Source organism: Dendrobates tinctorius, unplaced genomic scaffold (assembly GCF_039654945.1).
Source record: "Dendrobates tinctorius isolate UK_male_01 unplaced genomic scaffold, ASM3965494v1 ptg000022l, whole genome shotgun sequence".
In the NCBI taxonomy this organism is placed as follows: Eukaryota; Metazoa; Chordata; class Amphibia; order Anura; family Dendrobatidae; genus Dendrobates; species Dendrobates tinctorius.
In genome coordinates, this window is record NW_027361690.1 from 7,097,656 (window position 1) to 7,232,370 (window position 134,715).

At 44.8% G+C, this 134,715-nt stretch overlaps 2 protein-coding genes across 3 annotated transcripts in view; both read left to right on the plus strand.

The window, feature by feature from the left end:
• The first annotated feature begins 43,448 nt into the window (after positions 1-43,448).
• Positions 43,449-114,479, plus strand: ATOSA (atos homolog A). Of its 2 annotated transcripts, none has more exons than XM_073568409.1 (12): positions 43,449-44,448; positions 82,469-82,653; positions 84,971-85,173; positions 88,514-88,639; positions 89,788-91,246; positions 93,510-93,623; positions 97,937-98,016; positions 99,282-99,387; positions 100,552-100,710; positions 102,671-102,739; positions 110,853-111,049; positions 113,916-114,479. In XM_073568409.1, the coding sequence occupies exons 1-12, from the start codon at positions 44,403-44,405 to the stop codon at positions 114,067-114,069; spliced, it is 2,898 nt and encodes a 965-aa protein (XP_073424510.1). In that variant the 5' UTR covers positions 43,449-44,402; the 3' UTR covers positions 114,070-114,479. The 2 variants fall into 2 exon arrangements, with proteins under 2 accessions (XP_073424510.1, XP_073424509.1); XM_073568408.1 differs by having other exon boundaries at positions 43,453-44,448; positions 93,507-93,623.
• A 10,916-nt stretch (positions 114,480-125,395) lies between these two features.
• ARPP19 (cAMP regulated phosphoprotein 19) overlaps positions 125,396-134,715 on the plus strand; it is a 21,604-nt gene continuing 12,284 nt past the window's right edge. Inside the window, exon 1 of the mRNA XM_073568410.1 lies at positions 125,396-125,572. Within this exon, the coding sequence (XP_073424511.1) occupies positions 125,513-125,572 (60 nt within the window). The 5' untranslated portion in view covers positions 125,396-125,512. The remainder of the gene's footprint in view (positions 125,573-134,715) is intronic.

The window sequence follows — 134,715 nt, forward strand, 5'->3', positions numbered from 1 at the left end:
GTTACTTATCAAGTTTTTTGTGTGCCGTATCTCTGTGATTTAAGGGCATAAAAATTCAAAGTTGGAAAATTGCGAAATTTTTAAAATTTTTGCCAAATTTCCATTTTTTTCACAAATAAACGCAAGTTATTTGAATGAAATTTTACCACTAACATGAAGTACAATATGTCACGAGAAAACAATGTCAGAATCACCGGGATCCATGGAAGCGTTCCAGAGTTATGACCTCATAAAGGTACAGTGGTCAGAATTGTAAAAATTGGCCCGGTCATGAACGTGCAAACCACCCTTGGGGGTGAAGGGGTTAATTAGAGCTTACATTACAGAGAGCACCCATCTCTGAGCCACATACCTCCCATCAACTATACAACCCGTAGCCATTTAGCCATGTCACATACCTCCCCCTCTGCCTAAAGCTGTGGGGCTTTGCACTTTCACCTACTAGACAAGGGATTCGTGAGAGGGCATCGGCATTACCATGTAGCTTCCCGGCCCTATGTTCTACATGGAAGCTGAAGTCTTGCAGGGCTCGGAACCAGCGGGTGACCCTAGCATTCTTACCCTTTGTTTCCCTCATCCATCTAAGTGGGGCATAGTCAGATATTAACCTAAACGTCCGTCCTACCAGATAGTACCGTAAGGTATCCACTGCCCATTTTATGGCCAAACACTCCTTCTCTACAACTGAGTAATTTCTTTCACAAGAAGACAACTTCCTACTCAGGTAGAGAACAGATTAAAAACATATGTGACATGCACAAGTGTGAACAAGTCGGTAAGACAATGTTCACACCACCCATAAAAGGAGGGGGGCCCAGACACATTTCATGGCACAGGGGCCCCAAGCTGTCAGTGTCCGCCCCTGACTGGTGGTGTACTAGCTATATTTCCAAATTATTACTGGTACTAATGCATACTATATGGAACCATAGTATGACAGAAGGCATGACACCCTAGTTTATACACATCTTGTGATATTCCATAAAGAAACAAGAGAGACAGATTACAGTAAATAAAGTAACGACTGAGTACTGACTAATATCAAAATCTTCCCTTCGTGTATTTGCGTATTAAGAAAGATTAGACAATGTAGTTTGGGTGGGTACATGTTTTGTCATCCACAATAATAGGAAGGTACTTAATAAAAATGTCATATGCGGGAACACCCCTTACATTACATAAATATTTTAAACAAGAACGGTAATTACAAAAACAGAAACAGCAGTGACGAAGGCACTCACGAGTTAAAGGAGGTAAAAGCTATTCAGCTATTACAAATAAACCCTGAGCTAAATAAAGGTATGTTCACGTAGAATATTTTACAAGGAGTTTGAATCAGACCAGCTTCAAAAGACACATCAAATGGTATTTGGAGCAGTTTTATTATGTGGGTTTTCGAGCAGATCTCCGTCAAAATCCAGGTCAAAAATTCTGTGTGACCTTAAGCTAATTCCTCAGCACCATTGTTTAAAAGAAGCAACATTTTTCTGAAAGGCCCAGGTCATCATACAGACCAGGGATGGGGAACATTTTACCTGCCAGGGGCCATTTTGTTATTTATGCCTTCATTCGGTGGCTGTACGAAATTATCAACTTGAAATTTTTCCTGCTTTATTTGGTAAAACATTTAAAGGAGTATTCCCATCTCCAAGATCCTGTCCCAATATGTACAGTGCTGTGCAAATTAATTGGGACAAAGCATTTTTTTAAGTAAAATCGTAAGATGGTTACAAGTCAGTGATTCAAACCAGTTTTAACTGCTTTGAACAGGCACTCACACCTGTTCAAAGCAGTTAAAACTGGTTTGAATCACTGACTGGTAACCAACTTACGATTTTACTTAAAAAAATGCTTTGTCCCAATTAATTTGCACAGCTCTGTAGTAGGTGTAATAATAATATTATCAAATCCTTCCAATCAGAAATGTAGTATAGTTCTTCTGATTCACTATGTAGCTTATCCCATGTGCAGGGCATAGGAAACAATAAGACTCTGCTGTATTAACATCACATAGGAGACACTGCAACTACTACATATACAGTACATCACATAGGATATACTGAGGCTCATGTGTTTCCTATGTACATCACATAAAACACACTGAGACTGCTGTGTATACATCATATAGGATTCCCTGAGACTGCTGTATATAAATCACATTGGACAAACCAAGACTGCACTATATACATCATATAGGGTACACTGAGACTGCTATATATATGCTTACATCACATAGAATACACTGAGACTGATGTATACATATCACATAGGAGCCACAAAGACTGCTGTATGTACATCACATTGGATACTTTGAGACTACTGTAAATATATCAAATTGGATATACTGGGACTGAAGCATACATCACATAGAGAGGAATATAATATAAAGCACGCTAACTCTGCTCACAAAGAACGTACTGGCACTGGCGAGTGTCAGACATAATCCATTAAGACTAATTTCACACTAGCATATGGAGGAGTGCGGAGGCATGAGGACTTCCTCTGTGAAGCTCCGCCCACTGCTGCGCCTCCTCCGGTCAGCTCCGCCTCTGTCAGCATGCGGCCTGCGTACCCTATCTTTAGTATTGGGTATGCAGGCCGTGCCGATGTATGCGGATACCTCCGCATGCGTCGTTTTGACGGTGCGGCGACCTGCGCCGAACGCAGTGTTGCATTTTGTTGCATTCACTGTCAATAGAGGCATGTAGAGGCATCCGCATACATTGGCACGGACTGCTAAAGATAGGGCACGCAGGCCGCATGCTGACGGAGGCAAAGCTGACCGGAGGAGGCGTGGCAGTGGGCAGAGCTTCACGGAGGAAGTCTGCATCCCTCCGCAGCTCCTCCATACGCTTGTGTGAAACTAACCTAAATGTTTCATTAGTGAACACACAAAGTGGTGCATGGCTGAGCCGACTGTCAGTCAATGTCGAAGTGCTGTGAACAGTGACTAAATGGTGAATGACAGTGGCAACTGGGAGAAATAAAGTTAAAATATGGACTCCAGATTATTCCCTTCAAATATAGCCCCTGTATTCCAATATACAGACCAGTGACCAGATACACTTCTTCCATAATGTGTAAATAAATTCCGTCTTGGGCCGGAAGAAGTGTAGTTTACACAAAACAGATGTTGCTCTTTCATCCCTTAATGGCTCCTCTCCTCATGTGTTGACCTAATAAAGTCATGTTTATTCACATACCAGTGGCGAGTGCAGCTCCTTTTCATTTATTTTCATCTCCAGAATTATGCTTATATGCAGCCTCTTTTTTGGGCTGAGCACCACCAAATCTGGTTGCCCATTGCTGTTTTGGTCACATGGTGCTTCAGGACTAATTTGCTATATGGATGTGATAGCAGTGCCAGCGTATGTTCCTTTCTTTTTTCTGTGTGCGGATGGCGCTTCCATCTACATGCAGAGGAGTCATGTGATCGTTATGTATAGTGAGGGAGGAGGATCTGCTGGGTCTTAGGAGACTCAGACAGCTCTGTACGCAGCCAGGGGGCTATATTTATCAGCCCCAGTTACAAGGGAAATAAGATAACATTAAAAATATTTCAATGTCTAAATGCTCCCAAAGTTCTTTCATAAGCTTATGGAAAGCACAATGTGTAAATTAAATAATTAAATAACCTAACCCTGCTTTACTTTTCTCCACAACTTTATCCCTGACCTGTCTGGTGTGCTTCTTGGTTTTCACGACGTTGTTTGATCCCTAATGTTCTCAAGAAAACCTCTGAGGCCTTCAAAGTACAGCTGTAGTTATACTGAGAATAAATTACACACAGGTGGACTCAATTTACTAATTATCTGACATCTGGAGGCAAATGGTCATTCAGGATTTTATTTAGGGGTATCAGACTACAGGGGGCTGAAAACAAATACTCGTCACAATTTTCAGATTTATATTTTTAAAAATAATTAGAAAGTCGTATATCATCTCCTTTACACTTAATAAATGCTTGCTTACTTTGTGTCAGTAGACCCCATAAATTCCCAATAAAGAAAATTAAGTTTATATGTGTAACTTGAAGAAATGTGGAAACGTTTATGGAGTATGACTACTTTTTCAAAGCACTGTATAGCCTTGTCCCTATTACATAGTTTTCTCTCCAATCATGTATAGCCTCATTCCTTATTATATAGGCATATGCAGTCTGTGACTGCTACAGGCAGTGTGTGGTGAAACCAAAGTCTTACCACTGTGACTTCTGATTGACTAAAATCCTGTGACTGTCTAAAGCCCCCATCACACACAGCGAGATCACTAGCGAGATTGCTGCTGAGTCACAAGTTTTGTGACACAACAGCAATCTCACCAGCAAGATCACTGTGTGTGACACTTATCAGCGACCGGCCCCCCTGCCGGGTATCGCTGATCATGCTCGAATGGCCTGGACCTTTCTTTGATCATTGGTCTCCCGCTGGCCAGCACGCATCGCTGCGTGTGGCAGGCGGGAGACTAGCGATCAGCGAGCTGGAGCCTGGTAACCAAGGCGCGCGGCGCTTAGAAACCCGATGTTTGCCTTGGTTACCAGCTCCCTGCACCAGCGCGCTAGTTTCTAACATACACAGCGGGTAACTAAGTGTCGCATGTCGCTGGTGCTGATCGCTGGTGAAGCTGCCTGTTTGGCAGCTCACCAGCGATCATGTAGCGACACACCAGCGATCCTGACAAGGTCATATCGTTGTCGGGATCGCTGGTGCGTCGCTATGTGTGATGGGGCCCTTAGTCTCCAGCTCTAAGAACCTATCCCCATATTTTCACCGTTTAAGGGAAAAATACATTTTGAAGAGTGCAGTTTACAATACTTACAATATAGTTTTGTTTTACACACTGTATTGTGTACTGAAATTAATCAAGTAAAAAATATGAACATGTAATTATTTCATAAACAGCGGCAGTAAGGTGGGTCCCCAATTCCACCTGTGGACCCTTGCAGCACAGTCTAACACTGCAATTAACATTCTAGGACAAGTTTCTATAAATGTAGCAATATATTGACCATTTTAGAAGGGTTGTCCACTACTCGGACAAATCTTGCTCAATCTGTAAGTTTGACCCAGTAAAATAATAACACTTCTACTCACCTCCGGTGCCATTCCAGTGGTGTCGGCACACCCAGGGATTGCGTGACATTATTATGTCACACGATCCCTGTGGCTAATCAGCGCTGGCTTTACTCTCCATGCCTTTGGACAAACACAAACAAAAGGAGGAAGAGAGCGCTGCTCTCTCCCTTGTACAGTGGTAGCTTTATTGTAGGCACGCCTAATTTTTGCATATGTTGCCTATTGGCTCTTTTAATTAGTTTTAAATTTTTGGACTCTTTTTGTATTTTCTTGACAAGAATAATAAAAAAAATCAACTTTTTTATAGGTGATCCTTATGCACTTTCATACTTCTAGTCTTATATTTTTTAAATTCATTTTAATGAATTTAGCATTTATTTATCTTACTCATTTATATAGCGCCATTAATTCCACAGCGCTTTACAGATATTATTGGCACTGGCCCTGATGGGGCTCACAATCTAAATCCCCTATCTTTGGAATGTGGGAGGAAACCCACGCAAACACGGGGAGAACATACAAACACCTTGCAGATGTTGTCCTTGGTGGGATTTGAACCCAGGACTCCCTCTTTAAGAGTGGAGTGCAAAATGCCGGTCTTAATGATTTGGGACCGAAGTATTTTTTTTAATTTGCAGCACAACTCCAACATTAAATGATTTTGTAGGAATGAACTGTGCCTTGACTACACCATTGAAATATAAATATACTCAAAAACAATAAATGCACATTTGTCCTCATTTCTTCTCGTCTCTTCTCTCGATAGTGCCACACGAACAATGTACTGATGCTGAGATCAGCTGTGGGATTTTGCTTACAGCAGCACCCTGGATGGGACAGAATGGCATCACAAGGATAGTGAGTATAGTTTTAAAAATCATCAGTGCCCAGAAGAGTTGCTGCTGATTTGTAAATCCACGTTAAGTTTAAAATTCCTTGTTGATCTTTGTCTGCTACATGTTGTATTGTTCTGTGTTTTGCTATGGATTTTTGGTGTGGGATCTAAACTGAAAATATTCAGTAAATCAACGAAGTCTGAACATGACCCTAGGCTAGGGCAACATGGGGACCCGCTTAATTCTACAGATTGAGTTATATGTAATTTTCTGGATAGCTATCACTAGAACGTCAATCAATTGCAAGACAAAAAGTCTTAGAATAACCTCACCAAGGTTCACAAGAGCATAATACAGATGCATTTCAACCTCAATATTACAGCCCCAAGTCCTGGCCTGACCGCAAGTTTAACGAGCTGTCTAATGACCCATATCAGCTAGGGTCATAGGACGCACAGTTGGGCAGGGACCTGTGGCCCCAGTACAGTTGCAGAAATGTGCTTGTATTACGATTATATGTAATGTTCCTACATATAGCCATTTTTACACTTATGTATTTTGGTCAGTACGGTACTTTGAATCAGTATTTATGATGTTCAAAAAGGATAGCCAAATGTTATGTGAACAGGGACTAATCTGGAGTGGCAGAAAGCACTGCCACAGATCTGCCTTGCCATTGTTGGACAGCTTTCCAATAATGTGCAAAAGCAGTAACTCTGATTTGAATTTCCGTACCTAGGTAAATTATCATTGTCCTCTACTTTTACATCTGTGTAAACTGCAAAACATACAGTATATGCATCTAATTATACAGAAAATCTCTTGCATTTAACTCATCAGTATTCATGCCTGCTAATAAGATCTAGAAGGGTAATTGATTCTTTAAGCTTGCAACTGGACAAGGGTAGGACAATACTCTTATTGACGAAGTAGTCCGACCTTATAACCTCTCTGGCTGTGACTTTTGTTCTGTCTGCTACTATCAAACATAGGAGTCTCCAAGCAGCTTTATGGAGTTTTTTGCCAGTATATTGTGCCTGTTAGCCTTTGTTTCCATGTCTTTAGCTCAGTTAATATTGTTTATTTAGCCTACTACAACACACCAAGACAGAAAGTGCAAATATTCTTTTATGATCCCAATTTTGAGCACAACAGATTCTAGAACAGTCTATGTTCTGATTTTTTAGCTTGCACTTGGCCTACAATTAGAACTTAAATATATTCAGAAACATGCCTTAAAGGGAACCTGTCAGAAGGATTGTGCACAGTAACCTACAGACAGTGTTAGGTCGGCGCTGTTATACTGTTTAAAATGATACCTTGGTTTATGAAATCTGTCTTGTGGTTGTTTAAACTTTATTTTCAGTTTTTAGTTAATGATATGCTCGTGCTCTGGGGCGGCCTGTTGGGGGGTCTTAATGTGGTGCTCTGAGTAGGTATTCATACTGATGGCTGCTGACAGGTCACTTGATCCCTCACTGACCTGCCCTCTAGTTTACGTAATGAATATTATATGTACATATTGAAAAAAAAACTTTCTGCAGGCAGGCATCAATCGTGACGCAAATGCCAGAAGGGCCTGTCTGGTCGTGGGCCACCTTGTCTTCTATGTAGTTAACAGAATCGGTGTTCTCAAGACTCCCATACTGTTAAGAGTTGTGACAGAGCACAAAGCCGCTGACTCCGACACTTACTCCAGCAGGCCATGGATATCATTAAACTCACTTTCAAAAAATTATGCCAAGGAAGTTGCAATCATATAGTGAATATAAATCTACTTTAAAAACCAAATTTTTAATTTAATCCTTTTAAAAAACACCTAAGCCAGTGTAGAAAAGTACATAAACCAATAGATACAAAATATAACTGACCAAGCACCTGCCTGCCAAAAGCTTACAATAAACCTAATTTCGTTCCTTCCTTGCTGTGGAGGTTGGCACCCTAAGAAACGATTGTTTGGTGCCCCCACTCAACGTGGACTGTCCCTCTCTCCCCTAGTTTAACCCTATCAATATAGATGGGAAAAGAATATAGTAAAGAAAAGAAATGAAAGGAATAGATCCTTATATAATATATAACATCTCATAGGCTGCTCTATGGGTATGGCTGTACAGGAGCAGAAACAAACAAAAATCCCAAAAACATGCCCAAAATCTGCCTGCTCAATGGCTATCTGGCAGATCTTAATACAATAGTCCTACACAAAAAGACATTATAGCATCAATAGAAAGCATATGGCCCAGAATACAATAGAGCTTCACATACATTGAGGATAACCCATAATGGTCACTTAGCAAATCCTCATACAACAGCTCTGTATAGTAGAATGCATAGAGACAATAGAGCAAAATAAGTAGGACTTAGCATGAATTGAGGACACCCCGACGCGTTTCCCCGTTATCACGGTTCATCAGGAGGACTCAATGCTGTAGATGCCAGATGCCATTATGATTTCAAATGCCAGGGCTGAATTTCAGCCCCAGTCCGTACCTGGCTGCAGCCTAATCGCATGTGTACTGTATATATAATTATTATGGTTGATGTTATCCTGATATTAAAAAAAAAAAAAGAAATCCATTTGAAAATGGCGCCCAGTGCACAATAGCAGCTATCAGTGTATATAGAGGTGATCTGATAGCTGCTGCAGGCGCTGGCGGTGCAATCTGGAAGGATTTTTTTTTTCTTTAGCTAGATGGTGCCTGCACAATAGCCACTATCGGATCACCTCTATATACACCAATAGCTGCTACTGCACAGGTTTCAAATGGATTTTCTTTTTTTTTTTTTAATATCAGGATAATCTCAACCACATTAATTTACACTGCGCAACAAATTTCAGAGAAGTTCTTGTCCCCTGAGAAAATGTTAGTGTATCTTATAGATTTTGATATGCTGAACACGAATATGTGCTCCAAAAGTCTGCATCACGTAAAGTTTTTAACCCCTTCATGAGCTTTTTTTGATTTTTCGTTTTACGCTCCCCTTCTTTACAGAGCCATAACTTTTTTATTTTTCCGTCAATATGGATGTGTGAGGGCTGATTTTTTGCGGGACGAGTTGTACTTTTGAACGACACCATTGGTTTTACCATGTTGTGTACTTGAAAACGGGAAAACAAAATTCCAATTGTGGTGAAGTTGCAAAAAAGTGCAATCCCACACTTGTTTTTTGTTCGGCTTTTTTTGCTAGGTTCACTAAATGGTAAAACTGACTTGCCATTATGATTCTCCAGGTCATTAGACACCAAACATGTCTAGGTTCTCTTTTACCTAAGTGGTGAAAAAAAATTCCAAAGTTTGCTAAAAAAAAATGCGTAATTTTCCGAGACCCGTAACGTCTCGGGTGGTGTGTGGGCTTTTTTTTTGCAGGCTGAACTGACGTTTTTATTGCTACCACTTTTGTGCAGATACGTTCTTTTGATTGCCTGTTATTGCATTTTAATGCAATGTCGCGGCGGCCAAAAAATGTAATTCTGGCGTTTTGATTTTTTTATCGCTTTGCCGTTTAGCGATCAGGTTAATTCTTTTTCTTATTGACAGATCGGGTGATTCTGAAAGCAGCGATACCAAATATGTGTAGGTTTGATTTTTTTATTGTTTTATTTTGATTGGGGCGAAAGGGGGGGTGATTTGAACTTTTATTTTTTTTATTTTTTTATATTTTTAAACACTTTTTTTTACTTTTGCCATGCTGCCATAGTGTGATCGCCTCTGCTACATAGTGATGCTCAGATCACCTCTATGCAGCAGAATTATAGGCTTGCTATGAGTGCTGACTAAAGGGTGGCGCTCATAGCAATCTGCCATCTACAACCATAGAGGTCTCGAGGAGACCTCTGGTTGTGATGCCAATGCAGCGATGACCCCTGATCACGTGACGGGGGTCATCGCTGCAGGTATTTCCGGACCGGCGTCCCGAAATGCATTTAAATGCCCACTGTCAGAGTTTGACAGCGGCATTTAACTACTTAATAGGCGTGGGCAGATCGCGATTCCGCTCGTGCCTATTGCGGGCACATGTCAGCTGTTAAAAACAGCTGATATGTCGCGGCTTTTAGGTGGGCTCACCGCCGGATCCCTCCGCAAAGCGGGCGATACTGCCAGCTAACGTACTATTCCGTGCTTCACAGTTAGGACAGTGTTCTCGGGGTTGTACTCATCCTTCTTCTTGTTCCAAATACGGAGAGTGGAATTGATACCAAAAAGTTCTATTTTGGTCTCATCTTCATCTGACCATATGACCATCTACTATGCCTATGCCTCCTTTAGATCATCCAGATGGTCATTGGCGATCTTCAAGCAGGCCTGGACATGTGATGGCGTGAGTAGGGTCACCTTGCGTGCTCTGCAGGTTTTTTTTCCATGACGGCATAGCGTGTTACTAACAGTAATGTTTGAGCCTGTTCTCTCAACTCTTTTCAAGTCATTGACCTGGTCCTCCCGTGTAGTTTTGGGCTGAATCCTGATCTTTCTCAGAATCATCCTTACCTTTCGAGGCGATATCTTGCAGTCATCTTGAGTTTCTTCCATTTCATAATAATTGAGCCAATAGTTGTTGTCTTCTTAGCAAACTGCTTGCTTATTGTCCTGTAGCCCATCCCAGACTGGTGCAGGTCTACAATTTTGTCCCTGTGTCAGCTCTTCGGTTTTGTCCATGGTGGAGAGGTTGAGGTATGATTAAGTGTGTGGACAGGTGTCTTTTATACAGGTAACAGGTTCAAACAGGTGCAATTAATATAGGTAATGATTGCAAAGTAAGGCAATGTGCACGCGCTGCGGATTCTGCTGCGGATCCGCTGCGGATTTAGCCACTGCAGATCCGCAGCAGTTCTGCAGACAGTGTACAGTACAATGTAAGCCTATGTGATTTACATTCTGCTGTGCACATGCTGTGGATTTTCAACTGCGGAAAAGCTGCGGTTTTGAATCCGTAGAAAGAATTGACATGTCAATTCTTTCTGCGGATTTCGCTGCGGTTTGCCACCTATTCCATTGTCCAGGTGGCAAACCGCAGGCCAAGCCACAGGTAAAACCACAGGTCATTTTACCTGCGGTATTACCTGCGGATCCGCAGATACAAATCCGCGGGTGAATCCGCAGTGTGTGCACATAGCCTAAGAGGGCATCTTAAAGAAAAACTAACAGGTCTTTGAGAGCCAGAATTCTTGCTGGATGGTAGGTGATCAAATACTTATTTCATGCAATAAAATACTATATAATTATTTAAAAATCATACAATCTGATTTTCTAGGGTATTTTTTAGATTCTCACAGTTGAAGTGTACCTACGATATTACAGACCTCTACAATCTTTGCAGTTGGGAAAACTTGCAAAATCAACAGTGTGTCAAATACTTATTTTCTCCACTGTATCTATATATCTATTTTATACATCTACAGCTCTGGTAAAAATTAAGAGACCACTTTCAAATGTTCACTTTGTCTGATTTTTCTCTTTATAGGTATATTTTTGAGTAAAATGTAAATTGTTCTTTTAGTCTACAAACTTCTGACAACATGTCTCCGAATTTCCAAGCGATAAATTTAGTTTTTTGCTTTTTCTGAAAAAGAGATGTGGTCGAATTAAAAAAACAAACAGTGCTTTCAGGCCTCAAATAATGCAAAGAAAACAAATTCATAATTATTTAGAAACAACAATACCAATGTATTAACCCCTTAGTGACAGAGCCAATTTGCAGCTTAATGACCAGGCCAATTTTTACTATTCTGACCACAGTCACTTTATGAGGTTATAGCTCTAGAACGCTTTAACAGATCCCGCTGATTCTGAGTTTGTTTTCTAGGCCGGCATCACACTAGAGAGGAATACGGACGAGTGAGAGGCGTTAAAAAAAAATGCATTGCCCAAGGACCAATAATTCTCTATGGGGCAGCTCCCATCAGCCATATTTTTCTTGCGTATATTTTACTGTCCGTGCATGCTGCGATTGTCAGCATACTACGGCCGTAGTACGCCAATGCAAGTCTATGGGTGCACTAAAAATACGCATTACACACGGACCACACGTTTGACTTGCGAGAAATACGCACCCGGTGTCTTTTAGAAAAGCTGACAATTCAGTGCACTATACAGTAAAATCACACTGACAGGTTTAATAAAGAAACGAAAGAATAGATCTAGACATATATATATATACACTCACTGGCCACTTTATTAGGTACACCATGCTAGTAAGGGGTTGGACCCCCTTTTGCCTTCAGAACTGCCTCAATTCTTCGTGGCAGAGATTCAACAAGGTGCTGGAAGCATTCCTCAGAGATTTTGGACCATATTGACATGATGGCATCACACAGTTGGCGCAGATTTGTCGGCTGCACATCCCTGATGCGAATCTCCCGTTCCACCACATCCCAAAGATGCTCTATTGGATTGAGATCTGGTGACTGAGGAGGCCATTTGAGTACAGTAAACTCATTGTCATGTTCAAGAAACCAATCTGAGTTGATTCGAGCTTTATGACATGGCGCATTATCCTGCTGAAAGTAGCCATCAGATGTTGGGTACATTGTGGTCATAAAGGGATGGACATGGTCAGCAACAATACTCAGGTAGGCTGTGGCGTTGCAACGATGCTCAATTGGTACCAAGGGGCCCAAAGAGTGCCCAGAAAAAATTCCCCACACCATGACACCACCACCACCAGCCTGAACCGTTGATACAAGGCAGGATGGATCCATGCTTTCATGTTGTTTACGCCAAATTCTGACCCTACCATCCGAATGTCGCAGCAGAAATCGAGATTCATCAGACCAGGCAACGTTTTTCCAATCTTCTACTGTCCAATTTCGATGAGCTTGTGCAAATTTTAGCCTCAGTTTCCTGTTCTTAGCTGAGAGGAGTGGTACCCAGTGTGGTCTTCTGCTGCTGTAGCCCATCTGCCTCAAAGTTCGACGCACTGTGCGTTCAGAGATGCTCTTCTGCCTACCTTGGTTGTAACGGGTGGCAATTTGAGTCACTGTTGCCTTTCTATCAGCTCGAACCAGTCTGCCCATTCTCCTCTGACCTCTGGCATCAACATGGCATTTCCGGCCACAGAACTGCCGCTCACTGGATTTTTTTTCTTTTTCGGACCATTCTCTGTAAACCCTAGAGATGGTTGTGCGTGAAAATCCCAGTAGATCAGCAGTTTCTGAAATTCTCAGACCAGCCCTTCTGGCACCAACAATCATGCCACGTTCAAAGGCACTCAAATCACCTTTCTTCCCCATACTGATGCTCGGTTTGAACTGCAGGAGATTGTCTTGACCATGTCTACATGCCTAAATGCACTGAGTTGCCGCCATGTGATTGGCTGATTAGAAATTAAGTCTTAACACACAGTTGGACAGATGTACCTAATAAAGTGGCCAGTGAGTGTATATATACACTCACTGGCCACTTTATTAGGTACACCATGCTAGTAACGGGTTGGACCCCCTTTTGCCTTCAGAACTGCCTCAATTCTTCGTGGCAGAGATTCAACAAGGTGCTGGAAGCATTCCTCAGAGATTTTGGACCATATTGACATGATGGCATCACACAGTTGGCGCAGATTTGTCGGCTGCACATCCCTGATGCGAATCTCCCGTTCCACCACATCCCAAAGATGCTCTATTGGATTGAGATCTGGTGACTGAGGAGGCCATTTGAGTACAGTGAACTCATTGTCATGTTCAAGAAACCAATCTGAGATGATTCGAGCTTTATGACATGGCGCATTATCCTGCTGAAAGTAGCCATCAGATGCCTGTTCTTAGCTGAGAGGAGTGGTACCCAGTGTGGTCTTCTGCTGCTGTAGCCCATCTGCCTCAAAGTTCGACGCACTGTGCGTTCAGAGATGCTCTTCTGCCTACCTTGGTTGTAACGGGTGGCAATTTGAGTCACTGTTGCCTTTCTATCAGCTCGAACCAGTATGCCCATTCTCCTCTGACCTCTGGCATCAACAAGGCATTTCCGGCCACAGAACTGCCGCTCACTGGATTTTTTTTCTTTTTCGGACCATTCTCTGTAAACCCTAGAGATGGTTGTGCGTGAAAATCCCAGTAGATCAGCAGTTTCTGAAATACTCAGACAAGCCCTTCTGGCACCAACAATCTTGCCACGTTCAAAGGCACTCAAATCACCTTTCTTCCCCATACTGATGCTCGGTTTGAACTGCAGGAGATTGTCTTGACCATGTCTACATGCCTAAATGCACTGAGTTGCCGCCATGTGATTGGCTGATTAGAAATTAAGTCTTAACACACAGTTGGACAGGTGTACCTAATAAAGTGGCCAGTGAGTGTATATACACATGTATTCTATGTGTATATATCTATTCTTTCGTTTGGATTTGAAAACCTGTCATTGGGCTCCATTATATGTCCGTTTTGCAAGCCTGCGAGAAAAAAAACGGTATACGGATGCCATACGGATGCTTACATGAGAAAAATACGCGGCCACACCATGACAACGGATGACATACGGAGCACTATTTAGGGACCACTTATGCGTATTACGGACGTAAAATACGGTCCGTATTTTTCTACGATGTGTGTGACTCCAGCCTTAGAGACATATTGTGCTTCATGTTAGTGGTAAAATTTATTCAATATGACGTGTGTTTATTTATGAAAAAAACGGAAATATGGCGAAAATTTTTAAAATTTTGCAATTTTCAAACTTTAAATTTTTATGCCCCTAACTCAGAGAGATATGTCACACAAATTACTTAATGACTAACATTTCCCACATGTCTACTTTACATCAGCACAATTTTGGAAACAACTTTTTTTTTTGTTAGGAAGTTATAAGGGTTAAAAGTTGACAAGCATTTTCTCATTTTTACAACAAAATTTACAAAACCATTTTTTTGGGGACCACATCACATTTAAAGTCACTTTGAGGGGTGTACATGACAGAAAATACCCAAAAGTGACACCATTCTAAAAACTGGACCCCTCAAGGTGCTCAAAACCACAATGAAGAAGTTAATTAACCCTTTACGTGCTTCACAGGAACTGAAGCAATGTGGAAGGAAAAAATTAACATTCAACTTTTTTTTTACAAAAAATTTACTTCAGAACCAATTTTTTTTATTTTCACAATTGTTAAAGGGAGTCTGTCACCCCATTTTAGCCCTATCAGCTGCCGGCACAGCCATCAAGGGCTTATCTACAGCATTCTGTAATGCTGTAGATAAGCCCCCGATGTAACCTGAAAGATAGGAAAAAAGAGTTAGATTATACTCACCCTGGCGTTCGGTCCGGTCCGATGGGTGTCACCATCCTGTCCGACACCTCACATCTTCATACGATGATGTCCTCCTCCTTGCTTCTCTCTCGGCTCCGGCGCAGGCGTACTTTATCTGCCCTGTTGAGGGCAGAGCAGAGTACTGCAGTGCGCAGGCGACGGACGTCTCTCACCTTTCCCGGCGCCTGCGCACTGCAGTACTTTACTCTGCCCTCAACAGGGCAGATAAAGTACGCCTGCGCAGGAGCCGAGGGAGAAGCAAGGAGGAGGACGTCATCGTATGAAGTTGGGAAGCGCTGGACCGGACCACGACACCCACCGCACCTGACTCCGCCCCTCGGTGAGTATAATCTAACGTGTTTTTCTTATCTTTCAGATTTCATCGGGGGCTTATCTGCAGCATTACAGAATGCTGTAGATAAGCCCCTGATGGCGGTGCAGGCAGCTTATAGGGCTAAAATGGGGTGACAGATTTCCTTTAAAAGAGAAATTTGTTGTGCAATTTCTCCTGAATACGCCGATACCCCATATGTGGGGGTTAACCACTGTTTTGGCGCAGGGCAGAGCTTGGAAGGGAAGGAGCGCCGTTTGACTTTTTCAATGCAGAATTGGCTGGAATTGAGATCGGACGCCATGTTGCGTTTGGAGAGCCCCTGATGTGCCTAAAGAGTGGAAACCCGCACAAGTGACACCATTTTGGAAACTAGACCCCTAAGGATCTTATCTAAATGTGTGTTGAGCACTTTGAACCCCCAAGTGCTTCACAGATGTTTATAACGTAGATCCATAAAATTAAAAATAATATTTTTTTCACAAAAATGATCTTTTCACACCCAATTATTTATTTTACCAAGGGTAGCAAATGGAATTGGACCCCAACAGTTGTTGGGCAATTTGCCTTGAGTATGCTGATACCCCATATGTGGGGGTAAACCTGTGTTTGGGTGCATGGCAGAACTCAGAAGGGAAGGAGTGCCGTTTGACTTTTTCAACGCAGAATTGGCTGAAATTGAGATTGGATGCCATGTTGCCTTTGGAGAGCCCCTGATGTGCCTAAACAGTGGAAACCCCCCACAAGTGACACCATTTTGGAAACTAGACTCCCTAAGGAACTTTTCTAGATGTGTGGTGAGCACTTTGAACCCCCAAATGCTTCACAGAAGTTTATAACGTAGAGCCGTGAAAAAAATCTTTTCGCCCCAAAATTTTTATTTTCACAAGTGTAACAGGAGAAAATAGATCACAAAAGTTCTTGTGCAACTTGTTCTGAGTACACCAATACCCCATATGTGGGGGTAAACCACTATTTGGGTGCACGGCAGAGCTCAGAAGGGAAGGAGCGCCGTTTGACTTTTTCAATGTAAAATTGGCTGGAATTGAGATCGGACGCCATGTCGCGTTTGGAGAGCCTCTGATGTGCCTAAACAGTGGAAACCCCCCACAAATGACACCATTTTGGAAACTAGACCCCTTAAGGAACTTATCTAGATGTGTGGTGAGCACTTTGAACCCCCAAGTGCTTCACAGAAGTTTTTAACACAAAGCCGTAAAAATAAAAAATCATTTTTTTTTCCACAAAAGAGATGTTTCCACCCTTTAATTTTTACTTTCACAAGGGTAACAGGAGAAATTAGACCACAAAAGTTGTTGTGCAGTTTGTCCTGAGTATGCCGATACCCCATATGTCGGGGGAACCACTGTTTAGGCGCATGGAAGAGCTCTGAAGGGTAGGAGCGCCGTTTGACTTTTTAAATGCAGAATTGGCTGGAATTGAGATCGGACGCCATGTCGCGTTTGGAGAGCCCCTGATGTGCCTAAACAGTGGAAGCCCCCCACAAATGACATCATTTTGAAAACTAGTCTCCCTAAGGAACTTTTCTAGATGTGTGGTGAGCACTGTGAACCCCCAAGTGCTTCACAGAAGTTTATAACGTAGAGCTGTGAAAAAAATATCATATTTTTTTCCACAAAAATGATCTTTTCGCCCCAAAATTTTTATTTTCACAAGGGTAACAGGAGAAAATAGACCACAAAAGTTCTTGTGCAACCTGTTCTGAGTACGCCAATATCCCATATGTGGGGGTAAACCTCTATGTGGGTGCACGACAGAGCTCAGAAGGGAAGGAGCGCCGTTTGACTTTTTCAAAGCAGAATTGGCTGGAATTTAGATTGGACGCCATGTCACGTTTGGAGAGCCCCTGATGTGCCTAAACAGTGGAAACCCCCCCACAAGTGACACCATTTTGGAAACTAGACCCCTTAAGGAACTTATCTAGATGTGTGGTGAGCACTTTGAACCCCCAAGTGCTTCACAGAAGTTTTTAACACAAAGCCGTAAAAATAAAAAATCATTTTTTTTCAACAAAAGAGATGTTTTCACCCTTTAATTTTTACTTTCACAAGGGTAACAGGAGAAATTAGACCACAAAAGTTGTTGTGCAATTTGTCCTGAGTATGCCGATACTCCATATGTGGGGGGAACCACTGTTTGGGTGCATGGCAGAGCTCAGAAAGGAAGGAGCACCATTTTGGAATGCAGACTTTGATGGAATGGTCTGCTGGCGTCATCTGCAGAGCCCTTGATGTGCCTAAACAGTAGAAACCCCCACAAATGACCCCATTTTGGAAACTATACCCCCCCATGGAACTTATCTAGATGTGCTGTGAGAACTTTTAACCCCCAAGTATTTCACTAAAGTTTATAACGCAGAGCTGTGAAATTAAAAAATCATATTTTTTTTACCACAAAAATGATTTTTTAGCCTGCAATTTTTTATTTTCACAAGCGTAACAGAATAAATTGGACCCCAAGACTTGTTTTCCAATTTGTTCTGAGTACGCTGGTACCCCTTATGTTGGGGGGGAACCACTGTTTCGGCACACGTCGGGGCTCGAAAGGGAAGTAGTGACTTTTGAAATGCAGACTTTGGTGGAATGGTCTGCGGGCATCATGTTGCATTTGGAGAGCCCCTGATGTGCCTAAAGAGTAGAAACCCCACACAAATAACCCCATTTTGGAAACTAGACCCAACAAGGAGCATATCTAGATGTGTGGTGGGCACTTTGAACCCCCAAGTGCTTCACAGAAGTTTGTAAAGCAAAGCCGTGAAAATAAAAAAAATAATTTTTTTTCCACAAAAATGATTTTTTAGCCCCCAATTTTTTATTTTCCCAAGTGTACCAGGAGAAATTAGACCCCCAAAGTTGTGCAATTTGCCCTGAGTACGCTGATGCCCCATATGTGGGGGGAAACCACTGTTTGGGCGCACGGTAGAGCTCAGAAGAGAGGGCACACCGTTTGACTTTTTGAACGCAAAATTGGCTGGAATCAATGGTGGCGCCATGTCGCATTTTGAGACCCTGTGATGTGCCTAAACAATGGAAACCCCCCAATTCTAACTCCAACTCTAACTCTAACACATCTCTAACTCTAATCCCAATCCTAACCATAACCCTAATCACAACCCTAACCCCAACACACCCCTAACCCTAATCCAACCCTAACCACAACCCTAATCCCAATGCTAAGGGTATGTTTCCACGCTACGTGCTGGCAGTGCTTTGGATGCACCGGATACCAGGCTCCGCCCAAAGTGCTACCGGCTTTTGTACGCGCGGTGATTCCAGATGTGGTTATTGAACACATGCGGAATCACCGCATCCTATCCATAGACTGGGTTATTTATCTTGCAGAGACATGCTGTGGTCTAGAAATACGCGCCGCATGTCCGTAATTTCGGGTGTGACACCCGCATCCCTACACGCATAGTGGAGAAGGGATTTCATAAAATCCCCTCCACTATGCTGTAATATCTGGAAGCTGCAGATTGAACGCTGCGGCTGTACGCAAATTCTTACAACATAACGCTACGTGGAAACATACCCTAACCATAACCCTACTCCCAACCCTAACCCTAATTCCAACCCTAACCCTACTCCCAACCCCAATCCTAACCTAATCCCAACCATAACCTTAATCCCAACCTTAATCCTAACCCTAATCCCAACCCTAACCCTAATTCCAAACCTAACCCTAACTTTAGCCCAACTTACTTTAGCCCAATTGTAACCCTAATGGAAAAATGGAAATATATATATTTTTTATTTTATTATTTTTCCCTAACTAAGGGGGTGATAAAGGGAGGTTTTATTTACTTTTTTTAATTTGATTACTGTGATAGGTTCTATCACAGTGATCAAAATGTACCTGGAATGAATGAATGAAATCTGCTGGGTGCCGGCCGGCAGATCTCGGCAGGTGAACTGCGCATGCATCCGCCATTTTCTTTACAGAAAGAAGACGCCGGGAGGGACAATGGGAGGTACGGGGGACAGATCGGGGGGTCCGGGGACTCTATTTCTCACAGTAGATCACATCAGAGGAGAGAGAAATTAAATGCGAAATCACGTCTTTTTTTGTCGTGGTCGCCGTTATACGGTTAATAACGACAATCGCAACACCGTGGTTGGTAAATAGCGACCCGAATCATGTTCTCTGGGGTCTCGGCTACCCACGGCAGCCGAGACCCCGGAGAAATTCCGACTCTGGGGGGCACTATTTACTTTTTCCACAGCGCCGTTAATTAACGGCACTGTGGTTTAAGTACCCTTAGCGGCCACCGTTAAAAGGTGTATCGGCGGTCATTAAGGGGTTAACTCAGGAAAAGTTCAGAAATCAATATTTTGTGGAATAACCATCATTTTTAAAAACAGCTTTCATGCGTCTTGGCATGCCTTCCACCAGTCTTTCACCCTGCTTCTGGCGCAAAAATTTAAGCAGTTCTTCGTTTGATGGCTTGTGACTATCCATCATCCTCTTGCTTACATTCCAGAGGTTTTCAATGGGGTTCAAGTCTGGAGAATGGGCTGCCATGACAGGGTTTTGATGTGGTGGTCTCTTAATTTTTTCCAAAGCTGTATTTATGCTATCCTGATGATTTCGGCTGTGAATTTACTGTACTTGGCTGATGAAAAGTCTTGTTTCCTTTGAGAAATGTTCGTAAAAATCGGACGGCACACTCATGGCTTGAATGATCAGTCCTGGAGGAGAGAATTCAGATTTCTCTGATAAGATATATTAGGCTGGGTTCAGACTGCATTATGGCAGTCCGTCTAACGGACTGCGTTACACCGCGGCATTAACGTGATGTAACGCAGCCGTTAACGCTGCCATAGACTGCCATAACGCAGCGCATCACTAACGCATGTCCTAATCGGCATGCGTTAGCGATGTGCCGTCATTAAGTGACGGACCCTCAGACGCGGTCTGCAGCATCCGAGGGTCCGATACTGCTAGCGCAGGTGAAGCATCGGCGCTAGCGGGATCGCATAACGGACTGCATTAATGCAATGTCAACCTAGCCTTACATAGTTGCTTATTTGCATGTATACCACTGATTTACAAAATGCAAATTAAAATTACAGTTACTCTTTACTGACCCAATTTATTGACTGGATACACTTTCTTCAGCCATGCCTAACATTCCTTATACAATGCTGGAGAATAGGATAGGGCCAGGACATTATACAACATCTACTTTATCTGAAGGTTGTCCTAATCTTTGTTTGTCTATTTAACTTTCACATCCAAACATATTTATCACAAACAGTTTCCTTTACACTAAAGGCCCATTTAACTGGACCATTAAATGACTGCCAATCTACTATATGCAAATCCTGTTGAGACACAGAACAATTGTTAATAAAGATCACCCTGTAAGCATAGACTATCCCTATCGGCAGCAGGTCACCAAGATGATGTGCTGCAGAGTATAATGATTTAATGCCACCATGAATACACAATCACCTGATGAAAAAACGTTTTGCTGCTGCTATAAAGCTTCCTCACTCTAGCTACTCGCTGATGCCTGATATGTAGCCATAGCTTACAAGTTAAAACATGTAAACAAGGGGATTTGATAATATTAATGCACATCCATGCTTGGACTGGCCCACGGGGGAACAGGAAAACCCTCCGGTATGCCCCTGTGAAGGAGTGCTAAAGAGTAGTGCTATTACATTTGATTCACAATTTTGCAGAAAAGGTATAATCTAAGCATTTATTAAACAAGCTAGCCAAATTAATATTACATAGAGGTAAAAGTAAATTTACGTATTAGGGTCAGATTATTTTTGCATGTACCTGATCAGTGGGCCCCAAGAATCAATGTTACTGGTGGGCCTTTGCCAACCCAGTCCAAAACTGTGCACATCTGTCAGGTATCCTATCCTCCACTATCTAAGGACAGTACACAGGATAGTGCAGATGTGAGCTTAAGGAATTATACTTTTGAAATACTATAATTTTCAGACTATAGGTCATACAATGTGTTACGCCAAAGGCAGCGAGTACTGAGAGTGGACTCTCTGGGCCGTGGTACCGAATCTCCCCCAAGTGAGCACACCAGATGGGACCAACCCCTATACAGGGATCGTTAGGGGCAGGCTCAGGGACCTCATGTACCACGACAGCCAGGGCCAGGGGTCGACTCTAAAGGAAGGTACCCAGAAAGTAGACGAGACAGAAGGAGCTGGGAGAGGGGAACGGATAAGGCAGGAGTAGGTAAAGGGGACACTAAGAGGATGGAAGTCACCAGGAGGAGTAGGTCCAGAGGCAGAAGGTATATGGAGATGGAGGAGGAACCGAGAACCAGCAGGACAGAGGACAGGAACAGGCTCTGCAAAGACACGGGGAGACACACAAAGTAAGAGAACAGGCTTAGCTCAATGGAAGCAAGGCAGTAGCAAAAAGGGCCTAAGTATAGGTAAAGCATACACAATAATCAGGCGCCTCCACTAAGGAAGGTCGGCCTGAAATATCTTGTGCCCATTGGACAGGCAGTGTTTCCGGATCAGGTCTCGCTGCCGGATAATGGACACGGGCGCTCGCGTGGCCGGGACCTAAGGAGCGTGCGTGAGGCCGACGGCACAGGGAGAGCATGCTGAGATGCCCGCGCAGCTGCACGCCGGAGAGCAGGAAGGCGAGGAGAAGAAGGCAAGATGGGAGCAGAGGCGGACATGAGCCCAGCAGCAATAAGTATAGGGCTAACACAATGCCAGACCGCCTTATCACTTTCTTAAAGGGGTTAGCCACTGTTGGACAAACCCTTGATAGTGACCCCAGGATTCTGCATAGATTTAAAAAAAATATATATTTAAAAAAGATTTATGCTTACCTTCCAGTGCTGTCCCTCTGTCATAAATAATAATGTCTCTATACTTACTTACCTTCTCCGTTACTCTCCTGACATAAATAATGCCACATGACCACTGCAGCCAATCAGGGACCACTAATCAGTTGCAGCCTTCACAATTACATTCAAGTGGAAAACCGTATTTCCTCCACTAGGATGGAAAAGTCAAAGATACAGCAAAAAACAGTCTATGACTGGCTGCAGTGGTCACGACATTGTTTATGCCAGGAGAAAGGCAGGGGACACAGGCCTGAGGGCAGGAGGACGATGCCGAACTAGGAGGTAAATCTAGATTTTATTTAACCACTTAACGACTGCCGATAGGCCTTTTAACGGCGGTACTTATTCCTCATCGACGCTTTTTAACGGCGCTGAAAAAAGTGTATAGTGCCCCCCCAGCGTCAGAAAATCTCCATGAACATGATTTGGGTCCTTTTTTACCATCCCAAGTGTTGTGATCGCAAAAAAAAGGGCGATTTTCAATTAATTTCTCTCTCCTCTGATATGATCTAGCACATCAGAGGAGAAATTGGGTCCCCCGAGCCCTCCCGGTATCTACTCCATCCCTGGACCCTCCTGCTCCATCCCCTGGCCCTCCGTGTCATCTTCCTGGAAGAAAATGCACCCGCTGAGATCTGCTGGCCGGTACCCGGCAACAATAGATTTTTCTTATTGGTTCATTTTGATCACTGTGATAGACCCTATTACAGTGATCCAAAAAAAATAGTGAATCAAACCCCCCTTTGTCACCCCCTTAGTTAGGTAAAAATAATTTTAAAAAAATATTTTTCCATTCTTTGCAGTTAGGGTTAGGGTTGGGGCTAGGGTTAGTGTTGGGGTTAGAGCTAGGGTTAGGGTTGGGGCTAGGGTTAGGGTTCAGGCTAGGGTTAGGACTACGGTAAGGGTTGTGTTGGGGTTACGGTTGTGTTGGGGTTACGGTTATGTTGGGGTTACGGTTGTGTTGGGGATTTCAGTTGTGTTGGGGTTAGGGTGATGTTGCGCTTAGGGTTGTGTTGGGGTTACGGTTGTGGTTAGGCTTGGGATTAGGGTTAGGGGTCTGTTGAGGTTAGGGTTGGGGTTAGGTCTGTGTTAGGATTGGAAGTAGAATGGGGGGTTTCCATTGTTCAAGCACATCAATCGCAACATGGTGTCCGCCATCGATTCCAACCAATTTTGCGCTCAAAAAGTCAAACGGTGCTCCCTCCCTTCTAAGCCCTGCCATGCACCCAAACAGTGACTTTCCCCCACATAAGGGGTATAGGCGTATTCAGAAGAAATTACACAACAAATTTTGTGGTCCATTTTCTCCTGATACCCTTGTGAAAATAAAAAAGTTTGGGTCTAAAATACATTTTTTTGTGAAAGAAGTTAAATGTTAATTTTTTCCTTCCACGTTGCTTTAGTTCTTGTGGGTTAATAAACTTCATGAATGTAGTTTTGAGCACCTTGAGGGGTGCAGTTTTTAGAATGGTGTCACTTTTGGGTATTGTCTGTCATACTGACCGCCCAAAGTCACTTCAAATGTTCAAATGTGAGGTGGTCCCTAAAAAAATGGTTTTGTAAATTTTGCTGGAAAAATGAGAAATCGCTGGTCAATTTTTATTTTAATCCTTATAACGTCCTAACATAAAAAATTTGTTTCCAAAATTGTGCTGATGTAAAGTTGACATGTGGGAAATGTTATTTATTAACTATTTTGTGTGACACCACGCTCTGAATTAAGGGCACAAAAATTACAATTTTGTAAACTGCTAAATTTTTGCCAAATTTCATTTTTTTCATAAATAAACGCAAGTTATATCGAAGAAATTTTACCACTAAGATGAAGTACAATATGTCACGATAAACAACCTCAGAATCAGTGGAATCCGCTGAAGCGTTCCAGAACTATAACCTCATAAAGTGAAAGTAGTCAGAACTGTAAACATTGGCTTGGTCATTAAGCTCAAAATTGGCTAGGTCTCTAAGCTTATGCACCACCCTGGGGCCACTATTAAAGCCCCCGTCACAGCGAGATCGCTAGCGAGATCGCTGCTGAGTCACAAGTTTTGTGACGCAACAGCGATCTCACCAGCGATATCGTTGTGTGTAACACCTATCAGCGACCGGCCCCCCAGCCGGGTATCGCTGAACGTGCTCGAATGCCCTGGACCTTTCTTTGATCGTTGGTCTCCCACTGGCCAGAACGCATCGCTGCGTGTGGCAGGCGGGAGACCAGCGATTAGCGAGCTGGACGCTGGTGTCCAATGTAAACGCGGGTAACTAAGGGCACGCGTCACTTAGTTACCCGCTGTGTACCTTAGATACCAGCGCGCTGGTGCTGGGAGCTGGTATCTAAGGTAAACAGCGGGTTTCTAAACGCTGCGTGGCGCATACAAACCCGCTGTTTACCTTGGTTAGCAGCTCCCTGCACCAGCACGCTGGTATCTAAGGTACACAGCGGGTAACCCGCGTCGTAGCTGTCCTAATCGCTGCTGAGATCTGCCTGTTTGGCAGCTCACCAGCGATCATGTAGCGACACACCAGCGATCCTGACAAGGTCATATCGTTGTCGGGATCGCTGGTGCGTCGCTATGTGTGACGGAGCCCTAAAGTGTTGTCCTTTAAGTATTGGAAAGAGCACGCATAATGTGCTCTGCCTAATCAATGAAAGAACTGTCTCCATGTTTGACACTGAAATGTCTGATGAAACCAGGACAAAGAAAGAAGCTGAGTGTGGCAAGGCCTCGAGGAGCAAGAAATGTAAGCTAAGTGCTGCTCATCCATGTCCATGGTGTCTGAATCATTGGGACCTGCTAGTGGACACAATCTAGCTCATTTTTGAGATGGAGCTAGTTGGAGATGCAGGTGGGAAATAAGGCCCTTAAGCAATTGCAAATGGAAGCCAGTTATTGAAGAAGCTGCAGTAGCCAAGGGCACATCAGTGATATAATACACTATAGGGAGGATGTAGTAAATGATAGCATGGCTGTACAGAGCTGGCTTTGTGCCATAGACAGTTCCCTGGGCTTAGTTGTAGTGCTATGACCTTAGTAATATATGCTTTCCATGGAATCTGTATCTCGCTTTGTGTGTCCTCAGCCAGGAGCTGTGCACTTCTATCTGCTCAGTACATCTCAGGGGGTGACGGTAAGTGTTGACTGATCTTGGGGGTCTTGACGCCCTCACAAATCTGCTTGTAATTATAAGGCCACTGAAATATAAAAAGTTTTTAAAGGTTTAGTTACTCTTTAAGTCTCTCCTTGCAGTAAATCATTAATGTAATCATGGAAAAGTACATATGACCAAGATAAGTGTCTCACCCTCCATTCTATGCTGCCCTCTGATCATTGGAAAACTAAGAAAACTGCTTTAAAGGGAACCTGTCACCTTGTTTTTCCCCTATGAGATGCGGCCACTGCCTTTCCGGGCTTATCTACAGCATTCTGTAATGCTGTAGATAAGCCCCTGATCTAACCTGAAAGATAAGAAAAACAAGTTTTATTATACTCACCCAGGGGCGTTCCGATACAGTCCGGTCCGATGGGTGTCGCAGGTCCAGATCCGGCGCCTCCCATCTCTCCCATCTTCATGCGATGTCGTCATCCTTCTTGGTTCATGTCGTGCTTCTGCACAGGCGTACATCTCTGCCCTGTAGAGGGCAGAGAAAAGTATTGCAATGCGCAGGCGCCGGGAAAGGTCAGAGAGGCCCAGCGCCTGAGCACTGCAGTACTTTTCTCTGCCCTCAACAGGGCAGAGAAGTACGCCTGCGCAGAAGCACGACACGAAGCAAGAAGGATGACGACATTGCATGAAGATGGCTGGCGCCGGACCCGGACCCGCGACACACATCGGACCGGATCGCATCGGACCGCCCCCCTCAGGTGAATATAATAAAACTTGCTTTTCTTATCTTTCAGGTTAGATCGGGGGCTTATCTACAGCATTACAGAATGCTGTAGATAAGCCCCGAAAGGCAGTGGCCGCATATCATAGGGGAAAAATGAGGTGACAGGTTCCCTTTAAATAGAAAGTACATACTAACAATGTAAGGCATTCAAGTTCTATATAAAGATTTCTCTTACTAAACTAAGGTGCAAACATTTCTGCAATAATAAAAAATAAAATAGAGACAATAATAGATTGAAGATTAAACTAGCTCAGACATGTATGCAGTTTTACCAGAGGGCAAAATGGCCTAATTATTGTTTAATATGGCCACAAATATGGCTGAGGTGTCTAAAAGCTTGATCAGTCAGATCCTGTTAGTGTAGTTACAAGATGACTAACAGAGGCCTTTACAGACTATGAGCGTAGTTCTTTTAAATTTACTACTGTGACAAATAAACATAATGTTAATCCTTCATCTTGAACTCATCATCATCATATCTGCTCTGAACATTGCAAGAACAATAATAACCCAGTATGGACCAAAGAGAGAGCTCTACACATGAGGTGAGTACTTCTATGGTGGCTTAAAGGGGTTAGCTCATGTTCCTAAATACTTAAATAGTAAAGCAACTTTTGACAGTTACCTGAGTAAGAAGTTTTCACTGCTCGCAGGTTCTATGCTTTATAGCCTGCAGATCTGGCCAGCTTTGGTCCTCCGATGCTTCTCCAATGCTGCAAAGGCAAAGCTGCCTCTGCTAGCAGCTTGTTTGGTGCAGCCATGCCACTGATAAGAACTGTCAATCTTTAGGAGCACATTGGCCCTGTCTACTAGTAAGCCAGGAGGCTAGGTAGTGGTGAGCTCCTGGACACAAAAGAGTCGACAACCCCTTAATGGAGAGTACACTACCCCTTAAAGACCCCATACACATTAAAGTAGTGTATGTTGCTGATTGAACAATAATTTAATGATCATATTGCTGACACAGTCAAACACACTTTAGTCCATACTGCTCGTTATAGTCGCTCATCCAGGCCATACATGTTTTGTGACTTCGGGCAACAAACCAACAATCTTTCTGGAAATATTCTTTCATTGAAAAATCATTAATGGGCAAATGAGCTTTCTTTGAACGAAAGATACAGTGGGGAAAAAAAGTATTTAGTCAGTCAGCAATAGTGCAAGTTCCACCACTTAAAAAGATGAGAGGCGTCTGTAATTTACATCATAGGTAGACCTCAACTATGGGAGACAAACTGAGAAAAAAAAATCCAGAAAATCACATTGTCTGTTTTTTTTTCATTTTATTTGCATATTATGGTGGAAAATAAGTATTTGGTCAGAAACAAGCAATCAAGATTTCTGGCTCTCACAGACCTGTAACTTCTTCTTTAACAGTCTCCTCTTTCCTCCACTCATTACCTGTAGTAATGGCACCTGTTTAAACTTGTTATCAGTATAAAAAGACACCTGTGCACACCCTCAAACAGTCTGAGTCCAAACTCCACTATGGTGAAGACCAAAGAGCTGTCAAAGGACACCAGAAACAAAATTGTAGCCCTGCACCAGGCTGGGAAGACTGAATCTGCAATAGCCAACCAGCTTGGAGTGAAGAAATCAACTGTGGGAGCAATAATTAGAAAATGGAAGACATACAAGACCACTGATAATCTCCCTCGATCTGGTGCTCCACGCAAAATCCCACCCCGTGGGGTCAGAATGATCACAAGAACGGTGAGCAAAAATCCCAGAACCACGCGGGGGGACCTAGTGAATGAACTGCAGAGAGCTGGGACCAATGTAACAAGGCCTACCATAAGTAACACACTACGCCACCATGGACTCAGATCCTGCAGTGCCAGACGTGTCCCACTGCTTAAGCCTGTACATGTCCGGGCCCGTCTGAAGTTTGCTAGAGAGCATTTGGATGATCCAGAGGAGTTTTGGGAGAATGTCCTATGGTCTGATGAAACCAAACTGGAACTGTTTGGTAGAAACACAACTTGTCGTGCTTGGAGGAAAAAGAATACTGAGTTGCATCCATCAAACACCATACCTACTGTAAAGCATGGTGGTGAAAACATCATGCTTTGGGGCTGTTTCACTGCAAAGGGGCCAGGACGACTGATCCGGGTACATGAAAGAATGAATGGGGCCATGTATCGTGAGATTTTGAGTGCAAACCTCCTTCCATCAGCAAGGGCATTGAAGATGAAACGTGGCTGGGTCTTTCAACATGACAATGATCCAAAGCACACCGCCAGGGCAACGAAGGAGTGGCTTCGTAAGAAGCATTTCAAGGTCCTGGAGTGGCCTAGCCAGTCTCCAGATCTCAACCCTATAGAAAACCTTTGGAGGGAGTTGAAAGTCCGTGTTGCCAAGCGAAAAGCCAAAAACATCACTGCTCTAGAGGAGATCTGCATGGAGGAATGGGCCAACATACCAACAACAGTGTGTGGCAACCTTGTGAAGACTTACAGAAAACGTTTGACCTCTGTCATTGCCAACAAAGGATATATCACAAAGTATTGAGATTAAATTTTGTTTCTGACCAAATACTTATTTTCCACCATAATATGCAAATAAAATGAAAAAAAAAACAGACAATGTGATTTTCTGGATTTTTTTTTCTCAGTTTGTCTCCCATAGTTGAGGTCTACCTATGATGTAAATTACAGACGCCTCTCATCTTTTTAAGTGGTGGAACTTGCACTATTGCTGACTGACTAAATACTTTTTTTCCCCACTGTAAATGAATTCTCTTTCTTTAATGTAAGATGACATTAGCAGCATTTTCTGTGAACTGTAAAATTATGATCATTACAATAATCTGTACAAGCTTTGACAGTTTCAAAACAATCAGACACAACAAGTATTTTTAAAAGAAAAAAGTCCAAAGACAATGCAAAAAAGGGTCCTGGAATTTCTGGACAGCTGTCTACCCTGTTTGAGGTCCTTGTGAGGTTTGTAAAACTTTCACCCCCTTGGGATTTTCCATTTTCATTTTTCGCTCCACTTCTTCTCAGAGCCCAAACTTTTTTTTGTCAATATAGCCACATGAGGATTTGCTTTTTTGCGGAATGAGTTGTACTTTTGAGTGATACCACTGATTCAACCACATAGTGTATTGGAAAATGGGAAAAATTCCTAGCGCGGTGAAATCGCAAATAAAGTGCAATTGCACAATTGTTTTGGTGGGGGTTTATTTACCATGTTCACTAAATGCTAAAACTGACCTGACAATAGGATTCTCCAGGTCAGTACAAGTATGCAGATACCAAACATGTATAGGTTTATTTTTATTTAACCCCTTAACGACCGCCTATACGCCTTTTAATGGCAGCAGTTAAGGGTACTTATGCCACAGCGCCTCTTTTTAACAGCGCTGACGAATAAGGGTATAGCGCCCCCTAGAGTCGTCTGAATTTCTCTGGGGTCTCAGCTATGCAAGTTATATCAAATAAATTTTATCACTAACATGAAGTACAATATGTCATGAAAAAACAGTCTTAGAATTTGTGGGATTTGTTGAAGCATTCCAGAGCTATAACCTCACAAACTGACTGGTCAGAAATGTAAAAACTGGCCTGGTCATTAAGTACCAAATTGGCCGTCACTAAGGGGTTAATTAGTAAAAAAATGTTGCCATATTCTGAGACCCATAGCATCTCCATTTTGCAGGATCTGGGGCTGATTGATGGCTATATTTTGTGCGCCAAGCTTATGTTTTATTGATACCATTTTGGGGTAGATACGATTTTTTGATTGCCTGTTATTGCATTTTATTTCAATGCTGCAAAACCCAAAAAAACCCTAATTTTGGTGTTCTGATTTTTTTTCTCGTTACGCCATTTACTGATCAGATTAATTTACTTTATATTTTGATAGATCATACATTTCTGAAAGCAGTGATACTGGACATGTATATTTTTTATTTTGAATGTGGCAAAAGGTGATTTGAAACTTTTACACTTTTTTATTTTTATTTTGATCAGATAAGCTGGAGCCCACATCAAATGCAGGGATATAACCTTTGACATGTGTATACATCCGAGATCATGAAGGGTTTAAAGAGAACCTGACACCTGATACAAGGTGCCCAATCTGTAGGCAGCATGTATCAGGCACTGGCTGTATGATCTCAGTCACTTATGTCTGACTCGGGCTTTTCAGAGAAAAACATACTTTGTGTGTATAGGCATAGACCTGTCAATCAAGGGCAGCAGACAAGGAAATACCGCCGGGGATCAACTTGTCCAACTAGTCTATAGCATGGTCTCGGTCTCTGGCGGTTTTTAACCTCTTAACCATCAATGTGGTTTGCATGTTAATGACCAGGCCAATTTTTACAATTCTGACCACTGTCCCTTTATGAGGTAATAACTCTGGAACGCTTCCATGGATCCCGGTGATTCTGACATTGTTGTCTCTTGACATATTGTACTTCATGACTGTGGTAAAATTTCTTTGATACTACTTGCGTTTGTGAAAAAAAATGGAAATTTGGCGAACATTTTAAAAATTTCGCAATTTTCCAACTTTGAATTTTCATGCCTTTAAATCACAGAGACATGGCACACAAAATACTTAAGTAACATTTGAAAGCAGAGCAAAAAGAGGCCAATCTAATAAGGGACAAAAACAAACTGGCACAAGCAGTAACATATGGATAGTGATTCAGCACAGCCCCAGCCGGAGCTGGCTGACCCACACAAAACTGAAAATAGACAAAACCAGATCAAATGTTAACAGAATAGCAAAAGAACACTTAGCTGAGCATGCAGGGACTGAGCTGGAAACTAAGACCTCAGGAGGCAGGGAAAAAAATCACCAGCAGGGATAGAGGGAGTCAGCTGTCTTAAATCCAGTCTGAAACCCCAGATCTCCAATCGTCGTCCTCATTATCAGGTGGCAAGCCTCTGTTAATCAGATCAGCTCCATTACCTCCAGTAACCACCAGAGGGAGCCCAGATAGAGGACTCGCAACCCCTCCATCAACCTGACCAGCTCTGTTGTGAGTTCATTTTCCCCTTCACCGTCGATGTCTGATGAACTCCCTCTTCTGGTGAAGGAAGGTAGTGAGGCTGATTACAAAACACCTGATCTGGTAGATGATGACTGGGTTACAGGAACTGCTGACTGGATATAAGGCAGCCGACGCCCTTCTGAGTCGCTGGTGATTTCTCTGCTGGATTCTTGGAGACCAGTCTGATTCCTTCTTCCCAAAGATAAGCTTTTGCTCTGCTATTGAACTTATTAGTTTTGTTTACCTTGTTTTTTGGCGTTCAGCCATCCCCGGTCGGGGGTGTGCTGAGTGCCATTTTTGTCTCTGATCAGTTTGTCTCTTTGCTCTGTCTTCAGAATTTACCTGAGTGCTGATATAGTCATTTTTGAAGTCCTAGCGACTTCAGGGCCTGTTTTTCCTATCAGACGGTTGGGACATTTTTGGTAGGGTTTTTTGCGGATTGCAGACAGCAGCTTTTCTATCCTGTCCTTTTTAGTTAGCTTGGGCCCCATTGCTTGCTCAACCTATCTTTCTATCTGTGTTAGTGTTTTCATCTTGCTTCACCGTCATTATATGTTGGGGGCTGCCTATTGCTTTGCGGTCTGCTCTGGGGCAGTTTAGATTTCCCCTTTCTTTCTTTAGGCCTATTTAGTTCTCCGGCTGTGATCGAGGGGTCTAGGGCATCATAGGAACCCCCCACTGCTACTGTTAGTTGCTGTGGATAGGATCAGGGGTCTGCAATCCGATAGCTACCAACCTCTCCGGTTTTCTGGACTTAGCTTGTATTTTTGTTTTTTCCTCCTTCGGTGACTCATTCATAACACAGCTCCACCACCTTCAGCAGTAACCAGAGGTAGGCCAGAAAGCGAATTCACAACAGGTTAACTAGTGGGACAGTTTTATAGGTCGGTTCATTACAGACACGGGGATACCAAATATGTATACTTATATTGTTTAAACTTTTTTTAATTCAAATATTTATTTATTGCTGGAATACTGATTTTTTTATTATTTTTTTAAAATATTTTTACAACTATTTTTAAAGAAAATTTTTTATTTAATTCTTACTTTTACACTTTGTCCCACTATGGGACACTCATTCTGTGCAGGCTAATCGCTTATATAGCATGCAGATCTCCATGCTATTGAAGCTGTCAGTGCTGCAGCTTCTATTTTCTAACCTGAGAGACTTCCTGGTCATCACTGCACTTGACAGGAAGTCTCACAGGCCTGGAGATCCAGATGTCGTCATGACGACATCTGGTCTCCATGGCAGCGATCAAGACCCCGCGTCAAGCCGCGGAGTCTCCGATCCAATAGCAGAGGGGCTGTCACAGCTGACAGCCCCTCTGCTTACTCCTGAATGCTGCAATCATGTTTGATTGCAGTGTTTCGGGGGTTAAAGTGCCGGAGCGGTCCGTGACCACTCCTGGCACTTAGTGCCGGGTGTCAGCTGTTAGAATCAGCTGACATCCGGCCACAATCAGCCACGCTCCCCCCCCCCGTGAGCGCGGCTGACTGCGTATGATGTACTATTCTTCCGTAAATGGGAACTAAGTCCCAGGGCACATGGACGGAATAGTACGTCTAATGGCAGAAAGGGGATAAAGTATGTTTGCATTTCAGAGTCAGACATACCTGGCTGAGATCATACAGCCAGTGCCTGATACATGATGCCCACAGATTGGGCAGCATGTATCAGGTGTCAGGTTCGTTTTAATTTGAGGCAGGCACCATAGACACTTGTCAGACCATTCTGTTCACAAAACATATCTGCATCTGCAATTTAAGGAGCACAACCCAAATCATTTCTTTCCCGGGAACATGAAAGTCAAGATTCATTTCACACCACCAGGAATAAACACCAAAAATGCATGGAATCATAATAAACAGTATGATGCTGTATATAAGATTTGGATACGTGTGCCTGAGGTTTGTAGATATGTGCGATAATATGACACCAACCACACTGTTGTAAAATACTGTGTATAATTTATACCTTGACCATACCAACCCATGTTTTGCTGTAAGGCACCATTCATGTTTACGATCTTAATGATAGGTTATTTATGTATTTATTATTCATCCACGTATTTTGGCCACAAGCATCATCTTAAATTCCTATCTAATTGCACCTTTCCTGTGAACGAGATGGCAAAAATGTTAATCACCTTAATACATACTTCATTATTTATGAATAGCATGGTGCACACCTTGACATACTGCCCGCATTCTTTTTACATGTCTGGTACCATGATCACATTTTTACCTTCCCGACTTCTATAGATACTACTGTTCTGTATCTGTAAAGATCGAAAACTTAATCCTGAAAGTTATTTCTTAGCAAAGCTTCAGAATTACTGAGTGGAACTAAATCCTTCCATTGTGTTCCTCTTGATATATGAGCTGCACACTGGTCCTAAAACTGAAAATCATCCGATGAGGTTTTTAGGCTTCTCTAATAGGAATCCAATCAGTTCATCTTCCATACTGAACATCTGTTTTAGGGCTCACATCCACTATTTTATAATTGTTTTTAAAAGCATAAAAAGCTCCATGAGTTTCCAGCTATTTTCATAGTTTATTTAAAAATACTATTAATAAGTCCAAGGGTAATGCCAACAACAAAATAAAATATCAAAAAATACTGTACCCCAAGCAAGCCACAAAAAAAACTATGAAAAAAAAAAAGTTTACATACTTTTCAATAATTTGCTAATGCTTGTCCACTTTTTTAACAAAACAAGAAAAATGCTCTTAGAAAAGGCCAATTAGAACAAAATGAAAAATACTGCATAAAAAAAAGAAAGAAAGAAAATTGCCGGTAAATATAATTTCTTGAGTGACCTTCTTTTGTTGAGTTCTTAAAAATTCCATTTGATGGCTCATTGTTTCTCAGAAAGTGAGATCGCAGATAACATACAGTAGCTCCTCCTGGTACATAAATAAACAGCTGCTTAAAAAGGATTGTGCAGAATGAGACAAATATGGAAGCTTTCTTCCAAAAACAGTACTGCACCTGTTCACAGGTCATGTGCGACATTGCAGCTTAGTCCCTTTCACTTTAATGAGGTAGTGAGAAGACAAAGGACAGGTGTCACAGCGTCTGACAGACAGCAGCCATGATTTTCTACTCAAAAGTAAAAATCAAACTGAGTGCAAAGTTATACTGTAGGTGCTAAAGAAAATGCAGCGGAGGAAATTTATAGTGTGGTAAGTTGGTGTAACTGCCGTAAATAGCGCAAAATGTATCATGGCATAATATATTAAGTGTGACAAGATAGAAGGCCTCATTCAGATTTTTACATTTGCAAAACATATTTAGATTTTTGCCAGTGTTTTGGATGTGAATTTCATCCGTGTGTGTGGTCAGTGTCAGTTTTTACCATCAGTGTTTGGTCGGTGTCCAGTTTTTACCATCAGTGTGTGTTCAGCTTCAGTTTTCACCACCAGCGTTTGGTCAATGTCACTTTTCACCATTAGCGTTTGGTCAGTGTCAGTTTTTAACATCAGTGTTGGGTCAGTGTCAGTTTTTACCATCAATGTTTGGTCAGTGTCAGTTTTTACCATCAGTGTTGGGTCAGTGTCAGTTTTTACCATCAGTGTTTGCTTGGTGCCAGGTTTTACCATCAGTGTTTGGTCAGTGTCAGTTTTTACCATCAGTGTTTGGTTGGTGCCAGGTTTTACCATCAGTGTTTGGTCAGTGTCAGTTTTTACCATTAGTATTTGGCCAGTGTCAGTTATTACCATCAGTGTTTGGCCAGTGTCAGTTATTACCATCAGTGTTTGGTCAGTGTTAGGGTTGATCGTATATATTTGGATAAGAGCTTATCTGAATAGATATAGCAGTTACCGAATAGCTGCATCGGGAACCCGGATACCTGGAGCGCTCCTGATGATCAGCTGTTCGGTTCCGCAGCTGTGTCATGGCTGTGTGACAGTCACATGCATGGAGAGCTGTCAGGCAAGGTGTCTCTGAAAACCAGTCTGTCACAAATTACTCAGGTCTTCAGCAGAAGGCGGACTGGGCTATTCCTAAGTGTGGAGAAACATCAAGATGTTTTTCAGGAAATATAGGGGCTTTTTTACTAAGAACATGTAGCAAAATAATATTACAGAAGTATTTGATCACAGTGATCCCAAAAACGGGGTGACCTGTTGTCACGCTCGTGCCTTGGCTGAATGGCGCAAGCCAGGGGGTTGTGGCCCCACTGTGCCACAAACCAGCCTACCCTGGAAGGGGCGTGACTATGACAGCTACCTCGGTCTTTACTGGAGCCTCTGATGGTGAGGTCAGGCTTGTGCGGCAGGTAGCTGTCGGGTGCCACTCCAGGGCGGTGTCTGGCTGTGGCTGCTGATCTCACTCGGGGACAAGTCACTTGGATAGATGTGACTAACAGGCAGGCTGAGACACTGGGCAAGCAGGCACGGCTGAGACACAGGGCAAGCAGGCACGGCTTGGTACACTGGCAGGCACGGCTTGGAGACACAGGGCAAGCAGGCACGGCTTGGAGACACAGGGCAAGCGGACACGGCTCGGAGAGGAACAGGTAGGGACCTTTTCACACAGCAGGGGCAGGTATAGGTTTAGGCAGGAAGAAGTGGAGTATGTTGTAACAGGTTAGGAACTGAGCCGCAGGAGTGTGGAGTAGGCTGGGCTGCAAGAGAGCCGGGCAGGCAGAGCTGCTAGGGAGCCGGGCAGGCAGAGCGGCTAGGGAGCCGAGCAGGCAGAGCTGCAAGGGAGTAGAGCCTCAGATAGGGAGGACACAAGGGAAGACACAGCAGAGAAGGAAGCCAAAGACAAGGAGACAGACAGAGGTAAGACAGAGTTCAGAAAGAGACACAGGGACAAAGACACAAGGACCGGGATATTCTGCCTCCTGGCAGGCGGACAGAGAAGTACTAGGCAAGGTACCAAGACACAGGAATACGCAATAAGAGCCTTCAGAGAAGGAAAGACATAGGACAGGGCCTGGCTAGCTCAGCAGCAAGGAGCTAACTGAATTTAGACATTGCACAGGCAAGGATTAGTGGGTGTGGCGACCCTATATAGTAAAGGGCTCCAGGTGATTGGTCGGGGACAGATTAGACCGGTGCACCCTGACTGCATAAGAAGCAGAGAGTTCAGGCGCCGCCCCCCTATACACACAGTCAGGAAACATGAGGAGAGCAAGCAGGAAAACAAGAGGCATAGCGCATGAAGCTGGCAGCAGACAGAAATCACCGCATGACCAGGAGCAGCGAGTAAGTTGGAGTGCGGGGATGGGAGGCCATGCAGTGATGCCAGCAGGGTTGTTACACCGGTCCACCCTTTCTGTTGAAAATAATGTCTCTTTATTACAGTCTACGGAAAATACAAGACATCAGAGCACTTGCTTACACTGTTGTACATATTTTCAAAAGTTTACAGGTTCAGTTATGAAATGAGCCATTTCTTTATGATTTTGACCTCTGAATTCAAATCTGACAATGAAAATATTTAGTTGGCTCTTGTTTCTATGATATCAAAGAGTTCTCATTTTACTGCTACATATAACTAATGAATAAAAGTTTCAATACTTTGAAATATTATTTTTGCAAATATAAAGATGCAGAATATTTTGTTATGCCAATTTTCTGAATTTAGAGAAACTTAGCAACAATACAAATAACTAAAACATGTCTAAACACTATTGCGAATTATAAACAATTACCGAAATTGCACTACAAAATTTGGTCCTTATTCAGTGACAACCCTTTTTTGCTTGTCTCTTGTTCTCATGCATTGGATCATCTCTTACTACAATTGTCTAACAGTAATCTCCAAGTATTGATGGATTCCATTTTCCTTGATATCTTTTCTCCATAGCTGCAATATCTTGGGAAAATCTCTCACCATGCTCGCCGCTCACTGCTCTGCAGTTTAGTGGAAAAGGTTTAGATGCGAATGTAAGAAATGAATACCTAAAAACATGTTGCATCAAAGATCCTTATATGTTTTGAGATTTTCCATCAACTTCATCAACAATCATAGTTATCTGATTTTTTGAGTTGCCAAAAAAAATTAGTTACCACTAATGCGAATGCTACTCATGCAGCCTATTCCTTGCCGTGCAACAAAAGGAGAAAACTCCTCATCTTGAAGCTTACGAATCTGAGATCCAATAAAGACTCCTTCCTTTATCTTTGCTTTGTATCCACTCTGGAGACCAAGGGCTTTCACCGAGGTTTCCGTGTAAATCTCTGAAATATGTGATTGAGACGGACCCCCAGCGGAAGATTCCCTATAATGAGGCAGATGGGACACAGGACCGCGTCTGGCCTATGATCCCGCGGCGTCTGTATTTTTAAGGACAGTCATCCACAGTTTTGTGCACCTCTGAAAAGAAGGACATTGCTGAACAGAGGCAAGACAGAGTCCAAAGTAACTGTGTGGCCCTTTATAGTGAACTAGCTGAAGAGCCCGGCGTTGCCTGGGCATAGTAACCAACTGTGGTTAGTTATAACAAATTATGATTATATTGCACATGGAAATCGTGCATCTAATCCTATCCTGTGTGATACTGACTGCTGAGCCGTGTATCTAATCCTATCCTGTGTGATACTGACTGCTGAGCTGTGCATCTAATCCTATCCTGCGTGATACTGACTGCTGTGCCGTGTATCTAATCCTATCCTGTGTGATACTGGGCTCCCCCTGCAGTCTGTGTCAGAGGGTGGTCTGTGTTGGCACGGTAATAAATTGTGTTATTTCCAGCTTTACAGAAGGACGATAACACCATAGAAATGATAAGAATAATAGGCCTCAGTTACCACAAGTGTCTACAAAGAAAACTGTTGCTGATAGCAACCAATCACAGTTCATTTTTCATCTTTTAAACAGCTCTGGGACAGCGTGGTGAGTTTTGAGTGGCAACTTTTGTGTTTTGACTTTTATGTGGCGAGGTTGGTGTATGTGTGGTGAAATGTGTGCTGAGGGTGGTATATGTGTTGAAGCACGTGGTAGTGTGTGGCGCATTTTGTGTGTGTGTTCATATCCCCATGTGTGGTGAGTATCCCATGTCAGGGCCCCACCTTAGCAACTGTACGGTATATACTCTTTGGCGCCATCGCTCTCATTCTTTAAGTCCCCCTTGTTAACATCTGGCAGCTGTCAATTTGCTTCCAACACTTTTCCTTTCACTTTTTCCCCATTATGTAGATAGGGGCAAAATTGTTTGGTGAATTGGAACGCGCAGGGTTAAAATTTCGCCTCACAACATAGCCTGTGACGCTCTTGGGGTCCAGACGTGTGACAGCGCAAAATTTTGTGGCTGTAGCTACGACGGTGCAGATGCCACTACATACATACACTTTTTCCCCATTATGTAGATAGGGGCAAAATTGTTTGAATTGGAACGCGCAGAGTTAAAATTTCGCCTCACAACATAGCCTGTGACGCTCTCGGGGTCCAGACGTGTGACTTTTGCTTAATCTTGTGGCTGTAGCTACGACGGTGCAGATGCCAATACATACATACACTTTTCCCCATTATGTAGATAGGGGCAAAATTGTTTGGTGAATTGGAACGCGCGGGGTTAAAATTTCACCTCACAACATAGCCTGTGACGCTCTCGGGGTCCAGACATGTGCCTGTGCAAAATTTTGTGGCTGTAGCTACGATGGTGCAGATGCCAATACATACATACACTTTTTCCCCATTATGTAGAAAGGGGCAAAATTGTTTGAATTGGAACGCGCGGGGTTAAAATTTCGCCTCACAACATAGCCTGTGACACTCTCGGGGTCCAGACATGTGACTGTGCAAAATTTTGTGGCTGTAGCTACGACGGTGCAGTTGCCAATACATACATACACTTTTTCCCCATTATGTAGTTAGAAGCAAAATTGTTTGGTGAATTGGAACGTGCGGGGTTAAAATTTCACCTCACAACATAGCCTGTGACGCTCTCGGGGTCCAGACGTGTGACTGTGCAAAATTTTGTGGCTGTAGCTACGACGGTGCAGATGCCAATACATACATACACTTTTCCCCATTATGTAGATAGGGGCAAAACTGTTTGGTGAATTGGAAAGCGCGGGGTTAAAATTTCGCCACACAACATAGCCTATGACGCTCTAGGGGTCCAGACGTGTGACTGTGCCAAATTTTGTGGCTGTAGCTGCGACGGTGCGGATGCCAATCCCGGACATACATACATACACACCCACATTGAGCTTTATATATTAGATGAGTCCCTCAGGGGTTTCATCTGAATCACGTCACTGGGAGATTTAGATGGAAACCCCAAGGTAAGTGCTCAGAGTAGAGCGCCGGAAAAATATGATCCAAAATGTTACGCAAAAATGTTCCCAATAAATGATTCAACTCAACCCACAAAAAAAGCAAATCCTCATTCAAGTCCGTCATCTGTTAATTGAAATGTAGGGGGCTTCCACGTTACTAGTAGTACAAAGGCTCTGAAAAAGCACTATGGCTCCTCACCCCCCAAAAGAAATCCAGTCAATTCTGTGGTCCCAAATGCAAATGCCCCCTTCCTTTTTGAGCCCCAATGTGCCTAAACCACATTTAGTGTACACGTTTGGCATTTCTAAAGTGATGAGAGCCTGTCTAATTTACGAGGTGTATGTCTCCGATCCACGAGCTGGGCAGTGCAATGTACTAGGCACTACAATGGCATATTTTCAATTTTCACTCAACCACATCCACTGCTACTTGTTGCTGGAAAACATTCGAAGAGTCAAAATCGTCACTACACCTGTATATAAATTCACAGAGGTGTGTAATTTCCAAAATGGGGTCACTTGAGGGGGTCACATATGCGGAATTTCCATATTCAGTAGATATTGTGTGACAAATTTTGGTACCATTTTTACCCATTTCCCCGTGTGAAAATGTAAAATTTTTGTGGTAAAAGTATAATTATTTTTTCTTCACTGCCCAATGTTATAAAATTCTGACACACCCGTGGTGTTAAAATGATCACTGGACCATAAACATGAATTCATTGAGAGGTGTAGTTTTTGTAAAATGAGATCACTTATAGGGGGATTCTGCTTTTCTGGCACCTCAGGGACTCTGTCAATGTCACATGGCACCCTCAAACTATTCCAGCAAAATCTGAACTCCAATATGGTGCTCCTTTCCTGAGCTTGGCACTGTGTGTCAAAAGTAGTTTTTGACCTCAAATTTGGTATTAGCATACTCAGGAAGAATTGAGTAACAAATTGTACGATCCATTTTCTCCTATGATCCCTCTTGAAAATTGAAAACATGGGGCAAAATCAAAGTTTAGTGGAAACATTTTCCAATGACTCAGACCAATGTTATACAGTTCCGTGAATCACCTGAGGGTTAAAAATGCTCACTACACCACTGGAGGAATTGTAGTTTCCAAAATGGGGTTATTTGTGGGGTTGCTTCAGTTTTGTCTTGTCAAGGACTCTTCACGTGACATGGTATCTGCAACCTATTCCAGCCAAAATTGAGCTCCAGAATTTCCTTTTAAGCTCTGCCGTGTGCCCAAACAGTGATGTTCTCCACATATGGGGTATTGTAAAACTCAGAAGAAATCTCACTACAGATTTTGGAGTCATTTTTATCCTGTCAACCTTGTGAAAAACATTGGGGGCTAAAGCAACATTTTTGAGGGAATGTGAATTTTTTCCTTTTCACAGCTCCATGTTATAAAATTCTGAGAAGCACCTGTGGGTTCGAGGTGCTCACCTCACGCTTAAATAGGGTGAGGTTTAGGGCAGTTTCACACGTCAGTATCTCCGGTACGTGTAGTGACAGTTTTCTCACGTACCGGAGACACCGACACACGTAGACACATTCGAATGACTGTGTCTATGCAGATGTCAGCGTGTTTTCACGGACCGCGTGCAAAACACGCTGACATGTCCGTTTTTGTGCAACAGCACGGATGACACGGACCCATACAAGTCAATGGGTCCGTGTAAACACGTACCGCACACGGATGCTGTCCGTGTGCTGTCTGTGTGCGATCCGTGTGTTTTTAAAAGTCAAAGGGTTAACATTGAAAATAATTTTTCAAAAACACGGACACGTGGACAGCACACGGATGGTACACACGGATATACGGATAGCACACAGATATCACACGGATGGCATACGTATGCACACGGACACGGATAGCTCCGGTACCGGAATTATCTGGACGTGTGAAACTGCCCTTAAGGGGGTTTTACACATAGCGATATCGCTAGCAATATCGCTAAAACGTCACTGGTTTTGTGACGTTGCAGTGATATTGCTAGCGATATCGCTATGTGTGATACTTACCTCTGACCGGCTCCCCCGCTGGTTATCACTGATCACGCGAGATCCATTTCTCATCCGGCTCTTCCTGCTGGCGCCGATGAGCGACGCGTGGATGCGGGCGGGAGGACGTCAGGATCGCTGTGTGTGAAAGGTAACGTCCGCTGTGTCGCTGCTGCATCGCTGTGAGATCTTCCTGTGTGGAAGCTCACTAGCGATCATTTAGCAATGCACCAGCGATCCTGACCGGGTCGGATCGCTGGTGCATCGCTAAATGTAAAAGGCCCTTTACACTGTTTAGACACATGAGGGGCTCTGCAAACATGACATGGTGGCCACTATCTATGCCAGCCAATTTTACACTCCATATGCTCCTTCTCTGCCGAGCCCTCAAACAGTAGTTTCCCACCACATATGGGGTATCAGTGTAGTAAGTTTTTCAATGTGTCATTGTTAGTTTGCATGCATTTTGTGTTTGTTTTTTTGTATGTAACCCCTTCTCATGTCCAGCACCAGGGAATGGTGTTATATAAATAAATAATAATAATACAGTGCATTTTCTCCTGTTACCCCTGTGAAAATGAAACATTTGGGGCGAAAGCAACATTTTCAAAAGTAAAATTTTCATTTATTCCTTCCACATTGCTTGAATTCCAGTGAAGCCCTTAAAGGGTTAATAAACTTCAAGAATGTGGTTTTGAGCTTAAAATAGTGTCACTTTGGGGTATTTTCTGTCACAAAGTCACTGCAAATATGATGTAATCCCTAAATAATTGGGTTTATCAATTTTGATGGAAAAATGAGAAATCGCTGTTAAACTTTAAACCCTTCTAACTCCGTAACAAAAAAAAAATCATGTTTAAAAAATTGTGCTGATGTAATGTACCCATGTGGGAAATGTTATTTGTTGACTATTTTTGTGCGACACGACTCTGATTTAAGGGCACGAGAAATGAAAAGTTTGAAAATTGCTAACTTAAAAAAAAAGTAAAATTTTATACATAAACGCAAATGATATCGACCTAAATTTACCGCTAACATAAACTACAATGTGTCATGAAAAAATATTACCTCAGAGTCAGTGGGATCCGGTGAAGCGTTCCCGAGCTATTACCACATAAAGTGACAGTGGTGAGAATTGTAAAAAACTGACCTCTTCAGGAAGGTGGAAACAGGCTGGGGGGTGAAGGGTTAAATAATAATAATAATAATAAAAAATCTACAAGTTTGGTATCACCGTCACCATACTGACCAGGAAAATAAATAATAATAATCTTTATTTTTATATAGCGCTAACATATTCCGCAGCGCTTTACAGTTTGCACACATTATCATCGCTGTCCCCGATGGGGCTCACAATCTAAATTCCCTATCAGTATGTCTTTAGAGTGTGGGAGGAAACCGGAGAACCCGGAGGAAACCCACGCAAACACGGGGAGAACATACAAACTCCTTGCAGATGTTGTCCTTGGTGGGATTCGAACCCAGGACTCCAGCGCACTACGGACACCAGAGAAAACAAAACTCAGAAACAATGGCGGGATTGCGTTTTGTTTTTCACCAATTTATCGCAGTTAATTTTTTGTTCATTTTCCAGTCAAAGCTACAACTCGTGCAGCACAGAGAAGTGGACAGCAAAGGGGGCTCCGGGGCACACGGGGGGCTCAGTGTAAGGCCACGTTCACACAGTATGTTACCTCAGTATCTGGAAGCCAATACCAGGACTGGGTGATAAATACAGAAGTGGGGACTGGTGTAAAAACTGACCAAATACTGGACGTGTGAACGCGGCCTGAGGAGCCCTGATCTCTCAGCACAACACCACACAGCCCACTGACTCCAGCAGCAGCTGGCCACGCATGCGCAGCCCATCACCATCACTTCAGTGACTGTACACTATAGCCCGGAGTGTGCCGCCTCCGTGTACACGGTGCGTGCATCCTTTCTCAGCGCTGTGGGCCCCGCGCGCTGCTGAGGCTGCTCGCAGCACCGGAGGGTTCTCACGGTCTCGTTACCACGGCAACGCGGTTCCTGGCGGAGCCTCAAGTGCCAGAGGAAGTGACGACAGGGGATTGGCTGTTGTTGGGACACGTGACCCGTCGGGCTGCAGCATAGACAGTGTTGTGACAGTCGGGAGTCAGTGAGGAGGGTGGTGGGGTCAGCGGGGTGACAGCAGGCGGCTTCGCGGACGGGACGGGCGGACACTCACTGACTTGCCTTTCCGCTGACAAGTTGATGAGTGCGGGCTCCCGACTGCTCTGTAACTTCCCATGTCCCAGGGGGGCGCTCATGGTCCTGGCAGTGGCCCTTCGCATTGAGGCCAGGGGGAGAGGAGGACAGGAGGGGGCCCCACAGTACCGGCCAGGGGAGATGGTGCAGCGGATCGAGCCTTGGGAAGGCATTGGCCAGAGCCTGGCTTCCATGTAGCGGGAGGGGAGACGATGCCGGGAGAGGGAGGATGGCAGTGGGATTAGCTCGGGTGGGGGAAGCGGGGCCAGGTCACCGGGGTTAGTGGGGACGGCACTGAGGCCCCGTGACCGATCACATCGCGCATTCCCGCCAGGCGCCAGTGACCCGATTGATCGGCGACCTTGCTGATCGCTTATTGATTAACTGGAGTGACAATGTGTCAGCTGTGACCTGGCAGGGAGGAGAGGAGGAGGAGGGGGCAGAATCAGCTGTGCGGATGGCAGGGTCCGCCTTGTAGGCACTATCCAGACGGGGATTGTCTGGCGGTGACCCTATCGGGTGAGTCACCCTCCGATCGCACGGCCCGCGGGCTCCCCAGTCTGTGTGTGATGAGAGCTGCCCGCAGGTTATAAATAGGCTGGGCAGTGTGGGCACAGGGTGGCAGGGGCAGCGTCACTCATGTGCGACCTCTCATAGCAAGAAGTGCCCCCAGAGAGGAGGACCCCCGGGAGGAGGACGAGCAGCATGAAGTCCTCCTGTGACACGGCCGAGAGGATGAAGCCAGACAGAGGTAATCATGATCGTCTGCAGCTGGAAAGGACGCTCTCATCTAGTCTTTGTGCCCCCAGTGTTGTTGTTGTTGACTCTGTGCCCCCCAGTACTCCTCTTGTCTCTGTGCTTCCCCCCAGTATTGTTGTTGTCTCTGTGCCCCCCCCAGTACTCCTCTTGTCTCTGTGCCCCCCCCAGTACTCTTATTGTCTCTGTGCCCCCCCAATACTCCTTGTCTCTGTTCTGCCCCCCAGTATTGTTGTTGTCTCTCTGCCCCCCAGTACTCCTCTTGTCTCTGTGCTTCCCCCCAGTACTCCTCTTGTCTCTGTGCTTCCCCCAGTATTGTTGTCTCTGTGCCCCCCAGTACTCCTTGTCTCTGTGCTTCCCCCAGTATTGTTGTTGTCTCTGTGCCCCCCAGTATTCATCTTGTCTCTGTGCTTCCCCCCAGTATTGTTGTTGTCTCTGTGCCCCCCCCAGTACTCCTCTTGTCTCTGTGCTTCCCTCCAGTATTGTTGTCTCTGTGCCCCCCAGTACTCCTCTTGTCTCTGTGCTTCCCCCCAGTACTCCTCTTGTCTCTGTGCTTCCCCCAGTATTGTTGTCTCTGTGCCCCCCAGTACTCCTTGTCTCTGTGCTTCCCCCAGTATTGTTGTTGTCTCTGTGCCCCCCAGTATTCATCTTGTCTCTGTGCTTCCCCCAGTATTGTTGTTGTCTCTGTGCCCCCCCCAGTACTCCTCTTGTCTCTGTGCTTCCCTCCAGTATTGTTGTCTCTGTGCCCCCCAGTACTCCTCTTGTCTCTGTGCTTCCCCCCAGTACTCCTCTTGTCTCTGTGCTTCCCCCAGTATTGTTGTCTCTGTGCCCCCCAGTACTCCTTGTCTCTGTGCTTCCCCCAGTATTGTTGTTGTCTCTGTGCCCCCCAGTATTCATCTTGTCTCTGTGCTTCCCCCCAGTATTGTTGTTGTCTCTGTGCCCCCCCCAGTACTCCTCTTGTCTCTGTGCTTCCCTCCAGTATTGTTGTCTCTGTGCCCCCCAGTACTCCTCTTGTCTCTGTGCTTCCCCCCAGTACTCCTCTTGTCTCTGTGCTTCCCCCAGTATTGTTGTCTCTGTGCCCCCCAGTACTCCTTGTCTCTGTGCTTCCCCCAGTATTGTTGTTGTCTCTGTGCCCCCCCCAGTACTCCTCTTGTCTCTGTGCTTCCCTCCAGTATTGTTGTCTCTGTGCCCCCCAGTACTCCTCTTGTCTCTGTGCTTCCCCCCAGTATTGTTGTCTCTGTGCTTCCCCCCAGTATTGTTGTCTCTGTGCCCCCCCCAATACTCCTTGTCTCTGTTCTTCCCCCCAGTATTGTTGTTGTCTCTCTGCCCCCCAGTACTCCTTGTCTCTGTGCTTCCCCCAGTATTGTTGTTGTCTCTGTGCCCCCCAGTATTCCTCTTGTCTCTGTGCTTCCCCCCCAGTGTTTGTCTCTGCCCCCCCAGTACTCCTCTTGTCTCTGTGCTTCCCCCCAGTATTGTTGTTGTCTCTGTGCCCCCCCCAGTACTCCTCTTGTCTCTGTGCTTCCCTCCAGTATTGTTGTCTCTGTGCCCCCCCAGTACTCCTCTTGTCTCTGTGCTTCCCTCCAGTATTGTTGTCTCTGTGCCCCCCAGTACTCCTCTTGTCTCTGTGCTTCCCCCCAGTATTGTTGTCTCTGTGCCCCCCAGTACTCCTCTTGTCTCTGTGCTTCCCCCCAGTATTGTTGTCTCTGTGCCCCCCAGTATTCCTCTTGTCTCTGTGCTTCCCCCCCAGTGTTGTTGTTGTCTCTGTGCTTCCCTCCAGTATTGTTGTCTCTGTGCCCCCCCAGTACTCCTCTTGTCTCTGTGCTTCCCCCCAGTATTGTTGTTGTCTCTGTGCCCCCCCCAGTACTCCTCTTGTCTCTGTGCGTCCCCCCAGTATTGTTGTTGACTCTGTGCCCCCCCAGTACTCCTCTTGTCTCTGTGCATCCCCCCCAGTATTGTTGTTGACTCTGTGCCCCCCCAGTACTCCTCTTGTCTCTGTGCTTCCCCCCAGTATTGTTGTTGTCTCTGTGCCCCCCCAGTACTCCTCTTGTCTCTGTGCGTCCCCCCAGTATTGTTGTTGACTCTGTGCCCCCCAGTACTCCTCTTGTCTCTGTGCGTCCCCCCCAGTATTGTTGTTGTCTCTGTGCCCCCCAGTTCTCCTCTTGTCTCTGTGCTCCCCCCCCAGTACTCATCTTGTCTTTGTGCTTCCCTCAGTATTGTTATCTCTGTGCCCCCCCAGTACTCTTCTTGTCGCTGTGCTTCCCTCAGTATTGTTGTTGTCGTCTCTGTGGCTTCCCCCCAGTATTGTTGTTGTCGTCTCTGTGGCTTCCCCCCAGTATTGTTGTTGTCGTCTCTGTGGCTTCCCCCCAGTATTGTTGTTGTCGTCTCTGTGGCTTCCCCCCAGTATTGTTGTTGTCGTCTCTGTGGCTTCCCCCCAGTATTGTTGTTGTCGTCTCTGTGGCTTCCCCCCAGTATTGTTGTTGTCTCTGTGCTGCCCCCCCAGTATTGTTGTTGACTCTGTGCCCCCCCAGTACTCCTCTTGTCTCTGTGCGTCCCCCGAGTATTGTTGTTGTCTCTGTGCCCCCCAGTTCTCCTCTTGTCTCTGTGCTCCCCCCCCCCAGTACTCATCTTGTATTTGTGCTTCCCTCAGTATTGTTATCTCTGTGCCCCCCCAGTATTGTTCTTGTCGCTGTGCTTCCCTCAGTATTGTTCTTGTCGCTGTGCTTCCCTCAGTATTGTTCTTGTCGCTGTGCTTCCCTCAGTATTGTTGTTGTCGTCTCTGTGGCTTCCCCCCAGTATTGTTGTTGTCGTCTCTGTGGCTTCCCCCCAGTATTGTTGTTGTCGTCTCTGTGGCTTCCCCCCAGTGTTGTTGTCGTCTCTGTGGCTTCCCCCCAGTGTTGTTGTTGTCTCTGTGCCCTCCTTCTCCCAATATTGCTCTTGTCTCTCTGCCCCCAGTACTCATGTTGTCTCCATGCTCCCTTCATCTAATAGTGCTCCCCCCAGTACACCTCTACTCTGTGCTCCCCCCAGTATTGCTCCTCAGTGCTCGCCCCAGTATTGTTCTCGTCTGTGTCCCCCTCCTCAGTATTTCTCTGGTCTCAATGCCCCCATATGCTTGCTGTCTCTATGCCCCCCCCCCCTTCTTCCTAGTATTGCTCTTTTTCTCAGTGCCCCCCATATGGTTACTGTCCCTGTGCCCCCTCTTCTCCCTATCATTGCTCTTGTCTCTGTGCCCCCAGTACTCCAGCTCTGTCTGTAGTCTGGCAGTCGCACACTTCTCCCTGCTGATCCTGTGCCTATGAGCTTACAGTCAGCTGGACATGGCCTCATTAGTGGTGCACGTCTGCTGCTAAGTGAGTGAGGGTGATGGGGACACGGTGTCTCCTGCTGCCAAGTGAGTGAGTGTCATGTAGGTGATGGGCACAGTCTGTCTCCTGCCTGGGCCTTCATCCTTCCCTTTGTCTCCACTCCTGACTTCTTTGCTGTGCAGTGTGCAGTAATGGTTTCGGACTCCATTGTAGTGGCAGGTTATCTCCTCCTGTACGCCACCTCCTGCTGTCTGCCTTCCTGTGGATATAATGTCACCTAACACAAAGGACAGCGTGTACATGGCTGTATAGCTGCCTCCTATGTGCTATGTGCCCACATCCCCCGTTCCGGTGTCACTGTAGCAGTGTCTGGCTTTGTCATGTGTGTTGCATACCTCAAGCTTTTATTATTTATTTTTGTTTATTGTAAATAAGCTTTCTTTGTTTTTTTTCCATATTAAAAACAACCAGTGGTGCAACAGCAGACCCCAGTGTGACCGTCCGGTGCTGTGTCTGTGCCACCCCCAGATTTCAGGCACACATTGTAATGATTAGTGTCCTTCCTTCTCCCTATCGGTGCAGGTTCACCAGAACAGTCAGGCTTTTCTTTATAGGGTGTCAGGTTCCTTGTGATTGAGACGCCAGGCAGGGAAGAGTTAAGCCAATGAATAGCTGAGCTGGCAGGTTGTGTAGTATTCTGAGGAGCAGCTGATCTGTACAAAAGCAAGCTTGTCTTGGGTGGAATATGGCTCACGTTACAGCCGTGAAGAGTTGGATCTCCCCAACCTTCCACTCCAGAAATAACCCGGTGCTGGTGTTTACACTGTGACCGGATCAGAGAGCGGACTCTTATATGGCAGCACACAATGGCTCGTGACCGCTTTGTCGGCCCTGGTAGAACTCGATCTTTGCGATGTTTCCATCCGGAGCGCTGCAGTCAGACGTCCTTTGTGCTGCATTCCATCACATAATGGTGTTTGAGGACATTGGTTAGGAGTAAATGAAAATAGACAGAATTGACGGCATTTAAAAACATTTTACAGCCCGGTGTGAATATTTCTGCACCATTCATTTTATTGTCTCTTAGGACGTGCAGGCGTTTTTCAGGCCAGCGTTTCCTCTGGACTTATTTAGAGTCACGTATAAATAGTGCCGCTATATAAATATTCAGGGTAATATGACCAGAACATGTACACTTCCTCACCTAATAATTCTGGCCTATATTAGGCATGGTTGATGTTAGTCTGGCCTACCTTGACTTGCTTTTCATGAGGATGTGCATTCACTCTTTGTCTGTTTGGATGAGCCAATTTCATCCCGTTAACGAGTGATTAACAACTATATATTGTATATCAGTTGGTGGTTGTTTCCACAGGGCACGGAGTACTGATGGGAACAGTGACCGATCACACTATTGTTCTGTCCCCAAACAACTTCATGTTTTTGGCAAAAGATCCCCTGTTTACTCAGTGATGTGCTGATTTTTATACCAGCCTACCCAATCCAATAGCTGGCATGTGTACACGGGCCAATAAGGGCGTTCTTGTGAATGGTAGCACATTGTTGGCCTGCCTAAATGTCATCTTTGCCTCGAAGAAAAAAAACTAAATAAAACCTTCTTGTGTGCATACCTTTAGAGTTGAACATCTGTAATTTTGTCATCAAGCCTCCAGAACTTTCAAAAGCTGAAGGCATTTCTTTGTGCAATTAGATATTCATGCAAATCAGTCCAGGATCGGACAGCAATGCTGCGTCTCCCTACTTCAGGGTGATGGCATCATGGATTTCTATGGGGCTTTAACGCTCATATCAGCCTATATGCATTATGGTCTGATCTCGGACCTATTTGCACAGACGTCTAAATGCGCCGTAAGGCTATGCTCACGCTAGGGTATAACAGAGCCGAGTGCTACGCGATAATTTTTCCGATAGCACTCGGCCTAGTGTCAGACTATGGGGCAGTGCAGCTCAGAAATTATTTTCTCATGCCGATTTTGCATAAGAATGATCACAAAATCCTGTGAGTGCATCTGATAACCGGACCACATGCACCAATGCCAGTCTATGTGTGCGTGTGAAACATTGAACTCCACTTGGATGATATATGCTGAAACGGGCAATGGAGGAGATGGAGAAATTACTTTCTCCATCTCCTCTGCACCTGTGCTGTGATTCTAAATTAAAACCTGGTAAACATGGGTTTGATTTGGACCCTGCCACTGCTTTCCACATACTTTAGCCCTTTTCTGATAAAGTAATGTACAGTACAGACCAAAAGTTTGGACTCACCTTCTCAATCAAAGAATTTTCTTTATTTTCATGACTATGAAAATTGTAGATTCACTCTGAAGGCATCAAAACTATGAATTAACACATGTGGAATTATATAATTAACAAAGAAGTGTGAAACAGCTGAAAATGTGTCTTATATTCTAGGTTCTTCAAAGTAGCCACCTTTTACTTTGATTACTGCTTTGCACACTCTTGGCATTCTCTTGATGAGCTTCAAGAGGTAGTCACCGGAAATGGTCTTCCAACAGACTTGAAGGAGTTCCCAGAGATGCTTAGAACTTGTTGGCCCTTTTGCCTTCAGTCTGTGGTCCAGGTCACCCCAAACCATTTCGATTGGGTTCAGGTCTGGTGACTGTGGAGGCCAGGTCATCTGGCGTAGCACCCCATCACTCTCCTTCTTGGTCAAATAGCCCTTACACAGCCTGGAGGTGTTTTTGGGGTCATTGTCCTGTTGAAAAATAAATGATGGTCCAAATAAACGCAAACCGGATGGAATAGCATGCCGTTGCAAAATGCTGTGGTAGCCATGCTGGTTCAGTATGCCTTCAATTTTGAATAAATCCCCAACAGTGTCACCAGCAAAGCACCCCCACACCATCACACCTCCTCCTCCATGCTTCACGGTGGGAACCAGGCATGTAGAGTCCATCCGTTCACCTTTTCTGCGTCGCACAAAGGCACGGTGTTTGGAACCAAAGATCTCAAATTAGGACTCACCAGACCAAAGCACAGATTTCCACTGGTCTAATGTCCATTCCTTGTGTTCTTTAGCCCAAACAAGTCTCTTCTGCTTGTTGCCTGTCCTTAGCAGTGGTTTCCTAGCAGCTATTTTACCATGAAGGCCTGCTGCACAAAGTCTCCTCTTAACAGTTGTTGTAGAGATGTGTCTGCTGCTAGAACTCTGTGTGGCATTGACCTGGTCTCTATTCTGAGCTGCTGTTAACCTGCGATTTCTGAGGCTGGTGACTCGGATGAGCTTATCCTCCGCAGCAGAGGTGACTCTTGGTCTTCCTTTCCTGGGGCAGTCCTCACGTGAGCCAGTTTCTTTGTAGCGCTTGATGGTTTTTGCCACTGCACTTGGGGACACTTTCAAAGTTTTCCCAGTTTTTCGGACTGACTGACCTTCATTTCTGAAAGTAATGATGGCCACTCGTTTTTCTTTACGTAGCTGCTTTTTTTCTTGCCATAATACAAATTCTAACAGTCTATTCAGTAGGACTATCAGCTGTGTATCCACCAGACTTCTGCACAACACAACTGATTGCCCCAACCCCATTTACAAGGCAAGAAATCCCACTTATTAAACCTGACAGGGCACATCTGGGAAGTGAAAACCATTTCCGGTGACTACTTCTTGAAGCTCATCAAGAGAATGCTAAAAGTGTTCAAGCGGTAATCAAAGCAAAAGGTGGCTACTTTGAATATAAGACATATTTTCAGTTTCACACTTTTTTGTTAATTATATAATTCCACATGTGTTAATTCATAATTTTGATGGCTTCAGAGTGAATCTACAATTTTCATAGTCATGAAAATAAAACTCTTTGAATGAGAAGGTGTCCAAACTTTTGGTCTGTACTATATGCGGCATATGCTTTAATTTATTTTGCTCACTTATATAGCACCATTAATGCCACAGCGCTTTACATACATCATCATCACTGTCCCTATTGGTGCTTATGATCTAAATTCCCTATCAGTATGTATTTATAGTGTGGGACGAAACCGGAGAACCCGGAGGAAACAGATGTTTGAACCCAGGACCCCAACTCTACAAAGCTGCTAACCACTGAGCCACAGTGATTATACTCTGTATTTTCTGTTATATACAGTGGGGAAAATAAGTATTTGATACACTGCCAGTTTTGCATGTTTTCCTACCTTCAAAGATTGTCGAGGTCAGTAATTTTTATGGTAGGTACATTTCAAATTGTGAATGACAAAATCTAAAAATAAAAAAAAAACTTAAATCAAATACTGTGATTTTTCTATAATTAAATTGCATGAAATACGTTTTTGATCACCTACCAACCAGCAAGAATTCTGTCTCTCACAGACCTGTTAGACCTTAAGGCCCAGTCACACATAGTTTTGTGACACAACAGTGATGTCACCAGCGAGATCGCTGTGTGTGACAGCGATCAGCGACCGGCCCCCCTGCCGGTATCGCTGATCGCTCTTGGAAACCTCTGGACATTTCTTCCATCGCTGGTCTCCCGCTGGCCCTCACGCATCGCTACGTGTGACAGGCGGGAGACCAGCGATCAGCTGGTAACTAACGTATACATCGGGTATCTAAGGGACGCACGTCCCTTGGATACCCGATATGTACGTTAGTTACCAGCTCCCTGCATCAGCGCGCTGGTAACTAACGAACACAGCGACGACGCACGCTCTACGTCGCTGTGCTGATCGCTGGTGAAGCTGTCTGTTTGACAGCTCACCAGCGATCATGTAGCGACTCACCAGCGATCCTGACACGTTGATATCGTTGTCGGGATCGCTGGTGAGTCGCTATGTGTGACTCCAGCTTTACTCATTACCTGTATAAAAGACACCTGTCCACACAATCAATCACACTCCAACCATTCCACCATCGCCAAGACAAAAGAGCTCTGTAAGGACACCAGGGACAAAATTGTAGACCTGCACAAGACTGGAATGGGCTACAAGACAATAGGCAAGCAGCTTGGAGAGAAAGCAACAACTGTTGGCACAATTATTACAAAATATAAGAAATGCAAGATGAATGTCAAGCTTCCTTGGTTTGGGTCCCATGCAAGATCTCGCCCCGTGGAATAAGGATGAGAAAGATCAGGAATAGGCCCAGAACTATACAGGAGGACCTGGTCAATGACCTGAAGAGAGCTGGAACCACAGTCTCAAACATTAGTGTTAGGGCAGGGTCAGATGACCGTATAACTCAGTGCGAGAATCACATGGTAAACCTCTTACTGGCTGTAGGCTCTACTGACCTGAGCTTGACAGCTGCATAGTAATCAATCACGCTGTCTTGACCCTACCCTTAGTAACACACTACGCCATCATGGATTAAAATCCTGCAGGACACACAAGGTCCCCCTGCTCACGCCAGCACATGTCCAGGACCACTTGAAGTTTGCCAATGACGATCTGGATGATCCAGAGGAGGCATGGGAGAAAGTCATGTGGTCAGATGAGACCAAAATAGAACTTTTTGGTATCCACTCCACTCGCCGTGTTTGGAAGAAGGATGAGTATAACTCCAAGAACACCATCGCAACCATGATGCATAGTGAGGGAAACATGCTTTGGGGGTGCTTTTCTTTAAATGGGACAGGAAGACTGGACCGTATTGAAGAGAGGATGGATAGGTTCATTTACCGTGAGATTTTGGGCAATAGCCTCCTTCTCTCAGTAAGAAGATGGGTTGTGGATGGGTCTTCCAGCATAATGGTGACCTGAAACACACAGCCAGGGCAACTAAGGAGTGGCTCTGTAAAAAGCATTTCAATGCTCTGGAGTGGCCTAGCCAGTCTCTATACCTGAACCAATAAAAAATGTTTGTAGGGAGCTGAAACTCAATGTTGCCCAGTGACCACCCCAACACCTGAAAGATCTGAAGAATATCTTTATGGAGGGGTGGGCCAAAATCCCTGATGCAGTGTGTGCAAACTTGGTTAAGAACTACAGGAGGCGTCTGACCTCTGTAATTGCTAACAAAGGTTTCTGCACCAAATACTAAGTTCTGTGTTTCTATTGTATCAAATACTTATTTTGTGCAATAAAATGCAAATTAATTATGTAAAAATCATACAATGTGATTTTCTGGAATTTTTTTTTCTTTTTTTTTTTTAAGATTATGTCTCTCACATCTGAAGTGTACCTATGATAAAGATTACAGACCTCTCCATTTTCTTTTTGGAGGTGGGAAAACTTGCCAGTGTATCAAACACTTTTTTTTTTTTTTTTTTTCTGCACAGTAGCGCCCACATAGTCAGTTGTTGGCAGTTATTTCTTGCTCTGCTGTCCTGTAGCGCATGCTAGCGGTGCTGTGCAGGAGTAAAGGCCAGTACAGGCTTTAGTTGTACCCTAGCACCGGATTGTAAGTAATGTTGGAAATGATTGGTAAGTAATACTTTTAGGTAGATTTAGTTTGACTACACTTGCTCTGGTATTTTACCAAATGTTTTAGTCTGAGTACAGACTGGACGCAGGTCTCCTGACCTGAGCTCAACACCTCATCTATACCTGAGACTGTTGGGTCAGGAGATCAAGCTCCAGTCCGTGGACCTTGGTCTGTACTCAAACCATAGTTTCATGGATGTCTGAATGAGGCCTAGGAACCCATTTAGGTGGTTGCTAGTTAGTTTGGACCTTTTTTAAATATCCATTGAAAGCATGTTTACTGCAGCAGCTCCTAATAGACTGTTCCCATCATGGTATAGTGATATGAAATCACATAATAAGTGGGCTTGAGCCTTTAAAACCACCTACTAATCTTAAAGGGGACCTGATAGGAGATCCATGCTACCCAAACCACAAGCAACATGGATCAGACACAGGTTGCATTACTGAAGCCATGTGTTTTTGTCTTTGCAACCCTGGTGCGGACCAGAGAAGGCTTACTTTAAAAAGCCGGCCAGGGCCCCTGTGTGTCGGCCAGCTCCTTGCTGTGCTCCATTAGACTGACGCATCTCTCGCTAGTCACATACATGAGGGAAAAACCTGCGTCCGTGGGAGACAGGAAGGGAAAAGCCACCAGCGACCTTCCTCAGACTAGTCATCCAAGACTCCTAGTCACAGGTCGGCTTTTCAAAGTATATTTTCTATGAAATGCTTCAATATACAGTGGGGGAAAAAAGTATTTGATGCACTGCCGATTTTGCAAGTTGTCCCACCTACAAAGAATGGAGAGGTCTGTAATTTTTATCGTAGATATACTACCTGTAAGAGACAGAATCTTAAAAAAAAGAGAAAGTCACATTGTATAATTTTTATATAATTTGCATTTTATTGCATGAAATAAGTATTTGATACAATAAAATAAACAGAACTTAATATTTTGTACAGAAACCTTTGTTTGCAATTAGAGGTCAGCCGTTTCCTTTAGTTCTTGACCAAGTTTGCACATACTGCAGCAGGGATACTGGCCCACTCCTCCAACTTTGAGTTCCGCTGCCTCCAAAGATTTTCTATTTGATTCATGTCTAGAGTCTGACTAGGCCACTCCAGGACCTGGAAATGCTTCTTGCAGAACCACTTCGTAGTTGCCCTGGCTGTGTGTTTTGGGTCATTATCATGCAGAAGGCTCAGCTATGACCCATCTTCAATGCTCTAACCGAAGGAAGGAGGTTGTTGGCCAAAATCTCATGATCCATGACCCCATCCATCTTCCCTTCATTATGGTATAGTTGTCCAGTCCCCATTGCAGAAAAGCACCTCCAAAATATGTTTCTCCTACCATGCTTCACGTTCTTGGGGGTTGTACTCGTCTTTCTTCTTCCTTCAAATATGGCGACTGGAGTTGAGACCAAAATAGAACATTTTGGTATTATCTGACCACATGATCTCCCATGCCTACTGTGGATCATCCAGATGATAATTGGCAAACTCCAAATGGGCCTGTACATGTGCTGGCATGAGCAGGGGAACCTTGTACGCCCTGCAGGATTTTAACCCATGGCGATGTAATTAATGGTAATATCTCATACTGTGGACCCAACTCTTTCAGGTCATTGACAAGGTCCTCTCGTGTAGTTCTGGGCTGATTCATGACCTTTCTCAGAATCATCCTTACCCCAAGAGGTGAGATCTTGCATGGAGCCTCAGACCGAGAAATATTGACAGTCATCTTGTTTCTTCCATTCTCTATTAGTTGTGCCAAAAGTTGTTGCCTTCTCACCAAGCTGCTTGCCTATTGTCTTGTAGCCCATCCCAGCCTTGTGCAGGTCTACAATTTTGTCCCTGGTGTCCTTAGACGGCTCTTTCGTCTTGGCCATAATGGAGAGGTTGGAGTGTGATTGAGTGTGTGGACAGGTGTCTTTTATATAGGTAATGAGTTCGAACAAGTGCAGATTAGGAGAGCTTCTTAAAGAAAAACTAACAGGCCTGTGAAAGCCAGAATTCTTGCTGGTTGGTAGGTGATCAAATTCTCATTTCATGTAATAAAATGCTATTTAATTATGTAAAAATCATACAATGTGATTTTCTGTTTGTTTTTTAAATTTCTGTCTCTCACAATTGAAGTGTACCTACGCTAAAAATGACAGACCTCACCATTCTTTGTAGGTGGGAAAACTTGAAAAACCCGCAGTGTATTATATATTTCTTTTCCCCACTGTATATGGCTGCAATAATGCATTCTGTGTGTGATTAATTCTGCCTGTGGCTCGGTAAGCATGGCTGCCCCCGTGAGGTTCTGTTTGAGGGTCTGCAGTGGTGCTTTAGGTTCTTTGTACCGCTGTATGGCCATGAACGCCACTTTGCAGGAAAAATTTATGTTGTTTTTAGACTTGGGGGGGGGGGGGGGGGGGAAGCAACGATCACATTCGTTTGTCTTGTGCATTGTTAGTCTTTGTTCTCGGCAGCACATCATCCTGTGTAAACCGGACAGGTTTGCTGAGATCCATATTTTGTGCACAGAATGTTGTGTGCGCATGGAAGTTCGGTCGGCGGGTCTAAATGTGCTATTAAATGGCCGCTGATTATGGTAACTTGCATGTGGCTAATTGGCAGTCATTGTAAATGGGTTGTCCACTACTGATCAACTACTGCTTAATTATTTCAGTGCTCAGTATAAAATAAGACCATGAATACTCTCCTGTAGCGACGCCATTCCTGCTATTTTTGCCCAGTCGACTGACATTGTTGTGCTATTTGACTACTGTGCCCAGTCTGCAGCCTCTACTGGAGGTTAGTATAGATTTTTTATTTTTTATTTTAGATTTTACAAGGACGTGATCTAAGTAGCAGTAGTGGACAACCCCTTTTAACTTCTTCTCCCCGGCCCATTTTCCTTTTTTTTTTTTTTTTTTTTTTTTTTCCTTCACATTTACGGTCTCGTTTTGCCAGAGCCATGTTTTAGAAAAAGGTGCACAAGCAACCGGGATAACCGCAGCCTTGAAAGGATTGTGAAAAAAGGCCATTCAAAAATTTGGGGGAGATTCACAAGGTGTACTGCTGCTGGAGTCATTGCTTCAAGAGCCACCACACACAGATGTATCCAGGACATGGGGTACAAGTGTCGCATTCCTTGTGTCAAGCCACTCATGGCTAATATACAAGGCCAGAAGCTTCTTACCTGGGCCAAGAAGAAAAAGAACTGGACTGTTGCTCGGAGGGTGTTTTCAGATGAAAGTAATTTAGCATTTCATTTGGAAATCAAGGTCCCAGAGTCTGGAGGAAGCGTGGAGAGGCCACAATCCAAGCTGCTTGAGGTCTAGTGTGAAGTTTCCACAATCAATGATGGTTTGGGGATCCCTGTCATCTGCTGGTGTAGGTCCACTGTGTTTTATCAAGATCAAAGTCAGCGCAGCCGTCTACCGGGAAGTTTTAGAGCACTTCATGCTTTCCTTTGCCGACAAGCTTTTTGGAGATGGAAATTTCATTCTTCAGCAGGACTTGTCACCTGTCCACACTGCCAAAAGTACCAATACCTGGTTAAAAAACAACAGTATCACTATGCTTGATTGGCCAGCAAACTCACCTGACCTTAACCCCATAGAGAATCTATGGGGTATTGTCAAGAGAAAGATGAGACACCAGACCCAACAATGCAGACGAGCTGAAGGCTGCTATCAAAGCAACCTGGGCTTCCATAACCCCTCAGCAGTGCCACAGGCTGATCGCCTCCATGCCACGCCGCATTGATGCAGTAATTAATGCAAAAGGAGCCCTGACCAAGTATTGAGTGCATTTACTGAATATATATTTCACTAGGCCAACATTTCAGATTTTTAAAATCATTTTTCATGCTGGTGTTATAAAGTATTCTAATTTAGTGAGATAATGACTTTTAAGTTTTCATTGGCTGTAAAGGCCCCGTCTCACTAAGCGATCTCAGTAGCGAGATTGCTGCTGAGTCACAACTTTTGTGACGTAACAGCGATCTCACCAGCGAGATCGCTGTGTGTGACAGCGATCAGCGAGCAGCCCCCTGCCGAGATCGCTGGAAGAAACCTCTGGACATTTCTTTGGTCGCTGGTCTCCCGCTAGCCAGCACGCATCGCTGTGTGTGACAGGCGGGAGACCAGCGATCAGGTGTAAAAAATAATAAAAAAAAAATATAGTTATTCTCACCTTCCGACGTCCCGTTCAGCCATCCTGCCTCTCTCCACGCTCCGGTCCCAGTGATCCTTTGCACGAATGACCGCGAGACTTTGTTATCCCTTGAGACCGTGACATCTCGCTGTCATTCTCGCAAAGGATCACTGGGACCGGAGCGTGGAGAGAGGCCGGTTGGCTGAACGGGACGTCTGAAGGTGAGAATAACTATATTTTTTATTTTGATTCTATTTTTGACAAGGATAGCCAGCGATGCCGGGTGCTCGGCATCGCTGTGCTGATCGCTGGTGAAGCTGTCTGTGTGACAGCTCACCAGCGATCACATAGCGACTTACTAGCGATCCTGACACCTTGATATCGGTGTCGGGATCGCTGGTAAGTCGCTTAGTGTGACGGGGCCTTAAGCCATAATCATCAACATTAACAGAAATAAACACTTGAAATAGATCACTCTGTTTGTAATGACTCTATATAATGAGTTTCACTTTTTGCATTGAAGACCGGAAGTAAATGACCTTTTTGATGATATTCTAATTTTGTGACAAGCACCTGTACCTGTCTGTCATCACTTTACAGATTACCATCTTCCTAAACTGGGCAGTTCTTTAAATATCAGACACTCACCTTGTAATTATTGGAGTGAAGGAGTTAATTGTCTAAGTTTTTGGGCGACTGAGCTTATTCCCCCCACTTCGCTTGGAAGCTGAGCCCTCTTATAAAGGGTCTTTATTTTGCTTCATTCCGAGCACCCAATGGCCGAGCCCCATGGCTGAGCGGTGCCCACCTCCTCCCCCTACTTGGAGATAATTCTGAATGTTTTCTTTCCATCCGCCTGCATATTTAACATAGATCTGCTGAAAATAGCGCAGACCTTGTGTTTTTGATCTGCAAGGATTCTTACTAGCTCGTGTGAAGGTTTTTCAGGTTTAGTCAGTGTTGGTAGCTGCGGTCCTCTGGTAACTAACCACCGGTGGCTCGGGCTTACAGTGAACCTAGATGACTGTTGCGTCCAGGGCTGTGTAGTCGGTAAGCCAAACCTGCGACTCCGACTCCTCAATTTCCCTTACACCGACTCCGACTCCGACTCCCACACATATTGCTTATATTTAAGTGAAAAATTTATTATAGTACAATGTGAACCTCAGACATTTAATCATTTTTATGATCCAATAATCAAGATATTTAGATAGAACAGAATATATATTGGTGTACTACCCGGTTTTCATTCTTTTTGGTACAGATACGATATGGATAGACAGATATGGATAAATGGATAGAGCAGATTTCTAATCTGCTTTTGCTATTGAAAACATTATCTATGAGCTCAAAAACCTTTCAGGTGATGCGGTCTTTTAAAAAGATGATCAGCTTTTGCAGCTGAAAAACGTATCCTCAAAAAACACAGGAAAAACGCTGTGTGTGAATGTAGCCTTAGATCAGGAATAGAACAGCCATTTATAGGACATTTCATAACTTTCCCAAACTCCTATGAAAAAATATTCAGCACATCCTGCATTGAACTACTGTACCCAATTTATTATATATTTTAGGAGTCGGAGTCGTTCCATTTTATACCGACTCCGACTCCACCAAAATGAGCACCGACTCCGACTCCGACTCCACAGCCCTGGTTGCGTCACAGTGAGAGTTTTCTCATGGCTTCATGTAACTTTTTGTTCATTGTTCTGACTCCCCAATTTCCTGATTCCGGTGCTCGCTGAGCGTTTGTTACTATGTGATGTCAAAAACCGAGGAGCAGCAGCCAGCAGGTCACTGATTTTTGACCGATGTTACAATACGATTTTGTGTTTGGAAGAATCTGTACAGAAAACCTTCAGCACCGGCTGTTGTGTACAAGTCTGCAAAGGCTTTCATGTAAAAGCTGAGGGCAGCCGGGTCGCCGCTTCTCACAATGCTCTAGGGTTTCCTGTGTGTTTGCATACAAGCTTCAGATACATCTAGTCCTGTACAGTGATGGGGCCTTGGAGATTTGTCTTCATTTTCTATACTATTTCACCACCCCTTATACACTGTCTTCGCTAACCCTAGTCCCTACCGCAGTAAGGCTCATACTATAATCTGAATACCTGAGTCAGTGGTGACCTGCCGGTATCTTGGTGCGATATGTAAGGAAGCTGATGACACACGGCTGGAAAATACGAATCCGTGCAAAGAAAATGCCCTCTGTCCACACTACCTCTGACCCGCTGCAACCATATGCCACGCTCTGGTATCAGCCCGGGCAGGGATTTCTAATACTGAAAATCAGGCACCGTATCCATCACTAATATTGGACCATTACTACATAGATGGCCGATACATATTTTATGCAGCCAAACGATCATAGCCTAGGGGCTTGTGCTGCCAACAATGTGCATACCATACGTGGTCCTGTTAAAGGGGTTTTCTGGGCTTCTGTTACTTCTCTGCAGCATTAGATGTGACACAAGAATTTCAGGATTATTATTTTATTGTTATTGCACCATTTATTCCATGGCGCTTTACCCAGCTCTGTTACTTGGTCGGGTGCTTATCCCCTGATCACAAGCATGCAATTTGCCCACCAGCTTCTCATTCATTTCTCTACATAGAACATTGCGAGAACCAAGAAAAGGCGCAATTCCGCCCGTGACCACCAGTAGGCACATCGCTTATGTGCAGTCATAAGATATCTACTCAAGAGTCGGCAGCACTGAGTCCTGAGAGTCTACACACCGTCTGGTTTCAGCAGTCTGCAGTCACAGGAAATGTAGCTGAAAAAAAAAACAAACACTTTATCATTCATCCACATATCCACAACTTTATGCCCCCCTCCCATCCTGCAGGTGTACATATGTTCCACGAAAACCTGATTGGGCAAAAATAAAGCGGAATCCCACTGGGCCCTGTGTAATATATTGGTTGTGAATCTTGATACTTATTTGTATACTTAAAGTGGATGCACCTGTATACATTTTAATTAGAACTCTTAAGATCTGATGAGGTTGTTGTGGTTACTATGGAAATCCATGTCAGCATGGTTGTATAATCCTGAGGTTAGCACTGCAGTCTTACAGTGCTGGGGTCCTGGGTTCAGATCCCACCAAACACATCATCTGCAAGGTGTTTTTGTTTCTTTCCCTATCAGTATGTGTTTGGCATGTGGAATGTAGATTGTGAGCCCCAGAGGGCACAGCGATGATGTCTGTAAAGCGCTGTGGAATTAATGGTGCGATATAAGCAATTTAATTAAATGTTAGGATGAGTATTTTGTGAGTCCAGCAGTTGTTGGAAATAGTTCATGAGTCCAAGAGTCTCCTCTCCAGGCTGACTGACATCTGCTATCGCCGAAAACTGCTACTGCGCAGGTGCGGACAGCGCCATCGGGAAGGAGGAATTTTTTATTTTCTTCTCTAGCAAGATGGCGCCGCAGTTATCGGATCTCTGCTATGTACACTGATAGCTGCTACGGCATAGGCGCCATTTTGAATTTTTTTTTGTTTACACTTCAGGAAAAGCTCAACCACATGTAGTAACTACGGTACACAGTAAACATGCCTGCAGAAGGTTTTTTTTTTTCTTCAGTATGTTAGGTATTCATTATGTAAACTAGGGGTCAGGTCAGTGAGGGCTCAGTGACTGGCCTTAAGCCATACAGATGAATATGTTAGCAGAGCACCACATGAAGACCCCCACAGGCTGCCCCGGAGCTCGACCATATCATTAAAGGGGTTGTCCGGGCTTTTCACATAATCTCAGTACATATCTGGGCTGCAGAATTATGACAATAAGTAATTTACTTTCTGTCACTAGTTTGCACGGTTATCTAGATATTCTGAACAGAACGTCCAAGGGGGGGTGTTATGGCATTGAAATGAGAACTGGTCGTAACCTCCTACTCTACTCCAAACATGCCCTCTATAGCAACAACCCCACCCTCCATAGCTACAGGCCCTCCCCGTCCACATGAAGAAGCCCTCATCACACAGTAACAAATCCTCCCCCTCCAGCAGCCTCACTGCAGAGAGCAGACCACCCAGCTGCTCCTCCCCAGACACACACTGAACAGTGATCTATGGAAAGTTAATCTAGTGAAGAGGAGGGAAAATTGTCCTGTATTCTGGGCCACGCCATGATTACAATATATAACTCATCAGTAATTCCTTCCCTCACTGTCCCAGGCTGCTGGCAGCAGTGAGAACAGACTGTGTGATGGCCAGTGATAGGGGTCTGCAGCTTCTAATCTGCACAGGGGATGGCAGTCACTGATGTAATCTGTTGTGTGACAAAACCTCTGCTGTGTGAATGAGACAGCTCTGTGTCACTGATGTCTTCACACAGCAGCAGATTTGGTGCAGTGTATGTGTGAGCACTGTGTCTCTAATGACACAAATACTGATGGGAGCAGCCTGTCCCAGAATACAGGACGTTTCTTCATGTGGACGGGGATGGCCTGTTGCTATGGAGGGTGGGGTTGTTGCTATAGAGGGCATGTTTGGAGTAGAGTAGGAGGTTACGACCAGTTCTCATTTCAATGCCATAACACACCCCCCTTGGACGTTCTGTTCAGAATATCTAGAAAACCGTGCAAACTAGTGACAGAAAGTAAATTACTTATTGTCATAATTCTGCAGCCCAGATATGTACTGAGATTATGTGAAAAGCCCGGACAACCCCTTTAACTCAGAACTGAAAATAAAGACTCAACAACAACCACAAGACGGATTTCATCACCAGGTGTCATTGTAATCAGTGTAACGGCGCCAACCGGACACTGTCTGTAGGTTACTGGGCACAATCCTGCTGACAGGTTCCCTTTATCGGACGCCAATGACTTTTTTATTGTTTAATAGCCTTGATGCAGAACACACCAGAAAATGATGTTTTCACTTGAATATGCAGGGTGTCCTTGTACAGAGGCTTGATGAATGTTTCATGCAACCCTTTCATGATAAACTTCTGGGTTCCCCAAGACAAATGCTGCGTCTTACTGTGCGTAGAAGATCACCATTATCGGCAGCACGTTTGTGTACACAGGACGATGTGCTGCCGGTATAAACCATCCAATCAAACAACCAAGGAGGATTTGGCTTGTTCGTGGGGTGATTGCTGCCATTAATGCCTATAGCCGGCAAGTGAGCGTTCTAACCGATTATCGCAGGTATTTCTACTTCTTGTAGTAATTCTATAATTGATGATTAATACGAATATGATAAACATTAACCGAGGAGTGTTTACATTCAGCTTTTTATTTTTTTGCCTCCCAAATGCAGTGTACGCTCTGTGTGTTTATGGGTTTTTAAAATTGCCAATGAAAATACCATGAAAAACACAGCGAAAGGCTATGGTTGGCCATATACAATTGATGGCTCTTGGCCGAACGATGCTTCGACCCACAACCATCTTGGAGAACTCTCCCATACCTGAGCGCTCGTTCTCTGTCCTGGCTTCTCTCAGTAAGCCACCAGGTGACATGTTGGGGGGTGGCTTGTCTCAGGGAGAACAATCGACATCTCTCCCGACCATCACACGTTAGACCGTCCCCTGTCGATATCGGTACAGCAAAGTGAATTAGATTCCTGAAGTCACACACACACTGCTTATTTCTGCTAGCTATCATTTATTACACTAATGATCATTTGCTATGGGCAAAATCGGCCATTTTGTCCAACTTTTGTCTTTACGCTTCCGGGGCTCCAGGAAGCTGTGATTAATGAATTGTTTGCTGGGGTCCGCACTATGGAGACATTTCAACTGTGCCTGCCTGTGGCCTAATGGCGACTACTGGCGTCACGTAAAGGGGTTGTGCAGCAGCTCTGCTTTCCACAACAGCTGGTGGGAGTGGGTCAGACAGAACAATGGCCAGATATAGGCCCCTTATCTATCCGACACTTATTTTATACTACAAATGACCCAACTATATAAGGAGGGCAGAACCCTTAACATCCTATTGTTCTTTATGGCAGAACTCCTGACTGAGGCTGAGTAACACACGTGAACAGAGCCGCCCTGCTCGGTGTACTCCCTGGTAACAGGCCTTTGGTTTATTATGTTAGGACTTTTGTGGATGTTCTTTCTACATATCGTGAAGTGGAGCAGCCTCCAGCTGAGCTCACATGAGGAGACACAAACTGCTCGCTAGCTGCCAGAGGAGCAGGAAACCACAGCAGCCATGTCTGTCGGAGGCCGCCCTGTCCAATCAGAAAGCTCAGTGTGTTGCTATGTGCATTTTATTCTCTGCCTCTTTTGTGACTGTCTTGGAGCAGAAGATGCTGAGCTCCGCACAGGGCCCTGTTGTGTGCTATGGTAACACAACAAAGGTGTGCACTGTGTAGGAAGTATGTGTTACCTCAGAAGGGTGCAGACGGTGATCGCTCCTCCTCATACCGATCAAAACAGACAATTCTTCGGAAAAAAGGGGAGAAAATCTGCTCATAAAAACTAATAGTATGTCGTAGTATCAGATTTCTGAAGAAGGGTATAAAACTCGCCTGAGAGGATAAGTAATGTGGGCGAGCACAAAATAAAGTGCAAATGTGAAATCCGCAACAAGGCTTAAGCTCAGATTCGTGGCCAGATGCCACTGTGCGTTTGTATGGCTATATTCCCACCGTGCGCGTTTGTGTGGTCCTGACATTGCTTTTTTTTTTGCTCCATCAAAACCACTTCCATCTTATACAGCAAAGTGGCTGGGATTTACAGAGATCTCATGCCCACCATGCTTGTTGTGTTTTTTTTTTAAGATCCTTGTTTCTTGAGGGTATGTGCACTTGATGGCCTAATTTTTCCCCCAGATGGACTCCTCCTATAATTGACCTGAACTGAAAAAGTGCCACAAAACCACAAATGGGGAAAAAAAAAGAAAAATGAATATCATGCACAGAAAACATGGCATTGCTGTGCTCATGTTCAGGGTTTATTTTATTTTTTAACTTTATTTAATCGCTTCAGGGTTCGGAAACAATGAATCCATTAAAATAAGTAGCATGTGCATTATTCCACTGGGAAGTTTCTCACTCATTATATATAGGTTAAATATATTGAAAAAAAGATGTCTGACGCAAACCACCGGTCTTTGGCTTCAGAAAAAGACCGCTAGCTTTATCCTGAATCGGCTTTTCTATAAAAACCTCGGCAGCGTCTTGTGTGCACACTCATACCCTAAAGTGGTTTTGATGAGCTTTTGAGGGTTTTTTTTGTAGTTTTATCTTTGGTCAGTGCCTAGTTTTGGATGAAAATTGCATCAGGAGCTGCTTCAGTGCCATGCACTGTGTAGATCCCAGAGGTGGGGGACACTTTGTGATTAGCTTATTATTCAGAGACCTTTTAACTAGTAGGGATTGTGCTCAGTAGAGGCTCCTGCTTCTGTCTCTGCATCGCCCATTCCCATAAAGCTTTGTGCTGTGCTTCCTGCCAGGTCCTATTGTGCTGTGCTGGAAGGTTGTGGTTTTTTTCTGTATGACTTTTGTGTCCTATGCGCAGCAGACAGGAAGGGCTCTCTTGTGTATAGCGTGCAGACGGCTCACACTTAGATCAGGACCAGAAGTCGTTTTGAAATAAAAATAGCATTTTTCCAACCCAGTCCCTGATTAGTCTTAACTTGCCAAGTTACTACAATATTTTTTTTTACCGTACATATGTGGTTTTTTTTTTCTTAGTCATTGGGTGACAAGTAATAGATATGCTATTACAACTCCCCCAAGCGTTGTTGCCTGTTGTTCCCAAACTTCTGCATGGGAGAGCTGGCTATTTGTAGGGACTATACCGTCCTGAATCTTTCCAGCTCGGACTCCTGTAATAATGCTGATTCTTGTGCCGTGATGAATGTGGTTGTGTGAACTAGCGAGAACTGGCCTAGAAATGCTGCTGCGCTGACTACTTAGCTGGATTAGAGATGATGCTGAAGGTGGAGTCGGATAGATCCTCATACATAACTATCCTTTTCATCAGGAAGTTTGTGTTATCAGGCAGAAGGCCAGAATCCTGATCTGCAGATAATATGTGTATTAGAACATTGCACTCTGCATCCTTGTATATTTAGAATGGAACAGAGAAGTTAGTAATGCGGGTCATTCAGGGCCGCTGCCCTTGGCTCAGCCACGGAGGGGACGCACAGCTGCTCAGCCAGCCTAAATGGGGGATCTGGCACTTTCTGCAAAATCAGGGGACAGCAGCACATTCAGGGCAAGGGCAGCCAATTCTGCTTCCTAAACCCAAGGGCCTGTTGTGTACGTAATGCAATATACTTGTCCTGTGCTCATCAGGGAAATACTTGGGGGTGTGACGTTACCCGCGTGCCGTTGCTACTAACCCTATTTCCTTCTATAATTGACTATTAGCAGTAGCTCCGATTCTGATACATCGCCACATAACCTGATAAGACAGCATTGTGTTTCCTTTGCATCGTCGGGAGGTGTACAAATAGAACAATATTCAGCAGGCGCGTAGCCCACGGCCATTTCACGTACAGAGCGCTGTCTCAAGGTGCTCGCTGAATATTATTATTTTTATATACCGACCACACAAAAAAAACTTATCATACTGTGTGGTCAGGGCCAATCTCTACTGTTTGACATGTTACATCTGAACTCTCGGGTATTGTGCAGCACATGTGTGAATACGTCTCTATCCCAATATGTTTATCCTGTCATTGCATAAAGTAGAAACAAAAAGAACACAGCGTTTTGGAGACAGCAAAAATACTCTGCATCCAAAACACTGTTATTCCTGATTGTGGGCACATAGCCTAATTCCTTCCCTTCACTGCTCCCTATGTCACCGAACTCTGCCAGTAGATCCCCTACTTGCACAATGACTATCGGCTTTCTGATTCTCACAGTCACCAGCCACTGACTCTCAGCGGCTCCGGAGCATGCGCACATATGATATCAAGCTGGGACATATACCCAGAATCAGTGCGCATGTTCCGGAAAACTGGTAACCATTGCGCCAACGCGGGATCTGCTGGCAGAGTTCGGTGACGAAGGGAAGGGATTTGGCTATGTGCCCACAATCAGGAATAGCAGTGTTTTGGACACAGAGGATTTTCGCTGCCTCCAAAACTGTGTTCTAATCGCGTAGGTAAATCCGCATATTCTTAGTGAACCATTTGGATTTAACGCTTGTAATGAATGGCTATGAGGGAAACTGCGCAACGGAGACTAGCGTCTCCGCTGCAGAAATTGACATGCTGCGGCTTGTAAAAACCCCCCCCGCCCGCGGATGAGTATGCGCAGCGGCAAATGGAAGCACAGTAGGCAGGAGATGTCTAGAAATCCCATCCACTGTGCTTGTACTGTGGGAAGCAGCGCCAATGCTTGCTGTTCCTGATCGTGAGCGCGCAGCCTTATGATGTGATGACTGTGGAGAACTTGAAAAGGCATTTCACTGACCATGACTAGAAAGATAAAGGTCCCCACCCCATGCCTGAAACAGAGCGTATGTGAGGTAATCAGCTGAGAATAAAAAGTGATTTTTGCGATAAATACTGGGACGTTTGGCTTGAGATAAACATGTAGTGATGCAATGTGCATCACTAACAAGACATTGGGGGCAGTTTAACAGCAAAAAAGTACATGACTGGTTCCCTTTAAGTGAATGTTGCAAATACCGCATTAATTGCACTGTGCCAAGAACTGATCATGTGGGGGGGCCCGCCCGGGGATTCACCTCTTCCCCTATGGGCCAGTCACAGCCTGACTATATGGGCAGGTTATAAAGGTTCCATTCAACACTATGATGACTCCATATGGATATATACAGTGTGTGTATATAATGTTTAGTTAAACAGTGATGCACTATGGTCCTATATACTTGTGTCTTTGAGTAGAATATATGGCCTTAACAAGGCAGATGGTTGTATCTACTTTTAGCTTATATTTTGCAGCACGTAGACAGTGATGGCACAGCTGGTACTATACTACATCATAGCATAATACTGTGCTGCACTACACTTTCCCATATTGGGGCTACATTATGAGACGAAACTGCTCACAAAGTCTGCAACAATGCATATTGTGTCACACTCCAAAGGGGTTCAGTATGGCGCAGGTGAAAATATGCATCATGCATCACGCACACAGGTCCACACTATAATAAGGCACCAATAAGGAGATGGTGCATCTGATGGTGGGCTTCCAGTAGTATTGCTGCTGGTATTTCTTCACATGCTTTTGTTTTTCCCGCTTCCGTCGTGGCGCGGCGATGTCCTTGCTTGCACTATTGATTACACAGGACCTACTGTGTCTTGTCATCCATTACTTGCCTGCTCTTATGCTCAGTCATAATTGCTTACATGAACAAACGTTCCAGGCGAAGATGGATTATCCTCAGCTGTGCGTGACTCTGATAACTTGCTCTTAAGTTATTGTATAAACTTTTCAGAATATCTGCCTAGTATGTTGCTCTTGTATTTCAGCTGTAGCTGCCCAGATATAGGTGTGATGTTGGCAGTGTTAACATAGTTAAGCCCCCATACACATTAGACTATGGATGTCAAACTCAGGAAAATTCTCAGCTGATCCTAACTCGTAGTCTCACTATATTTGGCCCCCGCGAAAATACCAAATGTCTACTAGAGCTGGCCCGCCAGTAGCCAGCGCATGCGCCACTAATACTACAAATCCCACCTTTCCATTCTGGCATGTTCCTTGGTTACTACAAGGCTGTTTACAGCACGCCCCGTAGTAACGCATTGCTCAACTACGACGCATATCCTGACCGACATTCACCTGAGCTGCCTCCTCTCCATACATCAGCGTGCGCTCCCATACTTCTCAGCGTGCGCTCCCATACTTCTCAGCGTGCGCTCCCATACTCCTCAGCGTGTGCTCCCATACTCCTCAGCATGCATAGCGCCTACTACCCCTCCGCTAGCCGGGCACACGTATAATATTGAGCCAGGGTCCTCATGCCATGATTTATTTTACTGCTCTATTTGGTCATGTATTCTCCATTCTGTTTTTTGTACATTGTTGTTCTTTCCCTCTGTATTGAGACCTTACCCTTTCTGTTCACTCCCTATCACCTTGACTCTGCCAATATTATTGTACTATTGATGTTTTCTGCTTCCCTATATTTCCTCCTATTTGAGAGGCACCCCACCCTTTGTATTCCCCTGTATACTGCTATCTACCTTCCCCACAACCTTAACTTCTCCTGCAGTATTGGGGTTTTCCCTACCTTATGCAGATTCCTTCTCTATTCACACACACACACACACACACACACGCACACATTTTTTTTTTCCGTGTTAAGATTTTTTTTATTACTGTATAGGTCTTCATGACGTTTACTAGAATTTCTCCATTGTGTCATTATTTTATTTTTTTTATTGTATGTGTTGTACAGCACTTTCTTATGCCTTTTAACTTTTGGCCTGCAACTTTGTCCAAGTTTTAATTTTGTCCTACTGTGTATTTGAGTTTTGACATCCCTGCAGTAGACTAATGTCAGCCAACCCCACAAATATATATATTGGTTCTGACAGTCTAATGGGTATAGGAACCCGAGAATATGTATTGTCAGGGAGAAATGTTAATCCGGCGTGTTAGATCCTGGATTTCCAATTGTATTGTCTCCCAGAGATATTGCTGTGTTCTCGTAAGGAACACAGGAACACTTGGCTGAACGAGCGCTCCCATTTTTGGGAGATTCGGACGAGATGACCACCATCATTTGGTTGACAGCAATCTAATACCGTGCCTTGCAAAAGTTTTCGGACCCCTGGAACTTTTCAACCTTTTCCCACATATCATGCTTCAAACATAAAGATACCAAATGTAAATTTTTGGTGAAGAATCAACAAGTGGGACACAATTGTGAAGTTGAATGAAATGTATTGGTTATTTTAAATTTTTGTGGAAATTCAAAAACTGAAAACTGGGGCGTGCAATATTATTCAGCCCCTTTAACTTTAATACTTTTGTTGTGCCACCTTTTGCTGCGATTACAGCTGCAAGTCGCTTGGGGTATGTCTCTATCAGTTTTGTACATCGTGAGGCTGAAATTCTTGCCTATTCTTCCGTGGCAAACAGCTCGGGCTCAGTGAGGTTTGATGGAGATCGTTTGTGAACAGCAGTTTTCAGCTCTTTCCACAGATTCTCGATTGGAATCAGGTCTGGACTTTGACTTGGCCATTCTAACACCTGGATACGTTTATTTGTGAACCATTCCATTGTAGATTTTGCTTTATGTTTGGGATCATTGTCTTGTTGGAAGACAAATCTCCATCCCAGTTTCAGGTCTTTTGTAGACTCCAACAGGTTTTCTTCAAGAATGGTCCTGTATTTGGCTCCATCCATCTTCCCATCAATTTTAACCATCTTCCCTGTCCCTGCTGAAGAAAAGCAGGCCCAAACCATGATGCTGCCACCACCATGTTTGACAGTGGGGATGATGTGTTGCTTTTACACCAAACATAAAGTTTGGCATTGTTGCCAAAAAGTTCGATTTTGGTTTCATCTGACCAGAGCACCTTCTTCCACATGTTTGGTGTGTCTCCCAGGTGGCTTGTTGCAAAATTTAAACAACACTATTTATGGATATCTTTGAGAAATGGCTTTCTTCTTGCCACTCTTCCGTAAAAGGCCAGATTTGTGCAGTGTACGACTGATTGTTGTCCTATGGACATACTGTCCCACCTCAGCTGTAGATCTCTGCAGTTCATGCAGAGTGATCACGGGCCTCTTGGCTGCATCTCTCATTAGTCTATTCCTTGTTTGAGATGAAAGTTTAGAGGGACGGCCGGGTCTTGGTAGATTTGCAGTGGTATGATACTCCTTCCATTTCAATATGATCGCTTGCACAGTGCTCATTGGGTTGTTTAAAGGTTTGGAAATCATTTTGTATCCAAATCCGGCTTTAAACTTCTCCACAACAGTATCACGGACCTGTCTGTTGTGTTCCTTGGTCTTCATGATGCTCTCTGTGCATCAAACAGAACCCTGAGACTATCACAGAGCAGGTGCATTTATACAGAGACCTGATTACACACAGGTTGATTATATTTATCATCATTAGTCATTTAGGACAACATTGGATCATTCAGAGATCCACAATGAACTTCTGGAGTGAGTTTGCTGCACTGAAAGTAAAGGGGCCGAATAATATTGCACGCCCCAGTTTTCAGTTTTTGAAATTCCACAAAAATTTAAAATAACCAATAAATTTCGTTCAACTTCACAATTGTGTCCCACTTGATATTGATTCTTCACCAAAAAATTTACATTTGGTATCTTTATGTTTGAAGCATGATATGAGGGAAAAGGTTGAAAAGTTCCAGGGGGCCAGATACTTTCGCAAGGCACTGTATGTATGGCGTGCCTTAGGGCCCCGTCACACATAGCGACTCACCAGCGATCCCGACAACGATATCAACGTGTCGGGATCGCTGGTGAGTCACTACATGATCGCTGGTGAGCTGTCAAATAGCTTCACCAGCGATCAGCACCAGCGACGCCGAGTGTGTGGCGTCGCTGTGTACTTTAGTTACCAGCGCGCTGATGCTTGGAGCTGGTAACTAAGGTACACATCGAGTTTCTAAGGGACGTGCGTCACTTAGAAACCCGATGTGTACCTTAGTTACTAGCTCCCTGCATCAGCGCGCTGATAACTAAGGTACACATCGGGTTTCTAAGTGACGCACGTCCCTTAGATACCTGATGTGTACGTTAGTTACCAGCTGATCGCTGGTCTCCCGCCTGTCACACGCAGAGATGCATGCTGGCCAGCGGGAGATCAGCGACGAAAAAAATGTCCAAAGGTTTCTTGCAGCGATACCGGCAGGGGGGCCGATCGCTGTTACACACAGCGATCTCGCTGGTGAGATCGCTGTTGTGTCACAAAACTTGTGACTCAACAGCGATCTCGCTAGCAAGATCGCTATGTGTGACGGGGCCCTTAGACAGGATTCAGATGCATAACCATCTTTCAGTCAAACATCTTTTTCAGGACCTCTACTTGTCAATGAGAAAAATTGTATACCTTCAGAAGTTAAATCTAGTCCTGAGCGAGAGCTATCACAGCTGCCCTGTTACAGTGCGGAGCAATTGTCAATTAGAAAATCGAACATCAAGAGGATGTCCGGGCTGCGGCTTCTCTTGCTTCTTCTTGATGTTCGATTTGTCCGGAAACGCCAGCGATGACTGGGCACCAGTCTTGCGTGTTCGAACAACCGCACGAGAGCCTCCGGAACACGAGTGACGACACCACTGGAACGGCGCCAGCACGAGTATAAGCTTGTTTTATTTTGTTGTCTCCAAACATTTAAATCAAGAAGGGGTTGTCCTAGTAATGACTTAAAAGAGGTTGTCCAGTAAGGCTAGTTTCACACTAGCGTTACGAGGCACAGGGCCTCTGCTAAGCTCCACCCCCGGCCGCGCGTCCTCCGGTCAGCTCCTCCTATGGGCGCATGATGCTGCATGCGACCGGCGTACCGTATATTAAGCGTTGGGTACGTTGGCCATGCGCTGGTATGTTGTTGTCACATGGACACTTTTTAAAGGGGTTTTCAAGGCATAAATTGTGGCAGTGACTGTATCATGTGGGTCTTAAGTGTGTGTAATATACAAACTGTTAGGTTACCCCCTCAGGAAGAAAGTAGCCCAAACATGTCTCTTCTGCTTGTTGCCTGTCCTTAGCAGTGGTTTCCTAGCAGCTATTTTACCATGAAGGCCTGCTGCACAAAGTCTCCTCTTAACAGTTGTTGTAGAGATGTGTCTGCTGCTAGAACTCTGTGTGGCATTGACCTGAACTCTAATCTGAGTGGCTGCTAACCTGCGATTTCTGAGGCTGGTGACTCGGATGACCTTATCCTCCGCAGCAGAGGTGACTCTTGGTCTTCCTTTCCTGGGGCGGTCCTCACGTGAGCCAGTTTCTTTGTAGCGCTTGATGGTTTTTGCCACTGCACTTGGGGACACTTTTTCAAAGTTTTCCCAATTTTTCGGACTGACTGACCTTAATTTCTTAAAGTAATGATGGCCACTCGTTTTTCTTTGCTTAGCTGCTTTTTTCTTGCTATAATACAAATTCCTACAGTCTATTCAGTAGGACTATCAGCTGTGTATCCACCAGACTTCTGCACAACACAACTGATGGTCCCAACCCCATTTATAAGGCAAGAAATCCCACTTATTAAACCTGACAGGGCACACCTGTGAAGTGAAAACACTTTCCAGTGCTACCTCTTGAAGCTCATCAAGAGAATGCCAAGAGTTTGCAAAGCAATAATCAAAGCAAAAGGTGGCTACTTTGAAGAACCTAGAATATAAGACATATTTTCAGTTGTTTCACACTTGTTAATTATATAATTCCACATGTGTTAATTCATAGCTTTGATGCCTTCAAAGTGAATCTACAATTTTCATAGACCTGAAAATAAAGAAAACTCTTTGAGAAGGTGTGTCCAAACTTTTGGTCTGTATTGTGTATATGTGTGTGTGTGTGTGTGTGTGTGTGTGTGTGTGTGTGTGTATATATGTGTGTGTATGTATGTATGTGTGATAGAGATATATATATATATATATATATATATATCTATCTATCACATGCACACATACAGTATATATATATATATATATATATATTTACACACACACTTTTGCCAAGAGAACATCATTTTTAGAGTGGGTGCATTTATACAAAAAGTGGCAGAATAAAGGGCTAAAACCAAAATACCCATTTTTGCTTCAGATTTCTGTGTGATGCAGGATTACCACCGTTACCTTTTATACAGGTTGGTGGAGAGAAAGTTTATCTAATCTTAAATTTGTGTATATATTTTGTTTTCTTTTTGGCTAGTAGATTTGTATGCTTTTCCATTACACACCTTTTAATTCCAGATCCTTCTGCCGCTAACAGTGTGTTTTACTGTGTAAATGCCTCGGGGAATAAAATGAGTGGATTAATTACTTCGCTCCCAATCCATCCATAGTATCCACAATTATTGGACTTCATGTCCCGGCTGCACTCTAATCTCCAGTGGAGAATTAGTGCAGCTTCTGAGGTTAATACCTCTCTGCCCTGTTTAACTAATTTCTCTTCTCGATAGTAATTTCTCTTCTAATTTCTCTTCTCGATAGTGCTTGCCTTTCCATTATCTTTCCCGTCAGCGACACTTTGCAGCTCATTTCCTTTCCACCTCCCATTCCTGCCAGTGTGCTGTCTGCAGCCAGACTAGAACAGCGCCCGCTCTGCACTTTATATATGTTTAGGTGTTATTAAATATTTAATCACTTAGTAACTGTCTACAGACATGAGGTGCGATATTTCACTTTCTATAGTAGTTTTTAATGGCTGCGCAGCCATACTGTCTGTCAGTAACTCTAATATGTGTGCGGGCTGTAATTGATGTGCCGCTAGTGTTTCTGTAGCAGCGCTATCATATGTGCTGACCTAGTGCACCGCTGTTTGGGCGCCTGTGAGAGTGGGGCATAACTTTAGGGTTTGCAGTTCCCCATGAGTGTGTGCCAAGCATTTACCAGTAGAGTTGAGTGAATTTGTTTGGATTCTGTTCCGAATACGATCAGCAGTGAATATTGATTTTGCAATATTGGTCGAACATAGCCAAACGTCATTAGTCAATGGGAGTAGAGATTTCCGAATGTGTTCGAAACTGATCATCAAACATACATTCGGCACGAATATGGCAAATTCAGATTTGGCGACCGAATGCGAACAAATTTGCTCAACTCTATTTACCAGTACTATAAATCATGGAATGGTAGAGTTGGAAGGGACCTCCTGGGCCATCTGGTCCAACCCCCTGCTCAAAGCAGGATTCACTAAATCATCTCAGTCAGATAGTTAAGGTTGCAGGAAGACTTTAAGTCCATCTAGTTCAACCCATATCCTATCCTAACTTGCCCTAACATGTTGATCCAGAGGAAGGCAAAAAAAACGCCATGTGGCAAACAGTAAGCTTCACATTGGGGAAAAAAATTCCTTCCCGACTCCACATACAGCAATCAGACTAGCTCCCTGGATCAACGCAATATTAAGGAAACTAGTGTATATACCCTGTAATATTATACTTTTCAAGAAAGGCTTCCAGTCCCTTCTTAAATTTTATTAGGGAATCACTCATTACAGCATCATATGGCAGAGAGTTCCATAGTCTCACTGCTCTTACAGTAAAGAATCCGCATCTGTGAGTATGCTTAAACCTTCTTTCCTCCAGACGTAGAGGATGCCCCCTTGTCCCCGTCACAGGTCTAAGAGTAAAAAGATCATTAGGAAGGTCTTGGTATTGTCCCCGCATATATTTATACATTGTAACAGGATCACCCCTAAGCCTTCGATTTTCCAAACTAAATAACCCCAAGTGTAATAACCTGTCTTGGTATTGCAGACCCCCCAGTTCTCTAATAACCTTTGTCGCTCTTCTCTGCACCCGCTCCAGTTCAGCTATGTCTTTCTTATACACCGGAGACCAGAACTGTACACAGTATTCTAAGTGTGGTCACACTAGTGACTTATATAGAGGTAAAATTATGTTCTCCTCATGAGCATCTATGGCCCTTTTAATGCATCCCATTATTTTATTTTCCTTTGCAGCAGCTGCCTAACACTGGCCACTAAATGTGAGTTTGTCGTCCACCCATACACCCAGATCTTTTTCAGTGACAGTTTTGCCCAGTGCTTTATAATTAAGCACATAATTATACATCTTGTTCGTTCTACCCAAGTGCATGACCTTACATTTATCCCCATTAAAGCTCATTTGCCATTTATCATCCCAAGCTTCTAGTTTACATAAATCCTCCTGTAATATAAAATTGTCCTCCTCTTTATTGATTACCCTGCAGAGTTTAGTGTCTTCTGCAAATATTGAAATTCTACTCTCTATGTCCCCTTCAAGGTCATTAATAAATATGTTAAAAAGAAGCGGGCCCAATACTGACCCCTGTGGTACCCCACTGCTAATCGTGACCCAGTCCGAGTGTTCTCCATTAATAACCACCCTTTGTTTCCTATCCCTGAGTCAGCTCTTAACCCACTTACACGTATTTTCCCCTATCCCCATTGTTCTCTTTTTATGTATCAACCTTTTGTGTGGCACCGTATCAAAAGCTTTTGAAAAGTCCATGTACACCATTTCCACGGCATTCCCTTGGTCCAGTCCAGAACTTCTTCATAAAAGCTAATCAGATTAGTCTGACAGGAACGGTCCCTCGTAAACCCATGTTGATATTGGGTCATGAGGTTATTCTTCTCCAGATACTCCAGTATAGTATCTCTTAGAAAACCCTCCAGGATTTTACCCACAGTTGAGGTTCAACTTACTGGCCTATAATTTCCAAGTTCAGTTTTTGTCCCCTTTTTGAATATTGGCACCACATTTGCCATACGCCAGTCCTGTGGTACAGACCCTGTTAATATGAAATCTCGAAAGATTAAAAATAATGGTCTATCTATGACTGTACTTATTTCCTGCAGTACTCGAGGGTGTATCCCATCCGGGCCCGGGGATTTGTCTATTTTAGTGGGGATGTGAACACACCCTTAAGGATTTGGCATTTATATAATGTATAACTGGTCCTTCCATCTGCTGTAGCCTTTTATTATTCAGACCCCTTAAAGTTCATCCAAAGACAGCTGCTCGGTGCATCACGGCGGCTCCCATCATTTATATACACCCCCCACCCCCCGCTTGTTGTCTCTCTATCTCCTCCCTCTAACTTGATTGACAGCTCTGGCTTCATAGAGACAGAGATGGAAACCAAGCAGGTGGGAAGGTGTCCTTAAATGTTTTGACCCGCCATGGTTTGCCGAGCGCCTGTGTGTGGTTTGAACAGTCATTCTGCTCTGAAAGTCCCTTTTAAGGCCCTGGTTACACCGTATTCCTCTGCATCGCTATATCTACGCCACCGGCAGCGTGTCATTCTGTTTGTGGAGCAGCATAATTGGCTGTCACGTGTGCTCCATGCCTGGTTGATGGCCTTACTCCATAATCAATACTGGATGAACTTTGACTATGGTGTGTGTCTGCACTTCGCACTCCCAATAGGGGGTATGGTCGTATTTTGGGCTTGGCACTGCATTTTAATGAGCAAAATGTTACTGCAACTCCACCAGCTCTTTTATAGGACACTTTCTCCTACTGATTTTTGTCTGACAAACTAGTCCCCTTGTGAAACCCTATAAAGAGCGCTCTGTTTTCACGCTGAACCTGTGCATGATCTTTACAGTAGAAGCAACCATCTGATGTTTGTAGAGGCACAGAAGGGGTTAAGCCGCAGGCCTCCTTCTGCCCCCCAGCCGTCCATCCCCCAGGTAACGGATGGGTTAAACAGGCCCGTGCAGCATTTTCCAGTATTTGTGTGTAATGAGTGACCCGTCCTGTGCTGTACAGTTGGATCCTGTATATGACCCTGTTCACACACACTGTGCCAGATCTGAGGGCATTTCCCATAAGACCCAAGCAGTTGGGATAGGTTTATCGCTCGCTCCCAGTACGGTTCTGCAGGTTTCTATACAAGCCGTCTTTGTAGGTGAAATCTGATATATGGCGCTCTTTTTGGAGCTCATGCGTATATCTGTGAGCTGGAAACGTCTCCAGCCTTTCATCATTGAAAAATCAGAAAATCTGCTTGATCTATGAAATTCTTGCATCCTCCCTGGCACCAAACATTGGAGACCACTAGGGAAAGAACTGGAGCCCGATGCCTGTTTGTAAAACCACTTTGATTTTTTTATCTCTCCAGTTTTACAAAAGTTCTGACAAAGCAGAAATGAAAACTGCACGTGTGAATGAGACCTTACAGTGAAGGACTTTTGCATCGCTGTAAGGCTCTGCTCACATGTCATGCAGTTACCGTATTTTAAGTTGCATAAAAAAAAACAAATCTGCACAGCTTTTTTTTTGTCCACCCAAAATAAAGGAAAAAAAAACTTACAGCAACCTTTTTTAAAAAAAATATACACTAAAGTCTATAGGAAACAGATCATAAGGGATGGTGCTCGGTTATGTCCTCCGTTAGCAGATCCGTCACTGCACGTTCCCAGAACATGGTGTTTGGAGAAACCTCTAATAAAAAGACATCTGATGCAAAACAGAAAACAAACCATTTTTTTTTTGCACTGGATCTATTACAGATGACACGTGAACATGTGAGCATAGCCTAAGCCCTAGAAATCAATGAATCTTCTGCAACGCCCAAGTAATGGTCACTCTCCCTGTAAACCTCTTGTAGAAACTGCTGCACTTTTCTAAAGGCCCTGTCTCACATAGTGAGATCGCAAATGCGTCACCGATTTTGTGACGCAATAGCAATCCCGCCTGCGATCTCGCTACATGTGACACGCAGTAGCGACCGGCCCCCCCGCTGGATATCGCTGATCGTGCAGGAATGTCCTGGGCCATTTTTTCGTTGTCGGCGTCCCGCTGGCCAGCATGCATCGCTGTGTTTGATCGCTGGGTCGTTGCTGCATCGCCGAAGAGATCTGCCTGTTTGGCAGCTTACTAGCGATCATTTAGCGACTCACCAGCGATCCTTACCAGGTCATATTGTTGTTGGGATCGCTGGTGCATCTCTAAGTGAAACGGGACCCTAAAAGTCTGTCCACACTGATGTGGCCTGGTAGGCAGCGGAAATTTCACCATGGATTTATGTGTGAAATATCTGCTACATAACAGTGCCTGCGAGGTTCATCCAGTGCTACCACAATAGTCACCAGCGTTATGTACATTTATGCTTGGATTTTCACACTTTGCAGGGCCAATTCTTCAGCAAATCTTAATTTGTTTGACCGTAGACATCATGCAAAGGACGGCATTCATCTACCTGAGTTTCTATGAAATTCAAGGTGTCACTTGCTTCTCCCCCACCCCCGGTTTTTTTTTTTTTTTTCCCCCTCCCCTTTCTGGATTCTGTGGTCATCTGCATGACAGCAAATGCATTGAGATTGTAAATCCTCAGCCCTCTTCCTATGTAAATAAAGATGTCCTCGCATTTAGATTGGCCAGTCCTATGGTAGTGATGCCCCCTCCGGTTCTGCTAAAGTTCAGAGCTGCTCGTCCCTTGACCGTACAGGATGGCTCCAGCTACTGATACCAGTAAGTTTCCTTTCCACGGTATTTCTATCACATACTGCATAAGTGCCGTAATGGTCCTTGCTTGTAGGATCCTTGTAATGCAGAACAGGCAGTGTGACGTGCTCATGGCTTATCCCTGGAGATGGAGAACCTGCACGTCATCCTAAAAGTACAAAAAGCCCTAAAACCAGTCTGATTGAGATTACAAGGTTATATTGAATTACCATACTATTTGTTTTTTCTCTGTAAAAGAGTATCTTAATTCAATATATTCTTGTAATCTCAATCAGACTGGTTTTAGGGCTTTTTGTAATTCTAGGATGAGCTGTAGGTTCTTTAACTAATGGCTTTGGTTCCTGTGATTACTTTTCTCGCACTGACCGCTTCTGCTAGTAGTTTAGAGATGTTGCCAATTCTTCCGAGAAGCCTCTGCACAGCCGTTCACATTGGCCCTGATTCATCAAGACCAGTGGGAAAAAAAATATAATTTATTTTCATGCCAGTCTTTATGAGAGGGTGGGGTGGAGTGCCAGGCTCCTGATTCGGTAAGAGGCTCTTTATTCCTAACGAATCAGGCGTGGCACGAAGTGGGGTCCACATCCACGTACACCTCTCTCAAATCTTACTCCAATCAGGGACTATAGTAAAATTTGTAGCATAAGGAGATTCCGCTGCTTGACATGAGTGTGACAAGCGACAGTCTCCTCACCCCTTTCCTGTCCCAGCTTCACCCACTTGGTTCGAGCTGGGAAAAAATAATATGAAAATGCCAAAAGTTGCAACATTTTAGCGCAGCCTTGCATTTTTCACAAAGTTGGTACTTTTCAAAGCTTTTTACGCCACAATCTTGGCATAACTTTTTCTCAACTGAGGCCCGAGTGCCTGTTGGTACATCTGCCCGATTCATCTTTAGCATTTTTCTTGAAATCACTTTCCCCTTTGTCTTGTGGTATTAGATGCAATTTTTTGCATCAAATTCTTCAAAATGGCGTACGTAATTCATGAAGTCCCAATTGATGAATTGGACAAAAAACATCTGGAAACGTTGAATTCCATTCCACCCACCATGTGGAGACAACGTGGGTGCAAACGAAAATGGTCACAAAACTGTGGCGCAATGACATAGGATGAATCGGGGCCATAGAGTACCAGCAATGTACGGCACTTGTCTATTTAGTCCCGTGCGAGTTTATCACTGCTTAGATTGTCCAACCAGTCGTTGCTGCCTCGCGGTAAGACTTCTGGAAGGATGATGAAGAATCTGATATGTACAAATGGCTTTCTTCTTATTAATGACCACCCACTTTCTGCAGAACCTTGATCCATTACAAACTTAAAGCAATTTGTATGTCATTGTTCTAATGCAGTGGAAAGTTACTGCAGCTTTTATGAAGCGGTCGCTCAGCTGGTGGCCGGACGTGCGTTGGTGGCTATATGGGCACTCAGCCTAAGTAATGACATGGAATGGCCTACAAGCCACTGATTGTAATTGGGCTTCCAGCTGGATGTTGTGGTGCTGTTCTGCCGTGACTCGTATCTACAACGTTCTGCCTCCCAGTTACACCAGTAAATGTGAATCGTGCTCTGTGTAGGATGAATGACGTCGTCATGTGTCACTGCCATGACTTGCGCTGAGCCTCCACCACTGCGCTATTATTCCTCCCATACGCTTCACAATCGTTGGGAATGTGATTCATTACAATGAATGAAGCATTATATAAATGTTGTCATGATTTTAAACCTTTAACAGAGCAAGGAGTCCTATTGTATCCAGCCATAGGAACAGGAGCCCTGTGTAATGATGTGAGCTGTCCTGGCAGCTGCTGGTGATTGTTACTGTACGAGCTCCAGGACAATGAGATCTCTGTAGTTACTTAGGAATTCTTCTTTATAAAGCAACAAATGATTCCTCCGCAGTGTCAGTATGCATAACATTTACCAGCTGAGGGGGGGACCTTTAACTATTCGTTTGTGGGGGGGTTTCTCCTTCCTGTTTGCATTTCTCTGCTGGCTCCTTCTCTCAAGTCTGCCATGCATATTAGATGGCTGACACCACAACGATGCTTTAGCCGGGCATTCGACCAGCAGCCATCTCAGCCGCCTCTCCCTTACACAGGAGCGCTTGTTCGGCTGAGCGCTCTGAGAAAGCTGCCAACTGATACGTCGGCCAGCAGTATATATTCACGAGAAGAACGCAGTCGGCAGGCCAAAGTGGGACATGCACTATGGACATCTCTTCTGACCATCAGTCACCCAACACACTCTTACACATTAGTCATCAGCTGAATATATACATTTTTGCCTACAATACAAAGCAAATATATCATCTTTAACTTTAGGCCTTTTAGAGATTATGTCATCTTTATCTTGCTTAACTGTTCACAATACCATTAATTTTGACCAGGGGTGCACATACTTTTACATGCCTCTGTATGGGGATCTTTTCTTCAAAATTTGGAGAAAGGTAATGGGATTTGTATTCATAGGAAAAGCTGTTTTTCCTTGACTCCAGCTTCCATGCCTGCTGTGTAACACTTGGCTATTGATCCCGGTGTTTGCAGAGGGTTTACCCAACAACTAGGAACACTGCAGGCGATCTAAGTAAGTGCACAATGGTTTCACCATGATGTGAAGCAAATGCTAACGCCTGTGATTTTTATCTCCCAATTTGTAAGATAACACCATTTACTTTGCATCAACATTTGATCTTAAATGGCCAATTTTAACCCCCATATGCGCATTGCTGATGGGGTCTGCTGGATCCATAGAAACCCAAGGACTGTATCATCTAAAAGTTCAATTAGAATTTTAAGTTGGAGAAATCAAATCACTTTGCTCCTAAATTGACAGTGTCCCTAGTGTTCCTGACGCTTTCTTCTGTAAAATGATAAAACACATGGTCCGATTGCTTTCTGGCGGTAATTCGGCTTCTGGTCCGTCAGTAGAGTTCTAGCCTTGCTAGGTATAGATGAAATAATACAAGATGTTACAACGTTTGGTGACGGTAGTAATGCCAGACACACATTCTGGGTGTGCAGGGTTTACTATAGTATAATGTGAATGGATGAGTCCTGCTTAGTCAGTTTTTCCACTTTTGATCATGCTGGATCCTGTTACCATATGTTTTCTTATTCTCCTAGATTCGTTGGATGAGTTCTTTGAATATGAGGCTGAGGATTTTCTGGCATATCTGGCGTTGCTGATTACAGAAGGTCGCACTCCTGAGCATTCGGTGAAAGGCAGGACAGAAGGTCACCATTGCCCTCCAGCAAAATCGAGTCAGCCTGGGGCCAGTAAGCATGAATGCAGTGATAAGGTGGCGCAGGTAAGACTTCTGTCTCAAAGTTTCCATGCAGGTGACCAGGGTGTGTCTTATTTATTAGGCTTCATTCGGACTGCAGATTTAGATCAGTACTTAAAGGGGATGTCCAGTACTATTGTTGGCCTATCCTTAGAATAGCTTATCGATATCAGATTAGTGGGGGTACGACACACCTCATCCCAACCAATCAACAGTTGCATGGTGCCGGCAGCAGTCGGGTGCGCTTAGTTGCGGAGCTGACTAGGGTGATTCTGCAGTACCCCGCTGCAGCCACTATACAGCGTTGTGCCGCTCCACCACTGAGCACATCCGGCTGGCACTAGGACAGCTGATCAGCAGGGGGCTGGCTTTTGCACCCCCATCAATTATTGATTAATATTGATTGCATATCCTTAGGTTAGGTAAAGTACCGGTCAGCTCCTTTAAGCTAAAACCAGTAGTGAATCATGATCGTGACAAATAAGTAATGGAGGACTCTATATACACCAAAATTATAATTTTAAAACCATTCTCCTGATTCTGGGCTGATGAGAAGTACAAAGGTATGAAGGAGGCCTCATGTGACACAGATGGGCGTCCAAGATCAGTGAAGATTACCTACTTGTTGGCTATAAAGCCTCCATTTTACATGCTGGTATTTGTACAAATAGCATATTCCTTTTTGCTATGTCTAATATATTTTCTTAATGGAATTTTCCCATGTTGTAAAGTGTTAAAATCAGCATGTTTGCAATTAACTTTTTTTTTTTCATCTTTCTCTGAGTTTTGTTTACTGCTTGTTGCCATGGGAACCGACTGCTGCTGCTGTCTTGCATTGGTGGCTGAAAATGCGCAATGGCTACTACATTTTAGGCCGGGGTCACACTTGCGAGTGTGATGCGAGAAACTCGCTCATCAATACCAGGCACTGCCACCAGCACTCGAGACCAGAGTGTGCGGCTGCATATATTCCTATGCAGCCAGTGGCAGTCCGGGTATTGATCCAAGAGACTTGTGCAAGTTTCTTGCATCACACTCGCAAGTGTGACCCCGGCCTTACAAGCGGGATCTTGTGAACACAATCTCCTGATCCTGGCCACCTCTCTCCTGTGGGATCATTTCAATAGACTGGCTCCAGGAGTCTCCCTCTTTTCCCATCAACTGCTACGTCCTTAAAAAGGGCAGTTAGACCCCAATACACATTAGGTAACGCTAAAATGTTCTATTTTGTCCATAATGAATAATTGTCTGCTGGCTCAGGGAAAGGATTAGTTCACTTTGACCAGCAAAGGACTCATGCACCTTTGTAATTGTTCAAAACATTGTTCTGGAGTGTTGTATTTTTTGGGACTGTAATAATCACTGGTAGGATCATTGACCAAACAGCATCCATTATTGGCCAGTGAAGTTTGTTAATGACTCCTAAGGGTCCCATTACACTAAACGACGCACCAGCGATCCCGACAACGATACAACCTGGTCAGGATCGCTGGTGCGCCGCTACATGATCGCTGGTGAGCTCTCTAACAGGCAGACTCACCAGCGATCAGGATGTCACACACAGCGAGATCGCTGATGCTTCACAAAATCGGTGATGCATCAGCGATCTCGCTAGCGATCTCTCTTAGTGTGAAGTACCCCTAAGACATCACAATTGATTGTTCGTCAGCCTGTTTTCATCTCCTGTTTGCTAGAGGTTATCACTGTCCCAATGCTTATGATGCCGTAGAGGTGAACAAAGCTGTTTGTAGAAGAGGGGTGTCTTCCCAACCCCAATAAACAGGAAGTTGTCAGACTGGTGGGCTGGGAGCTCTTGAAGATAGGTGTGGGGGACAACCCCTTTAATTGTTTAAGATCTTTTCTTAATCCTAGGATCCCATCCTTCTTCCTGTTAACCCTTGAGTAGGTGATATTTTGAATATGGGATAACCACTTAAATATTTATTGAATCCCCCACATAAAGCTAATGTGATCATGTGCATCTGTTATGACTGCATTCTATCCAAGCCAAAGCAAGCTCTGTGTGCCCCAAGATGTAAGCAAATATCGGAAGTTGTAGATTTTAAATGGTTATTTTTAATCTAACATTTATCTTTGTGCACAGTCTGCTGCTTTATTGTTTGATATATACTTTGAGATATGCTTTTTCCTTTTTTTGTGATGGCTTCTGTATAGTAAATCTGTCAGCTGTGCTTTCATAGTTAAAGAAACAATATGTACATGCATATTGGACAGGTCTCTCCCTATATGTTTAGTCACGGAGCGAGACCTGTCACTTGGCTCTTCAGTTCTTATGTGTAGTCCAAATACTAAATGCATTTTTTTTCTTTTTGTTTTTTAGTGCCGGCAAGCTAGAACAACCAGGTCTGAGGTCACCCTGTTGTGGAGAAATAATATTCCCATCATGGTCGAGGTGATGCTGCTTCCCGACTGCTGCTACAGTGATGAAGCATCTGGCACGGAGGTGAATGATTTCAATGATCCTGCCATGAAGCAAGATGCCCTCTTGCTGGAGAGGTGGACGCTGGAGCCGGTGCCCAGACAGTACGTTCCCTTTTCCTGAAGTGATCTGTGTACATTGTTCTTGTAGGGTTGAGCACCACCAGGAAATAGATCAAATATCTTCCTAAGCTCACATTGTGTTTGTTACATTTGTATTTGTGGACTTTTCACCTATTTTAGTGAACACGTAAATGAAGTCTTGTCTTCTAAGTCAGTGGTCCCCAACCTTTTTCGCTCCAGGGACCGGCTTCCAGCAAGACCATTCTTCCATGGCCCAGCGGAGTGGAGGTGGGGGGATATATATATGTGTGTGTGTGTGTGTGTGTGTGTGTGTGTGTGTGTGTGTGTGTGTGTGTGTATACACACACACACACACCTGCACAGATATACATACATACATACATGCACAGATATACACAGATACAAATATACACACATATGGATACACACACATACATATATACAAAAAAAATACCTCTCTTCATTCCCTGCTGCTTCAGTCGGGCCACGGCTGCAGGGTTACTATGGCCACGGGCGGGAAAGCAGAGGGCTTGCTGCCTGCCCACAGACAGCGCTGCCGCTGGCACATAACAATGTCAGCGTGTTCCCACCTCTACGCGTGACTCGCCGCCGTGATCATGAACAGCCAGGGCAGGCACCTGCAGTGTGCTCTGAGCCGCCGCAGCGCACACTGTCAGTGTTTACTGAACGTCTGCGGCAGCTCCGCGGACCGGCAAAAGAACCCCAACGGGCCCGGTCCTGGGCCGCGGACCGGTAGTTGGGGACCCCTGTTTTAAGTAATTCAAGATTTTGAAATGTCAGACACAATAGTCAGGAATATGTAAGCAAATATACAAGCGTTATGCTAAACTTATATATTATATTAAATAGGCTTATACCAGTAATTAGAAGTGTAAACAGTCTGCAAGGTTACCAAAGAAAAGCACAGACCCCCAACGTGCAATTTGCGTGTTCAATACATTGCTTCCTCAGGGGATTTGGTAAATTTAATCCATTTGACAGGACATTAAGTATTATAGACTGGTTCACAGCACCTCAATAAACAAGTGGATATATAGGTTCATCATACCCATCCTGGAGCGCACGTCCTATCCAAGGAGTCCTTCTTGGGCTTGATAAAGATCATTGCGATCAAAACATTGCCACAGAAGGCGGATTAAATGTGAGGTTTATTTTCACCAATGTGTGGAGCACTGTTTTTCGATTATTAAGGACCTTAGAGGGAATCTGTCACCTATTTTTTCGACTATCAGCTGCCGGCACTGCCATCAGGGGCTTATCTACAGCATTCTGTAAGGCTGTAGATAAGCCCCTGATGTAACCTGAAAGAAGAAAAGCGAGTTATATTATATTCACCCGGGGGTCCGGGTCTGATGGGTGTCGCGGTCTGGTGCCTCCCATCTTCTAACGATGACGTCCTCTGCTTTGCTTACCATCGCGGCTCACATGATGCCTTCCTTATCACGCCTGTGTGGACGTGCAGCCCGAGATCCCGCCCGCAGTCTCTTCTGATTTATTCATACTGCGGGGCTGGGAATCTTGGGCCGCGCGTCCACGCATGCGCGATAAGAAAGACATCATGTGATGTCAGTGGATGGGGAGCGCTAACTGCACATGCCCAAGAAAAAATTACAGCGCAGGCGCCAGGAAAATAAATGAACGCTGAGGAGGCGGTGCCCACGAGAAAGGAGGAAATGGCTGTGAGGCGTCTGTGTCCGGGGGGAAAGACCTGCCTCCTGGACAAACTACCGGTATGACGGACAAATTATAAAAACGATTCTTTCAGGGGTGGAAAGGACGCCAAATGAAGAGCCGCCTTGACAGAATGCAGCATTTGTACTGCACAATGTGGCTCTTTTAGTTAAAAACGCCTGGGGGGGGTGACAAGTTCCCTTTAAGTATTATCAGCGCCAATAACGTGATCGGGACGCTGACCAATTAGATGGAGGTAGGTGGCTTATGCATGCCCTGCTGCGCACACTCACCAATCACAACCCAGGCCATCAAGGTGTCATTGTGCAGGAGCGAGGGCATGTCACCATGGCTCCCGAGTATACTCGAGTACCATAGGGATGTCGCACGCCCACATCAATACTCACAGGTTTGCATGATAGCATATCAAGCGCCAACGTATATAAACCCCTATTGTACAGTCCAGAGGAATATAAAGTGCTCCGTCATTGAAAGGTGCTTATCCACATAAACAAGGGGGGGAAAGACTATCTGTAGGTAGACGAATATTTACTTTTTTTTTTTTTTTTTTTTTTACTCTTAAGGCCCTTTTACATTGAACGATGCACCAGTGATCCCGACCACGATACGACCCGGTCAGGATAGCTGGTGCATCACTAAATGATCGCTAGTGAGCTGCCACACAGGCAGATCTCACAGCGATGCAGCAGCGACACAGCGGTCGTTACTTACCTTTCAGACGAGGTGATCCTGACGTCCTCCCGCCCGCGTCCACATGTCGCTCGTCGGCGCCACAGGAAGCCCAGCAGGAAGCGCCCGACGAGAAATGGAGCCGGCCGATCTCGCTCGATCAGCGATGGACAGTGGGGGAGCCGGTCGGAGGTAAGTATCACACATAGCGATATCGCTATAATGTCACAAAATCGGTGACGTTATAGCGATATTGCTAGCGATATCGCTATGTGTAAAACCCCATTTAATTTAAAAGACAAAAAATGTGTGTATATATACATATATATGTGTGTGTATGTATGTATATATAATATTGTATAAATGTATTGTGAATCTTCTTTTAATAATTCCATGCCATTTTCCCTTCACTAAGGCTCCCAATAGTCTGACTTTTCCTGTTCTGTGTAGATGACTTCTCAGCAGACTTCTCATTACAGGCTGGGTAAAGCATGAGTCACACATAGCGACTTACCAGCGATTCCGACAACGATATCAACGTGTCAGGATCGCTGGTAAGTCGCTATGTGATCGCTGGTGAGCTGTCAAACAGACAGCTTCACCAGTGATCAGCACAGCGATGCCGAGCGCCCGGCATCGCTGTGTTCGTTAGCGCTGATGCCATATCCCTGTAAAAAAATAGAATTAAAATAAAAAATATTGTTATTCTCACCTTCCGACGTCCCGCGCAGCCATCCTGCCTCTCTCCACCCTCCGGTCCCAGTAATCCTTTGCGAGAATGACAGCGAGAATGTCACGGTCTTGCGGCAATGAATGGTGGCACCTCCATACTCTACATATGCATAACTCAGGGTCACACAATAGCTGAAGGAAGAGGGATCTCTATATACAGTGACAGTAAAATAGGGTTAGTGGCTTAAAAATAATGCTCTTTACTGCCACTACTAAATGTTTGGTTTTTTTTTTTGTTATATTACAGGAGTGGAGACCGTTTCATCGAAGAGAAGACTCTCTTGTTGGCTATCCGTTCGTTTGTTTTCTTTTCTCAGTTAAGCGCCTGGTTAAGTGTCTCGCATGGAGCTGTACCCCGAAACATTATCTACCGGTGAGCTGGCCTCTCTAAGAACTTATACTAGCTATTTTGTTTTTTTAAATTGCTAATTTATTTTTTTCCAAAAGTGCTTCATAGTCAGTATAGGGCAGACAACGGCTTTCCCATTCTAATGTCTCCTCTTTACTCTTTGTTGTGTAATTATTCTACATAGTAGGGACTTGCCGAATTGAGTTCCTGGTATCCCTACAACTTAATCCATGTAACCGTACTTATTAGTCCTTGAATTTTTAGTTTCTAGAATTCTGATTTTAACTTCATAGCAACTTTTTAGTTTTGCGCTTTCTCAAACCTCTGGCTGAAGACCTATTAGCAGGAAGTGGTGGTTTTCTCCTTTTTGTTTGCCTTTCTCAATAGCAGCTGTCTCCTTATTGTTGACTTAACAATCTTAGCTGTCACATGGGGTGCTGACATGTATCTACAATCCACACTGAGGATAAATATGCTAAAGCCTGTTGATTTTTGTTAATGATCCTACACATGAAAATAAAGCCCCTCTTGATTAAATAGCAACTTCAATTTATATGCCAATTTCTAATTTTATTGCACCATATCAAAGTTTCCCTAATACCATGTGGGGTCAAATTTAGCCTCTTGTAGTATGCATTTCATTGACAAACTAATTCCCAAAACCGCAAGTTGCATTCTGAGTGTAGACTCCGATAACATGGACTGGCTGCAGATCTCAAATTTGGTAGCCTCATATATGCCTTTACTAATGCCATTGTGTTGGGGTCAAGAGACCAACAGCTGTTCCGTACATCGTAGTCCATACTCGAACCGCAAACTGCTGGCCTGTGAATCCAGCATTAATCAAGCCTTTCTAGAGCTTGACTATTAGAGCCTAACTGCAAAAAAAACACAATCCTCTGTGGCGATTCCTGAAATACATCTCCTACTTCATCCTCTTGACTCAAGAAGGTGTATGAGTTGCGGGACATATTGCGTCTCATGAAGAACTGGGAGGTGCGTCACTAATTGCGTGATTTTTAGAAGCACTGTACTAAACAATACAGTCCGCTTCTGATCTGCAAGGTAAATGTTTTACATATGACTGGGTTCTTATGTGATTTTAGACAAGACCTTGCCCTAACCGTGAGAATACGTTTCTCAGTTTCTTCTTTCTTGTGTGTTTTCTACAGAGTCAGTCCAGCCGATGGTGAGCTCCAATGGAATTTTACTCATTCACCAACTGAACATGTGTTTCCCGTCCCCAATGTGTCTCACAACGTGGCCTTGAAAGTCAGTGTCCAGTCATTGCCTAGACAATCCAGCTATCCGGTGTTGAACTGTAGCATCCACAGTAGTTTGGGCTTTTATGAAAAGAGATTTTCTTCACATGAGCAGATTGGTCCTCAATCTCAAGATCATCAAGAGAGTGGCCAGCAAGGTGCGCCCAGTTCTCAGCATACATGTAGCAAGCAGACTTGGACTGTTGGATCTGATGGACTACTGCAGGCGAGAACGAGTCTTAGCATGAATCTTTCTCTCCCTGGTAGAAATGTTAAGTTAATTTCAGGATGTGGCAATAGCTGTGACGTTGGAACATCACCATCTAAGATTCAGTGTTTCAGTATAAGTGGTCCTAAAACAAGCCTACAAGGCTCACCTGTCAGAAACTTTAAATCATTGTCTTTGGTTGACATGCCCATCAATTCCCCCATACACCAGCCACTAGAGACCAATCCTTTAATAGGTTCCCTAATCCAGGAACGTCAAGAAGTCATAGCAAGAATTGCACAGCACTTGCTGCAATGTGATCAGACAGCATCGCACATAACTAGTCGATCCTTTAAATTGCCCGACCCCAACCCCTTGAGCTCCAAAATATTCAGAAACCCATGTGACGATGAAAGCTTCAATAGGAATGAAACACCTGTTTTGTATGCACCTACTTCAGATTTGACTCTCAACCCTGAAACCAGTGACCGAAAACTAAAAGCTGCTACAGAAACGCCCACAACTTCCTCCCGACATAGTCCTGATGGTAGATCCTCTCCGAAACCACAAGCTAGGCGGAAACTAGTTCAAGCTCATGAACCCATTTCAAACACATATCAACACGCAGTAAATAAACCCAACTCACCAGCTTTCTCATTCTCCAGCAAGGAAAATATATTCATGTCCCCTGATAGGGGAGACGTAAAATCCAGTGAACAGACTGAAAAGTATGTCAGTAAAGGAGCGTTACATCACCTCTCAAATCATAGCACCTTGGACATCCATACCATCAGCTACCGACAGGCCAATGCCACTGAAAATAGGAACAGTGACAGCATCCATCTTGATAACCGCAAAAACTGTTCACGAAACGCTGTAGCGTTCAAAACCTGTAGTGTTTCTCAAACGCTAGAACCGAAATGTACAGAGAGCAATGCAAGGAAAGCACAAGGCACTGATCATACCAATCAGCTTCACAGCATTGAAAATTATGTTCTAAAGGACAGAGACAGTCAGAAGGTTAAAGAGACCCAGGAGAAGCAGAAGCCAACTCGTGATGAGAATGAGGACCCAGCAAAATGTGACTGTGGTGCCCAAGAACAGGGCAGAAGCATTGGGACTTGTCCGAGATGTGAGAGGTTGAAGTTCATAGACCAAGCGGTACGTATATATATCTGGTACACTCTTAAAGGGGTTATCTGCTGCTCGGACTATCCTTTTTTAAAATGGTATATTCACTAATTGAAAATAGAAATGTTCCCCTCCCACACTGTTCCACGGCTCACTTGACATTTGTCTCCAGTTCTCGCAGGGAGTAACAATCAGCGGGAGCCAAGTGTCTGAAATGTAGTGTTTAAGAATGGTTGACCGAATAGCGGACTGCCCTCTTAACCTGGCCATTTATAACCAATAGCTGTGGTCAAAAAGTCTGCTTCTCCGACCGCTGTCTCTTCCGACTCCTCCATACGCGGCCGAACATTTGTGTTTCAATACATAGAACTGCGAATGATGCTGTCAGATAGCTCTTGTGGCGGTGTACATCCTGGGGGGAAAAAAGGATTGGGAGGTCTCCATACACATTAGATATTCAGCCATGTGTGAAGGACACCTGTCATATTGATCATGGTAGCTGATCTGCAGGCAGAATGTTATACATCAATGTGAGCTCATGAGATCAATGGGTTTTTTTTGGGGAGGGGTGGGGGGTGAAATGTGTCAGTAAGATGTGCATTTTATTCATCAACATCCCTGGTGTCTATGTTTTGGAGTCCGGTGGGCAGTCCTATTCAGAGATTGGCAGTCTTTCCTGTATGACTGCATGTAGACATACCTTTTAGTTTTTGAGTAGGGACCGCCCACTGGACTTTCGGAGACAAATATCCGGGTTTTCAATGCATAACACACAAGTTATACTGAATCTTTTCCAACAACCCTATGTGTCATTCTGCTCGTCTTCTTCTCTATACCATGCTTTCTACAGATTGGACTGCGTGTATATGTCAGGTCGACTTTAATCTAATGTGTATGGGAGCCTATTAAACTGGCTTATTGTCACATGCATACTAGCATTATATCAGGTATCGACACCGCTGTTATTTATATATGTAAATACACTCAATTGTTTTGTTTAGAGCGTATATGGACATATGTTCCTATGGTAACAGACTACTAAGAAACTGTGCAGTTTGAACTTAAGTCGTATTACCATCTGGTCCCAAGTTCTTGCGAACCTATTAAATATGAATTATTGAGAATTGAGGGACAGGTAGAAGGCAGTGTGAGTGCTGGACCAGACTGCAGTGATTTTTTTCTTTGTTACCATGGAGATGCAAAGATCTGCCAGAGGTACTGTGTACCTGAAACGAATAGTAACTACATTGTATGGCTGGCCACAACCTTTCCTGACGGTAACTGCAGATCTCCGTGGGTTCAGAAGTTAGAATCCTTTGTAGAAAAGCTTGCTGCTGTGCGATAACTCTTAGAAGGACTCTCGGCACGGAGAGTACAGGCGCTCAGTACATCATGACGGGGCAGACACTTTCCCACAATCTCCACACCCCTTTTCTTTGACAGCTTCTCTGGCTTGATGGAGCCTAAGAAGGCGGGCGAAACATGGAAAACAAGCAGATGGGAAGGTGTAGTTAAGTTTGTCCCCGTCTTGATGCACCGAGCGCCTGTGCTTCCTTTGAATGGTCATTCTGTGCTGACAGAGCCCCATTTAAGGGTCTGTAGAGACTATCCTGGTGTTGGATAGTTGGCTATATTGTGGTCGCCTAGGGAAATTGCATCAAAAACACTTGGCTGTGTAAGAAGTCTTAGAACTCTAGAGGGAGTTACCCTGCGTTACACAATGTTTATTTCTGTGTTGTCAATTAGTGATGAGCGAACATGCTTGGGTAAGGTGTTATCTGAGCACGCTCCTGTGCTAACCCAGTGACGTAGGCGTGCTCAAATAATGTCAAAGTCCGAGCTCCTGCATGTCTTAGGGCTATTGGATAGCTGCAATAATACATACAGGGATTGCCTAACAAACAGGCAATCCCTGCAAGCGATGCGGCTGTCAAACAGCCGCGAGACATGCAACCTCGAGGGCTCAAACATATTATTTGAGCGTGCCGAATTCCCTGTGGTAGCACACAAGCGTGCTTGCTCATCACTATTGTTAATCTTTATAGATCAGTATCTCAGTACATTATAATTCAGAGGGTATATGTACCAATACCATCAGGTATTAGTGAAAAGCTAATAACTCAAATTGAGTGCTCTATATAAATACTAATCATACAGGATAAAATGTAATATTTACTGAGCTATCTCCAGCTCCTCAAATATGTATCAATACAATATAGGCTTTCAGTATTGTGTTTGTGTATAGATACTTACAAAGCTCAGTATGTCATGCTATCTTCTGTGTTCCCAGAAGTTTGTTCCTCTACGACCTTCAAATAATTGGAAGAAAAAGGGTTTTCACTCTCTTGATGGTATCTCTACCAAGGCCTTTCACCCTTGCACAGGTTTACCTTTACTTTCCAGTCCGGTAAGTTCTTGATTTTTCATGTGACTACAAACTTTGTGCCTCCAGCCTTACCACTGTTAGATAGAAATAGTGTTGTGGTGTTTAAAACCTATGCAGATAATATCGGATTGTCGAAACTGTCAAAAGTGCACACCAAAAATTTCAAACCCTGAATATCTATACAGAATAATGTTGTCTTACATCCAATGGTTTGGTGACATTTGTGTGAGGCTTGGATTAATGCTGGACCAGCACTAGTGGCATAGTGAAAAAAAACTTTGTCGGAGAAGACGACTTTAGTTTGAATCTTTTAAAGAGCTAGCAATCCAAAAAGTTAAATGTTTTGGTCAAGCGACCTTCATCAGTATATCTGCACATGAGCAAAAAAAAAAAAAAAAAAAAATAAATATATATATATATATATAATATTTTTTTTTTTTTTCTTTTCATATATTGCAGAATCCACAAATCAACGTAATCCATAATGGATATAAATAGACTGACAATCAATAAGGGGCCCATATAATGTTAGTTGTGGCATATCAATAGTAATACACGAATGTTTCCTTCAGAGGTACAAGTCAACAGGAACTTATAGTCGTAGGTGTCATTGTATAGCAAAGAACCTGCTTGAAAGCCCCAGGAGCCTGTGGCCAAATTGGACGTGAATACATTGGTCTAGTGAAGGAGCCAAGAAGCCGGTTAAAATAAAGCCATATAACAGAGCAGTGTAACTTACCGGATTGCAAGTGGCAGAACGAATGTAATGACACTGGGGGAGAGCAGTGAGCACTACGATTACGGGAAGCGTCAGGGGGATGCACAGGACAGGCTGTTTATAAAGCCTAATGCTGGAAGTGCTCTGTCATGTGGGATGGTGTGTCCGGTTGTGGCCGTCAGCGTTATGGTAACTAGACGATATGGAAACGGCCGAATTTCCATTGTGAAGGCAGTAGAGTGGCTCCATCAGAGGGCGTGCAGGAGGAGGAAGGTGAAATGAAAGGAGGAGGCTGAGTGCAATATTGAAACAGGCGGCACCATTGTGGTCAATGCAGACATGATGGCAAAAAAAAGCAGGTAGATAGGAAGTGGATTGGACTTGGAGATTCACTTGACAAGTTGGTGGATGAACAAGAGTCAACCAGCAATAAAATGTGAGCACATATTAACGGATCTGTGAAAGAGCCAAAGTGTTAGGGTAATAAATTGCTAACAATACTTATCAGCAAATAAAGTATATGTCAAGCCTATAAAACAAACAACAAGACTTGTTAAAATACATAGATGTCTCAAATAAACACTGTGGTCAACAGTGTTTTGGATCTCATTATGCAAGCTGTAAAGTCAAACGACATGAAATGTATAAAAATGTCCAAACGGGGAGAAGAAAGAGGTTAATGTTATGAGGAGAGGATAACTCCCTGTTCGAACCTTTTGGAGATAATGATTGCAGTTCATGGATGCAAAATACCTCCTGTAGTTTGAGGAGGCGTTGTCGGCAGGGCTGTGGAGTCGGTAACCCAAACCTCCAACTCCTCAATTTCCCTGACTCCGACTCCACAGCATTGGTCACTACTGAGCATGTACATAAAGTGCAGCACAGATTCATCTCGACTAAGACTCCACGGCCCTGCCTCACTACTGAGCATGTACATAAAGTGCAGGACAGATTAATCTCCACTACGACTCCATGGCCCTGCCTCACTACTGAGCATGTACATAAAGTGCAGCACAAATTCATCTCGGCTACGACCCCACAGCACTGGTCACTACTGAGCATGTACATAAAGTGCAGCACAGATTCATCTCTGCTACGACCCCACAGCACTGGTCACTACTGAGCATGTACATAAAGTGCCGCACAGATTCATCTCCACTACAACCCCATAGCACTGGTCACTACTGAGCATGTACATAAAGTGCAGCACAGATTCATCTCATCTCCGACTCCACAGCACTGGTCACTACTGAGCATGTACATAAAGCACAGATTCATGTCCACTATGACCCCACAGCACTGTCTCACTACTGAGCATGTACATAAAGTGCAGCACAGATTCATCTCAACTACGACCCCAAAGCCCTGCCTCACTACTGAGCATGTACATAAAGTGCAGCACAGATTCATCTCCACTACAACCCCACAGCACTGGTCACTACTGAGCATGTACATAAAGTGCAGCACAGATTCATCTCAGCTATGAGCCCACAGCACTGGTCACTACTGAGCATGTACATAAAGTGCAGCATAGATTCATCTCTGCTACGACCCCACAGCACTGGTCACTACTGAGCATGTACGTAAAGTGCAGCACAGATTCATCTCCAATACGACCCCACAGCACTGGTCACTACTGAGCATGTACGTAAAGTGCAGCACAGATTTATCTCCACTACAACCCCAAAGCCCTGCCTCACTACTGAACATGTACATAAAGTGCAGCACAGATTCATCTCCACTACAACCCCAAAGCCCTGCCTCACTACTGAACATGTACATAAAGTGCAGCACAGATTCATCTCGGCTACGACCCCAAAGCACTGATCACTACTGAGCATGTACATAAAGTGCAGCACAGATTCATCTCGCCTACGACCCCACAGCACTGATCACTACTGAGCATGTACGTAAAGTGCAGCACAGATTCATCTCATCTCCGACTCCACAGCACTGGTCACTACTGAGCATGTACATAAAGCACAGATTCATGTCCACTATGACCCCACAGCACTGTCTCACTACTGAGCATGTACATAAAGTGCAGCACAGATTCATCTCGGTTGCAAGCCGAGATCAGAAACAGAACAGACATTTTATGAAAACATTTACAGCACATCCTGCAATGTACTACTGTACCCAATGTTTTATATATTTTAGGAGATGGTCCATTTTATACCGACTCAGACTGCACGACTGTGTCCACAGCCCTGGTTGTTAGATACCCCACATCACGGTTCAGGAACATGCTCGAAGTCCTTTAATCTGAGTTAGGATACCTAATGGCCATGAGTATGGAATTGATAGCCAAAGATTTTTTGTATCTGATAGTATTTTTATGCTTAGACTTTTCATTTCTCTTGCTATACATTGACACCTACGACTATAAGCTCCTGTTGTATTGTGCCTCTAATGCCAACATTCGTGCATTATTACTATTGATGTGCCACATCTAACATTATATGGGCCCTATTGATTACTGGTCCCACTCATTTGTCAGTCTATTTATATCCATTATGGATTGCTTTTCATGCATATTGGACTTTAGTTTGTATATACTTTGTTAAATTTGTGGATTTTGCATTATTATTATTATTATTATTATTTTGCTATACTGATGAATGTCGCTTGACCAAAACCTGGATTGCCTGTATTTAAAATAAATGGTTCAAACAAAAAAATTTGTCTTCTCAGACTTCCCTACAAGGGTCAAGGTTTTTTTTCACTACTTCACAAGGCATAGGATCCTACTTGTGCACCATACATAGTTGTAACACCGCACTCCTATCAGCACTAGTGGCAGACTCTGTTTCCTAGAACAGTAGACATCAGTAGAGAAACTTGTGATTTAGAGTTGATGCAAATCAATTTGCAGGACCTGGTCCTTCAGCCATTGGATTGGTGCTCTAAAATGACGGCATCCTCACCTCTTCTTTTGATTAGCCAGGCTCGCACTACTTCAGATGTGTGTCTCGCCACAATTGCGACGTTGTACCAGGCCGGCTAATCAAAAGAAGAGCTGGGGATGCCGTCAAGCCAGAGATTACCGACGTGGTCGATGAACTGGGTCCTGCAAATCAATTCATGTGAAATGTAATTGAGATGTATGTTCTATTATTATTACTATGCAGGTAGAGGCCCGTGACCTAAATTTAATGTAAATGTGGGACGCAAAAACTTGTCAATTGTATGAGAGCAAGATAGTTTAGTGTCTTGTTGTTATTGGCCTCCTAGATAATTGGCTATATGTGTAGTTCCTTATATTTATGAAATGTGTTTCTGGAACCTAGACCCACCCGAGCATGGAGATGGGCTAGATCAGTGTTTCCCAAACTCCAGTCCTCACGGACCCCAACATGTCATGTTTTCAGGATTTCCTTAGTATTTCACAGGTGATGGAAGTATCCTCCAGGCATCAGGAATTCTCACACACGTGTAACACTATGGAAATCCTGAAAACTTGACCTGTTGGGGTCAGCGAGGACTGGAGTTTGGGAACCACTGGGCTAGACGAATATTCTGCTGTTTTGTGCAGGGCATGTCTCCGCTCTGCCATGTGCAATGCCGCTGTAGGTCTACCAAATGACAGAACATATTTTTTTTTTTTTTTATCTAGGTACCGCAAAGAAAGAGCCCGTCGGGGTATTTTGATCTGGACACTTCCTTACTGCAATTCAAAGTTCTATCCACAAAGAGGTATGTATTCAGTATTTTCACATTTTCCCCATTTGTTTGTATGTTATTCTGTTGGTAGAATTATTATAGCTGTATTTCTTTAGATACAATGAATTGGATTGTAAGCCTTTACATTAAAGCTTTTACATCACAATTCTGTCCCAAAATGCTTTTTAAAGTCATAAAAGTTTAGTGCAACTTGAGCGCTGTTCCAAAATTTTGGGACGCTTGGCATGCTTACTCCATTTTTGCCCAGCTCCAACAAAATGAGCAGAGGTGGAATGGGGCAAATTCATGATGAGCAACTGTTCTTTAACAGCACAAATTTTTACTCCAGTCACAGACTGGGGGAAGACTTGTGGCAAGGCGCACACCACATTCCGCACGCTACATATTTATTTAGACTATTGCGCCTCTTATTGATTCAGAAGCCTTTGACTCCAGCAAATCTTCTTGTCAAGGTCAGCGTCAAACACTGTTGTCACTGAAGCAGGGTCTATGGATTTGTTACATACAAAAAAGAGAGACTGGACATAACTCGCCAATGGCACTTATCAGAAATCCAGATGCATGCGCCAAGAATATGGAGCAACAGCTGTTTCGCATCTCTCCAGCGCTTCCTCTTGGCAGAGGAGGTGTCAGAAAGCCTGTGCACCTCTGTTATTAGCTGCAGTTCTTGTGTTTTATACATGATTATGAAAGAACTGATTACTTCAATGGGTATTGCCAACCTTATTATTATTGAAAGTGTTAGTATTTACCCCATCTTTTCCGCAGTGCCCGTCTTTTCATGGGACCTTTAAATGCTCCAGCACCATGTTTTTTTCTGGTCCCTGTTTGTTTTCCTAGAGCGATGATGTGGTGGCATCCACGGGACTGCAGCAGTGGGCCAATTTTAGGCTGCTGTAGTCAGCTTCCTGGAGCGTTGCCATTTCATACAGCCATGTGGAAATATAGCCTATGGCATGCTAAGAAGCGCTAATCTGTTTAAAATGGCCAAAATATTCTGAATCCTGACACCATCTCGGGGTCACTCAGCATAAGATTGCAATATCCCACTGCTCAAGCTGCAACTATTGATGGTCAACGTGGTGGGTAAAAATCCAGGAGGTCTGGATGTCTGCACATTGTTCTCACAGCAACCCATCCACTATTAGTTATGTAGCTGCGCCACGTTGCCATCTTATATCACTTAGCCACAAGTCGTCAAGAATCCCAGCCATAAGGCGACAGGCCACTTGTTTTACTGAACATGATAATGTAGACCTGTTACTTACTTTTAACAGGCAGCGTCACTGTGAGAAAGCAGAAGATGGTGTAGAGTTCACAGACAGACGGCTAAGTTGCAGTGCTCCGCCGGCCCCTTGTCTGAGCCTTCTTGGAAACTTTGAGGTATTTTATTTATATATCCTAATTAGCAGTGACATTTTTTTTTTTAACCACTTTAGATGAGGACTGCACAACCTACAGCCTGTGGGGCTACGTTTAGACCGTGGTGCCATTTTGTGCGGTTTCCAGCCATCTGGATACAGAATAGTTTGTTTGTATCTGGCACTTGCATGTAGTTTCCATGTTTAGAAGAGGAAAGGTGCACACCTCCGGAACACGGATGCGTAATTACTATGCAACCATCTTTGCCCCTATTCTGACAAAAAGGGAAAGCACAGGTAGAAGTAACCCCTTTGGATGTGGGCCTCAAAATTGTAGTTTATGGGTGCTGTGATGCGGCATGCTGTTAATGCAACACCCATCGACAATGTAGATGGCTACATGCATACATGGTGTTCTCTATGGAGGGCTCATAGGTTGCATTACCCCTCTTTTGCCCCCCATGGAACCTGCACCCATAGCATATACAGCTGATATGCATACAGGTCTTTAAGGTTTATTGTAATCCTTGGGGGTAGTTCGATATGCGTGCACCCCAGAGAATGGCTGAGATGCTAAGATTATCATTTGTATAAAAAGGACAAAATTCAGCTAACATTTAAAGAGAAACCGTCAGATCGACTAATGCTATTGACCTGCAGCTATATGGATAATATGCAGGTTAATAGTGTTAGGAAGGTATCTGGTCATTGTATTGAAATTGCAGTAAATGGGAGAAAATTATTATTTTCCATGGAGTTTCTGGCATTGTCATGTCGGCATCGTCGCTCTCATCGGTGTGAGCGGTGGCTGTTAGTATGTTCCAGCACTTTACCTGACAGACGGCATTGCTTTGATGCAGTGCTGAGGCGGTTTCCAGCCACCACTCTCAGCGCTGTGCGTGGTGACTGTAGCCACATCGACATGACTATATGAATAAAGCTAGCGGCTCCCTGGAGAAAATGAAGGTAATTGTTTTTCCCTGGTGCAGCATTTTCAGTACATCGACCAGGCACCTTTCTAATGCTATTAATCCGCAGGTTAATAATGAAATGACAGACTGCCTTTAATGCTTAAAGGTTTTATTAGCTGCTCTTCCATTTTGTATGTCACTTGTATATAGTTCTTTTTTAGTTGTGCCTCTCAAATGACTATATCCCATTACCCGTCGTCCTTGATCTCCTCCAGGAGTCCGTCTTGAATTATCGATTGGAGCCTCTGGGCACAGTTAAAGGTTTTACAGCAGATGTTGGCGCAAGTGGAGTATTCTGTCCAACCCACATGACATTGCCTGTCAGAGTTTCGTTCTTCAGTGTTTCAGAGGACAATGCTCCTTCCCCTTACATGGTAAAGTCGGCTTTTTCCTCATGTCGCATGCTTTTCTTAAAAACTACACCTATTTTAACCCTAAACAGTTGATTTTTCTGCTGCGATACATGGAGACTTCATGGAAACAATGAGTACACGGCTACAGAGAATTATTACGTTTTTGCTTTTTATTAGAATTGTTTGATAAACTTTAATTTTTTTGTGTAAAATTTATACACAGAAGTTCTCTGTTGTAACGTCCATAATAAAGGATATGGGAAATGTTTTTAACTACTAAAATCCACTATAAAGTATTGGTCTCATGCAAATCATCAATACAAGCAGCAAACCTGGCATATGACAAAAAAAGGATTTAAGGATTCTAAAAAAAATATAGAAGTTAATTAGATAATACCAATAAATAAAATCCAAGACAATAATAAAAAACATGGTAAAAAATGAATTCACACCGTTTTCGTGATAACACATCATGGATCCATAAGGGTCTACAACAAGGTTGGGCAATTAATTTTCCCGAGGGGCCACATATGAGACCATGCCTGTTGTGGTGGGCCAAACCAATATCCTGAAATTAATTCTGCTCAATAATAATCTACAATTATTTTATATTTTATTAATATTGAGCAGAATTAAGAATGCTTACATCCCCCTTTATACTGTATGAACCCACACAGCCCCCTACATGCCGTAAGACCCCACACACAACCCCCTACATACCGTGTGAGCCCTTACATAGCCTCTTATATACCATATGAACTCACTTAGCTTTATGTATATAAAGCTATGAGCCCCCACATAGCCTCCTGTATATAGTATGAGCCCCTGCAGCGCATTCTGTATACAGTATCAGCCCCTGCAGTGCCTCATGTATACTGCGGTGCGAGTAGCCTCGCGTATGCGGTGCGAGTAGCCTCGCGTATGAGGTGTGAGCCCCAGCGGCGCCTTATGTAGTTGTGCAAACATCCCATACACATATTGAAAAAAAAGAAACCACCACATACGCTCCTCGCTCCCGTTTCCCCTGCGCTCTGCTCCGGTGCACTGACTCGCCGCACAGCTGACCTCATGAAGTAACGTCATCACATCAAATGGCTCCGTTGCACACGCTGATCTGTAGAAGGAGCCTTCTGCTCCATTTTCCACCAATATATCCACTGCTGTCTGCATCCCAAAGATGCGGATAGTGGTGATAGTGGCGGCCGACAGCACAGTGTGGCCCGTGGCCCACAGTTTCAGCCCATTGGCTGTTTTGGTCCGTGGGCCAGACTGGAACAGCCAGAGGGCTGGATGTGGCCCGCGGGCTGCAGTTTGCCCAGCTCTGGTATATAACCAAATAATGCAAGTAGAATGAGGAAACGATGGATACAAGTACACACTTACACTCAATTGTGTAATTTTGTGTTTACATCCATCTTCAGGTTGGAATATTTTATACCTTGAGGGATCTTCAGTTTTTAGCATGTTATTCTAATGCTCTTGGATTTTTTAATTTTTTTTATGGACAATATCTAATACTTTTATTTTTTTTATTTTTTTTTTTTAAATAATACTTAATCATCCTGATCGTTCATGCTTATTTGCCTATGGGTTGTTTGTATAAACCGACCAGCGATCATGTAGCGATGCACCAGCGATCCTGACAAGGTCGTATCGTTGTCGGGATCGCTGGTGCATCGTTTAGTGTGACGGGGCCTTTAGCATCACTGATGAGATTGTGTAACTTTTTGGCTAGGACTCCACAACCTTGTTGGTTATCTGTTGAGATGAAAAGAATTTCTCACATGGACAATTAGCCAGAGTTTTTTTTACGTTTTTTCACTCATAGCAAAACATCGGAGCCTCTCAACAATCGTGTGGATTTTATTTCTGTCTCATTGTATGATCATGGATCAATCAACACCATTTTATCAGCTGCATGGAATATGCCCTTATGATTTTGAGATTTCTCTATATGTTGATTATATTTTTTTTTTCTTAGGGCAACATCACACTGGAATCTCTTGGCAAAAGGGGATATCGCATACCTCCTTCTGGAACAATTCAAGTGGTATGTACAGAACAAGCGATAGGTACTGCAGAGGCAAATAATAAGGGTTAACCCCTTCCTGACATCTGACGTACTATCCCGTCCATGGGACTCGGGCCCCTATGCCCATGGATGGGATAGTACCTCATAGCGATCAGCGGCGCTCACGGGGGGAGCGCCGCTGATCGCGGCCGGGTGTCAGCTGATTATCACAGCTGACACCCGGCACTATGTGTCAGGGGCGGTCACGGACCGCCCCCGGCACGTTAACCCCTGGCACACTGCAATCAAACACGATCGCAGTGTACCGGGGATTTAGGGAAGCATCGGCAGGCAGGGAGGGGGATCCCTCTGTGCTTCCCTGAGACCCCTGCAGCAGCGCGATGTGCAGCGCTGCTGCGGGGGCCTCCTTCTCTGCAGGTCCCCGGATCCAATATGGCGGTGGGGACCTTCGGGGGCCTGCAGGGAGCCGGCTTCCTCACTGCCTGCAGAACGCAGGCATGAGGAAGCCTGCTGCAGAGCCTGTGCCAGATCGCTGACAGTGATATGTCATATGACAGTGATGTCACCCCTGGGACAATGTAATAAAGTTTAAAAAAAAAAAAAAAAAAAAAAAAAAGTGTGAAAATAATTTATAAAAAAATCGCTAAATAAATTTAAAAAAAAAAAAATTATTCCCTAATTCATTTTTTGGAAATTAAAAAAAACAATAAAAGTACACATATTTAGTATCGCCGCGTCCATAACGACCCGCCCTATAAAACTGTCCCATTAGTGAACCCCTTACAAAATAAAAAAACAAAGGAAAAAAATAATGCTTTATTATCATACCGCCGAATAAAAAGTGCAATAACGCGCGATCAAAAAGACGGATATAAATAACCATGGTACCGCTGAAAACATCATCTTGTCCCGCAAAAAACGAGCCGCCACGCAGCATTATCAGCGAAAAAATAAAAAAGTTATAGCTCGCAGAATAAAGCGATGCAAAAATAATTTTTTATGTAAAATTGTTTTCATTGCATAAAACCGACAAAACATGACACATGAGTTATCGCTGTAATCGTACTGACCCGAAGAATAAAACCGCTTTATCAATTTCACAGCACGCGGAACGGTGTAAACTCACCCCCCAAAAGAAATTCTTGAAATGCTGGTTTTTGTTCATTCTGCGTCCCAAAAATCGGAATAAAAAGCGATCAAAAAATGTCACGTGCCCGAAAATGGTACCATTAAAAACGTCAACTCGTCCCGCAAAAAATAAGACCTCACATGACTCAGTGGGTCAAAATATGGAAAAATTGTAGCTCTCAAAATGTGGTGATGCAAAAACTATTTTTACAATAAAAAGCGTCTTTTAGCGTATGACAGCTGCCAAACATAAAAACCCGCCATAAATAGTAAATCAAACCCCCCGTTAGTTAGGGAAAAATTATAAAATAAAAAAAATGTATTTATTTCCATTTTCCCGTTGGGGTTAGGGCTAGGGTTAGGGCTGAGATTAGGGTTAGGGGTGTGTTGGGGTTTCCACTGTTTGGTCACATCAGGTGCTCTCCAAGCGCAACATGATGTCTGAGCTCAATTCCAGCCAATTCAGCGTTGAAAAAGTCAAATGGTGCTCCTTCCCTTCGAAGCTCTGCCATGCGCCCAAACAGTGTTTTACCCCCACATATGGGGTATCAGCCTACTCAGGACAAATTGCAAAACAACTTTTGGGGTCCAATTTCTCCTGTTACCCTTAGGAAAATAAAAAATTGGGGGCAAAAATATCATTTTTGTGGAAAAAGATTTTTTTTATTTTCACGCCCGGGCGTTATAAACTTCTGTGAAGCACTTGGGGGTTCAAAGTGCTGACCACACATCTAGATAAGTTCCGTGGGGGGTCTAGTTTCCAAAATGGGATCACTTGTGGGGAGTTTCATTAGTTTAGGCACATCAGAGGCTCTCCAAACGCGACATGACACCCGCAGACCATTCCATCAAAGTCTGCATTCCAAAACGTCACTACTTCCCTTCCGAGCCCCGACGTGTGCCCATACAATAGTTTTCTCCCACATATGGGGTATCAGCGTACTTAGGACAAATTGGACAACAACATTTGGGGTCCAATTTCTCCTGTTACCCATGGGAAAATAAAAAAATTGGGGACTAAAAGATCATGTTTGTGGAAAAAATGATTTTTTTATTATTTTCACGCCCGGGCGTTATAAACTTCTGTGAAGCCCTTGAGGGTTCAAAGTGCTCACCACACATCTAGATAAGTTCCTTGGGGGGTCTAGTTTCCAAATGGTGTCATTTGTGGGGGGTTTAGACTGTTTTGGCACATCAGGGGCTTTCCAAACGCGACATGGCGTCCGATTTCAATTCCAGCCAAAAAAGTCAAATGGCGCTGCTTCCCTTCCAAGCTTTGCCATGCGCCCAAATAGTCGTTTACACCCACATTTGGGGTATCGGCGTACTCAGGACAAATTTCACAATAACTTTTAGGGTCCTGTTACCCTTGGAAAAATAAAAATTGGGGGTGAAAGATCATTTTTGTGGAAAAAAATATGATTTTTTAATTGTACGGCTGTACGTTATAAACTTCTGTGAAGCCCTTGTGGGTTCAAAGTTCTCACCACATATCTAGATAAGTTCCTTGGGGGGTCTAGTTTCCAAAATGGGGTCACTTGTGGGGGTTTCCACTGTTTAGGCACATCAGGGGCTCTCCAAACGTGACATGGCGTCCGATCTGAATTCGAGACAATTTTGCATTGAAAAAGTCAAATGGCGCTCCTTCCCTTCTGAGCTCTGCCATTCGCCGAAACAGTGGTTCCCCCCCCCCCACATATCAGCGTACTCAGGACAAATTGCACAATAATTTTTGCTGTCCAGTTTCTCCTGTTACCCTTGGTAAAATAAAAAAAAAATGGACTTGAAGTAATTTTTTTGTGAAAAAAAGTTAAATGTTCCTTTTTTTTTTTTTAACATTCAAAAAATTCCTGTGAAGCACCTGAAGGGTTAATAAACTTCTTGAATGTGGTTTTGAGCACCTTTAGGGGTGCAGTTTTTAGAAAGGTGTCCCTTTTTGGGTATTTTCTATCATGTAGAACCCTCAAAGTGAATTCAAATGTGATGTGGTCCGTAAAAATAAAATGGTGTTGCAAAAATGAGAAATCGCTGGTCAACTTTTAACCCTTATAACTTCCTAAGAAAAAAAATTTTGGTTCCAAAGTTGTGCTGATGTTAAGTAAACATATGTGAAATGTTACTTAAGTATTTTGTGTGCCATATCTCTGTGATTTAAGGGCATAAAAATTCAAAGTTGGAAAATTGCGAAATTTTCAAAATTTTCCGTTTTTTTCACAAACGCAAGTTATATCAATGAAATTTTACCACTATCATGAAGTACAATATGTCACGAGAAAGCAGTGTCAGAATCACCGGGATCCATGGAAGCGTTTCAGAGTTATTACCTCATAAAGGGACAGTGGTCAGAATTGTTGGCCCGGTCATGAACGTGCAAACCATCCTTTAGGGGTAAAGGGGTTAAAGGGGGTCATACTTGTAAGATGAACCTTGGTTGAGCTTGCTGTTTTATTTTTTGTTTGTTTCGTTGACCATCTAATGTATATGGCCGATGTTGTGGTGGTGGGGGGATAAGGCATGGACATGTTGCATTTCTGTAGCTGATTATTTTCCTCTTCCCTTGAGAGGCAGAACATGCATTTGTATGGGAGAGTTGAGGATGAATGGCTGTACAAGTTTCAGCCAATGACTGTTATATTTGTAGTCACCCTAGTCATTTGTGAAAATAGTGTGTACGGAAAGTATTCAGACCCCTTTAAATTTTTCACTCTTTGTTGCATTGCAGCCATTTGGTAAATTCAAAATAGTTCATTTTTTTTCTCTAATGTACACTCTGTACCCCATCTTGACTGAAAAACAAAAAACAAATGTAGACATTTTTGCAAATTTATTAAAGAAAAACAGAAATATCAGATGGTATACAGACCCTTTGCTCAGACACTCCTATTCAAGTCCCATGCTGTCCATTTCCTTGTGATCCTCTTTGAGATGGTTCTACTCCTTCATTGGAGTCCAGCTGTGTTAATTAAAGGGAATCTGTCACCTATTTTTTCGACTATAAGCTCCGGCACCGCCATCAGGGGCTTATCTACAGCATTCTGTAATGCTGTAGATAAGCCCCCAATGTAATCTGAAAGAGAAGAAAAACAAGTTATATTATACTCACCCAGGGGCGGTCCGGTGGGTGTCACGGTCCGGTCCGGCACCTCCCATCTTCTAACGATGACATCCTCTTCTTTGCTTCCCGTCGCGGCTCCTGCGCAGGTGCACTGCTCTGCTCTGGCGGCTGTGCACTGCAGTACTCTGCCCTCAACAGGGCAGAGCAGTGCGCCTGCGCAGGAGCCGTGGCGGGAAGCAAAGAAGAGGACGTCATCGTTAGGAGATGGGAGGGACTGGACTGTGACACCCATCGGACCAAAACAGGACCGCCCCTCGGTGTGTATAATATAACTCGTTCTTCTTCTCTTTCAGGTTACATCGGGGGGTTTATCTACAGCATTGCAGAATGCTGTAGATATGCCACTGATGTCGGTGCCGGCAGCTTATAGTTGAAAAAATAGGTGACAGATTCCCTTTAAACTGATAGGACTTGATTTGTAAAGGTACACACCTGTCTATATAAGACCTCACAGCTCACAGTGCATGTCAGGCCAAATAAGAATCATGAGGTCAAAGGAACTGGCTGAGGAGCTCAGAAACAGAATTGTGGCAAGGCACAGATCTGCTCAAAATTACAAAAGTAACAAACTATCCCGTGTGTGTAAACACAGGACTAAGAAGAGATCCCAAGATGAATAAAACCAATTTTATTACATGCTTATTTTTAAAAAATACAACATAAATATAAAAAGCAAAATGCCGTATGTAGGGACGCAAGAGCACATTTAGATGCCCCCGGAAGAAGCTGGCGGCGAAACGCGCGTCGGGGTGAGGGGACGCTAGGAGCACCTATATCCACCTCCGGTAATTATGCCTTTATGCAGGCTTTTGGCCTATATTAATTAATTGTTTAACTGCGGTCAGACTTGGGGTATTTTGGGACTGTTCCTCCCCGTCTGTGCCCCTACCTATAGTGTCATTATGCACTTGAGGATAATTTTATGATATATAGGCCAGACCATTTAGGTGATTAGGATTGTTTCACTTCAGCCATTTATTGAACCACATGTTTACGGGGTTAATAATAATTTCTTGCTCCTCGTTATTTGTATGAGATTAATTTCTAGATATTGTATTTTGATTTTTCATACTATTAGGATAATTGTTTGTACAAGAACAACATTATGTAAATCCCTGGATTGTGGTTTATATTTGTGGACTGCTGATTTGTCCTATTAGGATTATTATAAAGGTGTGCTCTTGCGTCCCTACATACGGCTTTTGCTTTTTATATTTATGTTGTATTTTTTTAAAATAAGCATGTAATAAAATTGGTTTTATTCATCTTGGGATCTCTTCTTAGTCCTGTGTTTACACACACGGGATAGTTTGTTACTATTATGTGAAGTGCCCTTAGTTATTCATTGGACACATGTTGATTTAGTTATTCAAAATTACAAAATAATTTCTGCAGTACTTAAGGTTCCTAAGATCACAGTGGCCTCCATAATCTTTAAATGGAAGAAGTTTGAGACCACCAGAAGTCTTCCTAGACCTGGCCATCCAGCCAAACTGAGCAATCATGGGAGAAGAGCATGGTGAGAAAGGTAAAGAACCCCAAGATCACTGTGGCTGAACTCCACAGATGCAGTAGGGAGATGGGAGAAAGTTCCACAAAGTCAACTATCACTGCAGCCATCCACCAGTCGGGCCTTTATGGCAGAGTGGCCCGACAGAAGCCACTCCTCAGTGCCAGACATATGAAAGCCCACATAAGGTTTGCTAAAAAAAAAACAACACATGAAGGACTCCCAGAATATGAGAAATAAGATTCTCTTGTCTGATGAGACGACGATAGAACTTTTTGGTGATAATTCTAAGCGGTATGTGTGGAGAAAACCGGTCCCTGCCCATCACCTGCCCAATACAATCCCAACAGTGAAACGTGGTGGTGGCAGCATCATGCTATGGGGGAGTTTTTCAGCTGCAGGGACAGGACGACTGGTTGAAATTGAAGAAAACATGAATTCTGCCAAGTACAGAGATATAATGGATGAAAACCTCTTCCAGAGTACTCTGGACTTCAGACTTGGTCGAAGGTTCCAACAAGACAATGACCCTAAGCACACAGCTAAAATAACAAAGGAGTGACTTCAGAACAACTCTGTGACCATTCTTGACTGGCCCAGCCAGAGCCCTGACCTAAACCCAATTGATCATCTCTGGAGAGACCTTAAAAATGACTGTCCACCAACGTTCACTATCCAACCTGACTGAACTGGAGAGGATCTGCAAGGAAGAGATCCCCAAATCCAGGTGTGAAAAACTAGTTGCATCATTTCCAAGAAGACTCATGGCTGTACTAGCTCAAAAAGATGCTTCTACTCAATACTGAGCAAAGGGTCTGAATACTTATGACCATGTGATATTTCAGTTTTTCTTTTTTAATTTGCAAAAATTTCTACATTTCTGTTTTTTTTCAGTCAAGGTGGGGTGCAGAGTGTACATTAATGAGAAAAAATGAACTTTTTTGAACTTACCAAATGGCTGCAATGAAACAAAGAGTGAAACATTTAAAGGCGTCTGAATACTTTTCCTTACCCACTGTATGTAGAAACTATTCAATATTGATTACTGTCAAGAAAGCTGATCATAATTCTTAATCCTATAGCTCGCCTGAAATGACACAGACTTTATTATAATCTGCAATGTCTGCTCACCTGGGCATTTTCCCGTATGATCCCCAAACTGAAATGATGGAGGCATAGACTCCCCCCACAAGTATTCCGAGTAGCACGATGGAGTTTGGCCAGGAGGCATACAAGCATTTTGGATATGGCTCATGATGGGCAAACATGAACCCTCTAATGCCTGCCCAATTTTTCATTTTTGTGCTTATATTTTTTTTCCTCCCTTTTTTCCAAGAGCCATAACTTTATTATTTCTCGATCGACATAGCCATATGATGACTTTTTTTCCCTGAAGGACAAATTGTACTTTTCAATGTCCCCATTCATTTCACTATATGATTCCATTGTATATAATTCATTCATTTCACTATATATACCAAACAAAAAGGAAAAAAATTCAAAGAGTGTTGAAATGGTGGAGACGAAAAAAATGCAATTCTGACATGATTTTTGGTGTTTTCTTTTCACGGTGTTCATTACATGGTAAAAATTACCTAGCAATCTGTATCTGATGATGACCCATGTTTTGGTTATAATTTTGCTGGATTGCCAACACTAATAATAATAAAAAAATCTGCACTTTTTTTATATACCGCATTTTTTTAATTTTCTACTTTCATTATAGAGTGCCAAATATTTTTAACATTTTTCTAACGAGGTGGAGCCCTTCTTGAGCACTACCGCTTCATATACGAGTGCCATATATCCACAACACTATATAATCATTTAGTTCCCTTAGGGGACCTGAAGATCATCTGATCACTTACTGTACAGCAATACCACAGTATGTTAGTATATAGTGAAAGTCTGTCTCCTTTTGAAGCTCAGCATGTGGCTAAACTTCATTGCAAGAGTAAGCTAGCAGCGACGGGGCTCTTACAGCAGGCACCAGACTGCAATGGTAACCTTTGGGTTCCCTGCGATCTTATGTGACCTCCTGAGAGTCACTGCCGGACTACCCCAGAGGTGGCTTATTTCCAGGGAGAACAAAAGGATCGACCATTAAAATCTCAGTTTGGATCCTTCTCTCTCCCGACGTCATCTGTCGAGGGGAGTTGGCAGGCCAATATACCATTTTTAGACTTGTCAAGCTACCAACTGTGGTTAAGGCAACTTCAGTCTAGTATTTAGGCATAGACTATGACTTGAATCGTTTCCAGGAGATTAGCACTGAAGTACACAACAATTCTTGTTACCTTGTTGATGTTTTTTTTTTTTTTTATTTCCTTTTTTTGTATTAAGGTCATATATGTAACATCATTTTCTTTGCATTTTAGACCTTATTTAATCCAAACAAGACTGTGGTGAAGATGTTTGTGGTGAAATATAACTTGCAAGAAATGCCACCCAATCACCAGACATTCCTGCGGCAGAGAACGTTTTCTGTCCCTGGGAAGCGAGATAAGAAAGTGACAGTCCCAGAGAACATCATGAGAACGGAAGAGCGGACACTGCGCTACCTCATCCACCTGAGGTAACATGAACGTCCTCTGCACCGCTATTTAGCACCAGTTTATCACATTTTGAAATACAAATCTATTTTAAATCTCTACCTATTTATTAGGCTTTTGTACCCCAAACTGATGTAATCTATGCAGTGTTGAGGTAATGCAGAATAGATCCATGCCTCTGATCAATCCTTGATTCTAGTGCAGAGAAATCCCGATTTGATTTAACGAGTGATAAGTGCAGGAGGCCAGACCCTGAGCTTACATCAATCTGGCCTTTCTGGCTCTTTTCCCACCGGCCACCATCCTCCTGTCACTAAATGAAAGGACACTCTTCTGTGACCTGCTTTCCTGCCTGAGATCTTGCACATGTGCGTTCATTCCCGAAGGCGGTGCCAGTGTAGATCAATGGTTCTCGCAGTGTCATCAGGAAATTGCTGCGCATGCATCACCCTCAGGAAGGACCACACCTGTGGAAGATCTTGCTTGAAACTTGTTAGCAAAAAAAAATTGCAATAGGGATTTCACTGCAGCAGAATCAAGAATTCATATAATCCATGTTAGGTTGCTGAAATTCAGAATAAATCCATACCTTTTGTCATCAGCTTGGGATACAGAAGCCTGCTGACGGGTTCCTTTAAAAAAAAAAAAAAAAGCGCATGAAATCCACCCAAAGCATCTTTAAGTGAGAATTAAAGGGGTTTTCCCACAAACTAAAGTTCATTTTAATCAATAGATCTTGGAATAATAATAACTTCCACAATTGGATGTGTTTAAATAAAATGTTCCTGTGCTGAGATAATCTTATAAATGTGCCCCTGCTGTGTACTGTGTAATGGCTGTGTCTGACCGTGCAGGAACATGGTCTGATCATGCCAACACATACTAACCTATTGTATGCCAAAAGGACCCTTATTTTGAATACCTCTCATCAGTTCCATCCTGTAGATTCATTCATTAAATATGCTGGAATCTTCCCTGGTACATATTCCATTGTACCCTGCAAGTCCTATAACCTTCTAATATACATGTATTTAAAGGGGTTGTCGCCTGTCAAAAAACTTCCTTTTTCATAGAAACGGTGGACAACCCTGCACTGTTATCTGTTTGGCTGCAGCGCTGTCGACATGACTTCAGCACCGCAGCAAATCATTGAGCTCAGTGGCGCTGCCCGTGTAGACGGGACGTTGTAAGTGATTGCAGTTCATCTCATCATGTGTGTCCAAGCAGCTCTTGCATTATTCTTCCAGTGAATAAGTAATCATAATAAAATGTATTTTACTTAAACCCGCTGCGAACCCAATATCATGAGCCAAAATTTTAAGTATTCTTTTTTTTTAAAAAAAAAAAAAAAACACTATTACTAAACTGTAGATTTCACATAAACATCTGCTATAATTTGACACTGTCTTGCCTATCCTTGTTCACTCATGGGAACATTAATTACTAAGGTTTGCGGAATGGAACTAAAGTCGCATAGTTTATTCAATGCTCAATATGTTGAAAGATTAATTTTAAAAGGGTCTACAAAGGGTTAAACAGCCTTCACTAAGTTTTTGGCAATTTATTGGGCCAAAGTGAGTCATTATCTCCAAATACAGACTTTAAACATCAAATGAATCTCCCGATGAGTGACTGTCCTACCAAAATGACTCAAAGGCGCAGTCCCAGCTCATTCAGGAAGCAACAAAAATGCACCAGGACTGTGAACAGTTCAATGTAAGCGACCAGACATGCAAGTAGTCCATGGTCCTCATGTGGTCTCATGGATGATTTGGATGGATGGATCTGCAAACTGAGTTTTTATTGCTTCTCTAAATATAATGAATATCCCAACATGACGACAGAGTGCAAAACAGGTCTCCTAAAACATCACATTTTATTTCAATATTCTTAAAAAATGAAATGTATATAATCAGACATAAGTAACATGCAAACAGAGTATTCCTAAAAAGGGTGATGCCAGTACATACGTACAAAAAAGAAAAAAAAATGTTAGACAGAAATAAATATATGACCGTATATGAATAGCTGGGCCTAAAAACAAGAGCCCCTAAAAATATACTCCTAGCCAAGGATAATTGCTATGACTATTGCTAAATCCATTTTAGCCAAGAAAAAAGATCAAGTAAAGTACATACATCAAGGTGGTATATAAATATGTAGGGGTAAAGTACATATGTGCTGGCCCACCAGCCCCAACGCACGTTTCACTCAAGGCTTCGCCAGCGGGCAAATCACATATATTCTGTAAATATATGTGATTGTTGAATAGCTTTAGGGTGTGTGCACACGTTGCGGATTCTGCTGCGGATCCGGCCCTGCTGCGGTGTACAGTACCATTTTAAGGCAATGCAAAATGAAAAACGCAGTGCCCACGGTGTGGAATTTTCCGCGGTTTTAAATCCGCAGCATGTCACTTATTTGTGCGGATTCCGCAACGGTTTGGCACCTGCTCTATGACAGGTGTTAAACCGCAGAAAATCCGCAGATAAACCGCAGGTGTTTTGACCTTCGGATTTACCTGCGGATTTAGACAAATTCCGCAGCAGAATCCGCAACATGTGCACACAGCCTTATTCTGTAGATGTGTTTTCTAACCTGTGGCTCTTTTCACATTTGCTAAACCAAAGCTCCTATCATATCCCGCTGTTACAGCATGATAGGAGTTAGATCTCCACAACAGCTGCAGAATGCCTTCTTGGATAAATGCAGAAATAACAGTTTTACTAAAGTCACATTATTCTAGTATTACTTTATTATCGGATACCATTCAGTGGTACAAACATGCTCTAGGAAGGGAGAAATCTTTAAATCCTTTTGCACAGTTCTCATTGTGTTTGTTATACATCTGGATGGTTTGATTTTTCCAACTCTTAATTTTCTTTACAGGTTCCAAAGTTCTAAGTCTGGGAAGATCTACCTCCACAAAGATGTCAGGCTTCTTTTCTCTCGGAAGTCCATGGAAGTCGACAGTGGGGCAGCATACGAACTGAAATCTTACATAGATTCGCCAACAAACCCTCAGTTTTCACCCAGATGCTGAGCTAGCCACAGCAGAGAAAGTCTTTGGCAAAATAAACAAAAAAAAAATATATATATATTAGCTTGACATCAGTGACTCTGGTCTTCATAGATGTGACCCAAGAGTAGACCAGCTCCAGAGATTTTCTTCAGTGCGTTCTATGTATTTCGTGTAGACTGGAAAAAAAATTAGTTCTAATCCATTTTTTTATACTCTGTAATATCACTTGATTAGGTGTGTGCTGCATTAGCGATTCTCCCTGTTAGTTTAGTGTTTACACTTTTTATTTTATTTTCTTTATTTAATATTTAATGTTTCCTTTACTACAGTGATCTGTTTTGTCTGTGTTCTAATGTAGCACAAAGCCTATGTAAATCATACAATGTATTTTTGACAGTAATACTGAATTCTAAAATATATATAAATCTATAGTTTGGTGTGAATTTATTATACATATACAGTTGGCCTTTCACATCTGATTTTATGAACAATTTGAAGATACATTTAGATGAAAGAACATACGTGTACCTTACCATTTGAGATTTTTCTTTTTTTTTGCATAAACCGTACATGAATACCTGCTTATCTTGTTTTTAAAGAGCAATGTTAAGATTTGTAATTCTGCACTGGTTTTTACAGTTTCAGCTTTCATTGCAAAAAAAAAAAATTCAGAGCAGCTTCATTTCTAAGGGTTAAATTTGCACTGACCGCTGCAGCATAAACTGATAAGTTGCAGATGTCAGACCTACAGATGCAGTTAGCTTACGCTGCAGATTTTGTTTTTTTCTTCCCCACAGCTTGTGTATGAATCTCTTTTAAATCTCATGCATTATGTTGGTACTGTAAAATGTAGCAGATCTTCGCAAATTAATCAGCAGCACTACATTTTATGCATTTTTGCTACATCGGAACGTAGCTTAACACAGGCAAACCAATACTGAATGCTGGTATTGTGGCCAAACAGAGGTACATCCTCTCCCCCAATAAAGTACTTTCTTTCTTTAAATTTTTTTTAATTGAACAGATCCCGACTATTCCGAAGAACGCTGCATTAAAAAACATGTTTCAGCATAGGTCTCCTTCACCCTCCTTATTTCCATCAATTTATACACTTGGGAAGAACAGATATTACAAGCACATGTAGGTAGCACAAGCCCCTGAGCTTAGCGCTTGGCTTCCACGCTGTCATCTTGACATCGCTGCTGCCTAAAGGCCCTGTCTCACTAAGCGATCTCGGTAGCGAGATCGCTGCTGAGTCACAACTTTTGTGACGTAACAGCGATCTCACCAGCGAGATCGCTGTGTGTGACAGCGATCAGCGAGCGGCCCCCCTGCCGGTATCGCTGATCGCTGGAAGAAACCTCTGGACATTTCTCCTTCGTCTCATTGGGGGACACAGAGACTGTGGGTGTGTGCTACTGCCGTCTGGAGGCTGACACTAGGCATACAAAAAACAAGTTAGCTCCTCCTCCACCGCATACACCCTCGCCCCTATAGCGGGCGGAAACCAGTTTTTTGCTTAGTGTCTTTGGAGGCACACGCAGTCTGGTTTCTCCAGACTGGGTTTCTTTTTTCGGTTCTTACTAAGAAGAGGAGATAGGGGCGACGGATCCTATAGAAAGGGTCCGATCTCCCCAAACCATCAACGGGCGAGCACGCGTTGAGCATCGCTCCGCGTATCCTTTCCCGCACCGAGGGACACCTCTGGGACTTTTCCCCAGACATCTATTTTTCGTGTTTGTTATTTTTTGAAGACGAGAAGGGGCAACGCATCCTATAGAAAGGATCCGATTTCCCCAAACCAGCAACGGGCGACTACGTGCGAGAGTCCCTCCACGTCTCCTCTCCAGCGACGTGGGACACTATGCCAGACTTAGCCCTGTCCACCCCTAGGTATGGAAACCATGGGCTTGCACACGGGCACAAGACTAGTCTGTGCGCCCCCACTGCTCCACCAATGCTTGACGGCGGTGCTGCACGGCGGCGGACGGTCCCTCTCCTCGCCCTACAGGGCAGACGGAGTTAGGGTGCCTGAACCGTCCAAGAAGGAGACTAGCAGGTGCGGAGGGCCCTGGGCGCAGAGGCCAGCAGAGGTCATCCCCCCCCCCCCCCCCAAACCCCCAATACCTGGGGCAGAGCGGGCAGTGGCTGCACAGGAGGTGGAGGAGAGGACGTCGCTGGGGCCCGGCGTTTGGACCCCAGGTGGGTAGCGCCATTAATTTAGCCCGCGGCCTAGGCCGCGGGCGGAAGTGGGCGGCAGCGCTCCGGCCGCGTCTTAGGCGGCGTCGCTTCGGTGCCCCCCGTCCCCGGTATCGGCGTTACAAGATCCGGGGCGGGGGGTATCGTAATTTAGGCCGCGGCTCCGGCCTGGTCCGCGGGCGGAAGTCCCGCCCTCAGCGCGGCGTCCGTCGGCGTCGCTTCCGGCGCCGCCCCCCTCCTGGCAGGGCGGGCGCCGGATAAGGCCTGTTTCACACTTCCGTTTTTGTGTCCGCCAAACAGATCCGTTTCCGTTTTTTGACGGAAACTGATGCAAACGGATCCGTTTTTTTAAAAACGGATCCGTTTTTTTGACGGATCCGCGGTAACCGTAATGGAAGTCTATGGGACCAAAAAAACGGATCCTGCAAAAAATGGCGGATCCGTTTTTTGACGGAAAACAACGGATTTTGACGGATTTGAAAAAACGGAAGTGTGAAACAGGCCTTAAATGGAGTCCCCGACGGCAGTCCGGGGTAGGCCGCAGGAAGCACAGCTTACCGCACAAAGCGCGGCAGTCCCCAGAGACCGCCACCAACGCAGCCGGAGGGGCCTCCCACGGCAGGAGCCGGGAAAGGACTTACAGAGGGGTAAGTGTGACCCCGGCCTGAAGGCCACGCTAGGGCATATACGGCTCCCCTCTCCTCCGCATTCGCCCTCCTTAAAAAAAAATAAATATATATATATATATATATATATATATATATATATATATATATATATATATATATATATGAGAATCTATTTCTCTATTTATTTTTCTGGCCTTTTCCAGCAGTATGTCTGGAAAAGGTAAAGGGCACACATCCTTCTATGCCGCATGCGTTTCCTGTGGGGTTAGATTCCCACGAGCGCAGACAAGTAAATTATGTGAAACCTGTGACACCGAACGCGCCCAGGAGCCCTCCCCCGCAGCAGAGCCCAGGGGTCCAGAACCTCCAGAGTGGGCGGTATCCCTCTCTCGGTCTATGGTATCATTAACAAAGGCAATTGAGACCCTTCAGGCCCCGGATAGGGGTAGAGATGACGGCTCGCCTGGTTGGGAGGGTTCTGCCTCCTCACATGAGCCGCCGGCCTGCAGGGGCCGCACTCTCTCTAGGCAGGCACATAGGAAGAGAACCCATACTGTGTCGCCAGGCCCCTCCGGTGCTTCAGCATCTGCGAGTGTGGCATCACGCTCGCCGTCACCCCTTTCAGGGAGCGAGCAGAGCTCAGTAGAGGATGTGGAAGAATCCTTGGACCTGGACACCCCAGGGTGCCGGGAGACGGTGGACAGTCTCATTGAGGCTGTTAACCAGACTCTGGGTATTGATGATGAGGTCACCCTAACCGCAGGGCATAAGGTGTCTTTTAAAAAGGCCCGGAAGCCGCGGAGAGTGTTCAGCACTCATCCTGAGTTCGAGGATATAGTGCAGCGGCACCGGGAACGGCCAGACAAGCGTTTTTCGGGACAGAAGACACTAGGATCAAGATATCCATTTGCGCCAGAGCTCTGTAAAAAATGGGCAGAGTCTCCGGCGGTGGATCCCCCGGTATCCCGCCTGGCCTCAAGATCCCTGTTATCAGTGCCTAGTGGTTCGGCCATCAAAGACCCCACGGATCGGCTCATAGAGGGATTAGCGCGCTCGGTGTACGAAGCATCAGGATCAGCGCTCTTCCCTTCCTTTGCGGCAACATGGGTAGCCAAAGCCATGATGTCCTGGTCGGACTCTTTAAATGAGATCCTGCAGGATAGGGAGTTTCCAGCAGAGGTGGCCGAGATAACAAGTCAGATCGCAATGGCGGGTGACTATCTAATTAATGCATCCTTGGATGCAGCTAATAGCGCAGCACTTGCAGCAGCAAACGCAATCGCCATTAGGAGAGCCTTGTGGTTAAGGCTGTGGCGGGCTGATTCGGTGTCTAAAAAATCCTTGACTTCCCTGCCCTTTCAGGGTAACCGACTATTTGGGGAAGAATTGGATAGACTCATTTCGGACGCAACAGGGGGTAAAAGTAGTTTTCTCCCACAACAGAAAACAAGGACGCCATTTTGTCAGCCTCAGGCGCGTTTTCGGGCATTTCGCGCCCCCGCGTGGATGGCAACGGCCAGTACCCCCGCTCCTGCGCGCTATAACCATGACAAAGAGCGTCAGGTCACCTACAGGACCAACCCGCTGGGTAGGATGCGAGGGCGTCCGCCCAGATCAAGGGGGGCAAGGTCCCAGAGGCTCTCTACAAAATGACTCGAGAAGTGCGGTACCCGAGGACAGCAGGATTGGCAGTCGTCTGCGCCGGTTCTGTCACATATGGGCTGCGGTGGCACGCGACGCATGGGTGATGGAGCTGATATCTTCCGGGTACAAGATAGAGTTTATAAAACGTCCGCCAACACGATTTTTTCGCTTCCCAAGTCAAGGCCTCGGGCAGAGGCATTACGGGGGGCTATCGAAGTGCTGCAGCACAAAGGGGTCATTGTTCCGGTGCCAAGGAGCGAAAGAACCCAAGGGTTTTATTCCAACCTGTTCGCAGTGCCCAAAAAGGATGGAGCGGTAAGGCCGGTTCTGGACCTAAAGCTACTAAACAGGTTCATCAGGGTCAGGCATTTTCGCATGGAGTCCCTCCGGTCGGTTATATCCTCCATGGAGAAGGGAGAATACCTGGCCTCAATCGATGTTCAGGATGCTTATTTACACATCCCTATTTTTCCCCCGCATCAGAGATTCCTACGGTTTGCGGTCGAGGGACGGCACTTCCAGTTTGTGGCGCTGCCTTTCGGTTTGGCCACGGCCCCCAGAATATTCACAAAGGTGATGGCGGTCGCCATGGCCACTCTTCATTCCCGGGGCATTGTGGTGTTGCCATACCTGGACGACCTTCTGGTAAAGGGCCCGTCCCGTCCAGCGTGCGAGGAGAGTGTCACCATCACACTAGATACCTTGTCTCGTCTAGGATGGATGATCAACAGGAAGAAATCATTCCTCACGCCGGCCAAGAGGATTGTTTTCCTAGGGATGATATTCGATACCTCCCAGGGATTGGTAATTCTCCCTCAGGACAAGGCTCGGGCACTCCGACAGGGAGCTTGAAGACTTCAACAGCCAGGCCTCCATACTATCCGATTCGGGATGGTGGTCCTGGGCAGGATGGTGGCAGCGATGGAAGCAATCCCGTTTGCTCAGTTTCATCTCCGCCCCCTGCAGCATGCCCTGTTAGCGGATTGGGACAGGAGCCCGTTCTCGCTCGATCACCCGTGAAGTTGTCCTCTCAGGTCCGACAAACTCTTCAATGGTGGACACGCGATCGGTCGCTTCTGCAGGGAAAGCCCTTTCCTCCGGATCATTGGTTAGTGATCACGACCGATGCGAGTCTCTCCGGTTGGGGGGCAATCTTCCGCCACCACACGGCACAGGGGCAGTGGTCGCCTCAGGAAGCTCGTCTCCCTATCAATCTGTTGGAGATTCGAGCAATACGGTTGGCCTTGCAGCAGTTCCAACACGTGCTAGCAGGATACCCAGTTCGGATTCAGTCGGACAATGCCACAGCAGTGGCGTACGTGAATCACCAGGGGGGCACACGCAGCAGGGCAACCATGCGCGAGGTGGGACATGTGCTCCGCTGGGCCGAGAGGAGCCACTCGATGATCTCAGCGGTTTACATTCCAGGCGTTGAGAATTGGGCAGCGGATTTCCTAAGCCGCCAGGACATCACGGCCGGGGAGTGGTCACTACATCCCGAGGTGTTCCAGCAGATTTGCCAGCGCTGGGGAACACCAGACGTGGACTTGATGGCCTCCAGGAAGAACGCCAAAGTGGGCGTGTTTGTCGCCCGGTCTCAGGATCCGCAAGCAGTCGCAGCGGACGCATTGGTGATACCCTGGAACCAATTTCGGCTCCCGTACTTGTTCCCGCCGCTGCCACTTCTCCCCAGGGTTATCAGGAAGATCAAGACAGAGGGGGTTCCGGCAATTCTGCTGGCCCCGGATTGGCCCCGACGGGCATGGTACGCGGATCTGATACAGCTCATCGCAGACGTACCATGGCGGCTACCGGAATGACCAGATTTACTGACCCAGGGACCGATCTGCCACCCGAACTTAGGGGCCCTGCGTTTGACGGCGTGGCCATTGAATCTTGGGTGCTGACCCAGGCGGGGTTTGGGCACGAGGTGGTCGCGACAATGGTAAGGGCCCGAAAGCCAGCCTCGGCAAGGATCTATTATAGCACTTGGAAGGTTTTCTTCCAGTGGTGTCGGGAACACGGGGTTCCGCCATTGTCCTTCTCTGTGCCCAACATACTGGCTTTCCTTCAGTCTGGCCTAGATGCAGGTTTGGCGCCAAGTTCCCTTAGAAGACAGATATCGGCCCTGTCGGTCCTGTTTCAGCGAAAGATCGCTACCAATTTGCAGGTCAAAACGTTCCTGCAGGGGGTCGTTCATTTAGTACCTCCCTTCAGAGCACCATTGGAGGCCTGGGATCTTAATCTGGTCCTGTCTGTACTACAGGAGGCTCCGTTTGAGCCACTACAGGATGTTTCATTGGCATATCTATCCAGAAAGGTTGTGTTCCTGGTAGCCATAACATCCATTAGGCGAGTATCGGAGTTGGGAGCGTTATCTTGTAGAGCCCCTTTCCTGACCGTTTTTAAGGACAAGGTAGTCCTTAGGCCTCCGCCACCTTTTTTACCAAAGGTGGTGTCCTCGTTCCATATTAATGAGGACATTGTGCTGCCTTCTTTCTGTCCAGCGCCAGTTCACAGGGTGGAAAAGGCGCTCCACACATTGGATCTGGTAAGAGCTCTCAGGAGATACGTGTCGAGGACAGCACCTTTCCGCCAGACGGATTCGTTGTTTGTGATCCCCGAAGGGCGCAGGAAGGGTCTCACGGTCAACCATAGCCAGATGGATTCGCCTAACCATTCAGGAGGCTTACCGTATTAGAGGCACGCCAGTTCCAGCTGGAGTAAGGGCGCACTCTACTCGGGCAGTGGGCGCCTCGGCACCAGGCTTCGGCAGAACAGGTATGCAAGGCAGCAACCTGGGCCAGCCTGCACACTTTTTGTAAACATTACAGTGTGCATACTCAGGCTTCGTCAGATGCGAGCCTGGGCAGAAAAATTCTCCAAGCAGCAGTGGCACACCTTTAAACAGGAAAGCATGCGGCTTGGATCGGTGAGTGTTATCCCACCCAGGGACTGCTTTAGGACGTCCCACAGTCTGTGTCCCCCAATGAGACGAAGGAGAAACATGGATTTTTGTGAGTACTCACCGTAAAATCCTTTTCTCCGAGACGCTCATTGGGGGACACAGCACCCACCCTGATAGCCGGTTGGCTCATACTTATTATATAACATATTTTCTTGTTTAAGACAGGGTGATCCCTTTTTTCAGACATATGATTTATTGCATTAAGGCTAATTTGTGTATGTCCTCCTACTGCTTTTGCACTAAACTGGTTTCCGCCCGCTATAGGGGCGAGGGTGTATGCGGTGGAAGAGGAGCTAACTTGTTTTTTGTATGCCTAGTGTCAGCCTCCAGACGGCAGTAGCACACACCCACAGTCTCTGTGTCCCCCAATGAGCATCTCGGAGAAAAGGATTTTACAGTGTGTACTCACAAAAATCCATGTTTCTTTGGTCGCTGGTCTCCCGCTGGCCAGCACGCATCGCTGTGTGTGACAGGCGGGAGACCAGCGATCAGGTGTAAAAAAAAAAAAAAAAATAGTTATTCTCACCTTCCGACGTCCCGCTCAGCCATCCCGCCTCTCTCCATGCTCCGGTCCCAGTGATCCTTTGCACGAATGACCGCGAGACTTTGTTATCCCTCGAGACCGTGACATCTCGCGGTCATTCATGCAAAGGATCACTGGGACCGGAGCATGGAGAGAGGCAGGATGGCTGAACGGGACGTCGGAAGGTGAGAATAACTATATTTTTTATTTTAGTTCTATTTTTTACAGCGATGGCAAGCGATGCCGGGCGCTCGGCATCGCTGTGCTGATCGCTGGTGAAGCTGTCTGTGTGACAGCTCACCAGCGATCACATAGCGACTTACTAACGATCCTGACACCTTGATATCGGTGTCGGGATCGCTGGTAAGTCGCTTAGTGTGACGGGGCCTTAACAGAACGGGACGTCTGGAGAGCAGGGGAGAGGGAGTAAAGCAAAGTTTATAAGAAAACTTTTCTAAAATTCTGCAGTACCTTATAAGAAAAAGAACTTGCCTATAATAAGGCAAGTTAACATTTATTACATCACCCAAGGTCCACCCAATATACCCTTTGCAGTGCGCTATTGTGCATCAGTACTGGTAATGTTAACCTACGTCAGAGCGTGAAATCACATGTGTGGTGCTCTGGCCTTAGGCAGCTAGAATGTTCTTAATAACCTTCTCACAGCATTAGTGATCAAGTCACATGTTCATGGCTGTGATGGCCAACAACTCTCTGATGTCTGCTCCCATCACAAATCGCAGCAATGTACTATGTAATGAAGAATCGTGGGAAGCACTGCAAAGTTATTATGAAACTTTTTAATTGCTACCAATGGGGGAAAAAAAAAGCTGTGTGACTATATCAGAATTTTTGAAACTTTCGGAACAATTCAAACAATTCTGTAGGCGGAGTCTCAAATTGGCCATAGCCATTAAATGAATGTTGGCTGCATGCGAGGATCATGTAATGTTTATAAGGGTTTACTGACTGTCTCCAGATGGCAGGTATTGCAGAACAAACAGTCTGACATATTCCCATGAGAGACAATACACCGCCAGGCCAGATGTCTGGTACCAGATTACGCACCTCTCCCAGTTGAGAATACTGCACGCTTGGCTGAAGGTTCATGTGTACAGGGGATTAGGAAGAAATGGCATTCAACCAAACCAGTGTAAAACTGGCCATACATTTAAAGATATTCTCCAGTGAGAGGAAAACCAAGTAAGGAAATGTAATTTTTAATACCTTTAATTAGCAAGTCAATCTTTGTCTAGTGTGGAGATCACTATAGAATTAAAATGGCCACCTTGTTGTTACACTCAGAAAGCTGTCCTAGAATCTTGGTACAGGTGCTTGAGAAAAGGAGAGTAAGGGAAGCTCTGCTCTCTCCATTCATGTGTAAGAAATATTCCTAGTGGATATTATGATCTAATACTGGAGATATCAGAGGTGCTAATGTAAAAAGAGGCTGCTCACACTGCCTTTTTGACCTAATAGTGGAGATTCTAGAGGTGTTGAGTTAAGAGACTGTCGACACTGCTGTCCACCCTGTCTTTTTGATCTAATAATAATAAGAGTCCTTAAGTAAGAAGAGATTGCTCACACTGCTGTCCATCCTGTCCTAAGGACATAGCACAACTGGTATCTGCAGTATTGAGGTAAAAGAAGGCCACTCACACTGCTGTCTTCCCTGTTTCTCTGATCTAATCCTGGAGATGCCAGAGATGCTGAGGTGAATAGAGACTGCTCAAACTGCTGTCTACCCTGCCTGTCTGATCTAATCTTGGAGATGTCAGGCATGCTGAGGTAAGAGACTCTTTACATTGCTGTCCACCCTGCCTTTCTGACCTATTACTACAGATACTAGTGGTGCTGAGGTAAAAAGACCGAACACACTGCTGTCCACTCTATCTGAATAATTAGTATAAATACCTCATGAAAAACATCACACCAATTTTAATCTCAAATATAATAATATAGGGTGGTTATACATCAATGGACAATCTAGAAAAACTTGCAAAACGCTAAGACACAAAGAACAAAAACACGATCCAAAAACTCCAAAGAGAATATATAAATATGCAAGAAAACTAATTAAATAGGTACAAGGAGAGGAAGAGTTCCATCAAATAGCTCATGTAGAAATAGGGCGCTCACAGGGACGAAATACAAAAGGGCAATGAGAATGTGTGCTAGTACACAAAATTAACACCAATATTGCACATTCCCTACATAGCCTACTGAATCAATATTAGACACCCTTCATCAAATATATCATTTTGAAAATGCATAAATACATGCTATTACTTATTAGAGGGTCAGGTAGTGAGTTCAGGAGCGTCCTCCCCAACGCGCGTTTCGGCGGTATAAGCCTTTCTCAACAATTTTCTGAAACCATTTCAAGGGTGCCAACACTTTTGCTCATGATTGTATGTAGGCCAAAACATAGCTTCATGTTACCCATGCATATAGATTACATCCAGATTCATAGGCTGTTTCTAATGGAAATGAGCCACCATAATCAAAAAATAAAGTGCGAGTGCAATATACAAGGGCAACATATAGGTTGCATTTCCCTCTAGTGGATCATCCCAATAGATTCACACACTAAATGAGAATGTAAATAAAATTTGCCATTGCAAAATGAATCTGACATCACGTTTTTTGGTCGGATAGGCTGTGTGGTAGCTTGTTACTGTAGAAAAGAACGGGCTCCATTGTTACTCTCAGATCAGTGTGAACAAGAAATGGTGAAGCAGTCGCCCATAACAACATGTCAGGGAGCAGGTGTCTGAGAGTGGAGGTAACAACCTCATTTGTTGGTATGGTAACACTATGTCCCCCCAGGCCAGCAGTATGGTCCCCTAGTAGTTGCAGATGTATGGAGAGGGATGCGTTTGGTGAGCTGGCGGCCGTGCATTGGTGAGTGATATCTGTCAGCAGCTTAATACCCAAATAATGCAATATTGGGAGTGGTCCTCTGGGTTTCATTGTAGTAAGACCACTGCAAAAAAAAAAATTAACTGAAAAGTTGCTGAGCCCAAAGTTCTCCATGCTTTGACATTGCGCTAGATGGACGGAGAATACCACATCTCCTGGGCAGGGGAGGAAGCAAAAGACAATACTGGCATTACAGCAGGAGATCACAGAGGATTCATTTTGTGAGGTCAAATATTTCACTGACTGTTGTTAATATTTTACTCACAAAATGTATCCTCTGCGATCTGTAATGTCAGTATTGGACAGCACAGTGGTGGACAGAGAAAGCAGACACAAGGGGACCTCGCTGTGAGACACGTACTTTTCATGTATTTGCAGCAGAATAGTATAAACTATAACCCCCACAATGCTTTACTGTAGGCGACATGACGCAGAACGCTAGAAGAGGATTCCCTGGTCGTCCTGACGTCGCTGGTACGTAAGAGTGACGCATCTGGCGTAGCGGCCATCTTTGAGTAGGAGGAGCTTGGAGGCAGCGTAGTGTCAGACGGTGCTCTGAGTCCAGCGTATCTTCCCGACATGTCCGCGGATAACCAGGAGACCAGAGCACATGAGGAGAACACCTCTGACGAACAGAAGGTGAGTGTGCGGGAGATGGCGGCCGTCACCACAGCGGCGCAGGGAGAAGCGCGCACAGCGAGGTGCGGAGGGATGAGTCATTTGTGGTGGGCTACAGAGCCCGGCGCCCCCATCCCCAGGGACAGACTGCCTGCACCCATGTAAGGCGCCCGTCAGCGGTGACAGCTGCAGCCGCCCCTACTGGTGGCCCAGGCCCGGCATATGGCCGCGGTGTGACATGTGCTCCCTCCATGGAGAAAGGGGCACCATAATGGACGTGGATGAGCTCTGCATCCGCTCACGGGGACGTACTGCCCATTCCTGGTGTGGCTGCCTGCAGTGGTTGCAGACTGGGCGATCACCGAAGTCACTCTCAGCCTGGTGTATATGTACAAGAGGCTCCCCCGGCCTCTCCTCGTGTATATGTACAAGAGGCTCCCCCGGCCTCTCCTCGTGTATATGTACAGGAGGCTCCCCCGGCCTCTCCTCGTGTATATGTACAAGAGGCTCCCCCGGCCTCTCCTCGTGTATATGTACAGGAGGCTCCCCCGGCCTCTCCTCGTGTGTGTATGTACAGGAGGCTCCCCCGGCCTCTCCTCGTGTGTGTATGTACAGGAGGCTCCCCCGGCCTCTCCTCGTGTGTGTATGTACAGGAGGCTCCCCCGGCCTCTCCTGGTGTGTGTATGTACAGGAGGCTCCCCCGGCCTCTCCTGGTGTGTGTATGTACAGGAGGCTCCCCCGGCCTCTCCTCGTGTGTGTATGTACAGGAGGCTCCCCCGGCCTCTCCTCGTGTGTGTATGTACAGGAGGCTCCCCCGGCCTCTCCTCGTGTGTGTATGTACAGGAGGCTCCCCCGGCCTCTCCTGGTGTGTGTATGTACAGGAGGCTCCCCCGGCCTCTCCTGGTGTGTGTATGTACAGGAGGCTCCCCCGGCCTCTCCTGGTGTGTGTATGTACAGGAGGCTCCCCCGGCCTCTCCTGGTGTGTGTATGTACAGGAGGCTCCCCCGGCCTCTCCTGGTGTGTGTATGTACAGGAGGCTCCCCCGGCCTCTCCTGGTGTGTGTATGTACAGGAGGCTCCCCCGGCCTCTCCTGGTGTGTGTATGTACAGGAGGCTCCCCCGGCCTCTCCTGGTGTGTGTATGTACAGGAGGCTCCCCCGGCCTCTCCTCGTGTGTGTATGTACAGGAGGCTCCCCCGGCCTCTCCTCGTGTGTGTATGTACAGGAGGCTCCCCCGGCCTCTCCTCGTGTGTGTATGTACAGGAGGCTCCCCCGGCCTCTCCTCGTGTGTGTATGTACAGGAGGCTCCCCCGGCCTCTCCTCGTGTGTGTATGTACAGGAGGCTCCCCCGGCCTCTCCTCGTGTGTGTATGTACAGGAGGCTCCCCCGGCCTCTCCTCGTGTGTGTATGTACAGGAGGCTCCCCCGGCCTCTCCTCGTGTGTGTATGTACAGGAGGCTCCCCCGGCCTCTCCTCGTGTGTGTATGTACAGGAGGCTCCCCCGGCCTCTCCTCGTGTGTGTATGTACAGGAGGCTCCCCCGGCCCCTCCTCGTGTGTGTATGTAGAGGAGGCTCCCCCGGCCCCTCCTCGTGTGTGTATGTACAGGAGGCTCCCCCGGCCCCTCCTCGTGTGTGTATGTACAGGAGGCTCCCCCCGCCTCTAGTGTGTGTGTGTGTGTGTGTGTGTGTGTGTGTGTGTTTGCACATCCCCATATTCTGACTCCATTTCCTCTATAAAAAAAAAAAAAAAGTACGAAACCTTCTGTAGTTTAAGCCCCTGGATCTGATTTTGGTTGATGCGTTTCACAACGAAAGACATCACATTGTCAAACTTCAGGCATTTGCTGCAAAGGGCCTGCTGATGGATAATGCAGTGCAGAGCAATGACCTCCTCCACACCTTTCTCTTCCAGTTTTTTTTTTTTTAACAAGTGCCACCAGTCCATTTTTCCTCCCTGTCATTGGTGGCGCTCCATCAGTTGTTATTCCAACAAACCTCCTCCAAGGTAAACCGGCATTCTCAATGGCGTCACACAGCTGGTGAAATATCTCCTGAGCGGTTGTCTGGCCATGCATTGGAATCACTGTGAGCAACTCCTCTGAGTTCAAAATTGTCATCAACACCACGGACATAGATTGCGAGCTGGGCAGTGTCGGTGATGTCTGTGGTCTCATCAAGAGCGACTGAGTATACACTGAAACATTTTGCTTTCTCACAGTTGATCATAAATGTCACTTGACAGGTCAGAAATGCGCTCTGCTACGGTGTTGGCAGAAAGGCTGATGTTGCTAAACGGACCTTTCTTTTCTGGACAGACAATACTTGCAGCCTGTAATATGCACTTTTTTACAAATTCACCTTCTTTGAATGGCTTTCCTGCTTTAGCATTCATCTCACAAACCACGTAGCTAGCTTCGACTGCTACATCATTCTCTTTGGTTGCTTTCTTAAAGAAATCTTGTTGCCTCAGTAGATATCTTTTAAGATTAGCAACCCAGTTGGCTCTTTCATCTCCCTGGTATTTTGCTTAAGCCCCCCTTACATTTAGCGATGCACCAGTGATCCCAACCACGATATGACCCGGTCAGGATCGTTGGTGCATCGCAAAATGGTCGCTACTGAGCTGCCAAACAGGCAGATCTCACAGCGACGCAGCAGCGGTCGTTACTTACCTTTCAGACGCGGCGATGATGACGTCCTCCTGCCCGCGTCACTCGTCGGCGCCAGCAGGAAGCAGTGGATGATCTCGCGCGATCTGCGATAGCCAGCGGGGGAGCCGGTCGGAGGTAAGTATCACGTAGCGATATCTCTAGCAATATCGCTGCTGCGTCACAAAATCGGTGACACTTTAGCGATATTGCTAGCGATATCGCTATGTGTAAAGCCCCCTTTACGCCTCAGCATGTCTAGTTATGTAATGACGTTTCAAATTGTATTCTTAGTGCACTGCAACTTTCTCTGTGCAAATAAGACACGTCGGGATGCCCCTGTGCTCAACAAAGTAATATTGCACTTCCCACTTTTCCTGAAATTGTCTGTGTTCATCACCAACCTTTCTCTTCACTACAGGCTTTGAAAAACACATGTTTGGGGCTGTGTAATAGATAATTCCACTTGGTGTCACCGTTTCAGTGTTAGCTGATGTGTCTTTTCCGCTATTTTTCTGTCCCGCTGAGCAGCAATTTCCGGTAATGGCGCAAGTTCGCAATAAGGCCGGCTCATGTCCCGCCTCCGAGAGCAGTATACCGCACTGCTCATTCTGAACCCGGCGCACCTGAGTCTGTGGCGCGGTCCCTGCTCGGCTGCTCCTGCTGCATGTGTTGAGTGTGACTCATACGCCTTGCCTGCTGACAGCAGGCTGCTGTGACTGTCTAGCCATCATCATACTCTCCTCCTGCTGCAGCTCCGATGGTCCAGCGCCGACACCTTCCTGTGTGAGCGTGCTGTCACGTGGTACCGCTCATTAAGCTCATGAATATGGGCGCCACGCTTTTGAGAGTGGAGTGGTGTCCATATTCATGACCTTAATCAGCGGTACTATGTGTGACTGGGATTTCACATGCGAGACTCGGCTGTGTTTCTTGCTTGTGTGATCCCGGCTGAGGTGAGGGCCGCAAACTATTGTCCCGAGGGCCCATGAGGTGAGGGCTGCAGTTGGGCTGCGAGTTTGAGACCCCTGGTGTAGAGCAATTACTTGTCTTGTGTTCCATAGGTGGTTGCTCTTTCCAGAGGGACGCTATTTAGTTCTATTTATTATTCTAGTAGGATTGTTGGGCAGGCGGTTGTTCTATGGAAAGTCAGGGAATGAGTAAGGGTATGTGTAGATGATCAGGAATTGGCAGCGGTTTGGATGCAGCGCAGGTCCCTGGAAGCGCCGTGGTGGGTCCCGGGTGGACCGCACGACAGTGAGCGGTGCACGTGGAGCGGTGTACGTTGAGCGGTGTCCGGAGGATTATCAGCTCCGGGATGTCTACGTCGGAAGAAGGCAAGTATGCCTCTGCAGATTCTGTGTGGTCTCTGGCATGGCGCTGCCTCGCATGCGGCCGGGGTGTGTCCTAGGGTTTCGGCGGAGTGACGTGTCCGGGGTCTCGGCTGCTGACATGTCCGTGGATGGAGCCTGTGATGCGGCCGGTGTTCCCTGGTAACGCGCCGGAGTCACTATGGCGACGCGTTGGGGCAGAGCCTGGTGGCTTGGTAATGGGTCTGCAAGTGGCAGTTGCTGGAGCAGTCGCATCATGCCGGGGACATGGCAGGTCTGGGGCAAGAGGCGTTGCTGGGACCAGGACCTGCTGACCCGGACATCCGGGGTGTGGGGGGTTTGCCCAGGGTTAAATTGGGCAACTGGCAGATGCTTCAGTGCTTCTGAGCCCATTCCTGAGATGAAGTCAAGCGAGCAGCAAGAGCAGGTGCAAGACCCTGCGCAGCGTTATGTGCAGCTCATTCAGAAGCCCCGTGCAGAACGGCAAAGGATCCATTGAGATTCTGGGTGATGTCCAGGCAAGTGAAAGTCGGGATACAACAGAGGTCCAGCCTCAGGAGCTCCTCCAGAGTGGACAGAGTCGGCAGCGTTGGCTGAGATGTGCCCACCCTCGTAAGCCAGTACCTGCTTTTTGCAACACTGCTAAGTGATCTTCCTGAAGGTTCACTTGGTGATGTAGTCTTTCCTTTATTTCTCCTGATATGGCCAGGAAAAGTGTACAGGGTAGTCAAGACACAAGGAATGTGCCCTCTGCAGGTCCTCCTTGCCAGACTCCTATCTGAAAAGATTGTCTGCCCTGTGTCCAGCTGAGGGTGAGGGGCATTCACCGCCAGGCGGTGGAGCGATGCAACAGGTGCTAATGTAGTGTGCATTACTTCATGCTTACTGCCCTCCGCAGGTAGCGGAGGAAACAAGGCCACCTAACTTCGCCACATGCCTGAAAGAAAATTAGAGCGGAATGACGGGGTCCATGATGTCCTTATCCCAGGCAGGGCGTCCGAAGGGGAAAGGACTTAAGACTTAATTTCCCGGAATCAGACTCCTCTTTTGACTATGTTGAAGATGAGGACTCTCCCGGATCATGCCCTTCAGCATTCTCCTCTTCAGAAGATGACTCTGGTCGCATTTGTTTCCCCATGGACTGCGTGGATAAATTAGTGAAGGCGGTCAGGAAAGCTATGGGGATAGTGGAGTCTAGGCTGGAACGTTCCATTCAAGATGTCATGTTTTGGGTACTAGACCAAAGGAAGTGCAGGTCCTTCCCCTTAAATGAAAAGATCCAGTCTCTGGTACGCCGGGAGTGGAAGAGGCCGGAGAAGAGGAGATCCCTTCCTCCAGCATTTAAGAGAAGATATCCCTTTGAGGACCCTGAAGCAAACACTTGGGATAAAGCCTCAAAACGTGATGTGGCAGTGGCTAATGCATCAAATAAATCCTCATTGCCCTTTTGGGTACTGGGGACCCTAAAAAGACCCTCTGGATAAAGGGGCGTGGGGAATGTCAGCAGGAGCTCTGAGATCATCGGTGGTATCTGTACGACCAGGTCAGTTATGATCGGTCAGGATGGCGGCTAGAGCAGCGGACCTTTCAAACGCGGCTCGGAGAGCGTCATGGCTGACGTGCTGGCTCGGGAATATTCAGGCCAGATCTAGATTATGTTCCATTCCATGTGAGGGGGGATTACCTCTTTGGAGCGGTCCTGGATGAGCTTCTGGAGAAGGTGGGGACGATTAAAAAAAAATAATCCCTGGTCTGGTGACCCCCCCCCCCCCCCCCTCCTCCTTCCTACAGGCGTCCCTTCGGGAGGAGGAGGTTTAGTCGTAGGAAGCCTTCCAGGGACCGAGCCAAGTGGGATGAGGAGAGGTATGGGATTCATGTTTAGGGTGCTCCTCTCGAATTCACACCATTGACTGCTGACCCAAGTAGGGGATAGGCTTAGCCCTCTCCCTGGCTTGGTTAGAGATTACCAATAGTAACTGGGTGCGTAGCCTGATATCATCAGGGCCAAAGGGCGTTTTCTTCTATCCCACTGGACAGGTTCATGGTAACCCCTTCCTGGTCATCCCTGTTATGAATGGGTCACCGAGGAGGATGGAAGGAACAGGCTAAGCCACCAGAGAGGTTGGTAACTAAGCGGATTGCAGACCCCTGATCCTATCCACACAACGAGCAGTAGCCGTGGAGCGTTCCTACGATGCCCTAGACGCTTCGACACAGCCGGAGGACTAACTAAGCTTAAAGACAAAGATGAAATCTAAATTGCCCCGGAGCAAATTCCCAAAGGAATAGACAGCCCACAAACATATTGTTGGTGAGACAAGATGAGACACAAACACAGGCAGAGAACAGACTGAGCAAACGATGGGGTCCAAGCTGTCAGGACAGAACAGATACTGTCTGCAATCACGCACAAAACCCTGAAAAAGTCCAACAGTACTGATATACAAAAAAACCTGAGATCACACGATATCACCCCCGCTAGTTCAGCACTCTGGTATAAACTGGCAGCAAAGCAAAAAGATACTAACATAACGGGACTGAACAAGCTGCAACATATGAAGCAGGGCCCAGCGCTGCCCCCAGCAGGGAGCACGCTGGACCCTAGCAGCAAAAAAACACAACCAGATTAGATGCAAAGGATTAGCAAAAGAATCACTTAGCTGAACCATTTAGATCAGGCAGGGGACAAAAGAGCTCCAAATGCACACTGAGGGAATCACCAGCAACCTCCAAGAGCAGCCAGCTCAATTATATGCTCCCAGCCAGTAATCCCAGGTTTCCAATTATCGTCGTCAAGTGGGGAGCTTCCATCCACCTGACCAGCCCAGCTCCACTACTCTCAGTAACCACCAGAGTGTACTTCGGCTCAAAACTCCGAGCAAGAGAATTCACAACACATCCCCCTTGAAACAGCAAGCCCTGGAGGCTGAGGTCCTGGAGCTATGGCATAAAGCAGCAGTCCTGGTTGAGGTTCCTGGGCCAGAGAGGGGTAAGGGGTTTTACTCCCCCCCCTTCTTTCTGATTTGGAAACTGGATGGCTCCTTCGGGACAAACCTTAGGTCTCTAAATGGGTCTTGATAGTATGCCCCTTCAAGATGGAATCTATTGGAAATTGTTTTATGGTGGTGTTAGTGCACATCTTCAAGATCCATCACATGCCTGTTCACACAGATCATAAGCGGTTCCTCAGGGTGGCGGTAATCATAAGGGACTAGGTTAGGCATTTCCAATTTAGGGCTCTGCCCTTTGGTCTTGCCATGGCCCCTTGTGTTTTTACGAAGGTAATTGCTGAAGTCATTGCCCACCTACGTGAAACGCCCTTGTTATTCCCTGTCTGGACGATTTTATTATTGTAGGCAGGTCAGCAGATCATTGCTCAGGCAAAGAGGATAATGTGAGTTGTGGAATGTTTGGGGTGGCTGCTGAACATTAAAAAATCTCAGCTTCAACCCTTAAAGATGCAGCAGTTTCTGGGATTCATTCTGGACTCGGAGAGACAAGTGTCTGCCGCCTGATAAATTGGTTCATTTTCGGCACCAAGTAATGAGAGTATTGAATAATCCCACTATGTCCCTTTTGGGAGCTATGTCCCTGTTGGGGTTGCTAACCTCCTGCATCCCATCGGTACATTGGGGCCAGCTTCATACAAGGACCTTACAGTGGGATGTGTTTAATGATAGTTTGAGGGGGGTACCTGCAGGGACTGGTGACCTTGTCCCCTTCTATATATTCCCTGAGGTGGTGGTTAGACCAGGATAACCTGACCAAGGGGGTTACCTGGGAAAATCCCATTAGTCGGGTGATCACCACAAACGCTAGCCCTCCAGGATGTGGGGCACATATGGAGGAGGTCGTAGTCCAGGGTCTATGGGTACAACAGTTAGTTCTTCTAACTTAAAGGATCCGACATCAGTGGAGCTGGCGGTAAAGAAGCTCCTTATATCCCCACATGGTCATCATGTCAGGATCCTCTCTGACAATCGGATTGCGGTGACCTACATGAACCACCAATGTGGAATTTGGTCCAGACCCCTATTGCAAGTGGCAGAGCGGCTATTCCAAGTAGCAGCGGATCATTTTCTCTTTGACAGCTCTGCACATAAGAGGAAAGGACATCAGGCCAGATTTTTTCTTTAAGCCGCAACCTACTAAGGCAGGGTGAATGGACGCTGAAAAATGCCAACTTCGACCAGATTGTGTGGATGTGGGGTCAGCCAGACATAGACCTCTTTGCTACCAGAGAGAACAGGAAAGTGAGGCGGTTCTGTTCTCTCAACCCCAGGGAAAAAGCCACTGGTGGTAGATGCCTTCTTAATAAAGTGGGACTTCAGCCTGAGTTATGCCTTCCCCCTTTAGCCCTTTTACCTTTAGTGGTGAGGAAGATCGAGGAGGACAGGGTAAGAATTCTAGTGATTGACCTGGAAGGCGTGGTTCTCATGGCTAAGACAATGTCTGTCTCTGATCTACAGGTACTCTCATCTGCATCTCTTCTCTCAAAGGCCAGTCTACCATCCACAAGTGGCAGGGCTTCACCTAATGGCAAGGAATTTGAGAGGATGTTACGGATGGACAAAGGATTTTTCCCCAATCTGATAGCCACTCTCCTAAAACGTTGGAAGGTAATCACAACCAAGATCTATGCCAAGACCTGGAGGAAGTTTCTAGCTACATCAGAATTTAGTCGGGGAGAGGGTCCTTTCTGGAATTCCTTCAAAGGGGTCTGGAAATGGGAGTTCATATATGACAGGATGTTACTTAGGCCAGATGCTTCTTACTTGCCAAAAGTAGCCTGCAAATTCCATAGGTCTCAATTAGTCCTTCCTTCCTCCCCAATCCTAGAAACCAGAAAGGGGTCAAGCTTCATACTACATCTTAAGCCCCCGTTGCACACTGCGATATCGCTAGCAATATCGCTGTAAAGTCACCGATTTTGTGACGTAGCAGCGATATTGCTAGCGATATCGCTACATGTGATACTTAACCAGCGGGGGAGCCGGTCGGAGGAATCGCTGGTCGCGCGAGAAGGTCCTGGATCATTTCTCGTCGTCAGCTTCCTGCGGCGCATCCTGCTGTGATGACGAGCGACGCATGGACGCGGGCGGGAGGACGTCAGGATCGCCGCGTCTGACAGGTAAGTAGCGACCCCCGACTCCTGCGATGTCGCTGGTGAGATCTGCCTGTGTGGCAG

Bases quoted from the DNA above. Each gene is read 5' to 3' on its own strand.
- ATOSA (XM_073568408.1), top strand. From the start codon at position 44,403: ATGAAGTCCTCCTGTGACACGGCCGAGAGGATGAAGCCAGACAGAG. The intron at 44,449-82,468 runs GTAATCATGATC...TTATTCTCCTAG, and splicing joins GAGGATGAAGCCAGACAGAG to ATTCGTTGGATGAGTTCTTT. The intron at 91,247-93,506 runs GTACGTATATAT...CTGTGTTCCCAG, and splicing joins TGAAGTTCATAGACCAAGCG to AAGTTTGTTCCTCTACGACC.